General features: G+C 42.9%; 3 protein-coding genes, 1 long non-coding RNA gene and 1 pseudogene across 4 annotated transcripts; 2 read left to right on the forward strand and 3 right to left on the reverse strand.

Annotated features, from left to right (window-relative positions):
- Nucleotides 1-216: 216 nt before the first annotated feature.
- NENF (neudesin neurotrophic factor) lies at nucleotides 217-7,513 on the reverse strand. The gene is made up of 4 exons (XM_061160998.1): nucleotides 7,327-7,513; nucleotides 2,642-2,702; nucleotides 1,713-1,816; nucleotides 217-763 (listed from the first exon to the last, which is right to left on the reverse strand). Exons 1-4 carry the CDS (start codon nucleotides 7,492-7,494, stop codon nucleotides 587-589), a joined length of 510 nt encoding a protein of 169 aa, XP_061016981.1. The 5' UTR covers nucleotides 7,495-7,513; the 3' UTR covers nucleotides 217-586.
- Nucleotides 7,514-16,607: 9,094 nt separating this feature from the next.
- PACC1 (proton activated chloride channel 1) lies at nucleotides 16,608-48,427 on the forward strand. The gene is made up of 8 exons (XM_061161000.1): nucleotides 16,608-16,788; nucleotides 21,899-21,995; nucleotides 37,707-37,916; nucleotides 39,270-39,421; nucleotides 41,772-41,914; nucleotides 43,061-43,202; nucleotides 45,761-45,868; nucleotides 47,673-48,427. The coding sequence occupies exons 1-8, from the start codon at nucleotides 16,753-16,755 to the stop codon at nucleotides 47,832-47,834; spliced, it is 1,050 nt and encodes a 349-aa protein (XP_061016983.1). The 5' UTR covers nucleotides 16,608-16,752; the 3' UTR covers nucleotides 47,835-48,427.
- A 1,851-nt stretch (nucleotides 48,428-50,278) lies between these two features.
- PPP2R5A (protein phosphatase 2 regulatory subunit B'alpha) lies at nucleotides 50,279-112,777 on the reverse strand. Its single transcript, XM_061160999.1, has 13 exons — nucleotides 111,852-112,777; nucleotides 88,377-88,573; nucleotides 83,466-83,567; nucleotides 66,754-66,846; nucleotides 62,363-62,493; nucleotides 61,798-61,857; nucleotides 60,774-60,882; nucleotides 59,918-59,971; nucleotides 54,739-54,789; nucleotides 54,324-54,443; nucleotides 54,119-54,246; nucleotides 53,221-53,322; nucleotides 50,279-51,482 (listed from the first exon to the last, which is right to left on the reverse strand). Exons 1-13 carry the CDS (start codon nucleotides 112,033-112,035, stop codon nucleotides 51,350-51,352), a joined length of 1,464 nt encoding a protein of 487 aa, XP_061016982.1. The 5' UTR covers nucleotides 112,036-112,777; the 3' UTR covers nucleotides 50,279-51,349.
- LOC133069714 (U6 spliceosomal RNA) lies at nucleotides 105,387-105,487 on the reverse strand (annotated as a pseudogene).
- A 147-nt stretch (nucleotides 112,778-112,924) lies between the features above and the next one.
- Nucleotides 112,925-113,905, forward strand: LOC133069682 (uncharacterized). The gene is made up of 2 exons (XR_009695926.1): nucleotides 112,925-113,203; nucleotides 113,702-113,905. It is a non-coding gene; the product is annotated as an uncharacterized LOC133069682 (long non-coding RNA).
- The last annotated feature ends 30,274 nt before the right edge of the window (nucleotides 113,906-144,179 follow it).

Raw genomic sequence — 144,179 nt, forward strand, 5'->3', positions numbered from 1 at the left:
GTGGGCTAAGTCCATGTGGTTGCAGAGTTGGACAGGAATGAGCCACAACAGTTTCAGCTTCCCCTTCTCCACCCTTCTACCTAATGCACCCCTTTTCTGCCACATCTCATGGGTGCCTCTGCCACCTGGCCCCTTCGTTCGCCAGAGAGACAGAAAGCAGACCAGCAGAGACAAGTGGTGCTAATGAGGCTCAAAGAAATGCCCTGCGGGGAAGAATTCTCCTTTCGTGAAAACAGGAAGTTTATTTTGGTGCTTTAAGTACACACGGCCACAGGAGAAAATCTGACAAGTATAGAACAATATAAAGAAGAAGGCCACCTGTAATTCCACTGCCCACGAAGCCCCTGCTGACACCTAGGAGGCGTCCCCCTTCGGCCCCCATGACCTCCCTGGCTGGCGTGCAGGCAGGGCACCTGGGTGAACAGAACACTTGACCCAGGGCGATGAGAGCCATTCAGCATTCCAGGTGAAACGTGTACTTTATTCAGAGCCGGTGGTGACCCGGAGCTCCGACTGCCTGTTTTGCAGAAGATCTTGTGTTGGAGGGTCTCCCCGCCTCGCCTTCCCAGGGCCAAGCTCCTGCCGATCAGAACTCGTCCTTTATGTCAAAGTGGGGCTGGTCTTCAGGCTTGAAGTCCAGGTTGGGGCTGCCATCCTCATTGAGGATTCTTCGGGCCGTGTAGCCGACAATCGGGTACTTGGCTTTGTACACTCTGGTGAAGACGTCGTCCAGGGATTCCAGCTCCTCAGCCGTGAGGCCCGTCTTGGGGAGAAAAGCCCGAGAAACCCAGGGTTGGGAATGAATGAACTGGACTTGGCCCCGGCCTCTCATACCTCCTCCCTGCCTTCTTCTCCCCATATCCTTCAGGCAAGAGAAAAAAAAAAAAAATCTCTCGAAAATCAAATCACGGACAGCTGACTTTTTAAGAGGCCACCCTGTGTGCTCGTGAGTGTTGCGAGGGGAGGAGATGGGGGAAGCAGGGGCCACATCAGGTTGCGGGGTTTGATTGACGTGGGAATGAAAGGGTCCAGAGAGCTCCCGGGCGGTGCAGGGGGGCCGCTGTGTGCGGTCTGCAGCCACCTCCCCCCAGTGACTCCCACCGCTCCCTACCTTCCCCCCATTATAGATCTGCACACCCTCCCCGCTCTGTAATTTCTTAATTCGCTTCTATAATGTTGTTGCTCAGGTCTGACTCATCTGAGCAACACAGGAGTGAATGCCAGCCTTTCTGTTGGGATGACTGGGATGACCCTGAAATGGTCTTTGTTAAGGCTGTGGTCTCCATCACAGAAATATGAGCACAGGGGAGCCTCTGCTTCATCCCCTGAGCGACCAGGAGTGGCTTGGGAAGTGGGTCTCTGAGACGAAGAGCAAAGCACCCAGGGGCTGGGGGTGGCAGGGCAGACTGTAAGGGGGACGGCCCTGCCAAGGCAGGCGGGGGCCAGACTGTGAGGATCACTGAGCTTGATCACAAGTGCCCGGGAGTCTGGCCTTGACTCTGTAGCCAGTGGGGAGCCATGGAGGACTTTTGAGCTTTAACAGTGAGATCTCTACTTTAAGAAAACAACCGGCTATCACACGGAGTGGACTGGAATGTAAACAAACTAGTTAGGAAGCTTTGCTATTGCCCAGGGGTGTGTGTGTGTGTGTCGGGGGAAGGCCATGGCCAAGGAGGTGGGGCACTCTGACAGAGGCTCAAAATCTGGCTCACGGTGTCATAGGTGAGGTCTGCAGGGTCCAGGGACATCTTGGCCACCCCTCTGGTGGAGTCCTTCCCGGTCAAGGCGTTGTAGGGGGCTCCTCGTCCATAAAACTCTGCAGTGGGGAGGATGGAAGACGATATGAGTGGGTGTGCCTACAGCAGCTAGGAGGGGGTGGGGGGGCTTCCAAGACCACCCCCACCCCCCGAATCCTGGAAAGACTGGCCTGAGGGGAGGGACAGCAGTGAGGAGGGGAAGTCCAACAAGCCACCCCAGCTATCTGCTTGAGTCCCCCAGTTCAGAATAATGAATAAGTCATACATGCTGGGCCAAGAGGTGACTTTTTAAAAAATACAGAATGAAAACAATCTCTTAAAAATATCTAAAATGTAAACAAGAGGAATGTCCTGTCTGCCTAAATGCTCACTGAAACCAAGTCTATTTCCCCACGTCTTTGGTTTGGTATCAAATAGACAACGAACCCTTACAAGACAGCTTCCACGATATCAGCTATAGTTTTCATCACGGAAAACACAGAAGGGCATTAAAAAGTTCTACAATGTTCTATGATCTCAATCCTTTGCTAAGTAAAGGGTTTTTTTACTAAGGCAAATCATCCAGTTTGACTCTGACTGTATAGGCATCAGGGAGCCATAGAAGATTTTTGAGCAGGAGCGTGATATTATTAGAAAAACACTGCTGAAGAACAGCCCCGACAAAGACGGTGAACTCAGAGACTTCCCGGGCAGTCCAGCAAGGGTTTGATCCCTGGATGGGGAACTGAGATTTTGCAGGCCGCACAGCACAGCCAAAAAGAAAAAAAAAAATTACGAACTCACTCTGGAGGGAAAGGACTTGCTCCCTCACACCTAGAGCGCCCACTCTGGCCGCCACGCCCCCCACCCCCAGAGGTAAGGGTTCATGAAACCAAGCCACTTACCCTTTCCAGAAGTGACATCGAACACCACCCCCTTGACTGCCATGTAGATGGGCTGATCTTCCTAGAAAGCAAGAGGGAAGGTGTGAGGAGGAAGCAGAGAGCCCTGCTCTTTTGGCTCAAGTTAGTAAAATCTCTTCCCATCATGGGCAGTGCAGGGGGCGGTGGGTGAAGTTACAAAGCAGCCGCTGTCAGCCAGTCCTCAGCCAGCATATGACCCTACCTGCAGAATAGTGCCCACTCACAAAACCTGGGAAAAGCTACGAAGCTTCATGACAAGTCTATGGCAATATCTTTCTTTTAAAGAAAAATCAGGAGCTGAAGCAGCTCTATACAGATAAAAATTCAAAAGAATATTCAAGGAGTTACTTAAATTGGTTCAAATTTCCTTTCATTTTCATCACACATGGATGTAATCAGTGCAAATGATCTATTGTATGTTTTGCTTCTTATAGGTAATATTGGTTCATACAAACATTGTCATGTGTTGAAATAACCAAAATAGCTGTCACTTAAACAGCTCTATCTTATTTTAGTGATGCTGTACCTGTTTACTATTTTTCTATTTTGGCTTATCTGGATGGTTTCCAATTCCTTAGCACCATAAATGGCAGCATTATGAATACCTTTCAAGTTACTATCTAATGAGTTATTTCTTTGAGGCCTATTTCAATATATCGAATTCTGGGGCCTGAGCAGATGAACAACACAATCACTTTTTATGTTTTACCAGCTTGTCCTTCAAAAAGTCATCTATGGTGCTAGAAATATACAAGCAATGCCGTTTCCTTGCAGCTGTAACCATGGGTTTCACATTTTACTTTTTGCTCTATTTGTGAGTATTCAAAAGGAAGGACAGAAAATAAAATGTAGTTCCTAAGTGACAGTTAAGGACTCTGGAGAAACCTTAAATTAAAAACAAATACTGTATATATTAACATATACGTGGAATCTGGAAAAATCGAACATGCTAAGTCACGTTAGTCGTGTCCCACTCTGCGCCCCTTTGGACTGTAGCCCCCCAGGCTCCTCTGTCCATGAGGATTCTCCAGGCAAGCATACTGGAGTGGGTTGCATGCCCTCCTCCAGGGGATCTTCCTGACCCAGGTATCGAACCCACATCTCTTGCGTTTCCTGCGTTGGCAGGCCAGTTTTTTACCACTAGCAGCACTTGGGAAGCCCCCGGAACACAGTAGGTTCTGTGAAAGACACCAGCAGCCGGGACCCCTGTGTTTTGTGATCTCCAATCTGAAGCATCCATCGAAGCTTCTGTGCAGCTCCCTGCCGGGAGTCCGAGCTCTCAGCACAAATCACAGTGCAGAGTCTGGGACAGGAGGGTCTGCCCTGGCTCTCATCCAAAAGGATTGTCATACAAATGAGATCTCATCGCTAGGTTCTTCAGGATAACTTGTTACACAAGGTCCACAATCCCACAGCAGAGACTCTTTGGGGTCAGATGTGTTTTGGAATTCAGAATTTGTCAGATTTTAGAAAGGTGTCTTAGGGCTCACATAGGAACACCTACAGGGGGTCTGAGGAAGCACCCCATCATCAAGGATATCAGTATTTCACAGTAAAGCATAAACGTGAATATTCACACTAGGTAGGATAAATAAAGTCTATAAATAGACTTGCATAGCTCCAACACCGTTCCATTACCAAAGGTGTTCAGATCAGGCGGGGTTTTGCTGTCAAATGATATTTAAAAAACCTTCTACTTTTCAAAGCTTCTTTTCTTCGATTTCTGAGCTGCATAAGAGGATTATGGCTCTGTTATACTGCCTCTTATTTGTATCTTTAATAATAAACTAATAAAAATAATATTAACACCAGCTAAGATTGCCTAAGGTTTAATGTGCTAAGACTACTCCAGGCCTCAGCTGAGCACTCTGCACTGCACCACCTCATTTAATCCTCACAAACCCCCAGAGAGTAGGGACTCTCCTTATAGCCAGTATGACAGGCAGTGTTTTGTGTCAATTTGGATCGGGGACAGTATCCTTATTCAGCACTTATCTAGGTATTGTACAGAGGTATTATGTAGATTCGATTAATATCTACAACTGGCTTTGTGCACAGATTACCCTGGATAATCTAGGTGAGCCTGATACTATCAGTTGAAAGGCCTTAAGAGCCTCTGAGGTTTCCCTGAGAAGGAAGAAATATACCACCAGTGGGCTGCAGCATCTGTTCCTGCCCAGAGGTTTCTCGCCAGCCCTTCCTGACAGCCTGACCTACTCATTTCAGACTTACCTAGCCAGCCTGCATGATCACATAAACCAATTCTTGCAATTAAAAAAAAAAATGTATATATATATATATATATATACACACACACGTATTTACACACATAGGGACTTCCTGGTGGTCCAGTGGTTAAGAATCCAAGCTTCCACTGCAGGGGGCACTAAGATCGTGCATGCCACGTGGTGCAGCCAATATATATATATATATACAATATATACACACACATACATAGATATAAAATTTTTTTAACCGGTTCTGCTTCTGGTGGAACCCTGACTGATAACAAGTATCACAGATTAAAAAAAAGAAAAATTGAGACTTTAGCTATTTGCTCAAAGGGACTCAAACCCATATATGATTCAAAGCTCTAATGCTCTAATGAGCACTAACAAATAGTTAACACTTCTGAGAGTGAAAGGGGATGCTATTAATAATTATCCCAGGACAACAGGCATAAACCAGAACCACCCAGGGCAAACCTCAGTACAAGGTGGTTAAAACCAGCTGCACTGAACTGCCTCTTTCCCCTCTTACTACAGACATCCTCTGGGCTTCACACCCTGAAACAATTTTTTCCTTAACCTGCTTCCATCTCAAGCTTCCCTCTCTCCTTCCCATGACTGAGCATCCATCAATGATACCTGCATTAAAAAAAAAAAAAAAGGGTCTTTTTCTTGTAGCCTAGGCATGGCTGCTGGACATGACCGCCACTTAGAACTCTTTCTGCCCTTGGGTTCTGTGCTGGGGGTCCCTAGGATCACCCCTAGATTTGGAGATTCACTAGAAGGACTCAGAGAATTTGGCAGAGTCGGACTCAGAGCTAGTTTATTACAGCAATGCAGTGAGGATACACAGCTGGATGTTAAGGGGAAAGGACACAGGAGGAGCCTAGAGGAATCCACCTGTGGGCTTTCTTAGGCTCTCGCCCTCCCAAGAGGGGGTCAACAGAGCACATTCTTTCCCCCGCAGCAAAATGCAGCAACACATGTATGACGTTTCTGCCCAGAGAAGCCCGGGAGAGCTTCAGAGCCCAAGGTCTTTACTGGGGGCCCGCCTTGCAAGCCCTCTCTGCCCAGCACTGTTCAACAGGAACACACAGTTTGTACAAAGAGCCCAGACTGAGCCCCCTTTAGCTGTTAGGGAGGTGCGGAACACCCTGGAAATCCAGACACCAAGCCAAGAGCCACTCTTGCAAGTGGGCCTATCTAAGGATGGCAGGCCTGCAATGCTAACTCTTCCCTGCACAGATTTCCTGGTTCCCTGCTGCTCAAAACGGGGGTCCTTTAACATGCTGCCACATCTCTGTCACCCTCCTTTCGCGTTCTCAGTGACTCAGGCTTCTAACCAACCTCTATGTACAGTGATATCCAAACTAGCACCAGTGCCTAGGGCCCAGGTTTCTAAGTCCCTCTTGGGAACCTAGGCACGCTAAGGCTACTTGACTTGCGGGTTAGGGAGCCCACAGCAGAGGGTTTTAACAAGAGAATATTAGGTTCCTTCCTTCTTCTACCACTATCTGGTGGCATGCCTCCCTTTGCTCACAGTATAAAAGCAGGAGGTTGATTCCTATCTACTCTGAAACGTTATCCTTCCCTGATTTCCCCACCTAAGTCTTCCCCATCTCCTGACCTAATTCCAGACCCCATGGCCCTTCTCCTGGAGAGCACCCTGTTCCCAGGCTCCACAGCCATCACAGGGCCCCCCCACCCCCACCCCCACCCCCGCCAACCCTAACTGTCAGGTGACTGTGAGCAGTATCTGGGACACTTCGGGGTGGGACCCGCCACCGGCGGCTGTGTCTAGGGGTGGGATGTCAATGTTTCTAACCTCTGACCTCCCCCTCCGCCTTCTCCCCCAGCTCTGGTCCAGCCCCAAGAGCACAGGCACTAAAAGCCAGTTAGAGGAGTCCCGAGATAGGGAGGCCGGGAGACAGGAGAGCAGGGAAAGCCTGAGCACCCCTGGGCCTGCCCCCACGCCCGCCTAGCCCAGGGAGCAGGCCTTGCTGCCCTCTCTCCCACCCGCCCCCACCCACCCCTACCCCCCGGAGGAGGCAGAAGTGTCTGTCCCTAGCTGATGCTCACACTGTAAACAAAAAAGTTTCTCCGTTTCCTGTAATGACTGTGAATCAAAAACGTGTCTCAAGGCAACAGCTCAAGGGAAGAGAGAGGGAGAAGCGCGGGGTGGGTGTTCCGACCCGAAAAGCGGGGAGCCGGGCGCCCCGACGGCTGGGGACCTCCCCGTGCCCCCAGGCGGCGATCAGGCCTGGACAGAGGGGCCGGGCAGGCCTCGCGCCCCGTTCGGGGCCGGGACTCCGGGAGGGGGCGTCCCCCGAGGCCTGCGCCTGCCCCCCACCCCGCACCCCGAGATCTCTCTCTGGCGCCGCGGCCTCGCGGGGGTCTCAGCTTGGCCGGACTCGGCCCAGTTCCCGGGCCCGCGCTCACCTCCTCCCCGCCGTAGCGGGCCAGCTCCTCCTCCGTGAAGAGCCGCACCGGGGGACCCCGTTCGGCGGGACGCGGCGCCTGCCCGGCCTCGGCTGCGGGGAGCCCCGCAGCCAGCGCCACGATCAGGGCCAGCGCGACCAGTCGCCGCCCCGGCGCGGGGCCCGCCATGGTGAGCGCGCCGAGCCGGGCCAGGGCCGGCCTGGGCGGTGGAGCCCGAGCGCGCCCGCCCCGCGGCCCCGGAGCCCCGCCCCGCGCGCGCCGGCCCAGCGCCTGGAGGCCCGGGAGCCGGGACCTGGGAGCCGGACTCCGTGCCTCGCGTGCGCGGCGTCCCGCGCTCCGCCACCCGGACCCCGAGACTGGAAACTTGGAGTTGGGATGCTGGGGTCTACAAACTACAGACTGAAAATTTCTTCAAAGAGTGGCACGTGTCATACCAGTGCCTTGTGTTTAGATTACAGAGTTGACCCAGCCCAGCATTCCAGCACCTGGGAAGATGTTATTTATAACCTAGGACCCCAACTTTCTTAATTCATTTTTAGTTTGGGCTGATTTTTTTTTTTTTCCTTCCCAGTGGTGTTTAAATTTCGGATCTCCGAAGGATTTTTGCAAAGGTTGGGCACATCAAAGACATACCCCGAAATAATAATAGCTAACATTTGTGCAAGGATTTATTTCTTCGTTGATTTATTCAGTAAATGCTTTTTGAGGGTCTCCACCTACCAGGTCACCGAAGAAGGCAGATCCACGCCCAACAGAGCCTACATTCTATGGGTGAAATAGACAAAAGTAGCATGTTAGGTGGTGATGAATGCTAGAGAGGGGGGGAAATGGGCAACAGAATAGAGAGCATTGGGAATTGGAATTTTAAAGAGGCTGACAGGGGGAAAGCCCCAGGGAAGACAGTATCTGTATAAACGGCTAGAGGAAATATGCTCAGATGGTAAAGAATCCGCCTGCAATGCAAGAGACCCAGGTTCAATCCCTGGATGGGGAAGATCCCCTGGAGAAGGAAATGGCAACCCACTCCAGCATTCTTGCCTGGAGAATCCCATGGACAGAGGAGCCTGGCAAGCTACAGTCCATGGGGTCGCAAAGAGTTGGACACAGCTGAGCAACTAACGCACATACACACTTTGGGAAATGAGGGAGGCAGCCTGGAGGTGCGGGGAGCAATCTTTGCAAAGGGAAAACAGCAGAAATGCTGAGGAAGGAGAGTGTCCTGCTTGTTGGAGGAACAGCAAAGGGGGAAGAAGGGTAGGAGGTGAGTTCAGGAGGGTATGGGGGTCTAGGGGGCTGGAGGCAAGGGGCAGATCTTGTGGGGCCTCACAGCTTATTCTCTCTTTAATGACTTTGGCTTTTAGGCTGAGTGAATGGAAGAGAGGAATGAGTTAAAATGTTCATGGAATGACTTTGGCTGTCCTGTGTGGAGAAGAGACAGAAGTGGGAGCTACTGTTATAATCCAGGTGAGAGATGATGGTGATTTGGCCCCGGTCCATAGCAAGGGAGGTGATGAGAAGTGGGTGGATCACGGATTTGTTTTGCATGTGTGGCTCACAGGATTTGCTGACAGATGAGACATGGGGTCTGAGACACAGAGAGGAGCCAAGGATGACCCCGAGGGTTTTTGGCCTGGGCAGCAGAAGGATGGAGTCGCCACTTACTGAGATAAGGAGAGACGGTAGGAGGAACAGGTTTGGGTGAAGATCAAGATCAGGCGTGTTCACTCTGAGAACACTTAGACAGCCAGGTGGAAGTCTCAAATAGACGGTTGGCTGTATGAGTCTGGAATTGGAGGGAGAGCTCAGGCTAGAGAGAGAAACTTTGGAACCCTTGGCATTTAGTTTGTATTTAAAGCCGCGGAATGGATGAGATCATCAGGAAGGGCATGTAGACGGAAAGGAGGCAGGACCGAGGACTGAGTTCTTGGGGCATGCCAACATTTTGTGGTTGGGAGAACCGGCCACCAAAGATGGGCTTGCTGTGTACCAAGCACTTTTATGTCTATTAGCTGATTTAATCCTCACTGTAACTCTATGAAGCTCCTCTGTCCATGGGATTTCTCAGGCAAGAAGACTGGAGTGGGTTGCCATTTTCTTCTCCAGGGCATCTTCCAGACCCAGGAATTAAACCAGGGTTTCCGGCATTGCAGGCAGATTCTTTACCGACTGACCTATGAGGGAATCCCACTCTTTGTACGAAGAGCTCTTGTTATCACGCATTTTACAAAGGATGATACTGAACTGCACAGACCTTACGTGCCTTGCTCAGTGTCACACCGTAGGTGGAAGAGCCAAGAGTCAAGCATGGGCCCTGTGTCCCGGAGCCACCAGGCTATCCCTCCCCTCTGTGACTGTACCAAGTTCTCAGCCCTGCACTTCTTCAACAGAGTGGGCTTTGGTTACAGAGCAACCTATACAGGACCTGTCCATAAACCATCTGAATCTTAATTTCCACATCAGTAACATACCAGCCTACCTCCTAGGTAGGACTGTGTTGAAACTAAAAGTGATACAGGTGTGAAAATCTGTGTAAGCTGTGCAATATCTGTGTCACACCATGTCACCAGGTCTCCGGGTTAGAAGAGGCCCTGCTAAGCCCTTAGAATATCACCCCCTTCCTGAGGCATCTTGTTCCTTGGCATACAGGATGCAGCATCTCTGCTTGAGCCCTATTCTCTTCCTACAAATGTATTGTTAGGAACTGCTCTGGGCCCAAGGAAACTCCCTATAATTTCTACTAATCAGATCTAGCTTCCCCGTCCCAGAGACGCTGAGTGTGAGCCTATAATGTAATAGCATGTTCACATGCCCTTGGATTTCTCCAGACATCCTCCTGATTGCTCTTCCCTACTTGAACCCATGTTTGTTTTCCCAAACGAATCAGCCAGTGACTGTCAAGGAAAACAGAAACTACTTTATGGCTGTAATGTAGAGAGTTGGTTACATAGGTGAAGGAAGAGGCTAAGAAGCAACCCTGGGGGAGCCCAGAGATTAGCTAAGCAGGAAGATTGGTAACATCCGGGACTGTTTTAGAGTTTAGGAGCCTGGGTCACCTGACTGAAGCTAGAACCACACACACACACAGACACACAGACACACACAGACACACACACACAAAACATTGGCATCAGCGCTAGAGCTGTGGAAGGGAAGCTGCTGGGGCAGAGCACAAGGGAGAGAAAAACCCTGGCTTCTCTTTCTCAGTTCTGCTCCAGGCTTGCAGCAGAGCTTCCTCTGGACTGAGCCCAGTGGAAAGCCAACCATCAGGACCAGTCCCTGTAACCCAGAGCAGGAGAGGCAAGAATGGGATCTGAGGGCAAACACGCCCAGCATCAGCCCAACCCGGCCTCCACCGACCTGGCTTCTGCCTGCTCATCTTGTTATCAAGTGCAAGCTCTCTCAGCTCACCGCACGACAGGCCAATGAATCTGAGAGACCAGGGGTTGAGGCGCGGAAGAGACCTTAATTGGGGAGCCAGCAGACCGAGAAGATGGCAGGCTAGTGCCTCAAAATGACCATCTTATTGGGGTCTGGATGCCAGGTTCTTTTGTAGAGTCAGAGAGAAAGAAGCAATGAGGAACTAAAGTCAAAAGGCAAAACAGAGAGGGAGAGGCAGTGGGGAAGTAAAGTGAAAGGGTCTACAGTCTTGCAAAACATCTCCAAGGGAATGGCTGGCCTTCAGTAGGGGTGTGTTCATCTCTTCTATCCACAGGTGGGCGGGGACAAACCATTACTCCATGAGCTGCACAAAGGCACTTTAGTTTACAGTCAGGCAGAGTGGGCAGGGTCCTCCGGGCAAGACGGTAAGCATAATTATAATAACAAAAGCAACGAAAAGCGAGTCAAAGAAACAGTTTCCAACATGGAGTCAGAATCGGCTTCCTTCCTACAACTATCTGACTGCCTCCTAAGGGCCCCTCCATCAGCCCCCTCCAGCGACATCACCTTCTGTTTGGGTCCCAGCCTGGGCCTCCATACTGGGGTACAGGTCCTCGTGGGCCTGGGGTGCAGGTCGTCAGGACCTTCTTGTCACTCAGGTCTCAACTCACAGGAATCTACCATCTTGAGGCCTTTCTGGACTCCCCACGATCAGTGCCTCCTCCCACAGTCGCCCTGTCACTCATGTGCTATTCCCGTATTCTCTTTTCCTTTATTTAGAGCTCTGGTCACTATGTGAAATTACTTTGTTCATTTCTTTATTCAACTACTCTGGGTACCAGCAACCGCCAATCATATCCTTGTCAGAGGCCCTGGGATACAGAAATGAGCCAACCACATAAACACCTCATCTTCAAGGAGTACCAGTACAAGGAGGGTGAAAATATTGGCGGCTAAAAAGTTCGTACGGGTTTTCCTGGACGCTGGTACAGAAAAATCTGGTCGACTGAAAAGTACTCACAACCTAAAAGTTGAGAGTTATGTTTCATTCGGTGGGAATTTTTAGGACTTGCAGCCCAGGAGATAGCATCTCAAGTGACCCTGGGAGAGCTGCTTTGAAGAGGCGAGGGGAGGAGCCAGGTTATGTGGAAGCTTTGCAACAAAGGGCAGGTAGTCCGAATATCAAAAGATGATTGGTTTTTGTTTTTTTTTTTTAAAAGATGATTGTTAATTGAAGAAAGCCAGATAACCCAACTAAGGAATATAGCTCTTTTCTATGTATGGGAAGATGGAAGATCTGGGCTCACTGAAATCATCCCTTTCATATGCACCTCAGCTATCTGGGGCCAGTTGCGGTATTTTCACGTCCTATGCTTTCTTTTCTGAAGGTTTACCGTAGGAAGCGGCTGCAGTGTGATGGCTGCTAGATGGCAGGCCTTCTCCTTCCTGAGTTCCCTTAGGGCTCACTGGCTCATTGGGAGAGCTGGAATGGCTGATGGCTATGACATCCTTGCATTCTTGTTTACTGATATAGCAGGAAATATTCAATTTTTCAAACCCAATATAAGAAACTCAGAAGGTGGTACATACTAGGGCAAAAAGTAAAGCCCCATAGGAGGATGAGCTGGCAATGGGGTTTGCTGTTTTAACAGGGTGCTCAGAGGAGGTGATACTGATATAGATAAGGAGATACTGGGAGAAAGACCTGAAGGCAGTGAGGAAGTGAGTCAGAGAGCTCCCAGGATTAGAGCGGCCCCAGAACAGGGAATAGCCACTGCAAGTCTCTCAGGCTCAGCATGTTAAGGTGAGGAGAGAGAGGGTGAGGGTGAATAACAGGCAAGGTAGGCATTGCAGGACAGATCCTACAGTGCCTGGTAGGTCCCTGTCAGGACTCTAGGTTTGGAGGAAGCGAAGCAGGGGAGTGACGTGATCTGCCTTTGTCTAGCAGGCTCTCCCTGACAGCTGTGTTGGGAATTGGCCATGGTTGTAGCCAGGGTGGAAATAGAGAGGATCAGATAGGAGGCAACTGAAAAATAACCTACGAGAAATGCTGGTGGTTTGTACCACGATGGTGATGATGGAGGTGATGGAAAGGGGCCAGATTCTGAATAAAGTAGAGTCAGCAGGATTTGCTAATTCAGGTGTGGAGTGTAAGAGGAAGAAAAGAACCAAGGATGACTCCAGAGTTTGACCAAAGCAAATGGGAGGATAGAGTTTATGACATTGAGGAAGCCTGAGAGGGGAGTGGGTTTGGGATAGGAAGATCAACAGTTCCACTTAAAGCTTGCAGTGAACACTGACACTAATACACCATATCCTTACAGTGTGCTAGGTGGGATTCCAAGTACTTTACAACTGATGACTCACTGACTCCTTCAGAACTGTAGGGGCAGGTAGTAATATTCCTATTTTTCATGGCAGGTAATGGATGCACAGAGAGATTAAATAAAGTTCCCATTCAGTAAGTGGCAGAACCAAGACTTAGAACCAGGCAGTTTGGTCACAGCTACGCTCTGCTGTTGCCAGGTGGACATCCAGTGGAGAAGTTGCTTAGGCACCCGGACGGGTGAGCCTGGGCTCAGGGGAGAGCTGGAGGCTGGAGATATGCATTTGAATTCACTTGGAATACAAAATTCACACTAGAATTGTGCTCTGTTCCTAAGGCTGCTATATCAAAATGTCACAGACTTGGTTGCTTAAAATAACAGAAATGTATCCTATCATGGTTCTGGAGGCTAGAAGTCTGAAATCAAGGTGTCAGCTAGGTCATGCTCCCTCCAAGACTCTAGACAGAATCCTTAATTGCCTCTTCTTAGCCTCTGGTGGTGGCTGGCAATCCTCGGGATACTACCCATTGCCTGACTAAGGATGGAGCCTGGCCTCCTGAACCATGCACCAGCAGGTGAATTACAGCTCACCGTGGACTACAACTGCATTGGGCATTCTCCTGGTGTGTGTATCTTGATATCCTCTTCCATCTTCCTGTAAGGTCATGGGTTATAATAGATGAAGGGATTGCCTTGCTTAGCACGACCTCATCTTAACTAATGACATCTGCCACAATCCTATTTCCAAGTAAGGTTACATTCTGGGATACCAGGAGTTAGGACTTCCACGTATCTTTTGGGGGAACATAATTCAACCCATAATAGGAATTCGCAGGATATAGGTGGCAATTCAAGCCATGAGACTACAAGAGACCACTTTATTAGTCCCTCGGGAGTGAGAAGAAAGATCAAAGACCTAACTTGAGGAAGGCCACCCTGTAGAGTTGAGGGGATGAGGAGAAATCAGCAAAAAGGCATCTGGAGAAGGAGCAGCAAGTGAGGTGGGAGGCAAAATGGGAGTATGTGGTGTCCTGAAGCCAGAGGAAGAAAGTGTACAAGAAAGAAGGAGGATGAGCTAGGCCAATGTAGTCAATAGATCAAGAGAGAAGAGGATGGGAAAATGGCCATCTGATTTGACAACTCAAAGGTCAGACCTTAATAAGCACCCTTTCAGTGGAATGGAGAACATAAAAGCCTGATTGGTATGTGTTCATGTGGAAATGGGAGGAGAGGACTCAGGGACAGCAAGTATAGAAAATTCTATTTACATGTGCATGGTCTGTTTCTCGACTCTAGCATGGAAGAGCCAGAGAGCAAGGACCTTGGAGTACCCTATTCATGTCTATATCCCAGTGCTGACCACACTGTATTTAAACATTGTATTAATATTAAATATTTAATAACATTAATATTTAAATAATAACTATTTAAATATTGTATTAATCAGTATCTCCTTCAAATGCAGGAACCCATCATTTTCCAGTTTGGTCATATACCAACAGAGTAGAGAGAAATGAGGGCTGGACTGGACTTCTCTGGTTCCTTCTACTTATACATTTCTATGAATTCATGACTTGTTCTATCAACCCCCCCTTGTAGTAATGTAGTAAGGCATTTAATGAGTTGTTTATTATTGTCTATTTGTTTTGGTAAGCAACTGTTAAATGAAATGGCTGGAATAAGTGTTCCATTCATAAACCTAACACGTATTTGCTGATTGCCTACATTATGTTAGGTGCTATATATATTGTCCCATTTGATGATGTGAGAGGGGAGTTGGTGATGGACAGGGAAGCCTGGCATGCTGCAGTCCATGGGGTCTTAAAGAGTCAGACACGACTGAGCGACTGAGTTGAACTGAGAGGGCCTAGGCTGGGGTGGAGTGGTCAGAAGAGGTGGTGGAGGCCCCCCACTAGGAACACTGGAGATTCAGGGTGCTCTGATGTGGCTGGTGCTACGGTGGTTGCCACTGAGGAGGGAAGAGGCCCTGAGTGGCCTGTGTGCCGGGGTCTGTAGAGTTGCAGCTGCACGGAACACAGAGCAAGCATTCACCAAGGCATAAGCACCCTCTCTATCCGCTGCACCACCGAGCAGCCCAGGGCACCGCACAGAACAGCTGTTCCGGCAGTGGGAGGAGGGGAAGATGTGAGTCTCACCGGCTACAGGGCAAACACCCCATTTTCCACCACATTCAGGGCAGGAGGCTTTTGCTGCTGCAAACAGCACATTTGGGTTTTGCTGCATGACCTACTTTGATTCAAAGAAGGACCTGGGAAGCAGGTAGCGTTTAGCAGCTGCATTCTAAGGCGAACAGAGGACAGCTCAGACCTGTGGGAGAGGGGCAGAGAGCCAGGATGAGAATCTAGAGGTCCTGACTCCATAGGTCTGGCCCAGGAATAATGAAAGAACTGGGTTCTGTCGCTTGTTCCTGGGTTAAATAATCTTCATTTGTTTATGGCCTTCTCCCCACCCTTTCTGAAACAAGGTACCTCAGTTTCCTCATCTGTAAAACAGAAAGAAAAATGCCCTTCTTACAGGGTTCCTCGTGGGATAAAAGGCGTAATGGCCGTGAACTTGCTCGGTAACAAATTGCTCTGCAGGTATTTACAACAGTAATAAACCACCAGGCCAGGCTTCCTCTTGCAGTTATAGATTAGGATCTCCTACCCGTCTGAGTTGGCCCCCTTGTTCCACTTTCCACTCATCTTCTCCGTCCTTCCCCCTCCAATAAAGAGAGGAAGTAAGAGATGAGGAAAGCACGTGCGTCTAACGCGCCGGTGAAGAGTGGCTCTGGGTAACCCGCAGGCTTTGTTGTCCCAGGAAAGCGGACCGTGGTCCCCTGCATCTGGTTTCATCATTTCATGCCAAATATATGGGGAATCAATGGAAACAGTGACAGACTTTATTTTGGGGGGCTCCAAAATCACTGCAGATGGTGACTGCAGCCTTGAAATTAAAAGACGCTTGCTCCTTGGAAGGAAAGTTATGACCAACCTGCTTTATTAAAAAGCAGAGACATTACTTTGCCAATAAAGGTCCGTCTAGTCAAAGCTATGGTTCTTCCAGTAGTCATGTATGGATGTGAGAGTTGGACTATAAAGAAAGCTGAGTGCCGAAGAAGTGATGCTTTTGAACTGTGGTATTGGAGAAGACTCTTGAGAGTCCCTTAGACAGCAAGGAGGTCCAACCAGTCCATCCTAAAGGAGATCAGTCCTGGGTGTTCATTGGAAGGACTGATGCTGAAGCTGAAGCTCCAATACTTTGGCCACCTGATGCGAAGAACTGACTCATTGGAAAAGACCCTGATGCTGGGAAGGATTGAAGGCGGGAGGAGAAGGGGACGACAGAGGATGAGATGGCTGGATGGCATCACCAACTCGATGGACATGAGTTTGGGTAAGCTCCGGCAGTTGGTGATGGACAGGGAGGACGGGCGTGCTGTGGTCCATGGGGTCGCAAAGAGTCGGACACGACTGAAGGGAACTGTCCTCCGCCTAGAACTACATTTCCCAGCAAGCCTTTCGCGGCCCCGGCGTCCGTGGGGCGCGAGGCGCAGGGCCGAGTGTGGCCCCGCCTTGGTCCCGAAGCCGCTCCTTTCTCCGAACAGGTTTCGCGTCGCCGCCGAGAGTCGGCGAACCTCGGGGCCGCGGCGGCCGTTCTCGGAGAGCTGCCTCTCGCGAACTCCAGCGCGCTCAGGTGTGCCTTAGCTCCGGTCACGGCCATGATCCGCCAGGAGCTCTCCACATCCTACCAGGAGGTACGCGCACGGCAGTGGCGGGGAGGGCGCGACAGCACAGTTTGCCGCGAGGCGGAGCGGGTCTCTGGGGTCCGGGCGTTTTCTGGGGTCCCTGGGGTGGGGGGCGTCCGGGCGGGCAGAGCGCGCCGCCGAGGAGCGGTCGGGGGAGGGGTCCCCCCGCGTGCCGAGCTGCGGCGGAGCAGGAAGGAAGCGGGGCGCGCAGCCTCCTCTGGACGCGGCCGTCGCTGGGCCGAAGGATAGAGCGTTGGGGCCCCGGAACCGCGACCCGTAACCAGCCGGTGAAGGATTAAAAGCCTTGTCCGGACCCGGGCGGCAGCGCGGCCCGCCGGGCAGCACCCCGGGTCCCCTCGAGGACCGTGGGGTTCTCTGCAACAAGTGGAAGCACCCGCGCGCCCTTCTTCCTCCCCGGCCGGAGTAGAGGCGCGCTGGGCGGCAGCCCCCCTACACGCCCAGGGCCTCGTGGCCCCTCAGCTGCTAGCGGTAGCGATCATCACTGCTCGTCTGAATGGCCAGCAAGCGTTGAGAATGTGCTTTCTCCCACAGAGCTGCTTCTCGCTCCGCTCCGTTTCTCTCTCCTGCCTCACCTCCTCCCACGACTGTAACTCTCTTTCCAGTTCTTTGTCTCTTGTTTTTGCCTGTCCTGAGCTACCGACGAGCGGTTCCAGCTCTTCCCCCAGACCAGCTTCTCCTTCTGACTCCAGCTGTCCTATTCCTCCTCGAGGGTCCCAAACCCTGGTCCTCTCCGGTACTCTCCCCTCTCGTGCCCCTCACCGTGCCCCCCTCCCTTGGCAAGTCAGGCAGCTTACATCCTCCATCCTCAGGTTTGTGTCCCTGAGTCTGCCCTGATCAGCGCTCCCTCTTTGGTGTCTTCCATGCTGTGCACGTTTGTTCAGGGTCGTACCTTGATCCTGGGCTGGTAAAGAATCCTCCTGCAATGTGGGAGACCTGGCGTCGATCCCTGGGTTGGGAAGATTCCCCGGAGGAGGGAACGACTACCCACTCCAGTATTCTGGCCTGGAGAATTCCGTGGACTGTATGGTCCATGGGGTCGCAAAGAGTCGGACACGACTGAGCCACTTTCACTTCACTACCTTGATTCCAGAACATCCCTTCATACATACACCTGATGCTGGCACTGGTCTGCTCAGAACAGTCCAGACTTCTTAGCAAGCTCTGACAGTCCAGCAGCCATATCCCGTCATCATCTCCTCACCCACCTAGGGTCTGACCACACTGGAAACCCACCGTTTCAAAATGTGTTCCTGCTACGCTTGTGCTCATACTGCTTCTTCAAGTCCTTTGCTTAAAATTCCCTTGTTTTACAAGGAGGGATCTCAAATCTCACGTGCTCCATGCAGTCTGACTTTCCAGACTAGTCTGAAGTTTCTGTCAGTCCCTCTCTTGGGAGCTGCTGCTGCCTTGAGCAATACTGATCAATACTCATGTACATTTCACCCTTTGTAAATGATACTGTGTGGAGTCTGTAAAGCAGATGGCTTCGCCCTATAGTAGAAAGGGAAGCCAAGTTGAAAACAGGTGATATATTTGCCTGAGGTTTACCATGTTTTAATGCAGGATCTGAGCTAGAATCTGACTTTGGGACAAATTTCTGTGTTTCTCCTACCATTTCCTTTATCCCAAAGGAGCCTGTTGGATTTTAGCCAGTGCTAGGGATTTTTGTGGCCCCTAGATCCTGTACCCGAGGCAGTGAGGGAATCCTGGGGAATGAGCTGTGTCTTTTCCTGACTCTGCAAGTTTTCAGGTTTATAGGGAATAGAGCATAATGGATAAATACTAGGACTTAAAATTTTTTTGATTGATTTATTTTTGGCTCTGCTGGGTCTTCGTTGCTGTGCGTGCTTTCTCTAGTTGCAGTGAGTGGGGGCTACTGTCTGTTGCAATGCACAGGCTTCTCATTTTGGGGGCTTCTCTTGTTGCCGAGCACAGGCTCTAGGCCGTGTGGGCTCAGTAGTTGCAGCTCCTGGGCTCTAGAGCACAGGCCCAGTCGTCGTGGTGCACGGGCTTAGTTGTTCCTTGGCATGTGGAATCTTCTCCAACCAGGGAGCATACCTGTGCATTGGCAGGTATATACTTTACCACCGAGCCACCAGGGAACCCCCAAATACTAGGACTTTTAAGTAAAAAAGCCTGAGTTCCTATCCTTGCCTTGCCTCTTGCCATTTGTGTGACCTTTGTCAAGTCACTTCTCTGAGCCTCCAGTTTATCTGTAAAATGAAGGTAATGGTAGCCCTTATCTCATGGGCTGTGAGGATTGGCTGAGTTGGTATGTAGGGTGCTTAGCTCAGTGCCTGCAGTAGTGGCCCCTCAGTGGATGTTAGTTCTTGTTAACAGGGTGTGGGCAGCTCCTGCTTCTGGGAAGCTTTGAGGTCCTGGTTTACAGGACCCTGTCCCTTATCATCTGCACGTAAACTCTACCGTCCCCTTCTCAAGCAAGTCTCCTAACATGTTTGCTAAAACAGAGACAGTTATCCTGCTTGCAGGGAAAAGGCCACGGGTGGGTTCAGTTTCTGTTGCCCCATGGTGGGAGACACTGGAAGGATTCCTTCCCTTGCCTTCCTCAGTGACCCATTCTGAGGGTCCTGTCTCACCTTCAGAAGAAGGGGGCCTCCTGACTCTTTCTTGCAGGTGTCATGCTGGAGAACTTGGCCAGGGTCGGGCTAGGAGGTGGGTTTGTTATGGCTTTAGGTAGTCAGGAGGGGACCTGGGTTAGGGGCCTGTTAGGGTTATAGGCCAGAGAAGGCAATGGCACCCCACTCCAGTACTCTTGCCTGGAAAATCCCATGGATGGAGGAGCCTGGTAGGTTGCAGTCCGTGGGGTCGCAAAGAGTCGGATATGACTGAGCAACTTCACTTTCACTGTTCACTTTCATGCATTGGAGAAGGAAATGGCAACCCACTCCAGTGTTCTTGCCTGGAGAATCCCAGGGATGGTGGAGCCTGGTGGGCTGCTGTCTATGGGGTCGTACAGAGTCAGACATGACTGAAGTGACTTAGCAGCAGCAGCAGCAGGGTTATAGGCTGAACTTGTGTGAAGCTTGGATGCTAGAGCTCTGGGCCTTTCCAGGACTTTCCCTTTGGCCAGCGGGAGCCCTGGGGTCCTCTTGGTCTGTGTTCCCACTGGGGGCCTGGGTCTCCTGGTATCTTCTTTAAGCTCCTAGCCCTCTTTCATGTGTTGGTTTTCCTTTTCTTTTGGGCTTGGAAGGCTTTAAACTAGAAGTTTTCCCTGATTCTAAAAGGGCAGGTGTGGAGGAGGAGATAGACGGAAGAGTATTAGGTACATAAGAGCTTTATTTTAGCTCAAGTCTCATAGAGATGACTTTTTAATAAAAATGTCTTGAGGGACTTCCCTAGTGGTCCAGAGGTTAAGAATCCACCTGCCAATGCAGGAGACACAGGTTCTATCCCTGGTCCGGGAGGATCCCACATGCCATGGAGCAACTAAGCTCGTGTGCTTCAACTACTGAGCCTGTGTGCCTAGAGCCTGTGATCTGGAACAAGAAAAGCCACTGCGATGAGAAGCCCACGCACCACGACTAGAGAGTAGCCCTCACTTGCTTCAACTAGAGAAAAAGCCTGAGCAGCAGTGAAGTCCCAGCATAGCCAGAAATAAATGCACAAGTAAATTTATTTTTTTTTTATGAGAAAAAATATTTTTAAAAAAGAGAAAATATCTTGAGACCTTGAGTGTTGACATTGTGAACCTAAGAAAACACTGGGGAAATCTATTCCCTCCCCCACCCTCCCAATGTGGGGGATTGCTGGCTGCTACCTGGAGTGAGAACCTAAGAAAACACTGGGGAAATCTATTCCCACCCCCACCCTCCCAATGCAGGGGATTGCTGGCTGTTACCTGGAGTGAGACACTCTGGTCTTGGTGTTTCTTGCTCTTCTCCTTGATACTGTGGAGCCTTGTCGGTTATCACTGTATCATTGTCCCCATTTGACAGGTGAGAACACTGAGGCAGTGAGGTGGAGGTTGCCCGCTCTGAGCCTGCTCGTTAGCACCTGTCTCTGGGGTGGCCTGTCCTCCCCACTTTGTTCTGCATTTGCAGCCTGAGTTGGTGGACTTTAGCTCTGACACCAACTTCACTGTTCCATCTTCTGCCTCAGCAGACGCTAAGCTTGCATTTCCTCCTCCTCCGGAAAGTGATTAAGAGCGTGGGTTTTGGAACTAGACTAACTTGGATTTGGCTCCTGTCTCTGTGGCCATGGAAAGTCTTGTGAGTTGAATTGTGTTCCCTGAAAAGATACGTTGACGTCCTCACCCCCAGCACCTCAGAGAGTGACCTTATTTGGAAAGAGGGTTATTGCAGATGTACTTAGTTAAGACGAGGTTATACTGGAGGAAAGTGGCCCTAAATCAGCATGCTTGGTATTCTTACTAGAAGGATGACCGTGTGGAGACACAGACTCCATGTAAAGATGGAGACAGTGTGGAGAGTGGATGCATGTACAAGCCAAGGAGCACGAGGAACTGCTGGCATTACCTGGAGCTAGAAGAAAGGCATGGAAGAGGTTCTCCGTCACAGCCTTCAGAAGGAACCAGCCCTGCCATCACCTTGACTTCAGCTTGTCAGCCTCCATAACTATGAGGGGATAAATTCCTGTTGTTTTCAGCCAGCTAGTTTGTGGTGCTTTGTTATGGCAGCCCTGGAAGACTAACATATAAGAAGTTATTTGAAATTTCTGAGCTTCGTTGTGTTCATCTGTAGAGCTGGTATAACATACCCTGCATCATGGGCTTCCCCAGTGGCGGTAGTGGTAAAGAACCCGCCTGCCCATTCAGGAGACGTAAAGAGACACGGTTCGATCCCTGGGTCGGGAAGATCCCCTAGAAGAGGGCCTGGCAACCTAGTGCAGTATTCTTGCCTGGCAAATCTCCTGGACAGAGGAACTTGTCCTTGGGGTTGCAAAGAGTCAGATAGGACTGAAGCGACTTCACATGCACGCATGCACATACCCTGCAACGTATGATCTTCTATTTTTTTGGTGATAATTAAGCGAGAAGCAGCCTCTGCTTTCTTATTTTAGTCCAGAAAGGCCAAGCTGATGGAGCTGACGACTCTGTGCTCTTTGTTCCTGCCTTTAGCTGAGTGAGGAGTTGGATCAGGTGGTTGAGAACTCGGAGCAGGCTGACGAGCGGGACAAGGAGACGGTCAAAGTCCAGGGTCCGGGGATCTTACCAGGTAAGTGGATTCAGTGCTGGGGGTGGACGTGCCCCGTGCTGAGCCCTAGTTGCCGCTGCAGGCCCCAGTCCAGCCGGACACCTGTGTCAGAGGGGCAGTCCCTGCCCCGTTTCAGATCTCCAGTATCACCCTCGTTTTGCAGCCATACATGTTTAACCAGCCTCCGGACAGAGGATGTGGTCATGCCGGCATCCGCTCTTTTCTGTCCTCTGGTTTGAGCCAGGTCCTGAGGCCCAGTCATTGGATACAGTGGCAGGGACTTTGGGTCTCTGCTTTTCTGTTTCTTTTTCCCTGGGAAGCTGTTGGCAGTTGAGCCTCTGATACCTGGGTCACTTCCCAGGGTCCTCTGGGAGATTTTCTGGTAGGCTCACATCTCCAACAAGAGGCCGCTCCAGTTTCGTTGCCCCCCAGCTAGCTGGTCCCATCAGTAAGGTGGCATCCTGCAGAGCCTGGCAGTGACAACGTCTGATACGTCCACCCCTTGTTCCTCCTGCCTACACTCTGCTCCCTTAGCTGCCATCATGTGACACTGTGCTTCTCAGACCGCTCCTTTCAGCCTCTTTTGGAGTCACCCTCCCGCTCTTGGGCATTAAATATTTGCCAGAGGCCCCTTCTTCCAGTCTCTGGTGGGTATCCTCACACAAGCCCCCTCCCCTGCTTCAGTCACTGTTTGCTCACACGTGTCTGCGTGGTTTTATCTCTGGCCCAGAGGCACCTTTTTACATATGCTGTGTACCCTGATTCCCCGGTGATGGCTCTGCCTAGATGTCCCAAAGTTCCCCCTAACTCCACACGTCCAAAATTGACCTCATGGTTTCCCCACTGCCAGCTTGACCCTCTCCCAGTGTTTCCTGTTTCCAGGGACAATGCCAGCACCACCCAGTTGGACCTGAGAGTCATTCTTTTTTCCTTCCTTCCCCGCTTCCCCGTTTTCACTGCCCCTTGACCCTGCTGGGGTTTTACTTCAGGCCTCGCTCCGGGCTTTTTTGTTGTTTTATTCCTCTGCCTGGAGTTCTCTTCTGTCTGTCATCTAGTTAACGCATAATCATCTTTCAGCTGTCAGCTCACTTTTTTTTTTTTTCCTGCAAAGCCTTGTCTGACTGCCTGGCTAGATCATGTCCACTGTCACTGGTAATCTCTGCATCTCTGGCTTGCAACTGTCGCTGATGGATGGTGTAAGAGTTTGCCTGCCTGTTGCATTAATGTCTGTGTAATCTACTAGACTCTAAACCACACCAAGGTAGAAACCAGTCTTTTTTGCTTCCCCACTCAGCCCTGGCCGTGCGATAAGGATTTGTCGGATGAATGCCTGAGTGAATGAGTGAGTGGAGTCCCGCCTGACTACAGCTTCTTGGGTGCATTGAGGGAGGTGGGGTTCTGCTCCTCTGGATTCCCATATTTGGAGGGGTGGGGATGGGATTGGAAATTCTGTGGTTGTGTCTAATCTTTAGAGAAGACTTCGTAGAAGGAAAGAGGAAGGAAGGGCAGATAACATTTACTGACTGCTTCCCCCGGGCCAGGCTCTGTCATCCCCATGGCCATCCAGTTCTCATGACAGCCCTGTGCGGCAGTCATCCTCTTGATTCCACTTGAAATAACTCAGGGAGGTTAAGTGCATTGTGGGAGAATCTTGAAGCCGGCCTGCAAACTGACTGCATCAGGCTCTGTCTGACCCCAGATGCTTTCTACTGAACCTGTGATGTTTTGAAAAAATAACTTACACATCCTTCTATTAAATTCTAATGTGCTAAAGGTTGGAGCAGGGCTGTCTCCACTCTGACTCTGAACATTGCCTCCGAAGCCATAAGGTCCTAGGGAGAAGGTTTTAAAAGCCTTGTGTATTAGTTTCTATCTTTTCTGTAACAAATTACCACAAACTTAGTGACTTAAAACAGCTCAGATTTATTATCTGACAGTCCTGGAGGTCAGAAGTCCAAAATGAGTCTCCCTGGGCTAAAGGTAAGGTGTCAGCAGGCCTCAGTTCCTTTCTGGAGGCTCCAGAGAAGAATCTATTTTAGTGCCTTTTCCAGCGTCTCAAGGCTGCCTGCCTTCCTCAGCTCATGTCCCTTCTTCCACCTTCAGGTCTTTCTCAGATCTCCTCGTTCTGACACTGACTTCTGCCTCCCTCTTCCATGTTTAATGAGCCCTTGTGATTATACTGGACCCATCCAGGTAATCCAGAGTCATTTCATTTCCCTGTTGTTGTTTTTTAATTAGTTATCTATGTATTTTTTGGTTGTGCTGGGTGTTCGTTGCTGCATGTGGACTCTCTAGTTGCGGTGAGTAGGGGCTACTCTTTATTGCACTGACAGGCTTCTCTTTGCGGTGGCTTCTCTTGTTTTGGAGCACAGGCTCTAGGTGCACGAGCTTTCGTAGTTGGCGGCTTGCGGGCCCCAGAGCACATGGGCTTCAGTAGTTGTGGCGCACAGGCTCGGTTGCCCCAAGGCATGTGGGATCTTTCTGGACCAGGGGTTGAACCCACGTCCCCTGAAGTGGCAGGCGGACTCCTACCCACTGAATAGGAAGTCCTTTTTCCCCATTTTAAGGTCAGATAATCAGCAACTATAATCCCGTCTCTGCCCTGTAACTTGACATAATTATAGGTTCCAAGCTTGAGGACATGGACACCTTTGGTGGGTCATTATTTTGCCTGCTGCGCCCTGCACGGCCCTCTTGCCCCAAGGCAGAAGAGGATGGCTGGAGGCAGCAGGAAGAGGATGGAGACCAGACTTGGAAAGATGAAGTTTCCTGTTGTGTTTCCTTTCAGAGATAAATGCCAGGCAAATGAGGACATGGCCATGACGACCTTCAACCTTAGCAGCCTCTCCTTCTGCCTCAGATTCCTGGGGCCTAAAAGCCTGCGATCAGTCAGAGCGGGAAGCCAGCCCCCAGGCAGATGGATTTTGGGTTGTTCGTTGGCCAGTAAAAGCCTTCCCTGCTGTTGGGGGAACTCGGCTGGATGCATGTCCTGTTTAGACCGTAGACAGTCCGGTGCTCAGAAGTCCCTTTAGCCCGTCTCAGTAGTGACTTTGGCGATGTGGTGTATGACTTTCCGAGTTCATGGCATGCCTCTGAGTCCCCTCATGGTAATAAAACTAATGGTACTGACGACAACAGCCACACTGGCTAGGTGCTCTCCTGCACCAGGCCTGGGTGGGGCTTTCTACATAGACTTTATCACTACTTTATAATCCTCCTAGCCACTCTCTGAGGGAGATGTTTAGTCCCAGCTGACAGACACACCTGGGGCACAGAGAAGCACTGTGCTCCAGCTGAATCAGTGGCAGGGCTCGCGATGCACCAGGCCTGTCTCCCTGAATGTATTCTGACTCTGGCTCAGTTGTTCCTGGATGAGGTGCTTTCTTGTCCCCAACTCCTGCCCATCATCTGCCACAGTCACTCATGGACTCGGACTCCTTCATCTTTGTGGCAAATGCCAAAACCACAAAGAAGGGGCGTGAGACATGGCCTGCTTCCAGGATTTCTGGCCATGTGGAGAGAGAAGGTGGGTTACCCCGAGAAGAACTTAACCCTCCTTCTACAGAGCCTGCCCTGAACAACCGAATGGGGTGGGTTTCTCGCTGTTGCCTGCTTTCCTAGTGTTCGTTACTTTTCTTTTGTAGCACAGCTGGGAGGGCATGTTTATTGACTGTAATTCTTTAGCTGTGTCAACTCCGTGGGCCTGCCCTTGAGTTTTGTGAGGCACGAAGGTTTGTCCCCTCTCTACCCTCACTGTAATTACAGTGCTTAGTAGCCTGGCCCTCTCTAGGAGCTCCATGTATATCAGTGCTCTGGGAGAGGGAGGTGGGGATTTAGAGCAGGAAAGTATCTTACATCTAAGCCAACTTGAATGAATGAGTGAACGAAGGCCAAAGAAATGCTGGAGACAGGGGCTTCAGGAATGAATGAACAAGGGCTGGTTGATGAAGGAAATGGGATTAATCCGAAGGAAGGGTGATGTATGGGTGGAAAAGAAGGGCTGGCCCGGGAGGAGGGGTGGCATGTGCAAACACACAGAGGTGGAATGAAAATAGGGTGTTTCAGCACCAGTGGAAAGCAAGTGGTTGGAACAGAGGGTTGATGAGAGAAGTAGAGGGAGGTGAGGTAGGAAAGCTTGACTGGGTCAGATTGGGGCAGGGTTTCAGCATTGGGGGGTTTTGGCTTTCTCTAGGGGGCAGCAGTATTTAAAGGAATTAGAACAGAACAGTAAGAAATGAAGTGGGCATTTAAGGAAGATGAGTCTGCCAGGGTGTGGGGCTCGATTAAGGTGAAGCAAGCCAACTGTGGAAAATTCTTAAGGAGATGAAATACCAGACCACCTTACCTGCCTCCTGAAAAATCAGGTCAAGAAGCAACAGTTAAAACTGGACATGGAACAGCAGACTGGTTCCAAATCAGGAAAGAAGTATAAGCAGGCTGTATATTGTCACTGTGCTTATTTAACTTTATGCAGAGTACATCATGAGAAACTGGGTGGGAGGAAGCACAAGCTGGAATCGAGATTGCAGGGGGAAATATCAATAACCTCAGATATGCAGATGACACCACCCTTATGGCAGAAAGTGAAGAAGAACTAAAGAGCCTCTTGATGAAAGTGAAAGAGGAGAGTGAACAAGTTGGCTTAAAACTCAACATTCAGAAAACTAAGATCATGGCATCCGGTCCCATCACTTCATGGCAAATAGATCAGGAAGCAATGGAAACAGTGAAAGACTTTATTTTGGGGTTCCAAAATCACTGCAGATGGTGACTGCAGCCATGAAATTGAAAGACGCTTACTCCTTGGAAGGAAAGCTGTAACCAACCTAGACAGCATTTTAAAAAGCAGAGACACTACTTTGCTAACAAAGGTCCATCTAGTCAAAGCTATGGTCAGTCATGTATGGACGTAAGAGTTGGACCATAAAGAAAGCTGAGTGCCAAAGAATTGATGCTTTAGAAGTGTGATGTTGTAGAGACTCTTGAGAGTCCTTTGGACTGCAAGGAGATCAAACTAGTCAGTTCTAAAGGAAATCAGTCCTGAATATTCATTGAAAAGACTGATGCTGATACTGAAGCTCCAATACTTTGGCCACCTGATGAAAAGAAATGACTCATTGGAAAAGACCCTGATGCTGGGAAAGATTGAAGGCAGGAGGAGAGGGGGATGACAGAGGATGAGATGGTTGGATGGCATCACTGACTCAATGGACTTGAGTTTGAGCAAGCTGAGGGAGTTGGTGATGGACAGGGAAGCCTGGCATGCTGCAGTCCATGGGATTGCAAAGAGACGGATGCAACTGAGCAACTGAACTGAACTGAAGGCAACTGTGCCATATCGGAGGCTGGAGGCCGATATGATAGGCTGCTTTGATGTGGGGGAGAGGGAAAAGGAAAAATCAAAGAAGATCCTGAGGTTTGGAGCCAGGTGAGTGGGAGAATAACATGCAGAGATAGAGTCCAGAGGGGCAAGTGGCTGGAAGAGAAGACACACCAGCTTCAGTGGGTGTAGTGTCGGTAGAGTTGGTCCAGAGGCTGTGAGAGCTACAGGATTGACAGGAGAGAGGTGAGGACTGGACCCATAGGGGGAGGTTTAGGGGCCTGGTTGAAAGCCACAGACACAGAATGTGGAATAAGCAGGGAAGGGCCGTGAGGACGGGAAGGGTCCTCACTTGGAGGCCAGAAGAGGAGGTGGGCTGGAGCTCGGGGTAGCGAGACAGGAAGACAGCACAGGGGTGCTGAGTGTTCAGCAGCCGAGGCTGGAGTTAAGCGCCCAGCGTTCGGGACTGTATTCCCAGTGTGACTCTGAGGGAGGTAATTCCACACCATGATGTGGTCAAAGTCTCAGTCTATTCATTTCCTCTCTATCAGGGGAAGCACAACCGCTTCTTATTCTTTTCAGAGGAAAAGATGAGACCAGACGTGCTAATTGAATAAGCAGTTTATTGTATTAGGGATGTAATCAAATCGAAGAGAACATTTGGCTAGTTAGTTCTCCAGGGAAACAACTGTATATTAACAGAACAGACAAAGATAAGCAACCAAAGAAAAATAAGGTAAATTGAACCTCATCAAAATGAAAAACTTGCATATCAAAGGATATTATCATGAAAGTGAAAAGATAGCCCCTAGGATGGAAGAAATTTTCAAATTTTATATCTGATAAAGGACTTGTATTTAGCAATTATAAAGAACTCTTAACAACTCAGTAATAAAAGACAACCCAATTAAAAGTGGACAAAGGATGTGAATATGTTTCTCTAAAGAAGGTATGCAAATGACGGATAAGCACATGAATAGATGCTCAACATTGTTAGTCTTTGGGAGGTGCAAATCTAAACCACAATGAGGTGTAATTTCATACCTACCAGGATGACTACAATCAAAAAGACGATGATAAGGAAGTTTTGGTGAGGATGTAGAGAAATTAGAAACCCCAGACGTTGCTGATGGGAATGTATTAATAAAATGGTGCAGCTACTGTGGAAAATAGTCTGGCAGTTCCTCAAAAGATTAAATATAGAGTTACCATATGACCCAGTGGTTCCACTCTTAGTTATATATCCAAGGGAAATGAAAACTGTATGTCCACACAGAAACTTGTAAAGAATGTTTATAGCAGGATCATAATAGACAAAAAGTAGAAACAACAGAAATGTCCATCCACTGATGAATGGATAAGTAAAATGCTGTGTTCACACAATGGAATATTATTGTGCAATTAATAGGAATGAAGAACTGATACATGCTACAACATGGATGAATCTTCAAAACATTCTGTCAAGTGAAAGAAGTCAGACACAAAAGGTCACATATAGTATGATTCTGTTTATGAGACTTGCCTGGAACAGGTAAGTCCATAGAAACAAAGTAGACTGTTGATTGCCAGGGACTAAGAGAAAGATGGAGTGACTGTCAGTGGGTATAGAGTTTCTTTTTGGGTAATGACAGTGTTCTGTAATTAGATAGTGGTTGTGACTGTACACTTTGTGAATATTTTAAAAACTACTAAATATATTCACTTTATAAAGGTCCATTTTATGGTATGTAATTATATCTCAAAAAAAAAAAACCAAAATGAAATTAAAACAACAAACCCGTCACATCACTAAAAAGAAGAAAAGGATAAACAAAGAATTCATTTCTTCATTGCAATCTGAATGCATCTTAGCCCAGTGCTGTCTGCAAGGTAGAGTTTTGCAGGGTTATGGTAGTCAGCCAGTTTCCTTTCCTGTGAATAAAGGTCTCACAATGTTTTCAGAAATTGAGTTGCTCATCACCCATCTTAATGGACTGACTTACCAATACATTCTGGGGCACGTTTGGTTTTTGACACAATTCTGTTATGTGTTTTACAAAGCTCATAAATTACTTTCCTCAAGAAAGTCTTGTGCATTCTTTTTGTCTTTCTACTACTCTTGAGTTTGCATATATATGAAGGATGTATGGGTTTCCCAGGTGGTGCTAATGGTAAAGAACCCGCCTGCCAGTGCAGGAGACATAAGAGGCATGGGTTCAATCCCTGGGTCAGGAAGAGCCCCTGGAGGAGGGCATGGCAACCCACTCCAGTATTCTTGCCTGGAGAGCCCCACAGAAGGAGGAGCCTGGCAGGCCACAGTCCTTAGCATCACAGAGTTGGGCATGACTGAAGCGGCTTAGCACAGGGACATGTACTTTTAACAAGCACTCATCCAACTTGCCACAGAAGAGCCAGCGTTTGGTTTCTCTGACTGAAGAGTACATGGGGCATTTTATCAAATATCTAGCACCTTTTTAAAAATAATGGTAAAATGTAAAAATACTTTTAGCATTCAGTTAGTTCAGTTCAGTTACTCCGTCGTGTCCGACTCTTTGCCACCCCATGGACTGGAGCACACCAAGCTTCCCTGTCCATCAGCAACTCCCAGAGCTTGCCCAGACTCTTGTCCATTGAGTCGGTGATGCCATCCAACCATCTCATCCTCTGTTGTCCCCTTCTTCTCCCGCCTTCAATCTTTCCCAGCATCAGGGTCTTTTCTAATGAGTCAGTTCTTCTCATCAGGTGGCCAAAGTATTGGAGCTTCAGCATCAGTCCTTCCAATGAATATTCAGGACTGATTTCCTTTAGGATGGACTGGTTGGATCTCCTTGCAGTCCAAGGGAATCTTAAGAGCCTTCAAGACCACACTTCAAAAGCATCAATTTTTCAGCACTCAGCTTTGTTTGTGGTCTAACTCTCACATCCATACATGACTATTGGAAAAACAATAGCTTTGACTATGTGGACCTTTCTTGGCAGAGTAATATCTCTGCTTTTTAAGATGCTGTCTAGGTTAGTCATAACTTTTCTTCCAAGGAGCAAGCATCTTTTAATTTCATGGCTGCAGTCACCATCTGCAATGATTTTGGAGCCCAAGAAAATAGTCTGTCACTGTTTCCACTGTTTCCCCATCTATTTGCCATGAGGTGATGGGACCGGATGCCATGATCTTAGTTTTCTGAATGATGAGTTTTAAGCCAGCTTTTTCACTCTCCTCTTTCACCTTCAGCAAGAGTGACTTCATCACTTTCACTTTATCACCTTCATCAAGAGAAACTTTAGATCCTCTTCGCTTTCTGCCATAAGGGTGGTATCATCTGCATATCTGAGGTTGTTGATATTTTCCCTGGCAATCTTGATTCCAGCTTGTGCTTCATCCAGCCTGGCATTTCGTATGATATACTCTGCATCTAAGTTAAATAAGCAGAGTGACAGTACACAGCCTTGACTTACTCCTTTCCCAATTTGGAACCAGTCCATTGTTTCATGTCTGGTTCTAACTGTTGCTTCTTGACCTGCTTACAGATTGCTCAGGAGGCATTGGAGTGTCACATATAGCATGTGTGGATGATAAACAGTTCTACGGTTTTTTAATTACATTACATGCCAATTTGTGGATCGCTGAAAGCCCTGTAAAGAAGCTAAATTTGGGGTCTAGGAGTCAGTATTCCAGGACCCTCATTCGATGTCCATTGCTGACTGTGGGGCCAGGATCATTGCACAAGGAATGGAGTTGGACCAGATGGCCTTTTAGGTCCCTAACAACTCTTAAAAGATTCTGTTCAGATGTTAGGCACGAATTCAGTCATTCAGAGTCCCTTCACTTTCATCTTGTGAGCTTAGGATGTAGCACCCTGATGCCTGTGGCCACTGCAGTTACGAGCCACTCAGACAGTGAATGCGCTTTCACCTGCTTTGTTCTGAAGTGGACCTGTGGTCCCACATGGACCCTAGGGGCTGGGAGTGCCTTCCAAGCAAAACAGCTGCGGGCAGGTCCCTGTGCACAGACCACCGTGCTTCTGGTGACCGATCAGGGCTCAGCACCTGAGCGAAAGGAAGCCATCTGCAGCTGAGTGTGAGGAAGGGCTGTGTCTTGTGACATGCCTAATTGGGAACACTGTCCTATACGGGATACTCTCCAGAAGGTCTGAATGCGAGACTGAGAGAAAGACTTTGAGAGTAAAATGGAGCAGAGTTATGAGAGCGACACGGCGAGAAGGCAGGTGGCAAAGCTGTGAGGGAGCAGAAAATGGCACAGTCCCTGGTAACAGTAAGCAGCAGAAGTAGAATCAGAGACAACGCAAGTTGGAAACGTGAGTTGCTTTAATTCCTTTTGGAGAACTGGAGTTGCTCTGTACCTTGGATTCACTCTTAGCTACCCGAGGGGTTTCCTAGGGGCTTCCTGCTTCCTCTTAAACATCCATTGTCTAGAGTAACCTGTTCTTCACGACCTGAAGGAACCACACAAACACTTCTGCGAACTGGCATTCCTGTAAAGGAAGAATTTTTTAAACTTTCTGTCATTACTAGTAAGGCACACCAATTGGTTTATAGTTTTACGTGCCTGAAAAGTACTGACTGACCAGTTGAGAGGTAGCTAAGTTAGCACTGCACAACTTAATTCATCTGGTTTTTTTTGACTGTTCATCCATTTAACAGACATGAAAACATTACATGCCTACTATGTGAAAGACTGTATTCTGTCCCACCTCCATTTTATCTTCATGTATTTTTTCTCATTAATTATTATGAGGTGGTGGTTTTATGGTCTTTATCTTTGTTATCTTCATCGCTGAGGGCTTCATTTTTTGAAGTGTAGCGGGTACATTCTGTCTCTCCAGTAACAGTAATTCATTGGGCAGGTACTCTGTCATGCATTTTACAACAGTCTCTCATTTGCTTCTCTCAGACATCCTAGAAAATGGAAATGATTTCCTTTTCACATGAAGCAAGTGAGCCGTAGGAGCGTCAGATAGCTTGCCTTGGGTCACAGAGCAGTTATAGTTGGTAGCAGAGCTGGGTTTGCAGCCCATGCTCCTACTGTTCCACTGGGCTAGAGATCTGGTCTTCCAATGCACAAAACACATGAATAATGAACACAGATTATGTCTTCCTCAGAATCCTCCTGGTGCTTTAGTCCCAGAGCTGATGCAGGCTCCTCCACAAAGCCTCTGCTGACCTCTGCGCTTCCCCCTGACTCCCCTTCATCCCTCTGAGGAAAGAAATCTCACATCTTACATCTTCACAGCCTTCGGAGTTCTGTAGCACTTGTTGCACAAACCGTCAGTCCTCCTCTCTTGGTTTCCTCTCTCGGAACCTCCCTGAAGCACACAGTGCAGAGTGTTGCACGTAGAGTTGGTGCTCACTGTTTGTAGATGAGAAGTGAATGGTTTCCTTCTTTCTGACCACCTGGGACCCTCTGTAGTTCTGTGCTCCTTGCTTTTGTGCCTTTTAAATAAAAGAAAATGAGATAGTTACGAGCAAATACTCTTGTGTCTTTCTATTTGAAGTCCATCTCTTAATTACAGCATTTGGTTGGGTCTTGTATTTAATCCAGACTGATAGTCTCTGCCTTTTCATTGGTGTTTAGTCTGTTTACTGTAAGTGTTGATACGGTTGCATTTGGTTCTACCATTTCATTATTCTCTATTTCTCTCATATAGAGACAAATTTTATTTTTTGTTTCTCTGTTGCTTCTTTCCTGAAAGTTAGAAAATTTGCAGTATTATTGTATAATTTTTGCTTTAGATAGCCTTAAATATTTAAAATTATTTAAATAGCTTTATATTTACCCACATATTTAACATTTCCAGGCATATTTGTTCCTTCTTATACATCTGAGAGTTACCATCTAGTGTCATTTCAGGGTTTTCTTTAGCATACATTCTAGTGCCGATCTGTTGGTAACAAATTCTCTCTGCTTTTGTGTTTGAAAGTACTTTAATATCCCTTTCATTTTTAAAGGTTAGTTTGGTGGAGTCTAAAAATTCTGAGTTGATGGAATTTTTTTTTCTGTCAGTACTTTAAAGATGTTCCATTGTCTTTTAGTAGTAGGAGTAGTGTTAGTTGCTCAGTGGTGTCCGACTCTTTGTGACCCTGTGGACTGTAGCCCACAAGGATCCTCTGTCCATGGGATTCTCCAGACAAGAATACTGGAGTGGGTTGCCATTTCCTTCTCCAGGGGATCTTCCCCATCCAGGGATCGAATCCGGGTCTCCTGCATTGCAGGCAGATTCTTTACCATCTGAGCTACACGGAAGCCCCTATTGTCTTTTGGCCTTCATTATTTCTGATCAAAAATTAACCTGTTGTTAGATATAATTTCCTGTATGTAATATGCACCCCCCTCCTTTTTTTCCTGGGTGCCTTCAAGATTTTTTTTATCTTTGCATTGGCAGTTTCAGTATGATTTGCCTAGAAGCGGTTTATTACTTATCCTGCTTGGCATGTATTGGGCTTCTTGAATCTATAAATTGATGTTTTTTCCTCCAAATTTTGGGAAATTTGGGCCATTCTTTTTTCAAATATTTTTTGCAATCTATTTTCTCTCTCCAGTTGCCCTTTGTTAGACTGCTAGATGTTGTCCCACAGTTATCTAGGCTCTGTTAGCTTTTTCTTCAGTCTTTTTTGGATTGGATAATTTCTGTTCATTTAACTTCAGCTACACTGGCTTTTTGTTTTTCCTGCCATCTTTTGCTGTTAAAGACTACACAGTTGAGTTTTTCATTTTATTTATTTTTCTTTTCAGCTCTAGAATTGGTTCTTTTTTATAGTTTCTGTATTCTCCCTCTGTTCATTCCTTATCCATACATTTTCATTTAAGTCCTTTAGGCTCTGTAAAATTCCTGTCTGCTAATTGCAACATTTGGGGTCGTCTTAGTGCTGCTTTGTATATACAGCTTTTTTCCTTGAACCTGGGTCACATTTTCTTGTTTCTTTGCACGTCTGATGATTTATTTTGCTCAACACTAGACATTTTCAGTGACACGTAGTAGAAGTTCTGAATTCTCTTATCATCCTGTGAAGAATTTTTTTTTAGCAAGTAGATAAAATAGCAAGACTCAAGTTCTAATCTCCTATATTCCTTGCATGAAGAGCAGCTGAAATCTATTCTCAATCTGGCAGTTTCCAGCTGCTGTTTTTTCTGGCCCTCCTGGGGTCTTCCACCAAGAACTGGAGCATGTTTTTTTTTTTTTTTTTTGAGCATGTTTTGTTTGCAGGTTTGGGAGTTCATTCCCCCATGTGGCTGCCTCCCTGTCAGAGTTTTCCCCTAACTTTCTGGCTGCTTCCCCAGCCTTGAGCGTTGTCCACTGTCACCCTGCACCACACCTTGCGGAGACTGTTCAGCGCCCTCAGGCGAAAAGCTGCAAGTTGACCAGATGCAGTTTTTTTTTTTTTTTCCCCAAAAGAGGTAGTTTCAGCTTGCTTTTGATCATTTTCCAGTGCCTTCAAATAATTTTAAATTATTTTGTCCAGGTGTGTAATTGTGTTCTGTAGAAGGGTGGTGTGACCACGCAGCCTTGTCGCTGTTGGAAGCCAGAAGCCAAGCACGTAGCTTTTGGGGCTTCCATTCTGAGCCCCCTTCCTCCTCAGTGTGCTCGGCGGCTGGGGAGGAGACAGGCCTTTTCCTCAGGGAGCCCGCGGTTTCAGGAGCAGAGACCCTCCCGGAGCACCGAGGCAGTGTCTCAGCTCGGCCGCTCCTAACCAGGTGCCTCAGGCTGGTGGCTGAAGCAGCAGAAACGTTTTTCTCAGTCAGGGAGGCTGAGGCTCAGGGTCCTGGCGCCGGCAGTCTGGAGTCTCCGAGGCCGCTTTCCTTTGGCGTCGGCCACGCGTTCTCACGTGTGACTCCTCTGTGTCAGCTCCCTCGTGTCGCTCCCTCTGCTCGCTCGGAGTGTGGTTCGTTTACCGTGTTTTGTTAGTTTCGGTTGTACAGCAGAGTGAATTAGTTACGCACGTGTGTTCCTTTTCCGCTTCTCTTCCAGTGTGGGTTATTGCGTGATGCTGAGTACAGTTCCCTGTGCTTGCAGTAGGCCCTTGTTGTTGCCCTGTTTTTATACCGTAGTGTATATGTTAACCCCACATCCCTAATCTCTCTCTCCCCACACCCCCTCCTGCTACCCGCTTTGGTATAAATTTGTTTTCTAAGTGTGTGAGTCTATTTCTGTTTTGTGAAGAAGTTCATTTGTATCATTCTTTTAGATTCCACGGATAAACGATATCCTGTGATTGTCTTTCTCCGTCTGACTGATTTCACTTCATCTGGTCATCTGTGTGTTCATCCATGTTGCTGGAAATGGCGTTATTTCGTCCTTTATAATGGATGAGCGGCGTTCCATTGTGTGTGTGTACCACATCTTTGTCCACGCACCTGTTGCTGGATACTTAGGTTGCTTGGCTGTTATGAACAGTGCTGCAGTGAACGCTGGGGTGCACGTTATCTTTTCGAATCAGAGTTTTCTCCAGATACAGGCCCAGGAGTAGGATCGCAGGATCATGGAGAATTCTGCTTTTAGTTTTCTGGGGACGCTCCGTAGTGTTCTCCATGGTGGCTGCACCAGCTTACATTGCTACCAGTCGTGTAGGCCCTCCCTGTTCTCCACACCCTCTCCAGCATTTATTATTTGTAGGCCTCTTACAGCGATGGTCATTCTCTGCGGGTGTGAGGTGATATGTCATTGTGATTTGATTTGTGTTTCTCTAATAGTTAGCGATATTGAACGTCTTTTCATGTGCCTTTTGGCCATCTGTACGTCGTCTTTGGAAAAAATGTCTATTTAGGTCTTTTGCCCATTTTTTGATTGGATTGTTTTTTGTTTTTTTGATATTAAACTATATAAGCTATTTGTGTGTTTTGGAAATTAATCCCTTGTCAGTCTTGTAGTTTGAAAATATTTTCTCCTAGACCATAAGCTTGTCTTTTTTGTTTTTAAGCTTTTAAGTTTAATTCAGTTCCATTTGTTTACTTTTGTTTTTATTTTCATTACTTTAGAAGGTGGATTCAAAAAAATATTGCTGTGATTTATGTCGAAGAGTGTTCTGCCTGTGTTTTCCCCTGGAAGTTTTATAGTATTTGGTCTTACGTTTAGGTCTTTAATCCATTTTGAGTTTATTTTTGTGTATGTTGTTAGAGAATGTTCTAATTTTATTTTTTCACACGTAGTTGTCCAGTTTTCCCAACACCGCTTACTGAAGAGACTTTCTTTTTTCCTTTGTATATTCTTGCCTCCTTTGTCATGGATTAATTAGCCACGAGTGTGTGGGTTTATTTCTGGGCTTGGTATTCTGTTCTTTTGACCAGTGTTTCTGTATTTGTGCCCATACCATACTGTTTTGATTACCTTGTAGCATAGTCTCATGTTGCTGGGAAAGATTGAAGAAGGGAGGAGAAGGGGACGACAGAGGATGAGATGGCTGGGTGGCATCACCGACTCAATGGACCTGAGTCTGAGTAGACTCCGGGAGTAGGTGATGGACAGGGAGGCCTGCTGTGCTGCAGTCCATGGGGTTGCAAAGAGTCGGACATGACTGAGCAACTGAAGTGAACTGAAAGTCTCAAGTCAGGGAGCATGATTGCTTCAGCTCTGTTCTTCTTTCTCAAGATTGTTTTGACTGTTAGGGTGTTTTGTATGTCCATACAAATTGAAAATGTTTTGTCCTCGCTCTGTGAAAATGCCACTGGGCCCTCCTCTTCTCTGTAGACACCCGTCCTATTGGGTTAGGGCCCACCCTTAGGACCTTCTTTAACTCCCTTACCTCCTTCACTGCCCCGCTCCAAATACTGCCACCCTGGGGGTTGGGGCATCACCTTAGGACTTTTGGGGAGGGGATGGCCTCAGGGCACATGCGGTCATTGACCGTTTAGTTACAGAAGGCCCGCTGTATTCCAGGTACCGCATGAAGGGCTGGGGGTGCAGTGTGGACAAGAATGGCCCCGTGTCCGCCCTCATGGAGCTCATAGCCTGGGGGGATAAAAAGACATGTAGACGGTGACACTGCAGAGTGGTGACCGGGGCCATAGGGTGTCCTGGGGGCACCGAGGAAGGGCTGCCACAGTCAAGTTATGGGGTCAGGGGAGGCTTCCTTGAGGACATGCCTTTCTAAACTGAAACCTGAAGGATGAGTTAGGAGGCAGCCGTTGGGAAAACAGTGCTTCCAGGCCAGGCTTGGGGTGAGAGGGCCTTCAGGGCAGAGGAGGGCACACTGATACAGCTCATCAGGGGCAGGCAGCGCCCATGCTGGGTTGGAAGCGTCTCTTAGGGGAGTCTCCTCCAGTTCAGGGTCCCCGTCCTGGCAGAGCAGGAGTGTGGTGTGTGTTGATGGGTGCCAGATGGGGTGGGGAGAGGTAAGGTGTGCAGACAGCCTTGCCTCTGGGGTGAAGCATGTCAGGGGCCTGGAGACGACCTCTGGGTCATGTGTGTGTTGTTGTCGGTCAGCCCTGGACAGCGAGTCGGCCTCCAGCAGCATCCGTTTCAGCAAGGCCTGCCTGAAGAACGTCTTCTCAGTCCTGCTCATCTTCATCTACTTGCTGCTCATGGCCGTGGCCGTCTTCCTGGTCTACCAGACCATCATGGACTTCCGCGAGAAGCTCAAGCACCCTGTCATGTCGGTGTCTTACAAGGAGGTGGATCGCTACGACGCCCCAGGTAGAGCCTGCCCCGGGACAGGCATCAGGTCCCGGACAGCGACTTCTCAATACCCGCTGAGCCACCGTTGCATTCCTGGCATAGTGCCAGGCACCACGGGCAGGGCAGGGAGTCCCAGCACAGTCTGGGTTGGTACCCAGCCAGAGGGTCGTGTGCTGAGGAGGGAGGCGGACTGAGCCTGGAGTGTGCTGGCTGCAGGGCTGGAGTGGGCACAGAAGGCTTCGCTCACAGCGGGATTTGAGCTGGGCATTGGCTAATGGAAGAGTTTCTCTGGGAGGCGGGTCTGTAGGAGCAGAGGTGAGCTTAGGGAGACAGGGCTTCTCTGGGGAGGTGAGTCTAGCCTGGCTGGAGCCGGGGCCAGTGATGCCGGGAAGTGGGAGTTCCGGGGGGCGGGGGAGGCGCGGCCATCCAGAGGTGGCTGGGGCCTGCCTGGAGAAGGGAGCCATCTCTGCCGAAGAGGGGACTGCCTGCTCCAGGGCGGCGGTGCTGGTACTGGGCTCTGGCAGCGTGGTGTGAACGGGGCGTGGGGTGGGTGGGGGGGGGGGCGTGAGCTCTGGGGGCTTGGACTCTGCCCACCCGGCCTGTGCCCGCACCCTGTGCCCACAGGACACCCCCACGTGACCCTCCGGACGGACTGCTCACAGCGCAGAGCCGGAGTCTCGGGTCGCGGCGCCTTCGCCCGTTTTGGGATTGCCCCCCTCGCTGTGTGTCCGCCTTGGCCTCCGTCTGGCGGTTTTACTCTCTGGCCCCTTTTTCACTTCCTGGTCTGGCGGGTTTCATCTGGCCCCTCTGCCTCTCTGACGCTGCCGGTGTCCGGGGTCCCTGTGCAGCTCTCAGTGAGGCTAGAGCAGCTGCCATCCTTGGAGCTTGGAGCGAGGTGCCTTGGCTGGGGAAGGGGAGGGACTTGAGAGGTGTGACTTGCACACTTGGGAGCTCCCAGCCGGAGCAGGAGATGAGAGACGGGGAGACCTGGGGAGTCCCACCGCCAAGGGCCGCCCGGTGAGCCTGCAGGCGGGGGGCAGTCCCGGGGGCCTGGCCTCCCAGCTCGGTCTTGGGGGGCCCCCTGGGAGCACGTGGAGTGGGGCTCTGAATGGGGTGGGTGTTGGTGTAGACACCGGGGAGGCTGCGTCCCCGGCCAGGAGAGGGGCTAACTGCGAAGGCCCTGGCCGCCTCCATGAGAGCGGGGCTTTCTGAGGGCAGGGCGTGGGGCTCCCCACCCTCTGTAAACAGCTCTTTCTTCTTCCTCCTCTGCAGTCACCCCGGGAGTCCTGGACTTAGGTGATTGATGAGTATGAAAAAGTACGCATGATGTGGTTTTAGGGGTGTGTTCACTTCTCCCTGTCCCTCCTCCAGGCATCGCTCTGTATCCCGGTCAGGCCCAGCTGCTCAGCTGTAAACACTATTACGAGGTCATCCCGCCTCTGAGGAGCCCCGGGCAGCCTGGAGATGTGAACTGCACCACTCAGAGGATCAACTATACGGACCCCTTCTCCAATCAGACCCTGGTAATGCTCGTCTCCTGGGCCGGGGCTGGGCAGAGGGCTCCGTCAGCGGGTTCCCTGAGGGTCCCCGCCTTCTTTCTGCCAGCTAGCCTCCCATGCCCTTAGTGTGGGCCCTTGCCCCCAGCAAACACGGGGCTGTCCTCTGGGGTGTGGCTGTGGCTGGCTCGCCTGCATCCAGGGCGGGCAGTGGGGCCTGAGCGTTCTCTGAGTGACCCTCTGCGATTCCCAGCAGTGTGATGAGACCGGTCCTGGATGGAAGGAGGCAGGGCTGCAGAGTGGAGCTGGTGTGATGTTGCCAGGCAGGCCCCATACCTGAGTGCTCAACAGAACTGCCAGAACTGTTTCTGATAATACAGATTCCGGGTTCCACTTGGGCCCACCGGAATCATGGTTCCTTCCTGGGGATGGGGCCTGGGAATCCGTGTTCTGGAGTAACAGGGGCCAGTGTGAGAAGGAGCGCTGGTCCTGGAACAAGGACCCCGGCCCTGCCATCACCAAGGCTCCGCGCAGCGGGAAGTGGACGACCAGGGTTCTGGAGGCAAGGAAGGAATTCTGTGTATATGTACATCTTCTCCTTTAGCATCCTGTATCCTTGTTTCCTAAAGTACAGGGCTGCGTTAAGTTTTCCAGCTCAAAGCGAGGAAGGAAACGAAAGGCTTTCTAGGCAGAGGAACTCTGCACCAAAACATAAAGGGAGGCAGCGGCATGCTTGTTTGCGTCTCTGAGCAAAATTCCACAGGTGGGTGTCTCTGGAGAGCCAGGGGCACCCAAAGGGCAGTAGATGGTGAAGCTGTGAACAGAAGGACTGGCCGGACGAGGCAGCTCGCATGTCGAGTATGGAGCAGGACCTGCCTCTTGGGTGATGACGGAGCCCCCAGGTGGACCTTGAGATGAAAGAATTCCTCTGAGACTTTTTGTTAATATGTATTCTAGACCGCCTCCTAAAATCCTGCTGAAATGATTCCCACTCCTGCACACGATAGCGTAAGATACAATAGCGATAATATCCCCGCCAACCAAGAACGGATAGGAGGACCAGAGATTTTGAGGAACTGGGGTAAAGTATAAACAGCCTGTTGGATCAGATCGATGGAGCAGGGCCTGGGAAAGCCCGTGCCTGGAAGCAGGTGCCACGGGGTCCCCGCTGTCGTGGTGAAGGCTTTCCTCCCACTCCCAGCTCTTTGTCATCATGAAGAGCTGGGCTGCCCGTTGGGCAGAGGGGGATCCTGGCTGTGGGCCCACCGGCCCGGCTTGCAGCTCTCGTGGGGCCGCTGAGGACAGTGTTTGCTCTGGGGAGAATGCCCCGGGGCCCTTCTCTGCATAAGATCGGGGTGGGGGGTCCCTGCCAGGGCATTGGGCCAGCAGAGAGGAACAGCAGAACTGGAGATGGGACGTCTGCAGTGCAAGGAGGAGAGCGCTGGGGGAAAGGACTTCACGGCAGACGAGGACGCGGAGCGCCTGGCCTGCCGGCCCGCACGGCCCACTACCTCGGGGCGTCCTCCCCGTCAGCCCCAGGCCGGGGCCAGCCTGCAAGAGCCCCGCTTAGAAGGAAGCCCACAGCCCAGACCCGCGCTCGTCAGCCCGACCCTACACTCAGAATGGAGAATTCAGGGCCCCCAGACTGTGACCTGAGGCCAACAGCACGAAAGGCTGGAGAGGAACGAAAAGAACTGACTCCAGGAAACGGAAGCTAATTTAAATGAAAAGAACTGTAAGAAATTTTAAGGAAGAGCTGGATAGGACAGTGCAGACACTATCCGGATGCCCTGTTGTCTTAGTTTCCTGGGTACCAGCCTGTGCCCACTGGGACGGTGCTGCAGATAAAGGCTCCCTGGCCGTCCTTCCTCTTGGCTCCCCTCTGAGTGGGATGCTTACCAGGAGTCCTCGTGGTCCACACCTGTCCAGGCCAGTTGTATTTGTTACAGTAGTTATAGTTTAACTGACTATTATAGAAATTCGTGAAGTGAGGGCTCAAAGGGAGAGTCGTTTCCGTGCAGACAGAAGCTGACTGCAATTACTGCCTGCGGCCCCAGCTGGCTTCTTGCCGTCCACGGCCGTGAACTAGAGAGGAGGCACCTGCGCCCCGGGCCCCACGTCCCTCCCTGCACCAGGCAGAGTAGTGGAGCTCCCCCGAGAGGCACCGCCAGGCCCGGTGACGCCCCCGGGGTGGGACCTGTGAGGTGTGTCCTGCCCCGGCCTGAGAGGAAGGTCAAGGTGGGGCAGGGGCCTTCCCTTGGCGGAGACTTCTGTGTCCTGGGTTGCCCGGGCCTGGTCCGCTGGGGAACTGGCCTTGGTGGGCGGGCACGTGTGCCCGGCTCCCCAGGTTGGCACTCTGGTCTTTGTGTCTCTACAGAAATCCGCCCTGATTGTGCAGGGGCCGCGGGAGGTGCAGAAGCGGGAGCTGGTCTTCCTCCAGTTCCGCCTGAACCAGAGCAGTGAGGACTTCAGCGCCATCGATTACCTGCTCTTCTCATCCTTCCAGGAGTTCCTGCAGAGGTGCCCTTCAGACCCCGCTTGACCCCAAGGATCTCACTCTAGCCGTGTGCATCCGGGGGCTGGGGGCGGGGGCAGGTGCCGGGAATTGGGGATGTCAGGTGGCTGTCGGGCTGACGGAGGGCCCCTGACCGAGTCTGTGGAGCCTGGGGGGGTGTTCTGACCCTGCACGCAGAGCTGGCTGCGCCCCAGAGGGTGGGCGCTTGGGTCCCCCGCTCCCTGACGGCGCTGCGGAGGACAGACTGGAGCTGCCTGGGTTCTGTGAGGCCCCGGGCGGCCAGCCTCTGCCCTGGGCTGCATTCCCGCGGTGTCTGGGGGCTGGGGCTGGCCCTAAGGGAGGGCCCGGTGCCCGCATGCCACCCGTTTCTAGCAGGAGGGTGCAAGTTCTTGTCCATTTTGGGACACCCCCGTTGCGCCACCTCTGGGGCCCAGAGTGGTCATGGGTGGCGGGAGCGGGGCCTGAGGGGGCAGTGACTCAGTTTCAAGGAAACAGAGCGGCAGCCGTGGCCGAAGGCAGGCCTCCCCATCCCTGGGCTGACGCGGCCATGAGCCGCCTCCGCCGTTCACACCTGCGGCCCCGTCCTGGGGTTCGGGGCCTCTGCCTCAGCCTCTTCTGTGCCTTCTTCCAGCTGGAGCTCCCCGCCCTTCCCTGCGGATGCGGGCCACGTCCCCTCCTTGCCCAGCGCCTCCCTGTTGCCCCGCTTTGAGCGTTCTCAGCGATGCCCTGTGGTTTCCTCTGTGACCCTGGGGCAGGCGCTGCAGGTGCCTCGTCTGGCCGAGAGCTCCCAAGGGAGCCCTCCTCCCCTCTCTGGGCCTTTAGGGAGGCTGACGGGCAGTCAGGGCACCCAAGGGCTGCTGAAGCTGAGTTCTCCAGGGTGCTGGGGGGTCCAGCCCCGTCTGCAGGCCTCTGCTGGGAGCAGGTGGTGGAGAAGACTGGGGGGGGGGGGGCTCCTGCTGGGGGCTCCAGGGACCACACTCCGGCCTTGAGGCAGGTGACAGCTCCCCCTCCAGCCGTGAGGAAGGAGTGGGTGGGCCATGTCCTGCCGGTAACCAGCAGAGGAGCTGGCTGGCCATAGGGGCTGGAGTTTAAGTCTGGCCAAGTTCGAGTCCTGCCTGATTAACACGGATCTTCCTTCTCTGCCCTCCAAGCCCAGACAGGGCCGGCTTCATGCAGGCCTGCGAGAGCGCCTATTCCAGCTGGAAGTTCTCGGGGGGCTTCCGGACCTGGGTCAAGATGTCTCTGGTGGAGACCAAGGAGGACGGGCGGGAGGCGGTGGAGTTCCGGCAGGAGGTAGGTGGCGCTGGGCTCGCCTCGCACCGCCCTGGGTCCACCCTTGAATCCCAGGTGCAGGGAAGCCTCTCGGAGGGGTCAGCTTTGCCCCGGGGTCTTAAGGGTGAGTGGATGTTCGCCAGGAAGAGAATGGGCCTGCCGCTGGGGGCTCGCTGTGTGTCCCTTCTGCAGGCCTGGCCTGCTCCACACCCTTTGCTTTTGTCCCAGCAGCTCTCAGAGCGCACACGCTGGAGCGTTTCACAGAGCGGTGCCTGGCCCAGCTGGATCTGAGCTGGCGTGTAGCTCTGCTCCTCTCTCTCCTGCCTTCATAGCTGGTAGCTTCATTAAAAAAAAAAGACTATTCGCAGAGATTAGATACAGTGAGTCACCTCTGAAGTGTTGGGTGCATGGTGACCCATTGGGACACAGGAGGAGAAGTTTCTTTTTATATTTTAAGAATCTCATTCTTTTTTCTTTTTGAGTGTTTTAAAATGCAGGTAACGTTAGGACAGTAATGGTAATGTCACTTGTAAGAGTGATAAATGTGGTGGGTACATGCTCAGAACTCTCTGCTGATGGGAAGTGTAATCCAAACGCTTTCAGCCTGCTAACCTGAAGCCAGGAAGTATGCCGTGATCCAGGCAGGAGAGGGAGAGGTTCTTGGAAAAAGGTGTGGAGCAAGGGTGGAGGGAGGGGACCCTGGGGTTGCCTCGGCCTCAGCCCCTGCCGGGGCTCAGTCCTGCCGCCGGCATCCACGCCCAGGGGCCAACCATCCCGAGTGTTGTGTGTCGGTGGCTGGGGGCCTGCAGGGGCGTGGAGGAGACCGCTCTGTTCTCTCATCCTCTGCTCCCCCATGGAGGAGTTCCATTTGGGCTGGACTCCGAGGGGCAGCGTTAGGGAGGGGCCGGGTTGAAGTAGAAGGACCCACTCCAGCTGACGGATGGGCCGACGGGAGCCAGGTACTCAGGGCCTTCTCTGGGTCTGCCCCTGCCTGCACCACGCTCCTAGGACTTCTCCAGGTGGGAGGCCTTTGGGAAAGGCTTGAAGCCAGTTGTCTTTAAGAGACAGTTTTTTTTCTTTCCTGCCATAGGTGGTGACGACCCCCTGGCAATAGGTCCTTAAAATATTTCTGTTGTGCAAGATGGTTGTCATCGCCTGGATTTTTACACCACCCTTTTCTGCCAAGAACTCCACAAGTTTTTTCTTATCTGGCCCCCCAATCAGCTGAGAGAGGAGACTCGGCTTGTCCACCTTATGGTTAGAACGTCACAGGCCTCCCTGGCTCCCCTGGGAGCTCCAGCTGTGATCTGAAACCAGGGGGCCAGCCCCCTGCGAGCCTGTGTGCTGTGGAAGGCACGCGTGCCTTTTAGCATTGTCTGCACGGGAAGTCTTTGGCAGGGGATATGAACACTCCTTTCAACAAAAATTTTTTAAAAATTATTTTCATAATGTTTTTATATCAGGTTGTAAAGTTGAAAATCCTGTGTGTTGTTTTATGAGAGCCTCGCTACAGCTCAGTGAGATGGGCGTTTTGTCCTGTTTATGAGTGCAGAGGAGAGCGGACTCATTTGAAAAGACCCTGATGCTGGGAAAGATTGAAGGCGGGAGAAGGGGACGGCAGAGGATGAGATGGCTGGATGGCATCACCAACTCAGTGGACATGAGTTTGAGTAAACTCCGGGAGTTGGGGATGGACAGGGAGGCCTGGCGTGCTGCAGTCCATGGGGTCGCAAAGATTCGCACACGACCGAGCAACTGAACAGAACTGAACCGATGAATGCAAAGGAAGGGCTCAGAGTAGATGATGACACAGCCAGGCTTCTGCCCCGGGACCTGTCTGCTCTCCATCTCGCCTCCCAGCCTCTGCAGCAGCTGTAGCCAGGCCTCACCAAGCACGCCTGCTAACCGTTACAGAGAGTGCTTGGCTGGGCCAGTCTGTGAGGCTGCACTTTGTCCCGGAAGACTGGAAGGGTTGTAACACTCAGCTCTTCAGGTCAAGTATTTTGAAATGTGAGATTTTTGTGTTGTTAGTTGAGTCTTACACATTACTTTGAAAATGATTTAATCAGGAGTACAGATATCTGGCTTCCCAGGAGGCGCTAGTGGTAAAGAAACCCGCCTGCCAGTGCCAGAGACGTAAGAGACACAGGTTCGATCCCTGGGTCGGGAAGATCCCCTAGAGGAGGGCATGGCAACCCACTCCAGTATTCTTGCCTGGAGAATCCCAGGGACAGAGGAGCCTGGGTGGGCTCCGGTCCATGGGGTTGCACAGAGTCAGACACGACAGAAGTGACTTAGCACGCACAGGCATCTAGTTACAGATTTCGGTGAGTCCAGAACACCTACTGTGTACTCCAGATCCTGCCTGTTTCTTTCAGAAACTATAGGAACCAAGCTGAAGCCTGGGCTCTGGGACCAGTCTCAGGACGTCGTGTAGAGGAGGGTTTTTCTCTCTGCCTCCAAAAGATGGAGCGAGGGGAGCCGGGGTGTCGGATCCCCTAAACTGCCCTTTCCTTCCCCGGAGCCCCGGCCAGGGCGGCACACAGGCGGTAACACTGCTTTCTCTCCTCTGTACCTAGACCAGTGTGGTTAACTACATTGACCAGAGACCCGCAGCCGAGAAGAGCGCTCAGTTGTTCTTCGTGGTCTTTGAATGGAAAGATCCTTTCATCCAGAAAGTCCAGGACGTGAGTATTACCTCAGGTCCTGACCGTGAGCTTCCTCCCTGGGCCGTTCCGGCTCACCCTCGCGGGCCGTCCTCATCTCCTTCTGTAGCGCTGATCTGTCGCTTGTATTTATGGCATGCGTGTTGTGTCTCATTTGTGTTTAATCTCAACTTCAGCTCTGGACTGTCTGCCCTGTGAACACGGGGGCTCCATCTTTGTTCACCATTTAACTGGTGTCCAGCAGGTGCTTAGCCCAGAGCAGCCACTGAGTATTGGTGGTGAGTGAGTGGGGTAGAGAGCACGAAGTTAATCATCTAGTTACAGCTGTTGGAAGCCGGTGTTTTTTTATTGCTTCTCTGTAGAGTAAGAATCTTTTATTTGTCATAAGTCAGAGTAGAAAGGTACTCTTCAGGGGACTTCCCTGGCAGTCCAGTGTAGTTAAGTTAATGCTTCCAATGCAAGGGGCGCCGGTTTGATCCCTGGTCGGGGAACTAAGATCCCACATGGCCTGTGGTGTGGGGCCAGAAAGGAAAAAAAAAAGGAAAGGTACTAATCAGAAATTAAAGGGAGCATCAATTAATGTCAGATTCTAGACTCACCGTCTCAAAAGGGGAGGAGTAATGGGACAGTTTTGCTAGAAGAACATTCCTGAGACGCCACCCACCAGAGCCAGTCCTGGATCTGATAACCAGTTGTTTTAAGATCATCACAAAGTATCTTGATGCGGTTGTGGGCTGGGGGAAGACATCGTACAGCTGAGGCTCAGACCGGGAGGGTCTCTGTGACGTGGTGTGTGATGCCACCCCACTGTTAAGTCGTGGGCCTAGCTGGGCCGTGCACGCATAAGTGTGCACGGACTCCCTGTATAAAAGACGCCACACAGAAGAGTGAGTGCCTTTAGTTCCACAGGGGAAATGTGTGATCACGCGTTTTCTAACCTGCTGTGTTCAGTGTTTTAAGTCCTGTTACGGGCCGCGTAAAGCCCTGAGCTCAAGGTCCCTTGACTTAGGTCGTCCGTCAGCTTCACAGCCATCCTGAATGGTGGTGGTGGAGTAACTGCTTTCATAGATGAGCCCGGTCCTGCTGAACCAGGACTTCGAAGTGCTGTGTGTTGACCAAGCGGGGAACTCAGACATACAAGTCGTGACTTTGGCCTTGAAGGAGTTTCAGTCGGTCAGAGGACTGTCTAAGCCATAAAAGAAGTAATTGCAGACCGTGAGGAACTGCCAGGAGAGATTGTGGGAGAAATCTCTCTGCTCACGTTGAGAGGGTTTGGCTTAGTGGCCAGCGGAAGCTGTGAGGGGCCTGGAAAGATGAGTGACTCAGGAAAGCAGCTGGGGCAGGTGAGTCCGAGGGGCCTGGCCTGCAGGCAGGCCGTCAGTGTTGTTTGGAAACAAGGTTGCATTGTGAATTAGGCCAGAAATTTAAAACTCAGCACTGATTATCTTATTTGTGCAGAGCTTTTTTGAAAAATTCCTTTTTTTTTTCCTTTCAGGATCACTTTATTATCAGGAGGGACTAGTATTTTTCTCCTCAAACTGGAGCTATGAACGAAGCGTAGAGTTACGGCAATTTAACAATTTTTTGGCTGCACCAAGTGGCATGCCGAATCTTAGTTTCTTGACCAGAGATCGAACCCGTGCACCTTGCCGTGGAGGCATGGAGTCCCAACCACTGGATAGCCAGGAAAGTCCCAAGTTATGGCAGTCTTAAAGACCAGTTGTTTTTCTTGTTGTGCCAGTAATTTGGGGGGCTCTTTGACAATAACACTGAGAATCAAAAATGGAAGCCAGCTGAGAAACTTGTGTTTGTTTCCGTTTCGCAGATAATCACCGCCAATCCTTGGAACACAATTGCTCTTCTCTGTGGAGCCTTCTTGGCATTATTTAAAGCTGCAGAATTTGCCAAACTGAGTGTGAAATGGATGATCAAAATTCGGAGACGATACCTTAAGAGAAGAGGTCAGGCAACAAACCACATAAGCTGAGGTTGTCGGTGTTGTTCGTAGAAACTGCCCGAGTTGATGGAAGTTCTCATCACTTCCACTTTGGTAAACCAGGCTGCCAGCAATCCAGTCCTCACTTGAAGAAAACAGGCTTTGCCGGGGGCCTAGCCTGTCACACTGCAGCTTCTAACCCGGCCCCCCAACGAGACTATCTTAGAGCCCAGTGGAACAGATCCAGTGGATGACCTAAACGTTATTTAAGTATTTAAATTATTGGTGAACATTTTTTGACATATGACATGAATATGTCAAATGGAAGATGGACTCAGATAGAATCCAATGTTCTGAAGGTTTGTGGAAGCTGTCTTCCTTCTTCCTTGGTTTGGTGTATAGTTAAGGTCCGACAGGATGATTAAGGTTCTGACCGCAGGTCTTCTCCTTGAGATTTTTTTTAAATGAAGGGTGTGTGACTTTCTTCTCTCCGCACTGGTGACTCTCCGGCAGTGGAGGTCACAGTGTGGAACCAGTGTGCTATTCGCGAGAAACAGAAAACCCCTCATATCTCTGGTGCCATGTGCAAGTCTCTGACATACTCTCATGTGTTAAATATTAAATGAGACTGTTTTTTAAAACTACTGTGGATACTATAGTAATTAGATCACTTGTGGACTGAGCAGCCACCTGCCTGTCTGGCTAGAATATTGACGGATGCATGTCTGAGTTGGGTGTGATTAACATGCAGAGGCGCTAGGACATGTGTGCATAGTAGGTCCCTCCTTTGTGTTTTGATGATCTCATCAACAGGTGAATAAAAGTTAGGTTAATACAGAAGGAAATCAGTGTGCCGGTGTGCGCATCTGCTACATCAGTAGGCACCGGTACGCGTTTATCCCACCACCTCCAAATAAAAGGAAGTGTTAGCCTGGACTCCGAGGTACGTCATGACCATGTGCAGGGTGGGCAGGAAGTGGCGGTGAAACCCCATGAATAAGCTGTTAACTCTCGCTGTCCTGCAGCCCACCCATCTGAGAAAGGCACACTCAGCATGGACCCTCAGAGCTTTCAGCCTAGCCTGAAAGGAGTACCGTCTGGGTATTTTTCACATGGTAGCCATTGACTGATTTAAGGTTTTGGAAATTATTTTTTGGAGTTCTAAACTGTTTACATGCCCTTTGCATCCAGAGAGGACTTGGGTAGCACTTCTTCAATTTCATAACTTGGTTTTAGGTAGTTCAAAGAGAAAAACTCCAATGTATGAGGGGTTCAATTTTAATCTCATGTCTAACTTAGCAAGAAACTGTGGTTTTTGGTTGAATTATTAAAAGTGAACTTGTGTAAGGAAATATTCCGTGCCATTTTTCTGTGGCACCGAAGCAGGCATACGGACTTTAACTGAGGTCTTGTAACACCTTTCTGTAAGGCAAAGTCCAGCATAGAAGCTTACATTAACAGTACTGAAAAACAAGTGTGTGTATTTTTAAAGTATTTCTAAAGTTGATACACCATTTTCAGACTAAGTATCTCACAAAATTGGCTCCAATGAGCATACTAAAACTGCACTTCCTGTTATTTTAGGAAGTTGAGAAACCTCTTGAATATGCTTTAGAGTACCTGGTCGGAAGTGAGTGTTTCTAGCTCTTTAACAGCTGTTAACTGCAGTCTGCCAAAACCTGCTCTAGCTGCTCTTAGTAAAAGGATATATGCTTAGACCAACAAAATAGACATTCAGACCCAGCCTTCGCCTCTGGGGAGGCTGGGTTTGCCTTCCGTGGTGTTCAGCAGTAGGAACCCTCTTCCTCTACGTGTGCTGCCCCCAGCTGTCGGTAATCCCAGCTGGCCTCTGGTTAGCGTGGAGCACTGGGCAGGAACACTGGATCTGGATGGTTGCAGTAAGGCTGCCACTTGGAAACAGTGTAAAATATGAGCCGTGTCCTGAAAGGAAGTTTCTCCTGGGGCCACAATGAGTGGAACGAGTTGCTTTCGCAGTGACCTAGGGATAGTGTGCTAGAGTTTTTTATGGTTGTGAAAGAGCAGAATCAGGTATCAGTAGTGGAAAGCTTGGTAACAATTTCTGATTCTGCCACAATCTCCCTGCCCCCATAAAAAACAGTGCCATTACTTACAGATTTTGAGGTTTTGCTCCTGGGTCTGTTTTAATTAACACTGTATATGTATGTATACAGATTTAAGGTAAGTTAAAACCCATCCTATTAACATAAAGGGACATGAAGGGAGATGGAGAGATATCCTCAAATTTAGAATTTTATGTACAAATTCTGTAAAACAGAAAACTTTGGTAAATGGCTGCAACACTCAACTCTGGCACACAGTCTTCCTATTCTCTAATTGGCATACAACTTGCAGTTTGCCTTACAAGTTTTCTCTGTATACATGTATGTACATATGTTTGTACATACATATGAATGAATGGAGGGGGCGGGGCTTCTGGATGTCTCAGTGCTGAAAAAAGCAAAGGTGACATAAGGCAAAATACAAACATAGACTTTATTAAATGCTGCTCAATCCCCCAATAAAGATCTTTCATTACAAAACAGTTTTCCACACAACTGCAAGAGATTGGAATGGTACTCTGATAATAAAATGTGAGAAATACTTGACCAAGTAAAAACGTACATGGCTTCCTACTGGCCGCCTTTTCAGAACCCTACAGAGGACGCCTACTGCATCTCCTTTAAGTACAGCCAGGCAGTGACACGCGCTCCGCACCACCACACCGTGGGACTCAACGCCTCCGTCCCTGTCAGGAGGGGCCGGAGAAGGGCAGGCTGTGAGGACTGGGAAGGCCCTGCCTTCAGCCTTTGGGAGGAAGAGGAGGAATGGACTGAGAGGCAGGCGGTGTTCACCGTGCTGCCTCCACGCGTCTGTGCTCATCACCCTGGGGAGTTGCAGATGAAGGGGGAGATTCATAAGGACTGATCGGAAACCTGGTTTACTTTCCCAGCTTTTATTTATAATTTGTGCTTTTAAAAGCCTGGAAATTAAGTTTTTGCTCAAATTCCAGAGTACAGTAATATATCAAAAGGAAGGCTTAGGGCAAGTAGTTCCCTCCATCATACTTCTGGAAGAGATGAAAGAAAGGATAAGAATTACACCTTAGTTTTAGTTTAGGAAATAGTCTTTTTTCCTCGGATGTAACGAAGGTCTGCAGCGATGTGAAAAGCACATTATCAAAGGGAAAAACACACAGAGCAGACTACCGTGCCTGTGTGCAGCACAACCAAAACCAGAACTCAAGTCACAGTTCTTACTATGCCCACAATTATTTCACTCATATCACATCGGTGATAAAGTTCATTCATTTCTGTGAAACTTCACAAGTGACACAAATCAATGATTAGGCAAGGGTTACAATATACTGTGGCCATGATACAGCACAGGGCTATGTTTAGTCCATATATTTTTTTCATTTACAGTTGCCAGAAAAAAAATTGGCCTTTTAATTATATTATACTGATGAGGTTTGTTTCATAATTTTTACATATTTCAAAAAAGTGTACAAAACCGCCTAGCCAACAGAGGTGGCAGGCTTTTTTTTTTTATTCATCATTTGTATTGCTGAGAATACTGTGCATGTTGTAAGCACTGTTCTGCTTTTCTAGAGCTTTCTTTAGCTTTAGCTCCTCCAATTTTTTCCATAATTCTTCTCGTTCCAATTCCTTCTTTTTCTCCCTGTAAACAAAGCAAGAATTTTGTAGTTAGAAACTTATTTCATAGCTTGAAGAAACATGCTGTTTGGCAGTTTGCTGGAAAATAAGACTATTGACTCACGTTTCACTCAAACCCCTCCACCTAAAGCATTTGAGACTCAGGTTTACCTAGGGCACGGCATTACTTGCCATTACTCTCCTCAGTGTACTTAACCATGTCCGTGCATCTCCTGCACCAACTGAAATGGATCACCATCGCCACGGCCACTGTATTAGTGCTTTATGGTTGACAAAGCACTCTTAACGTGGACTCAGTCACGTAAACCCCGTGCAGGGGCTATAGTGGTCACGACCACTCTTGCCAACAGACTGATGGGCTGGCCACGAGTCGGTCTGGAGTCGTTTCCTGGTGGACCCACGTCCTTCAGCATCCCATCTCTAAGCTACCAACCAGTCTGTGCCTTACTGTCTCTTGTCTCTTACATGTCAGATGGAAACTTTAGTCTGAACAATCTCTAAAAAACCCCACAAAACTCAAAACATGTTGCTTCAACTATTAATACTGAATTTTAGTTCTAAAGAGAACATTTTTTAATAACGTGGGCCAAACTATTCTGAAGGGCTATATAAATGTGTGAAAAACCCACAGGCTTACAGTTCTGCAGTTACATATGCTTTAAGGGGACAAAAGTGCTGATTTACGCAGATAGTGAGATACAAGGATCAGTCTTAGTTATGTGAAATACGCATTTTTCAATGTAAGTTTCATATGATCCCAGTCATCTCTTCCTTCTTCCTACTGCTTCCAAGGGCTCTTAACTACGTAATTTGTATTCTTGCCTGAAAGGTGCTATTTAAGAGAAATAATGCATTGAGTTATTGATGGACTAGGATGACCTTGAAGAAGAGAGATCCCTTCTCTACTTGACACCAGAAAACCAGGACTAGGAACTTACAGTCAAAGTAGATCAGTTTTTCCAAACATCATCAGTGATACACTTATTAGAAATAAAGGGGCTCAGGTACATCAGTTATTGTCCACCTTAAGTTTAAATATTATGCAAGGAACAGTTAAAGAATAAGCTCACTATGGAAGCCCATGTGGACAAAAGCAATTCTCATAAATGTAAAAATAAAATTGAGTATAATAGTATTTAAAGTTTAGTATAAATTGTATTTCACAATGTAGATGTTACCAAGACTGATGCAGTCTAAGGCTCACAAGATCAGAGTTTACGATCCACATTAAAACCATAATCTAACCATCAGGAGTTCACCCACATTTGACATTAAAGTATTACTGTGGTTCTTGTTTGGTCCACCTTTTTGCGACCCCCTGGACTGCAGCCTGCCCGGCTCCTCTGCTCATACGCACTAGCAGGTGGAACCTTTACCCTGAGCGACTGGGGAAGCCCATAAAGTGTTTATTTGCTAAGTCGCTTCAGTCTGTCTGACTCTTTGCAACCCTATGGACTGTAGTCCTCCAGGCTCCTCTGTCCGTAGGATTCTCTTCAGGTAAGAATACTGGAGTGGGTTGCCATTTCGTCCTTCCTGACCCAGGGACTGAACTCGTGTCTCTTGCATCTCCTGCATTGGCGGGCAGGTTCTAAACTACTAACACCACCTGAGATGTTCAAATTGTAATGGCTGATGTAAGTGGCTTTTTAAACATAATTTTAACTTAGAATACCTTATGGAATGAATCACATTCAACTAATCTAAAATGCACAGTTAGGTTTGTAATGTAAAATGTCAAATACCTCTGTCTCTCAGCTTTGTAAGAGCTGGTGAGGTCGTCGAAAAGCTTGCCGTTCATCTCCATGAGCGTCTTCAGCACATTGTACACCAGCGCTACAATGGTCCTAAAGTGAAGCAAGCCAGTGCTGGGTCACTGACGCCACTAACAGATGGGAAAGCGAACACTATCACCTCTCAGGTGGCTCTGACACTGACTGACTCAGTCAGTCCACTAGTGAGGATAAGCTGAAGCTCAAGAAGTTCAGTAATCTGTTGAAGGTCACCCAGCCAGTGGTAGCAGAGATGGTCTATCTGATTTCAAAACTTAACGTCCTTCCCACTGTGTCATGCTTGGGTTAAACCCTAAAAATTTTATGGCCAGCTTCCTGTCTGCTCTAGAGTCTACTACCACAAATCCTGAATAACAGCATTAAAAGAAACTGAAAAAGATGCAATTACTATGACTTGTAAGAAGAAAAGTAGACAACAGGATAAGGATGTTACAGGATTTAGAACATACGCAATCTAAATATCATTGACACGACCTTGAGCACTTGCTTCTCCCTGGGCTAAGCCAGCTGAGAGGTGAACCTGGATACTGGCAAAATGTCACACCAGACAGTCCCTAGGTTTGCAATTCTAAACTGGAATTAAGAACATGCAGGAGTTCAGAGTTTTTAAGGATGAGCCACCCCATTCTTTTCATTTAGCCCTGCAATAAACCTTTCTCTGCTCCAAACAAACAAACATACAGACCCACATATATGTACCACTTCATAAAACTCATTGCAGAATAGAACCATGTGATGTTAACCTTGGGAGTTCCAAATCTGTATAGGTTTCCTATGTATGGGTTATGAGATCAAATGACAAAGATGTTAGAAAAACAAAAATGACACAATCGACATAAAAGACACTTACGGATTCCAGTGTTCTTTGGAGATTTTGTACAAACTGCCAAACATAATTGGCAGAATTTTATCAATATTCTCCTCAATCAAACTAAGAATATATTCATTGTTCCAGAAGTACAGTGCCCTTTCTGCAACCTAAAAAAGACATTCAGAAACATCAAAACTAAGAAAAGTAATATAAAATATAAATGGCTTCACTGAAAACACCATACCTGAAAATGAGAACTGGATACACACTTGGATATCTGCTTAAAAAGGGGCTCTTCAATTTTTTTGAATTGTGTTGGTTCAATGACATCTAAGATTTCTTCAATTTCTCCTAAAAACATCACCTAGGTTAAAAAAATTTTCTTTTAAGAAACACAATGACAAATTATATGATGGTAATATAGAAAACACAAATGAGAAGGTTAATCTACAAATTAAACAGTGGATGAAAAATATCTTGACAGTATATGCAACTTACTATAATGTACAGCTCTTCTACCAAGAGTCTCTAATACCCGCAGAACAGTTCCCACTTGGTAGGTAGTGGTGGTGATATCCGCAACCCAAGGAAGCATGGTTTTATAGCCATGAGATTGAAAGTTCTAATAAAATGCACTGTTTTTGCTGAACAAAACTCACCTCTTTCTGACTGCATGTTTTTGGCCAAAATTTCAGCAATCCTCTGATCACCTGCAAAAAAGGGAAAAATTTAGCTGAATTAGGCAATGAAACTGGCTAACCTCAAGAAATTTTAAATAACTGATAATATTCGTTCTGAAGTAGAAGAGTATTATTCAACACCTCTGCATCTCCCCTTACTCTGCTCAGCTTTATTTAGGCTTTTACCCATTTAACAGATACTTGTTGAGTGCCTTTGTACCAAATACTGCTCTCAATCAGGGACACACTGATGAATAAGACGAAGATGGTCCCTGATTTTCATAAAGCAGGAAGACTGACAATAGTTAGCAATTAAACTCATAAATAAAGTAATTTTAATAGTAGTAAGGGCTACTTCCTACTAAGTATGAGATAATGACTTGGTGGGATGAAGAATGGACATTATTTTACAGAGAAATTAAGGGACAGATAATTCCCGTTTTTTAAACCATCATGAAGCACACCCAAAAAAGCCAGAAAGCTTCCAAATTTATTTCATGGCTAGCACAGTTTTGATAAGCCAAATACGAGACAAGAGGTCATGAATTCAAGTAAACACAGTTGTAAAATATCTGTATTAAACTGAAAATAACAATATATTAACAGAATAATACTATCTACCCCATAAGTTATTCCAGAAATTCCAAAATGATTCAACTCTTTATAGTTATAGGTTAAAAGAGATGAGAAAAAAAAAAAAAACTATATGATCATCTCAGAAGATTTTGAACAGCTGTTTGACTGACTGTATATTTTGACAACAATTTTGTAAGCCTGAACTAAGAATTTATCAGAAACCATCTGCAATCAACTTATATAATGATTCCTGGAAATAGGCAGTAAACCATTTGGGTCTGGTGCTTTTGGTAGAGGTAAATCTTTGACAACCTTTTAAGTAAGTTTATAGTTATTGGTCTTGTCCAGTAATGAACACTCATTCAAATTAAAACTGGGGAAGAACACTGTTCTGGAGCCGATCCAGTAAGAACTTGATAAATAATGTTGGAAAGGAATACCAGAATTATACTTACTTGCCTAAGTGTATAAATATTAATTATATACCCCCCTTAAATAGTAAAAGAACTGAAAAAGTACTAAAATGAGTAGGCAAATTCAGTATGTGATCAAAGATAAATATATAAAAATCAATACCTTTAAAAAATATCAGTTATAATAATCAGATAATAATTAAAACAATTAAGGTATTAGCATGGAAACTGACAGAAAAGATATGACATAGAGGAGTGTCTAGACAGACTCAAGTATATACAAGGCTTAATATGTGACAAAGGTGGCCTTTCAGTTCCTGGAAGACAGCTACATTAGTCAATGAATTGGTGGTACTTGAACTGGTGGGTCACCAGTTAGAAAAAAAATGTAGCTCCTGTAGGAGTCAGACGCCTAAAAGAATCTCCTATGGTCCTGACTTCCTGAACTCACTCTCTTGTGTAGTTGAGCCCTTCCCTTAAGTGTGGACTGGCCTGGGGACTTGCTTCTAACCAACAGAATGTGGCAAAAGGGACAGAATGTCATTTCCATGGGAAAGTTGCAAAAGATTGTGACTTCCACCTTATGAACAGACTCTCCTGGGCCTTCTTGTCTTGCAAGCTTTGATGGAGCAAGTTGCTATGCTGGAGAGGCCCATCATGCTAAGTTGCTTCAGTCGCGTCCGACTCTGTGACCCCATGGACTGTAACCCGCCAGGCTCCTCTGTCCGCGGGATTCTCCAGGCAAGAATACTGGAGTGGGTTGCCGTGCCCTCCTCCAGGGGATCTTCCCCACCCAGAGATCAAACCCATGACTCTTACATCAGCTGCACTGGCAGGCAGGTTCTTTACCACTAGCGCCACCTGGGAAGCCAGAGACGCCCAAGTACCAAGGAACTAAGGGTGGCTGCTCGCCAACTCCCAGTAAGGAACAGCAGTCCAACAGCATGTGAAGAACTGGATGCTACCAGCAACCATCACATGAACTCAGAAGCCGCTCCTCCCTCATCTGAGACTTTACCTGGCCAACACCTTGACTGCAGTCTTATGAGAGACCCTGAGACAGAGGACCCAGCTAAGTCATGCCTGGATTCTTGACTTACAGAAACCATCCAATAATAAATGTTTGTTGTTTCAAGCCACTGAACTTTGTGACAACTTGTTATGCAGCAACAGAAGACAAATACAGTTTCTTGTCCTTGTCACATGAAAATTTCAGTTTCCAATAGTGTGGTGGGTTGAATGGTGGCCCACAATCAGATATGTTCATGTCCTAATTTCTATGAAATCTACGAATGTGACTTATTTGGAAAATGGGTCTTTACAGATATAATTAAGGATCTCAAGGTGAAATCATTCTGGGTTATCTGGATGGGCCCTAAATCCAAAATGACGAGTATCCTTATACGATATTGGAGAGATGCAGCCGGAAACCAGGAGCGCCCGCAGACACCAGACACTGCAAGGGGCAAGGAACCGAATGACCCCCAGAGCGCCCAGAGGGCACGCAGCCCCGATGACACCTTGTTTTTGGACTCTGGCTTTCAGAACTGTGAGAACACATTTCTGTCATTTTAAACCACCAAGATGGTGGTAATTTGTCATGGCAGCCCTAGAAAACATTATAGATGGAATAAAGTTTTTACATGTAAAAACTAAATCTGTAAAATAACTAGAACATGATACTAGAGAGTCTTTTTAGAATCTCAAAAGGTAGAAGGATTTTACTTAGCATGACACCAAAGCCAGAAGCTATAATGATGAATAGATTTACCAACATTAAAAGTTTTTTTTAGTTCTTTAAAGAGGCAAATATTAAAAACAGTATATTCAAAGTTAAAAGGAAAACTCTAAATGGTTAAAAAAAAATACTTGCAAAACACAACAGGCAAAGGCTTAAAAGTAGGCAAAGGACACAGAAATATAAATGACCAATAACTTTATAAGAGAATGGCTGTGATAATTTTAAAAATCCAATTAAAATATTTCATACCTATCAGATTAGCAAAAATTTAAAATACTGGTTGATGTGGGGAAACAGGCACCATCACATACTATACTCTGACCCAGAAACAGGTTTTAATTTCAGTAACTTGGTTTATTAAAAATATTACATACAGTAAACCTTATCTTTTTCTGGTGTGCAGTTCTGAGGCTACTTTAATACACACATTAAGATTTTTTTGTAAGCAACACTACAGACACGACAAAGAATAATTCCAACACACTAAAACATCTCCATACCCAGCAACATGTTTATAACAACAAAAACTCCAATAACTCAAGTGTCCATGAATTGAGGATTAATTAAATATGTTATGGCAATTCATATAATGGAATTTGATGCTAGCAATGAAACTATGAAGCAGACTAATATGGCAAGATATTCATGTTATACTGAGAGGTGAAAAAACCCAGTCAGCATTTCCCACTGTTTACACATAAATATACATGCAGAAAAAATTTATAGAAATGTATTCACCAATTTGTATGGTTATCTTTAGGGGATCAGATTTCAAGGAATTCCTTCACATTATGCTTTATGATTTGTCTTGTGTGAATCAACACATTACTTTGATAAATGAATGTAACAATAAAGTCATTTCCATTTTGGAAAATAAAATAATTTCAATACAAGATCTAGGAACACGAAAAATGTAACAAACCAGCCAAACTTCTGACTTATTTACAATTTGTAGGAACCTTTGATATGAATGCCAGACTTCTAGAAAATGATTATTAGGGCTCAAACCCAAGTACTATGGCCATAATTTTGGTACCAGGATGGCCTAGAGTAGTAATTGCAAGATCTCTACTATCTGCAGATCTTAATGAATTGAAAAATATTTTCCTTTGTCAACTTGGACATTTTACCTCCTCATGCTGCTCCTATTGCTATTAACTCAATTCACCTAAGTCAAATGTCTGGCCCTAATCCCTCTCCCTAACCTTTCACTCTTTAAAAAGAAATCAGCTATCTCCCAAATCCATTCCATATTAACTTAATCATATTTAATGTATATCTGTTTATTAGCCACCAAACATAAACCATATTATGGGCTTTCTTTCTCTAAATTCTAATATGTTATCATGGATTTCTATTTTTAATCCACTTTAGAGGTTAATGTGGTTTTATGTAAGTACTGGGCTTCTAATTCTCCTATTTGTCTTTAAAAACTGTTTTTAGCTATTTCAGAAAGAACTGCAAATCTAAAAAGTCTAAAGCTCTAAATATCAGCAAGTGGAAAAATACCTTTTGTTCCTCTACACACACAAAACTCAAGTCAAAGGAAGACTAAGTATGTAATTTTTTCAAGTGCCCCTAGCCTCAGAAAGTTCTAATACGAAGAAAATCATATAATTTAAATCCTTCAAGCCCTGTGCTATTTGTCAAGAACTCTTAGTTTAACTATTTAGATTTAGAATACCTAGAAGACACTCTCTCAGAATACTTATTTCACCAAGGTTGAAACATTGTTTTCTAAGTTTTTATCCTTTCCTGTTTCTCCCTAAACTTATCTTTTGTTTTTCTAGAATCTTCAGTCAATTTTCATGGTAACATTTTTATTCTCTCCTGAATCTTTGTATTAATAGATAATTAGTAAGCAGGAGAATTCTAAGACTAAATTGCTATGCTGAAAAAGTAAATAATCTTTACTCCAAGATTATAGCTCAGTCACCAAAGACAAGGAAATATTTTCAATCCCTATCACATGGTTTATCATAAATAAGAGGGAAAATCCTATTTCTAAAGGTAAAACAAAATTCGAGGAAATAGTTTTGGAACCCTTAGAGTATGTTTTAATTTTAAAAGGTGAATGAAGATGAAAAAGACCACCACTGAAGATAGTAAATGTATAAAAGATTTCACTGTAGTCATTTGAGCCTGTCATCACACATCTTAACTACTATATATTAATTTTAACCTATATTTGTTATTCAAGACACATAATTCATGAGAACTTGCCATCCCATTCTCATTCTTTAAATACAGATTAACCTCACTTTCCTTCTTCCTTCTTTCCTGATTTTAATTTATATATGTTACTACAAAAAAAATAAAATAAAATATGTTACTACAACTGTTTGGTAGAACTATAAGGGTATAAAAGGAAGCTAAAATAAAATGCTATGATATAGACCAAAACCATAAAAATAAATAAAACACTTACGGGTTCTGTTAGTGTTGTATCTTTCTCCAGGAACTGTACAACACAGTAGGCTAGCTAAAATGCAAGGGACAGTTTATAAATATTACTGAATGAAATAACATTTAGTAAGGCAGGATTTTTATATTTAGCTAACAAAACTACTTCATTTTAACAAACTTCAGTTTATGGCAATATATAAAAATAAATATACCCATAATTATATAAATAACTTCTACTTTAAAAAGATGTCCTTTTTTCAGTAGTAACTTCTGAATATTAAGTTAACTGAACTATTAAAGAAAATGTAGTTGGGCATATCAGTCTTTTGATATCATTGAGGCAGTAGACCAGTTCTTTGGGGAATTAAAAGTAACTGTCTTTGTCTTATAAATCAGAAATGTAACCATAGCCCACTAAATAAACAGATAGATGAATAAAGCTGAGTGAAATAAGACTAGCGCTAACATTTTAGTTTTTTAGCATGTTTCTAACATGTATGCCTATGCTGATATGATATTCTCTGAGTGTTAACAGAAGAAACCAAAATCATTCTCTAACTAGGTCATGGAGGCTAGACAGAACATTCTGCAAATATGTGGGAGGTATTCAAAGTCACACAGTTAATTAGGTCAGGGTCTGGACTAGAAAAGAACTTGATTTTTCCTATATCTATACTTAAAATGCATTGAGCTTATTTAAGAATACTAAATACCATCATGCTTTAAAAATTATGATATAATTAAAAATTTGCTTTGGGCAACTTACAAAGCAAATTGCTTAAGTATACTTAAAATTTCCACCTCAGTATTTCTCAGTTTCTCTGCCTATATATCGGTTTTTGAAACAATGTTCATTTCACCTGAAATCTGCTACTTACCTGAGCATGAAACAAAGCTAATCCTTTTGCAGTATGCATAGGAATAAGAACCTTCATTAGAAATTGTTTATGTTCTGCTTTCAGTGGCAATGCAAAGCCATTGATAATACTGGAGGGAAAAAAAGGCAGGGGAAGGGTTACGTAGTTACTACTTTATTTCTAAGTTATTACATCCCCAAGTACATAGGAATTGCTCTGCTTCAGGCCTGGTGTTGAATGACTTACTTATCTGCAATCTAAGTTAGACAGACTATCACTAGGAAGCCTGTTCCTCTAAGGCATGCAGTGGTCCCCAAAGAAAATGAGAACTGCCAATTTAATGTCCCAGTAAGAAATTTTATGGTTTCTATAAAGCCTATCACTTATTTATGCCTTTATTTTTCTTCTCTAAAGCACAGGAGAGTCAATAGCAATATTGTTAGAATTTTCAATATATGCTGAAGTAAATGGGTAGTTTCTCTTACTTTATTGGAAGTTCTGAAATTAAGAACAGTTCTCTCCGTAATCATGCCGTAAATATTAACAGAGGAGACTAAAACCATTCTTTAAATAGAGGGTCTAAACTCTCAGGTTAATACTGCTATGTGGTGAACAAGAAGGCAGAAAAGTTCATAGAACTAAAATCAAAGGCTATAGATTCTTCTAAAAAGAACAGATGTATGGGAATGGTCCATCAACATTGGAACAAGAACTCCTCTAACTTCATCAAAGATTCACTATAGCTTATTTCATCTCTTCCCAATCAGATCCTGTGAACTTCTGAGGCGGTCTGGCAAGATTAGGCATAAAATACGCCACAGTTTCAAAAGCAGGACGTCTGCTCTGAAACAGACGCTTTGTGTGGACCACTTTAATGTGCTGACCCCCTAAAAAGCTACAATAAGAATTCAGTTGAGAAACTATGCCTTACACCATATATTCAAATTCTAAAATGTGAAATAATTTCTCTAATCCCAGCTAATACTTTCATACATAAAGCATTCAAAGTTACTTAATTCTTAAAAAGAACAAAAAACTAACTTACCTTCCTAAAATTTCAAGGAGTTCAGCAACACCATTGAAATGTTCTGTTTCATATATAAACCTGAATTTAAAACAAAGATATAAAGAAAAATATCAGAAAACTAAACTGAATGAAAGATGCAAGAAGGTACAAAGATTAAAGAAAAACCTAATTCTGAAGCACCTACTTAATGATTTCATTTATAAAGTAGTCAAGATAGGGTCCACATATATTTAATTAGCTTTGTCAGAACATCAACTGAAAATACTTTAAGAGCTATTGTTCAGTATTTATACAGATTTTTTTTAAACAAGTGCTCAAACAAATTCTTCTCAATAAAATTTAAACATGAGTAACATTTGTATTATCTATTAAAAACTGTCATTAGTACTATCCACTTAGATGAGAAGTTACAAGAAAAAGTTAGATGCAATCAAATGATATCCACAAAATAGGCTAGAAATGACTCAACTACTATCAGTTAAGTTTGTAAGTTTCAGACATTAAAAACTAACCTAAAGAAATTGGAATAAAAAAAATATGGAAGGGAAAAAAAGTGCTATATATGAATATACAAATAATATACCTGAGGAAAATGTTGTTAATTTGTTTTCTGATGAACGCTCTTAATCCAAGAAATTTCCCATAAATTCGATGTAGAACAGTCTTCAGGAAGTCACGTTCTCTGGGATCTTCACTATCAAAAAGCTCCAGGAGCTTTAAAAAAAATCTGAGAAATTACTTTTTAAAAATAATTGAGCTAACACTTCACTCTAATTTTGATTTTAAGATAACCCACAAAAATCTTTAAATTTTTTTAAAAGACTCTGCGCCTTATCAGATTCACTTAATTGTTGTTAAATAATAGCACTAAAGAAAAGCTTAAGGAGTATTTCTTTTATTTCATTTTGAAAAAGGCACAATAAATCAAATAAACACTTCAAAAAATAAAGTGTAATTTTTTTTTGCCTTCCCACTCATTTTAAAATTCTGTCCTACTCTTGACTACTAAACATAGCTCATAATTTTAAACTGCTGAAATTTGAGACTTTTTTAAAAATGTTTTTTGATAGTATGTCAAAACTACACATAGAATCTTAAGCTTGTAGATTGCAAATTGTTAAATAAATAAGTTTAAATTACTGTGTTTTGAATGAAAAGTTGAATTTTCTTAAGAAAAAATATATACCTATTTATAAAATACAATTACCTATAAAGTCATCAAGGAATTTTATGTTCTGTACTTTTGGATTGTTATTAGGTTGGTGCAAAAGTAATTGTTGTTTTGCACTGTTGAAACCTGCTGTTTGATATTGGAATACATTTTTAAGTAACTGTGGTTATGTTATATATCATTTTAACATGTGTTTCTTGCTTTATGTTTTTTTGCTAATAAAGCCCAATGACTTATTACTTGCTGTTTATTTTATATTTAGACTATGGAAATGATGTTAGACCAAAAGCAAACTCAAGCGATTTTTCTATTTGAGTTCAAAATGGATCGTAAAGCAGCAGAGACAACTCACAACATTAACAATGCATTTGGCCCAGGAACTGCTAACAAATGTACAGGCCGTGGTGGTTCAAGAAGTTTCGCAAAGAAGATGAGAGCCTTGAAGATGAGGAACACAGTGGCTGGCCACTGGAAACTGACAATGATCAGTTGAGAGCAATATTGAAACAGATCCTTTTACAACTACATGAGAAGTTGCTGAAGAGCTCAACGTTGACCATCATACAGTCGTTTGGCATTTGAAGGAAATTGGAAAGGTGAAAAAGCTCAGTTAAGTGGGTGCCTCGTGAGCTGACCGCAAATCATAAAGATTGTCAGTTTGAAGTGTTGTCTTCTCTTATTCTATTATACATCAATGAGCCATTTCGCGAATGGACTGCTGACGTGCACCAAAAAGTGGATTTTAAACAACTGCTGATGACCAGCTCAGTGGTTGGACTGAGAAAAAGCTCCAAAGCATTTCCCAAAGCCAAACTTGCACCATAAAAAGGTCATGGTCACTGTTTAGTCTGACCCACCACAGCTTTCTTTATTCCAGAGAAACCATTACACCTGAAAAGTATGCTCAGCAAATCAATGAGATCACCAAAAACTGCAATATCTGCAGTGAGCATTGGAACAGAAAGGGCCCAATTCTTCTCCATGACAATGCCTGACTGCAAGTTCCAAAATCAATGCTTCAAAAGTTGAATGAATTGGGCTACAAAGTTTTGCCTCATCTGCCATATTCACCTGACCTCCTGACAACCCACTACCATTTCTTCAAGCATCTCGACAACTTTTTTCAGGGAAAATGCTTCCACAACCAGCAGAAGGCAGAAAATGCTTTTCAAGACTTCGTTGAATCCTAAAGCATGGTTTTTTACAGGAATAAACAAACTTATATCTCAGTGGCAAAAATGTGTTGATTTGTAATGGTTCCTATTTTATTAATAAACATGTATTTGAGCATAGTTATAATGATTTAAAATTCACAGTCCAAAACTGCAATTACTTTTTCATCAATCTAATAATTACTGTCATGATAGCAAGCTCTGAACCTTAAGTTTTCTTTTCCATTCTGTATTGAATTAGATGTAATTGTTAATTTGTGTATCTCTTCTACAAGAGTGGGTAGTCTTTGAGAGCAGTGATAACTTCAGTCATAATCCTAAAGTGTCTTGCTTATTGTCTGCATTTGGTGTTTGCCAGATTATTAAGTACTGCATGAGGTTCCAGCTAAAAATATCCATAAAGCATAAGAATTTGTATTAGTATACCTAATTAAGTCACTTCAAATTATTCTAATTAAAATAGCTAAGCTATTCACTTAAGACACTCAAATACAAGTTTCTGATGTTGGGTTTACTTGGAAAATATGCTTTGAAATTAATAAAAGGAATCCTTAATTATTCAGGTCACTATGTCTAATTCAAGAACAAATATAATATGATACAAGTTGATCCTCGGGGTCAATGTGAAGTATTAGAGAACAGTTGTTAGCTAAGTAGAAAATCTATTTAAGTAAATATTTTGAAATATTATAATATAAATAAAACAATTTGTTTTATATGATCAAATTTATAATCTATTTATATGTAATCAAATCCTGATTGTGCCATCTTCCAGCTCTGCAAATTTGGACATGATCTAGCTCTTTACATAACAGCAGATAAGGGCAGTGCCTGGCACATAAAAAGCACTAAACAATTCTTAGCTTCCTCCTTTGGGAAATGATTTGAGCATAACCTGGAATTATATACTTGTCTTCTTCTCTTACAATAACAAATGTCCAAATTTATACTTCAGATTTTTCTCCTGTACTTCTAAGTCTTAAACTTACCACCTAATTAAATAATTTCAAAATATAAAAGCCAAGAAATGTCATAGTAATATTTATTAAAGCAACACACTAAGAATAACTCAGAGCAATGATCTGTGAAAGCACAGTGATATAAACTGCTAGAAACAAATTACGGGGCCTTGGCTTCTCGGATAATTCAGGCATTTAGAGTAGAAGGTAGAAAATGGGTCCTATCCTACCAGCTTTCTTCCTGCTCCCCCTCAAAACCCCTGAATAATCCAGCAGCCAAAATACCTCAAGCTCCAGGGTGAAGAAGCCCTACGGCAACTGTTCCACTCAACCTGATATTATCTTAAATACAATTTAACACAGCATTACTAAAGTTCCTTAATACACTGTATTTCCTCCATAGCACACAAGAACTATAGAAGGAAACATGCATTCATCTCTAATACCAAAATAACATAGCTCCATTTAATGACTGCTTCTAACTTGGTATTGAAATGAAATTAAGATTTTACAGTTAACACACACCTAGTATTTCTTGAAGAAATACTTGAAAGGTTAAAGGACAATGATAATGTTCTTCATTTATCAATACTTCACAGCAACTAGAGAAAATACTTTACGTGGTAACTACGGCAGATGACCAGAAATTAACTCCAATATGTGGAGCTCATGTTGGTATAAGCTTTATCCTAGGGGACACACAATGGTGGGAAGAAGGCAGCAAAGGTCCTTGTAATGATCTTTAATCCTGGCCTCAAAAAAAAAAAAAAAAATATCCTGGCCTCAGCACTTCATCACTGCCCTTCCACTCATCCTCTGCCTTTAATATGCTAATTACTTTAGAAAAGGAGAGTATCAAATTCCTAATGAGACATCACTCACAGCTAAGTACTTCAAAAGAGAAAATGGACTCAGAGAAGTTTGGTCTACTTCACAATTTTGTCTAGGGCCAGCAAAGTCCTTTGTATTTGAAAGATGCCTTTTTTTTTTTTTTTTTTGGGGGAAAGATGCCTGTAAGTTATTGGAAAGATTTTGAAAATAAAAATGAACACATTCTAAGAAACTAATTTTAAGTATTAGGTTACAAAAAAAAAAAACCCAAGCCCCAGCTAACAATCAACTTATAAAAAGAAAGAAGGTATCACATATATTTAGCGCCCTTCCTTCTTAAGTATTTTATCTGTGGTTCAGGAACTAGGAGGCTAGAATTCATAAGGTGGGAAGGAGTACGGGAGAAAAGGTAGTGACATAAAGCCCAAACTTCTAAAAATAATTCCGTATTTATTTTTCCCCCTCTCTGTCACAGTGCTTAGAACCATATGTCAAGTTCAAGCTCAAAGACTTAAAAATTTAAAAAATGCTTTCCCCTTAGTTATACCAAATTTTCTAAGTTAGATATTCCAACAAGGCTTGCTTTTCTGGTCTTCATAAAACAACTATGAAAATTTAGGATTTAGACAGGATAATTTAATTGATATAACAGAAGGCGAATCTTGATTAAAAATATTCCTGTATTCTCAAAGCTACTTTACTTTTATTCTCATCATCTGGCAAGAATATTAGGTGCTGTTAAAAAGAAATCCTTAAAGTTTTGAAAGACCATTTTAATCCCAAGTTAATAAATCACTGCTGAAATGAATGTAAGGAAATTTAAGACAGAAGAATTCCTTACCTGTTGTACAAATTTCTGATCAATGTATCGCTTTGCAATGCTAGGTTGGAAATCAGGGCTCTCCAAAAATCTCAAGAAGAATTCATACACCAACTGAAGGACAAAATGAAATAAAAGCCAAGATGAAGCCTATCACAGAATCACCCTATGTGAATTCATATCAAAAACACACCTCCTTTAACAACTCAGTAATGAGATTTCAGATCTCATTATAAAAAGGGGTGAATTGGTAACAGGTTTTTCAAAACTAAATATATACGCACAATTTGCTCTCCTAAGTTGGTACATTTTGGATTTATTGCTTTGCATCATTCATTGAAAATATTAACTTACAGGAGCCAGAAAACAAAGACGATGCCCATAAAATATTTAAGTCAGAAGACTATTTTGCACTCCATACTCACTGGGAACCTTTCTTCAGTGGTCTACCAAACTACCTCAGCTTAATTTCCAGAGTTCCTTAAATGCAGGATCAGAAACCTCCAGATAAGAATAAACTGAATTGTAAGGGACAATGTATCAGTATCAGTTTTAAAAAAGAGAAAAATTTCAAGTCCTTCTATATAAAACTACAGTGGGAAAAAAGTAACTAAATCGAAACCAGGATATCTAATCCACACTTTAGAAATAATTAACCAAATCATATAAGTGAAGGGCTCAGAAATAAATGTCTGTGCACCACAGTGAATAAACTAAACGCCCTAATAAGCCTCTACTTAAAAAGTGCTAAGCATCTTAAAAATACAGTACTTCCCTCTTAACCTTGAGTGCTAAGTTCTAAGCACCACCTCCCCATGACTGAAACCTTGAATGGCACTGGACCCTTTTCTGTTCATGGCTTCCCTCCACAAATTTAATGCCTTTTCCAGCTTAACTGAGCACTCACCACGCACTGTGGCCATAATTTTTGTAGTCTGAGGTGTGACAGCAAAACCAGTGTGATTTTTTTTTCCTTCCTCAGAATTTCACAGATAGAATATTTATTACCACAGATCTTAGCAACGTCAGCATATGCTTTTTTTCTTTCCTTATTCAACTGAGAACTTTCACCTTTTCCTTAAAGCACTTTACAGCTTCTCTCTGGCATCCCTAAAGGTTATTGTTGTTTAGTCACTAAGTCGTGTCCAGCTCTGTGACCCATGGACTGTAGCCCACCAGGCTCCTCTGTCCATGGGATTTCCCAGGCAAGAATATTGGGGTGGGTTGCCATTTCCTTCTCCCGGGGATCTTTCCAAGCCAGGGATCAAACTCCTGCATTGGCAGGTGTATACTTTAGCCCCCAAATCAGGGTTACTTGAAGACAAGTAGTGCAATACCAGGACAGTCAATTTGGCAACAGAGGTAGAGCTGGACATGACTTAGCGACTGAACAACAATCACCACCATCAGAAACCCTAAGCAAAGGGGTCTTAAGAACTTCTGGGTTGGTAAACACATCAAGGTGCTAAGAGGGTGGCACATGGAAAACCTGAGCCCTTTGCCACACCTTACCGTATGCATGCCTCTCTTCATTTGGCTCTTTCTGAGTTTTATCCTTTATAATAAACTGGTAACAGTAAGTAAAGTGATTCCTTGAGTTCTGTGAGCTCTTATAACAAATTACTGAATTGGAAGAGTGGGTCATGGTAACCTCAGATTTATAGCCAGTTAGTTAGACGGATGGGAGGCCCAGAATCATGACTGTCATCTTCAGTGAAGAATAGTCTTATTGGACTGAGCCCTTCACCCTAGAGGTCCTTGCTAACTGCGGGTAGTTAGTGTCAGAATGAATAAACTATGGGACACCCAGTGAGAATTGGAGAATTTCTTGGTGTGGAAAACCTATATATTTGGCATCAGAAATGTTGGGGGTAGAAAAAATAAGTCTTCCTTTAGCTACATTTAGTATGAACAGATAGTAGGCACTGTAAAGCTCATTCACTTCTTGGGGAGGTAAGACAAAAATAAAAACATATAAGATGGTATATACACAAGAACTATGAGTGCAGGAGATATTCAGAAAAGGGCTATATCACTGTGGCATAAGGTCAACAGGGAAAGTTTTAAGGACACACAATTTGAGTCCTGCACGAGATTTAATTTTGGACAAGAAGAAAGAGGAAGGCTTTTATAAGATAAGTAGAACCTGTCTCAAGAAGACGACAGTGTAGGGGAGAAGCTGGTGGGTATGGAATCAGAGACGCAGAATCTTTATGCAGATCCCAAGTTAAAAGCCATGGTAAGGTGGGACCAAGTCAATCCCGAGTCAAGGATGGCATGCATTAACTTATACACTCTCCCTCTTAAGATGTGCATCAGAAATGGAGGGCTTAATTAAGGCTTATTAATTTTAACAGTAATAGCATGTCTTTTGGGAAACTTACATGACATCAAGCTCCAGATCAAAATGCACCCTCTACATCACATACCCAGTTGAAACCTGCACTTATCACAGGTATGACATGTTATTTCTTACAGAGCTTTCATCAGCATTGTTTACCTGACAGAGTGAACATTAATTAAGCGACCAGTCAGGATTCGCAGTGAATTGCTTTTACGCTACCAACTTAGCACCACTGAAGAGATGATGACAAAAAGTTAAACACATGTTGAATAATCCCAATCAGGAGCAGAATAAACACGAGTGATCTACAGAGCTAAGACTAAGACTGGCACAACTAAGACGACATTTCTATAAAACTGCATCCTATCTCCACAGTCACTCTCTCTATACCCTTTATCCTGAACTATTGTTTTATTTTATTGTATCTATCACACCCTGACATAGTATTAGTTATTCTTTCCCCCAAGAATGTAAGACAGTTTGCTTATTAGTTCAATACTTTACCCCCAATATTTAGAGTAATGCCTAAAAACAACAGGTAAGTATTTGCTGAATGAAAAATCACAGCTGCTGAGAAACTATTTCTGTATTAAAGTTTCTCTATCTTCTTCCACATGAAAAATTGATTTGCCCCAAGAACCTAAGAAACCATGCTGCAAAAGACAACAGATACTTTCAGCAATGAGTTTAATTCTCTAACAAAACGGCAAACTTCATGCATGCTCAGTGTATGGCTGGTCTTCCCAGTCCTATAAGCCAAAAAGCACCCTAAAAACTGATAACTAAAAACTATAAGGAATGAAGGATAATCTTCCCTTTCTACTCAGTACTGTGTCTTTCCTATGATAGTTCAAATATATAAAATTCTGGTCTTAACCAATAAAAGGTTCTAGAAGGTACAACACAGAACAGCAGAGATTATTAATGTATTTGTAATGTATTACTGTATTTGAAAATAAGACTTATACAGAAAGCTAAAGGAACTAGAAATGTTTGACTTATAGAAAGGCAATGATTTAAAAGCAACTTTAATGATTTGCAAATATACAAAAGGCTCTTTTTTCAAGGAATATGTTGACTGAACGTTTTCCAACCTCTATTAAGAGGAAGCTAACTTAAATGGAGTTTTAAAAATTCATCTAATATCTGACTGAATTTATGTAAGAATTAACATACACTAAACTAAATGAGAGACAGTAAGTGCCTAGAGCATTGCCTGCGTGTGTGCCAAGTCGCTTCAGTCATGTCCAGTTCTGTGTGACCCTATGGACTGTAATCCACCAGGCTTCTCTGTCCATGGGATTCTCCAGGCAAGAATATTGGAATGCGCTGCCATGCAACCCAGAGGATCTTTCCAACCCAAGGATCGAACCCACATCTCTTGCGTCTCCTGCACTGGCAGGCAGGTTCTTTACCACTAGTGCTACCTGTTGCCAAGGACATAGCAAACACTAACAAAATCCTAGTTGTGTAAGAATCTTTTTCTCCCCTCTGTAATCCTTTTAAAAGTAAGACATATTCTGTGTGAACCCTGAACAGCTTGTATAGGATCAACCTGTTTTCCCTCCAGCTTTTAACTATAATAATAAAAAAGATAATTAACAACATATAACTATGATAAAAAGGTTAAAGTAATAAAAATGTTTCTAAATCTTAAATAAGGATAAAAGATGTTTCTTTTCTATTTCTGTGTATAAGTGTTAGTACATATTAACCTATGGTCCCTACAATTTTAGATTCTGAGAACATGCAAATATTTAAAATATAGTATCTGGTTGAGAAGTATTTGAACATGAAGGTGTACATTATAAAATACATATGTCCCCAGTTTAAATTTCTACTTATACAGAGCATAAAGAAGAGCCTCTAGGCCCTAAAGCCAAGTTATCTTAAAAAGGTCTATGTGCTATTCAGTATCCTACATAATTGCATCTTCTTTAAAAATTATTTTTCAGTTTTTTTACTTTACAATATTGTATTGGTTTTGCCATACATTGACATGAATCCACCATGGATGTACATGTGTTTCCCATCCTGAACCCCCGTCCCACCTCCCTCCCCATCCCATCCTTCTGGGTCATCCCGGTGCACCAGCCCCAAGCACCCTGTCTCATGCATTGAACCTGGACAGGCAATTCGTTTCACATGTGATAATTTACGTGTTTCAATGCCATTCTCCCATATTATCCCACCCTCGCCCTCTCCCACAGAGTCCAAAAGACTGTTCTATACATCTGTGTCTCTTTTGCTGCCTCACATACAGGGTTATCGTTACCATCTTTCTAAATTCCATATATATGCATTAGTATATTGTATTGGTGTTTTTCTTTCTGGCTTACTTCACTCTGTATAATGGGCTCCAGTTTCATCCACCTCATTAGAACTGATACAAATGTATTCTTTTTAATGGCTGAGTAATATTCCATGGTGTATATGTACCACAGCTTTCTTATCCATTCATCTGCTGATGGACATCTGGGTTGCTTCCATGTCCTGGCTATTGTAAACAGTGCTGCGATGAACATTGGGGTACATGTGTCTCTTTCAGTTCTGGTTTCCTTGGTGTGTATGCCCAGGAGTGGGATTGCTGGGTCATATGGCAGTTCTAATTCCAGTTTTTTAAGGAATCTCCACACTGTTCTCCATAGTGGCTGTACTAGTTTGCATTCCCACCAACAGTGTAAGAGGGTTCCCTTTTCTCCACACCCTCTCCAGCATTTACTGCTTGTAGACTTTTGGATAGCAGCCATTCTCACTGGTGTGAAATGGTACCTCATTGTGGTTTTGACTTGCATTTCTCTGATAATGAGTGATGTTGAGTATCTTTTCATGTGTTTGTCAGCCATCTGTATGTCTCCTTTGGAGAAAGGTCTGTTTAGTTCTTTGGCCCACTTTTTGATTGGGTCGTTTATTTTTCTGGAATTGAGCTGCAGGAGTTGCTTGTAAATTTTTGAGATTAATTCTTTGTCCGTTGCTTCGTTTGCTATTATTTTCTCCCATTCTGAAGCCTGTCTTTTCATCTTGCTTATAGTTACCTTGGTTGTGCAGAAGCTTCTAATTTTAATTAGGTCCCATTTTTTTATTTTTGCTTTTATTTCCAATATTCTGGGAGGTGGGTCAGAGAGGATCCTGCTGTGGTTTACGTCAGAGAGTGTTTTGCCTATGTTTTCCTCTAGGAGTTTTACAGTTTCTGGTCTTATGTTTAGATCTTTAATCCATTTTGAGTTTATTTTTGTGTATGGTGTTAGAAAGTGTTCTAGTTTCATTCTTTTACATGTGGTTGACCAGTTTTCCCAGCACCACTTGTTAAAGAGGTTGTCTTTTTGCCATTGTATATTCTTGCCTTCTTTGTCAAAGATAAGGTGTCCATAGGTGCGTGGATTTACCTCTGGGCTTTCTATTTTGTTCCATGGATCTGTATTTCTGTCTTTGTGCCAGTACGATACTGTCTTGATGACTGTGGCTTTGTAGTAGAGACTGAAGTCAGGCAGGTTGATTCCTCCAGTTCCATTTTTCTTTCTCAAGATTGCTTTGGCTATTTGAGGTTTTTTCCCATACAAATTGTGAAATTATTTGTTCTAGTTCTCTGAAAAATACTGTTGGGAGCTTGATAGGGATTGCACTGAATATATAGATTGCTTTGGGTAGTATACTCATTTTCACTATATTGATTCTTCCAATCCATGAACACAGTGTATTTCTCCATCTATTTGTGTCCTCTTTGATTTCTTTCACCAGTGTTTTATAGTTTTCTATATATAGGTCTTTTGTTTCTTTAGGTAGATATACTCCTAAGTATTTTATTCTTCTCGTTGCAATGGTGAATGGAATTGTTTCCTTAATTTTTCTTTCTGTTTTCTCATTGTTAGTGAATAGGAATGCAAGGGATTTCTGTGTGTTATTTTATTTTTTGTGTGTGTGTTGATTTTATATCCTGCAACTTTACTATATTCATTGATTAGCTGTAGTAATTTTCTGGTGGAGTCTTTAGGGTTTTCTATGTAGAGGATCATGTCATCTGCAAACAGTGAGAGTTTTACTTCTTCTTTTCCAATCTGGATTCCTTTTACTTCTTTTTCTGCTCTGATTGCTGTGGCCAAAACTTCCAAAACTATGTTGAATAGTAGTGGTGAGAGTGGGCACCCTTGTCTTATTCCTGACTTTAGGGGAAATGCTTTCAATTTTTCACCATTGAGGATAATGTTTGCTGTGGGTTTGTCATATATAGATTTTATTATGTTGAGGTATGTCCCTCTATTCCTGCTTTCTGGAGGATTTTTATCATAAATGGATGCTGAATTTTGTCAAAGGCTTTCTCTGCATCTATTGAGATAATCATATGGTTTTTATTTTTCAATTTGTTAATGTGGTGTATTACATTGATTGATTTGCAGATATTGAAGAATCCTTGCATCCCATAATTGCATCTTAATTATCTGTGCCAAAAAGAGAATTGATAAAAGAAAACAAAAATACGACATAACCTGCTGGTATTCCAGGCTAGTAGAACAGTCATGCTTCTCTAATTATCTAAAAGGAGGTACATAGAAAATTACTATCTTTTTGGTCTTCAATAAATATAAAGCAATAATATTTAGGAAAGAAAATTTTAAAATAACAGAACTTTTATATTAATAATTATCATATAATATTTAGTAAATTAAAAGATAATGACCAATCCATCAATCCCCTAGTACTGAAATGGCCTTTCTTTTGTTCTTTTCTTCTGTGTTTCTTTATTCCATTGTTCATTAGTATTTCCATTACCATGTGAAAAAAAAGTAAAAAGAAACTATAAATTAGCACATTTTAAGAAAATTCATGAAAAGGTTGAAGAAACAAAATTTTGAAAGGTTTTGAAATTATCTGAAATTATTCCTCTCATTAACTAAATTTAATGTTATTTTTCACCCTACCAAGTTATTTTCTAGCAGCAAAGATCCAATAAGCTAAATGTATTAATAAAATGCAAACTTAGTACAAAACAAAAAATTTCAGGTAAATTGATTCAAATAGTATTAACAACCAGGACAGAAATTTTAATTAGCAAATTTCCTAAGTGCTACACTATAATTTCATTCATCAGAACAGCGTCAACATTTTACTGTAAAGAAAATATGATGACTAAATAATAACAAATCCTATCAATCAGTTCACTTCATATTTAGCAGGCCATCTGACTGCCAGATTTAAAAATTGTATACCAAATTTAATTACGAGAAATATTTTAAACTATAAACACATATATACAGACCAGAGCCTTTAATCAGAAGATGATGGATGTATAATATTTCTTGTGTGTCTCTGTGAATTTGTCTCAGAGAAAACCCATTTTTAAAAAATCATATTTTGAAAGTTACTCACCATCCCCTAAAATTTAAGAACTACTAGTTTCAGCAAATTTAAGTGAAATTTCAAATCATACCAGTGAAAAACAGAAAGCACACTGTATGTATGGCTGAATTTTTACTGTTAATGCTCAAGAGCATATACAAATATCTTAATGGAAAAACTATTTTTCAAAATTCAAAGACTGAGGAGATTCTTTTGAGATTATCCAACTACATGTGATTAAAAACATGTACAACTTACCAGCTAATAAGAATTTTGTGCTTTTAAAATCTCTGTATTATTACACTTAGTATTGCTAATTTTACACAAACCGTGGCATAAATTTCAGATGAACTGTGTGCAGTGCTACTAAAAAGTAGTTTACCACTTCAGATTTTCTATTCCATAAGCTCTATTGTGCTGATAAAAGTTTTATCAATTTACACTAATCCTAGGATTCCTCTTTCATTCTATTTGGATGTATAAGTGCTGCTGCAGCTGCTGCTAAGTCGCTTCAGTCATGTCCAACTCTGTTCGACCCCATAGACAGCAGTCCACCAGGTTCCTCTGTCCCTGGGATTCTCCAGGCAAGAACACTGAAGTAGGTTACCATTTCCTTCTCCAATGCATGCACGCATGCTAAGTCGTTTCAGTCGTGTCCAACTCTGTGCGACCCCATGGACAGCAGCCCACCAGGCTCCTCTGTCCACAGAATTCTCCAAGCAAGAATACTGGAGTGGGTTGCCATTTCCTTCTCTAATGCATGCATGCATGCTAAGTCGCTTGTCGTGTCCAACTCTATGTGACCCCATGGACAGCAGCCCACCAGGCTCCTCTGTCCATGGAATTCTCCAAGAAAGAATACTGGAGTGGGTTGCCATTTCCTTCTCCGTATAGGTGCTAGACAAATCAAATAAATAAGGAAGCACACTATTGCTTTAAAATGTCCCAAACAGTTTAGAATATAAATTTCTTTCTCTTGTCTTTTATAATAAGATATAAAATGAAATGTCACTAAAAAATTCAAGTCCTTCCAAAATAAAAATCAACAATACAATCTGGGGGAATTCCCTGGTGGTCCGGTGGTTAGGACTTTGTGCTTTCACCGACAAAGGCCTAGGAGGAACTAAGAGCCACATGCAAGCCACATGATGGGGCCAGAAAAACCCCAACCTTCCCCAAACCAAACAGTATAATCTGAAGCAACACTGTGTACCCATATATAAAGCAAGGTTCTTCTCTATCTCCCAGGAACTATGTAGAAAATAGTTGATGTTATCTATCCTATTGTCATTAACAAAGCTATCATTTTTCATTTTATTCAGGATGGACTCTTGCCTCCAATGGTTCAAGCCTGTGGCAGGCATTATAGATAAGCCAATATAACACCCATTCCCTTCCCCCTGTATGTCTCTACTACTGAAACTGGAAAAACTAAATATTCATTCTGTCAGTCTGCCTTTCAACTAGAATAATGGAAAAATGAAAGAGTAAAAAAAAAAAGAGAAATTAAAAACGATTCAACAAAACGAAGAAAGAGATGAGAAAAACAAGATTTCAAGGGAAAGTAAGATATAGAGACAGAAGGACAGAATCAACATGAACAGCAGAAAGAAGAAGAAAAACATGGTAGAATGAAATAAATACTAAAAAGTATTACTGAAGAAAATGTTTCAGAAATAAAAGTGGGTTTTTTACAGTGAAAGAACACCATTCAACTGGGAAAACTGATGTAGAAAAGTCAACACTTACATATAGCTCAATAAAAGCAATTGGCCATTAAAGGAAAAATATCTTTTGGGCATCCAAGCAAAACCACTAAGAATATGAAAAGAAAAAACAAATCAGACTGAAATCAGAAGAGAACGGAATATTTAAGGTACTTAAAGAAATTAAGGAAAGAAGCTGAACCAAGGATTTTATACCAATTCAAGCTGATCTTTAAATGTGAAGGCTACAGACAAACTGCTACGAAACATGCAAGAACTCAGGAAGTAATGTTCACATGAGACCTTCTACTAAAGAATGAGCTTCAAATTACCAAGAAATGATCAGAGAAATTTTTCATAAGGATTAACAGTAAATATTAAATATATTTGCTGTAGAACTAATGACAAGTGATGGGCATATAGGTATTTACTGTGAGAGTAAAAGTGTATTGCTTTACACTAGAGCTAGAGAGGCAGGAAGTGGAGGAAGAAAAGACTACTTACTAATTTCAATATTGTTCATTCTAGAGAATCAATAAACTAGCTACAAAAGAAGGCACCAAAGGTATTTCTTAAAGGTATCAGCATAAAGGCAACCATTAGCTGGAAAAGATTGAGGGCAGGAGGAGGAGGAGACAACAGAGGATGAGATGGTTGGATGGCATCACTGACACAATGGACATGGGTTTGGGTGGACCCAGGAGTTGGTGACAGATAGGGAGGCCTGGCGTACTGTGGTTCATGGGGTCTCAAAGAGTTGTACACAACTGAGCAACTGAACTGAACTGATATATATACTTCTTTCTTAATATCAAAAGTGTATCTTTTTAAAAATGGGGGGAATGCAAAGAAACCAGATACTAGAGTTAAAAAAAAATTGTGCTATGTTTTGTGCACGTGTTATCACATTCAATTTTTATACAACCCTGTTTTATGCCAGCTTTGTAAAGGAGGATGCAGAGAAATTTAGCAGCTTAATTAAGATCATTTCCATAGGAAAGTTATTGAAACTGAGATGTGAGTAGATGTCTGTCACCAGAATCATTTCCACTTCACCATACTTTGTAATAATAATTTTCTTATATCTTGTTAGAATTGTATATATAAATTTCTGTACCATTTAACTAAGGCACATCTGTACCTGTATAATTATACCTTTAAAAAGTCATTTATGAGGGCTAAAAAAAAAAGTGACAGCTAGTGGGAGACCTTATTTATTGGTGTTAAATGAAGCTAAAAAGGTATGAATTAAAACTTCATAGGAATTTGTATATGTCTGTCTTGGACCGTAGATGGACTCTAGGGGAGGCAGTAAAGCTTTTAATAATGTAGGACAAAGACACTGGAGCAATATTTCACTATAAACCTTATCCTACCACTTACTTTTTGTATAATCTTGGGCAGGATTCTGAGTCTATTTTAGCTTAATCTCAAGCTTATCCATAAAATATGAAAAATATCTACTTTTTATAGTGTTATTACACAGCCCGCTCCAGTATTCTTGTCTGAAAAATCCCATGGACAGAGGAGACTGGCGGGCTATAGTCCATGGGGTTGCAAAGAGTTGGACACGACTGAGCATACACACACAGACATACATAATTTAATTAGCTAAGCACGATCAGCAAGCCATCTGATAAACCAATATTATTGGTCGTATGTAGGCAAATACATTCAATTCTCTAGAACAACATTTCATTGTGCTTGCCTGCAGATTTTAGGTCACTATCTTAAAAATACACAAATCATCCTTTCAGAATGGCTATCATCAAAAAGACCACAAACAACAAATGTTGGTGAGGATATGGGAAAAAAAAGGAAGACTTGTGCACTACTGGTGGAAATGTAAACTGATGAAGTCACTGTGCAGAATAATACAGAGGTTCCTCAAAACACTAAAAACAGAATTACCATAAGACCCAGCAATTTCACCCCTAGGCATATATCCAAAGAAAACAAAAACACTAATTAGAAAAGATACATGCATCCCAGTATTCACAGCAGCAGTTTTAAAATAGGCAAGATATGGAAGCAACCTAAGTATCCATCAACAGATCAACAAATAAAAAAGATACAGTATATATATATATACACAAGGGAATACTACTCAGCTATAAAAAGAATGAAATTTTGCCATTTGCAACAACATGGATGAAACTGGAGGGTATTATGCTAAGTGAAGTAAGTGAGAGAAAGACAAATATGGTATCAATTAAGCATGAAATCTAAAAAATGTAACAAAAAAGCAGCAGACTCACAGATATAAAGAACAAACGGGTGGTTACACTAGGGACAGGAAAGTAGGAAGAGGTAAGAAAGGGGTAGGGGATTACAAGGTACAAACAACTATTTATAATGTAAATAAGCTACAAGAATATATTATATAGCACAGGAAATATAGCCAATATTTTACAACTACAAATGGAGTATAATTTATAAAAATACCAAATCACTATTTATACACCTGGAACTAATACAATATTGTAAATCAACTATACCCCAATAAAAAATATTAAAGTCATTATAGTTGAAGCATTAGGCAAGAGTTCCTTTTACTTTCTCCCTCAGAGCTTTGCTTATTTTAAAAGAAAATATCTGTAACCTGAAGGCATAATATGGGTCTTCTCAGAGCATTTTAATTAGACAATCTGGAGAACAAAAATAAAACCTAATGTATACAATAAAAAAGCCAATAATCATAAAGACTAGCCATATAAGAACATGTGCAAAGAAACTCTGTAAGGGCTTCCCAGGCAGCACAGTGGGTAAAGAATCCACCTGCCAATGCAGGAGACATGGATTTGATCCCTGGGTTGGGAAGATCCCCTAGAGAAGGAAACGGCAACCCACTCCAGTGTTCTTGCCAAAAAATTCCACGGACAAAGAAGCCTGGGGGGCTACAGTCCATGGGGTTGCAAAGAGTTGGACATGACTGAGCAACTGAGCGTGCGCACACACACACACACACACACCCATGCAGAAGAAACCCTAAACACACATAAGTATATTTCATAGCTATAATGGAACCTTTGTAACAGTTCTTAAATACAGCATAAGAGTTACAATATGTTCTGCTCTGAATCTTATCTAAAGAGCCCTAGTTATTTAAGTATTAAGTGTGGTAGCGCCAATGTTATTCAGTTAACTGAGTGAACCTTAGATGACCTTTTATTAAAGCCACGTATTTGAGGGGAATGTTTGAATAAAGAAGTTAGGGCTAGAAACAATTAGCTGAAGAGGGTTTAATGGAAGAATTGGTCCTACTTAAATAGTAAGTTTTTATTAGCAGTTTTCCAATAATTATGAGGAGTGAGTTGTCACACAATGGCATTAAGGCAGGAAGACTATCCCTTCCCTCAGTCTCAACTAAAAAGATGTGCTTCAGAGAGGACTTCTGCAATGGCAGAGTGAGGACTTCAGTAAAGTTGCTTTCCCACACACACACACAAAAAACCAATGAAAAACACTGAGCTGGCAGAGAGACAGGTCAATAGAGATTATCTAGTTTGAAGTGCGAAAAGAAAGACTGAACACAAAATGAACAGAGTTTCAAAGACCTGTGGGAAACCATCAATCACACCAACATACTACACATAATGGGAGTCTCAGGAAAGGAGAAGGAGGAAGAAATAATAGTTGAAGAAATGGCTAAAAACAATTCAAATTTGATGAAAAGTATTAATTTATACAATGAACTCAACTGGGGCTCAGTGGCGCTCCAACTACAATCAAGTCAGAGAGATCCATATCTAGAGATATCATAATCAAACTGACAAAAGTTAAAGACAAACGGAAAATTTTCAAAGCAGCAAGGGATAATGTATCACATACATCAGATCCCAATAAGATTAATAACTGACTTGGACAGAAAACCATAAGATACCTGAGGATCAATGGTAGGACACCTTTAAAGTGTTGAGGGGAAAAGGCAGTTAGCCAAGAATTCTATATTCAGCCAAACTGTCCTTCAAAAATGAAGGAAAAATTAAGATATTCCCAGATTAATAGACCTGCCTTACAAGAAATATTAAAGGGAATCCTTCAGGCTGAGCCGAAAGGACACCATATGTAACTTGAATTCATAGGAAGAAAGAAAGAGCATGGGTAAAGGTAACTACATAGGTAAGTATCAAAGAATGTAAATGTACTTTTATTTATAACTCTTTCATTTTGTTTTACAAGACAACCACATAAAGCAATAATTACAAAACTGGGTTGATGGATGTACAATGTACAGGCATACTTCGGAGATATTGTAGGTTTGGTTCCAGGCCACCATAATAAAGTGAATTTTGCACTAAAGCAGTCATATGAATTTTTCTGGTTTCCCAATGTATATAAAAGTTATGTTTATATTACAGTCTATTAAATATGCAATCACATTATGTTTTATAAAAACAATGTACATGCCTTAATTTAAATATACTTTATTGCTAAAAATGCTAGCCATCATCTGAGTCTTCAGCAGGTTGTAATCCTTTTGCAATAATAACATCAAAGATCATTGATCACAGATCATCATAAAAATATAACAATGTAAAGGCTGGAAATATTACAAGAATTATCAAAATGTCACCCTGAGACATGAAGTAAGAAAATGGTGCTGGTAGACATGCTTGACACAAGGTTGCCACAAACCTTCAATTTGTAAAAAAATGCAATATCTGCAAAGCTCAATAAAATGCCTGCATAAAGATCCAATTTGTATGACAATACCAGCACAGAAGAAGGGGGAGGGAATGGAGGTATACTGGACCAAAGTTTTGTATGCTACTACTATTCAACCAAACTAGTTCGTTTTAAAGTGTAATCCCTAGGGTAAGTACTAAGAAAATATCTCAAAAAAGTATAGTTAAAGAAACAAGGGAATTAAAATGGTACTCCAGAAAATCCGTTATTTAATACAAAAGCCAATAATGGAGGGGTAGAAGAATGAGAAAGACATAAGACATAGAACAGCAAAATGTTGTTTAGTCGCTAGATTGTGTTCGACTCTGTGACCCCATGGAGCCTGCCAGGCCCCTCTGTCCATAGGATTTCCCAGGCAAGAATAATGGAATGGGTTGCCATTTCCTTCTCCAGGGGTTCTTTCCAACCCAAGGATAGAACCCACATCTCCTGTATTGCAGGCTGATTCTTTACCACTGAGCGACCAGGGAAGGCTGAAACAGCAAACGAACGTTAAGTTCTACCTTGCCAGCAATTATGTTAAATATAAATGGATTAAACATCAATCAAAAGCAGAGACTGTCAGAACTGATTAAAAAAAACCACAGGTTTCAACCACATGCTGTTTACAAGAGACACTATTTACTTAGCCACACTGTGTGGCTTGCAGGATCTTTGTTCCCTGACCATGGATTGAAGCTAGGCCCTCAGCAGTGAAACTGAAAAGTCCTAACCATTGGACCAACAAAGAATTCCCAAGAGACACAATTTAGATTAAAAGAAACAAATAGATAAGAAGTAAATGTACAGAAAAGATATATCATGCAAACAGTAACCAAAAGAGAGTTAGACAGTGGCTGTAAAATACTATATAAATATAGTATTTATATAGTGGCTATAAATTTATGTAGTATTTATATATATATAAATTTATATAGTATGTATATAAATATAGTATTTAAATACAGATTGCAGAATACTATATCAGACAAAATGAATTTTAACACAAAAACTATAAAATGATTATAAACATAATTTATAAGACCCCAAAATACATGAATCAAAAACTGACGTAACAGAAGAGAGAAACAGACAATTCAACTGTAACAGTAGGAAATTTCAATATTTCATTTCCAATAGTGGAGAGAACTAGACAGAAGATCAACAAGGAAATTGAAAACTTAAACAACCAACTAGATCTAAGAGATTTCAACACAACACTCCATCCAATAACAATAGTATACACATTCTTCTCAAGCACACATGAAACATTCTCCATGATAAACTATATGCTAGGCCCAATACATTTAAAAGGATTGAAAATTTCAAAGTATATTCACCAACCACAATGGAATAAAATTATAAATCAATAACAGAAAGAAATACAGGAGCCACAAATATGTAGAAATTAAGGTGAAAGTCGCTCAGTCATGTCCGACTCTTTGTGACCCCTTGGACTATACAGTTCATGGAATTCTCCAGGCCAGAATACTAGAGTGGGTAGCTTTTCCCTTCTCTAGGGGATCTTCCTAACCCAGGTATCAAACCCAGGTCTCTGGCATGGCAGGGGGACTCTTTACCAGCTGAGCCATCAAGGAAGCCCAAGAATACTGGAGTGGGTAGCCTATCCCTTCTCCAGTGGATCTTCCTGACCCAGGAACTGAACCAGGGTCTCCTGCACTGCAGGCAGATTCTTTACCAGCTGAGCTACTAGGGAAGTCAGTCGTACCTGACTCTTTGCGACCCAATGGACGACAGTCCATGGAATTCTCCAGGCCAGAATACTGGAGTAGGTAGCCTTCCCTTCTCCAAGGGATCTTCCCAATCAAGGGATGGAACCCAGGTCTCCTGCCTTGCAGGAAGACTCTTTACAAGCTGAGCCACAAGGGAAGCCCAGAAACTAAACACATTCCTAAATAACTAATGGGCCAAATAAGTCACAGAGGAAATAGAAAACATTTTGAAATGAATGAAAATAAAAACACAACATGTCAAAACTTATAGGAAACACATTAAACAAAAACTTACACATTCATACCAGTTCTAAGTCACAACAGCCAAAAAGTAGAAACCACCTAACTGTTCATCTATTGATTAATGGATAAATGTGGTATGTCCACACAATGGAATATTATTCAGCTATTAAAAGTAATGACATATTGATACATGGTACAATATTGATGAACCCTGAAAATATTATGTTAAGCATATAAGGTCACATATTATGAGTCCATATATATTAAATATCCAGGATAGGCAAATCCACAGACACAGAGAGTAGATTAATAGCTGCCAGTGGCTGGGAGGTAGGGAGTGGGTAAAGAATGGGAACTGACTGTTAATGACAAGGGTGTTTCCATATGGGGTGATGAAAAGACTGTGAATGATGAAAAGGTAATGAAAAAGTGGCTATTACACTAGATAACAGTGATAACTGCATAGCATTATGAATGTATTTAATGCTATGGAATATACTTTAAAACAGTTTAAAAGGTAAATGTTAAGTGTAATTTACAGTAAAAAAAAAAAATGAAAAGCAGTACTTTCGGAAAAGGAAATGTTAACAAAATGTATTAAAAATCTAGTACTTTAAATAGACACTCAAATCTAAAACAGAGTTCCATGATTTCAGAAGAACAGCATAAATGTAAAAATTGTCAACATAAAATTATGTTCCATACTTGTATGTGAGGCCAAGAGGCCTCAAGTGTGGGTTCATCCTCTTCTGGATCAAAATCCGGATTATCACTTGGAGGAAGAGTTCGGAAGATGTTAGCACTGATCTGTAAGGAAAAATACATTTAGACTTCTATTCTGTTGTTCAGTTAAATTTAAAAATGCAAAATGAAATATTTTAAAGATAACCTTAAGAAAAAAGTTGTAACTGTAAGTTTAACTGAAAACCTATAAACCTCTTCAAGATATGAAGGCAGCCATTTCTTTCTTTTCTCTACCCCATAACTCTGATCTCTACAGACATCAAATTTCATACAGACTACCTCCAGATTCTGCTTCCTTAAATTACTAATTTTTGTTTTTCAAAGTTCTGCTTTAAAAAAAAAAGTGGAGGGGAGGAAATTGGGGGAGGGGAGCATAAAGTTCCTAACTCTCCCTATCGCTAACTTATTCATCTTTCCACAATTTCTCCTATACTTTAACCCAGACTTTTACTTACCTTATAACTCAAAAGAGTTTGGTAAATATCTCTATTCTTTTTTTTTTTTAATATCTCTATTCTTATACACATTCCACATTTTATAAAGAGGAGGAAGATGGGGGTATAACATTTTCACAGCCATTACAGACATAGTTAATAATACCCCATGATGCTTTGATTTAGATGATTTGATTTCATTTACTCTGAGCCTTTTAAAAAATACTAATCTCTGTGAAATAAGGGTATGCTTTGAAACTCTTCATTTTAGATTATAACTCATCTCTCACATTTTCTTAGTACCAAAGTACGCTACAATCCTTCTCTAGTAAAGAATAGATTATGAGCCCAACTCAAAATTCTCTGAAGAATGATGAACAGACTGATAGACCAAATGGTTCAGTAAACACGTAAAGCCCTAACACTTGAGGCATCAGTCATTTAAGATAAATTATTCGGGGACTAGGATGAGACAAGTGTTGTTTGGTGGTGTAAGCAAATTCACAATGATTCTTATGAAGTGGCATCTTCAGTTCAGTTCAGTTCAGTCGCTCAGTCATGTCTGACTCTTTGCGAACCCATGAACCGCAGCACACCAGGCCTCCCTGTCCATCACCAACTCCCGGAGTCCACCCAAACCCATGTCCATTGAGTTGGTGATGCCAACCAACCACCTCATCCTCTGTCGTCCCCTTCTCACGCCCTCAATCATTCCCAGCATCAGAGTCTTTTCCAATGAGTCAGCTCTTTGCATCAGGTGGCCAAAGTATTGGAGTTTCAGCTTCAAAATCAGTCCTACAAATGAACACCCAGGACTGATCTCCTTTAGGATGGACTGGTTGGATCTCCTTGCAGTCCAAGGGACTCTCAAGAGTCTTCTCCAACACCACAGTTCAAAACCATCAATTCTTCGGTGCTCAGTTTTCTTTATAGTCCAACTCTCACATCCATACATGACCACTGGAAAAACCATAGCCTTAACTAGACAGACCTTTGTTGACAAAGTAATGTCTCTGCTTTTTAATATGCTGTCTAGGTTGGTCATAACTTTCCTTCCAAGGAGTATGCATCTTTTAATTTCATGACTGTAATCACCATCTGCAGTGATTTTGGAGCCCAGAAAAATAAAGTCATCTATGGTATGCCAAATAACTGTTAACCGTCAATTACTTTAACTATAAGGGGCTTCCCCAGTGGCTCAGCAGCAAAGAATATGCCTGCAAAGCATATTCACATGGAGACACACGGGATGTGGGTTCTATCTCTGGGTTGGGAAGATACCCTGGAGTGGGGCATGGAAACCATTCCAGTATTCTTGCCTGGAGAATCCCATGGGTAGAGGAGCCTGGCAGGCTACAGTCCACAGGGTTGCAAAGAGTTGGACACAACTAAACTGACTTAGCATGCACACACACACAACCATAAGACTTAGAAAGTAAAAATCTAAAATTTGATTTTCTAAAACTCAAAACCTGTATATGGGGAAGAGCTAATAGACAATTTAATAAATATCAATTTCACAACAAGTGGCAGAAAGTCATAGCTAGAACTCAAAAAGGAATACATCCCAAAGGGCATAATTTGCCTTTGAAATCATACATTATTGTTTGTAGTAAAAGAAAAAGTAAACCTTGTAGCTTAACTGTGTATTGCAATAAAATTAACTGTGTATTGCAAATACACCAAAAAGCTTTAAACAACTGAGTGAGTAGGCTTCTTAACTAGAAATGAAGTACCCAGAAGTTAAAAGAAATTTTTTTAAAAGACAAAAAAAAAAAAAAAAAAAAACACACACACACCTCTACGCTTGAGAAAACAAATTAAATCCCAGAATTTATTAACATATGGCAAATTACAGAATAATTTGACTCAAATATGTGAGTATAGTTTATTTTGTTGTTGTTCAGTAGCTAAGTCGTGTCTGACTCTTTGCAACCCCATGGAATGCAACACACCAGGCTTCTCTGTCCATCTCCTGGAGCTTGCTCAAACTCATGTCCATTAGTGATGCCATCCAACCACCTCATCCTCTGTCACCCCTTTCTTCTTGTCCTTAATCTTTCCCAGGATCAGGGTCTCTTCCAATGAGTCAGCTCTTTGCATCAGGTGGCCAAAGTATTGGAGCTTCAGCATTCCAATGAATATTCAGGGCTGATTTCCTATAGCATTGACTGGTTTGATCTCTGTGCCGTCCAAGGGAACACATGAACACCCATGGCTGACTCATGTCAATGTACTGTAAAAACCACTACAGTATTGTAAAGTAATTAGCCTCCAATTAAAATAAATAAATAAATAAATAAAGAGTCTCCTCCAACACCACAGTTCAAAAGCATCAATTTTTTGACACTCAGCACTTTTTATGGTCCAACTCTCACATCCATACATGACTACTGGAAAAACCATAGCTTTGACTAGACGAACGTTTGTTGGCAAAGTAATGTGTCTGCTTTTCAACATGCTGTCTAGGTAGGTCATAGTTTTTCTTCCAAAGAGCAAGCATCCTTCAATTTCAGGCTGCAGTCACCATTTGCAGTGATATTGGAACCCAAGAAAATAAAGTCTGTCACTGTTTGCATTGTTTCCCCATCTATTTGCCATGAAGTGATATGAGCAGATGCCATGATCTTAGTTTTTTGAATGTTGAGTTTTAAGCCAGCTTTTTCACTTTCCTCTTTTACCTTCATCAAGAGGCTCATTAGTTGCTCTTCACTTTCTGCCATTAAAGTCATATTATCTGCATATCTGAAATTGTTGATTTTTCTCTCCGCAATCTTGCTTCCAGCTTGTGATTCATCTAGCCCAGCATTTCATGTGAAGTACTTTGCATGTAAGTTAAATAAGCAGGGGGACAACATACAGCCTTGATGTACTCCTTTCCCAATTTTGAACCAGTCTGTTGTTCCATATCCAGTTCTAACAACTGCTTCTTGACCTGCATACGGGTTTCTCTGGAGGTGGGTAATATGGTCTGGGATTCCCATTTCATTAAGAATATTCCACAGTTTGTTGTGATTCACGTAGTCAAAGGCTTTAGCACAGTCAATGAAGCAGTAGATTATTTTTGGAATTCCCTTCCTTTTTCTATGACCCAGCATATGCTGGCGAAACACCCTCTTCCAACAATGTAAGAGATGACTCTACACATTGACATTACCAGATGGCCAGTATTGAAATCAGACTGCTTATATTCTTTGCAGCCGAAGACAGAGAAGTTCTATATGGTCAGCAAAAACAAGATTTGGACCTGACTGTGGCTCAGATCTTCAGCTCCTTATTGCAAAATTTAGGCTCAAATTGAACAAAGTAGGGAAAACCACTAGGCCATTCAAGTATGACCTAAATCAAATCCCTTGTGATTATACAGTAGCAGTAATGAATAGATGCAAGGGACTAGATCTGGTAGAAAGACTACCCAAAGAACTATGGATGAAGTTTGTAACACTGTACAGGAGATGATAACCAAAACCATCCCCAAGAAAAAGAAATGCCAGAAGGCAAAGTGGTTGTCTGAGGAGGCCTAACAAATAGCTGAGAAAAGAAGAGAAGCAAAAGGCAACGGAGAAAAGGAAAGATATACCCAACTGAATGCAGAGTTCCAGAGAATAGCAAGTAGAGATAAGAAAGCCTTCTTAAGCGACCAATGCAAAGAGTATACTTTAGTTTAGATCATACTTGCTATAACCTTCTGTGTGTTAGTAGCTCAGTCATGTCTGACTCTTTTGAAACCTTTTATAACCAACACAAGTTTAAACTGTGTGCCTGGTGACTCTAATTATTCCAAATGAATTTTTTATATTTTGTTATGCACTAAAATACAAAAATCATATGTCCTAAACAAATTTCTACAGTTTGAAGAATATGGTTAAATAATTCATAAATAGTACCCTAAACAATCCTTTTTCAATACTTTTTTTTTTCACATCAGATATTTCAAATGTTTGTTTATATCATTTAACTTAAGGGTCCTGAGTTTTGATTACAATTCAGTGCTATAGAATCTACATGTATGATATCAAAATGTCCTAAATAAGAGTGGTTTAGATTTGACTCCCTTATCTACTTCTGAGATATGGAGAGCCCCATATTTTTTCACTAGTCTTTTCTTCCCCCTTTAGATCTTCTTTCTCCATTCAGCTGCATGACATTAATTACCAACCCATATAATCTTGAGCTTACATCTTTCTCCTAAGCTCTATATCCACACTCTCCAATGTGGTAGCCACCAGTCACTGTGGCTACTGAATTCCCAAACTATTATAAAGCAATGACAGCATCACTGGAATGTATCTTTCAAATGGATTATTTTAAAAAACATTCTTTTGAGTACATAAACTATCGTACATTTATTAAAAATCAATCTCATGAAATTATAATTACACCTCAGATCTTACTTGAATTTATATAAATCTGAGGAACTTAAAGTCTAGAAGCTTACCATTTTTACTATATCAGAATACGCTGATTCAACAATTACACCACGATTAGTTGAAACATACTCAACCAGTTCATTCAATGTTGCTCTTTTAATTTCTTTGCTCTTCAAGTCTGAAACAGAGTCCATGAAATCAAACAGTATGCAACACTGCTGCAACTTCTGACAGAAAAGCTCTTGCTGTTCATTTGAGGTGGCATCTATAAATAAAAATAAAGAGAAACTTAGAAATGACCTACTCAGAAGTTACCTTCATATGTTTACTATTCTGTAGAAGCTATTGACATACATAAAGTAAAATTTCTCTCAAAAGCCTACTGAGAAATTTACCATATAATCCCATTATTCATGCCAGGAATAAAATTTTATGTTCCTCCTCTCTCACTACCCATAATAAATCATTAAATATTATTGATTCCATTTTTTTATCTGGAATCTGTCCTCTTCTTGTCACTCCCTCTGCCACTTTAATGACGCACACATTCATCATTTAGACTACAGCTGTGACATCCTAGGGCTTCCCACATGACGTGGTGATAATCTGCCAGCCAACACAGGAGACTCAAGAGACACAGGTTCAATCCCTGGGTTGAGAAGATCTCCTGGAGTAGGAAATGGCAACCCATTCCAGTATTCTTGCCTGGAAAATTTCATGGACAGAAGAGCCTGGCGGGCTACAGTCCATGGGGTCGCAAGAGAGGCAGACATGACTTAGAGACTAAACAACCACCATCACCACCACCTACCAGTGCCCTACTCCAAGGGGTCTTTCCAACTCAGAGAAGGTTCCTCAAGGGCAAGGATCATTCATTGAGCAGGCTTTCTTTTTCATCTCTTCTACTACTAACATGGGATATATAGGGGGTTTCCCAGGTTGACGCAGGGCTGAAGAATCCACTGGCCAATGCAGGATTCGAGAGTTGAATCCCTGGGTCAGGAAGATCACCTGGAGGAGTAAATAGCAACCCACTCTAGTATTCTTGCCTGGGAAATCCCATGGACAGAGAAGCCTAGTGGGCTAAAGTCCATGGAGTTCTCTTACATAACAGGCTAGTAGCCTACCGCTAACATGTCAGAAGACACAATATGATCTTCAAGACTAGCAAATAGTAGATTCAGGAACATGTTACATATAAAAAGGAAGTTTCTTTTTCTGGGCACCTATCTCTTCAGCCTCCTCTCAGAAGAAATTCATGTTTTTCATAGCTTCTCCATTCAGTAATGTGCTACTTAGTCTAAAGACTTCTTTCAAGTTGCTTTCTCCTCCAGAATTATGTCCCAGCATTACCTAATATTTGGATGGGAGAGGTCACCTTTGGATTTTACCAAACATTAGATATATTTAGAAAGAAGTTAACATTTCAACTTGTTTGGCACTGAGTTAAAATAGAAATGTCCAGTCCTCAAATTTTTGTAGGTACTGGGGAATAGAAAAATCTTTTCTTACCTAAACCCCTCCTATAAGTACATGTTCTATGGAGAGTCTGCGTGCTACATAACAAAACATTAGCACTTCCTTCATGCCAAATACAATTCTAAGTGTTTCCTATGTCTATTTATTTAACTTTTAAAGCAGTCCTTTGAGGCTAGTTTTGAAAGTTAGAGATGATTTCCTGTCTTCAAGAGCTTAGAAGCAAGTTGAAAAGGCGAGATATAAAACCTTAAAAAATAATGCTATCAGGCAATAAACAAATGTAAAAGATATTGCTGTTTACCATACATATATACACACATATACACACCCACACAATCTATTTTCTATATAACCTGGAGTCAAAAAGAATTTGAGAGTGCTTGTAAGATTAAATATAAACACAACAATTAAAAATAAAATCAGGATTAATTACAAGGAGGAAAGCTATACAAGGTATTTGACTGCTGTATTTAAGCACTTTGTGTTGCGTCTCTTGGAAGCCAAGGTAAAACAATGGTGGAAGAGTTGATCAGACTGTAAAAGGTTTAAGTGAGAGAAGAGAGGATGCTCCTGTCGTCTACTGTTGGTTGGCCTACTTCTAGGTTCAAGACATGTAACATTTTTACATCGGTCAAAAACATTTCTATAATGGTTATCCTAGTAAGAAAAGATGAATGTTTACATCATTCAAAAATTAGAAAATATTTTGCACTTGCAGAATATTTTCTAACTCTTAGGGATCTTTCTGAAACATCAATTTTCAGAATTTTCTCATAAGAAAGAGACAAAAAATTTATTTCAATAAGCAGAAAAAATAAGACAACAGCCTGGCTGTATTTCATAAATATGAATAAAAAGTAATTTGTGAGAAAAAGAATGTATAATAATTTTGTTCACTAAAAGTAAAAAGTACTGACAGTGTCTACACTGATCATGTTATACTTCAGTTTTCCCATTACAAGCATGCTTGCAAATGAAGCATACTCAGTGGTGTTTCATTACGGCAATGTCTTACTTTCAGGTGGTAAGGTCACATATTGTTTTTACCTGACTATTTTTACTAGGCCAATGTAATAGACTTGAAATATCAATATAGTCATACTTATTGTCATTGCTTCAAAATACCTCTGATATTGTTATCAGTATCAGAGGTAAGGATATCATGCTCTTTTAAAAAATATTATTAAATCCCCAATATAAGAAGCTCTTCATGTAAATTATTAGAGATACAAGAAAAGCTACATGATCAAGGAATCATCTAAAAATCAGGTATGTCTTGCAAAACACATAATTAGTTTAAATTTGGCTGAAAGATGAATTTTTTAAAAACTTAACTGTATTCTATTTTATTATGACTGAAACTTGATCCCACTAAAAAATTCTCACTGCTACTGAGATCCTTGCATGGCCTTAGGTAGACAAAGAATCAAGGGTCACAACCAGAATTTAAAAACAAATATAAAATATCAGCATATTGTATGTAAGAGTGTTATTTTATGAAACACTATATGAGAACTGAGCTGTAAAGTAAAATGTGTTTTTTATTACAGTTTTCAGTCAAGAAACAAATTGAAAACCACAGCTCTACAATATGTAAAGTATTAATACTATAAGACCTCACACTACACAGTATGCCCAAGATCACAAAGAATGCTTGAAAAGAAACTGGGATTCAAATTACCTAGAATGAAAAGAGAATAAGTATAAGACTACTGTCTTTGAAATGTCAAGTGTTCCTTCAACAGCTATCTTCTACATCTTCACCCACTTAGTGATCACAATGCATATTACTTAAAAATGGCTAATTTATCTCCTTCCCTTTACTGTAAATGATTAGGCCAGAGACAGAGAGAGAGAGAGAGAGAAATTCACAATATCAAAGAGAATAGAAGAATGGTCCCTTAGGCAACAGACTTAGTCAAATTTCTAGAAAATTCAAAGTATATGAAGTGGTAAGTGACAAAACCAAAAGAGAGGAAGTCACATCCTAGAATAAACAGAAAAAGGGATTACAGATGAGGTTCCTACAGAACTCCAGATCAGAAAAGCCAGGTGAAATAGAGGATGGGAACTGAACTGAAAATGGGGGGGCAGCGGCAGTATATAAAGCTGTTATGTGCTAAACAGTTTACTACCCCACTCCAAAAGACAGTCATTCATGCTCCAGGAAAAAACAAAAAGACACGCTGCCACCAAAAAAAAAAAAAGCAAACACAAAGAAAAACCAAACTTGGAAAGTTGCTCCTAAAGAAACCAAACAGTCCCAGAGAAATATTCATACATTCTAGCTTTTAACTAGTTCCCTGCCCAATTACTGTAAACAAAACTAGACCATTAATAAATCCCACCCAACTTGTAAAGTCATTTTTTTGTTCACTCATACATATCAATAGATTATAAAGGATCACCAGATATTCAAGGAAAAGACCTTAACATGAAAGAAAACTAAATAAACATTAAAAAAAAATCACAAAACCTAAACAAAGGGATAATTTAGCTAACACTGAAATTTCAGATGCCCAGGTAAAAAGACTAAAAGCCTTCAAATTAAAAAGTCACTCACAAAAGAACCAGAGGCAGATCTCCACCAGATTTCTTACCAGCAAGGAAGAAGCCAGCATATGATGGGACTCTGCCATTAGAATTCTTATGCCAATCTAGAGCGCTGTAATTAGCCAAGTATCAACAAGGTATACAGGTTCAAAAACGGCGCTTTCAGACATGCGACTCCTTGGAAAACTTAGCACCCTCAAACAACCTTTCACAGGAAATTCCTAGGACATGACACAGCAATAGGGAGAAAGGGAAAGGAATGGCATCCAGGAATTGCGGAAACTCAAGAAAAGCAGACCTACTGCTGGTGGGAATGCAAACTAGTACAGCCGCTATGGAGAACGATGTGGAGATTTCTAAAAAAACTGGAATTAGAACTGCCATATGACCCAGCAATCCCACTCCTGGGCATACACACCGAGGAAACCAGATCTGAAAGAGACACGTGCACCCCAATGTTCATCACAGCACTGTTTATAATAGCCAGGACATGGAAGCAACCTAGATGCCCATCAGCAGACGAATGGATAAGGAAGATGTGGTACATATACACCATGGAATATTACTCAGCCATTAAAAAGAATTCATTTGAATCAGTTCTAATGAGATGGATGAAACTGGAGCCCGTTATACAGAGTGAAGTAAGCCAGAAAGATAAAGACCAATACAGTATACTAACGCATATATATGGAATTTAGAAAGATGGTAACAATAACCCTATATGCAAAACAGAAAGACAGACACAGATGTACAGAACAGAATTTTGGACTCTGTGGGAGAAGGCGACGGTGGGATGTTTAGAGAGAACCCCATCGAAACGTGTATTATCTAGGGTGAAACAGATCACCAGCCCAGGCTGGATGCATGAGACAAGTGCTCGGGCCTGGTGCACTGGGAAGACCCAGAGGAATCGGGTGGAGAGGGAGGTGGGAGGGGGGATCGGGATGGGGAATACATGTAAATCCATGGCTGATTCATGTCAATGTATGACAAAAACCACTACAATATTGTAAAGTAATTAGCCTCCAACTAATAAAAATAAATGGAAAAAAAATTTAACCCAATCCTGATCTCTAAAATACTTTTATGTCAAATACCTAAGATATTATTCAAAGATAGTAAAAGTTTAAAGATCAATTACAGTTTAAAGATCATATACACATAATAATCACATAAACTTCATTCCACCATAAATGTATGTTTACAACAGATGCTTAGAATATTCTTGTTTTGTCTTTATGTTGCCTATACTAATTTAGCATACTAAATTAGAAATTTTTATGGAACATGTAAATGAAAATTAAAAACCATCATGTAAGAGTTAATAATAAGAACACAGGCAAAACATTCTCTGACATAGATAGAGAAATACTGTATGACATTCCTTATATATAGAATCTAAAAAGAAATGATACAGTTGAATTTACAGAACAGAGAGAGACCTACAGACCTGGAGAATGAACTTATTGTTTCTGGAGGGAATGGATAGTAAGGGAGTTTGGGAAGGACAGGTACACACTGCTACATTTAAAATCGATAACCAACAAGGACCTAAGTTATATAGTACATGGAACTCTGCTCAACATTAGGTGGCAGCCTGGGTGGGAGGGGAGTTTGGGGTAGAATGGATACATACATAAGTATGGCTGAGTTCCTTCCTTGTTCACTTGAAACTATCACAACACTCTTTGTTAACCAGCTATACCACAATAGAAAATAAAAAGTTTTAAAAAATTCTCTGACAGAAATTTTACTGGGGCTTCCCTGGTGGCTCAAACTGTAAAGAATCTGCCTGTAATGCAGGAGACTGGGGTTTGATCCCCGGGTTGGGAAGATCCCTTAGAGAAGGAAATGGCAATCCACTCCAGTATTCTTGCCTAGAGGAGCCTAGCAGGCTACAGTTCACAGGATCTCAAAGAGTCAGACATGACTGAGCAACTAACTTTCTTTTCTTTTCTGACAGAAATAATATCAGTGATTGATCAGTCTCCCAAAGCAACTGAAATAAAAGCAAAAACAAATAGGACCTAATCAAGCTTATAAGCTTTTGCACAGCAAAGGAAACCATAAACAAAATGAAAAGACAGCCCATGGAGTGGGAGAAAATATTTGCAAATGATGCAACCAACAAGGGTTTAATTTCTAAAATAAACAAATATTAAACCAACAGCTTCTACAATTCAGTAACAAAAAAACAACCCAATTGGAAAATGGGCAGGAGACCTAAATAGACTTTTCTCCAAAGACATACAGATGGCCTAAAGGCACATGAAAAGATGTTCCTCATCACTAATTATTAGAGAAATGCAAATCAAAACTACAATGAGGTACCACCTCACACAGGTCAGAATGGCCATCATCAAAAAGTCCAAATAATAAATGTTGGAGGGGGTGTGGAGAAAAGGGAACCCTCTTACACTGTTGATGGGAATGTAAATTGGTGCAGCTGCTATGGAAAACAGTATGGAGTTTCCTCAAAAAACTAGAATTGCCATATGATCCAGCAATCTCCCTCCTGGGTATATACCCAGACAAAACTATAATTTGAAAAGATACATGCACACCTATGTTCATATAGCAGCATTATTTACAATAGCCAAGACATGGAAACAATCAAAATTGCCCACCAACAGATGAATGGGTAAAGAAGCTGTAGTATTTTATATATACACACACGCACGTGTGCACACACACACACACACAATGGAATATTATTCAGCCACAAAAAGAATGAAATAATCCCATTTGAAGCAACATGGATGTACCCAGAGATTATTATACTAAATGAAGTATATTAGAAAGAGAAAGACAAGTATCCTATGATACCACTCACATGTGGGATCTAGAATATGAAACAAATGAACATATTAAATGAAACAGGCTATAGATAAAGAGAACAGACTTGTAGTTGCCAAGGGGAAGGGGAGAGTGCGGAGGGGAAGGATTGGGAGTTTGAGATTAGAAGATGCAAACTATTATATATAGGATGGATAAACTACAAGGTCATGTTGTATAGCACAGAGAACTATAATCAATATTCTGTGATAAACCATAATCAGTTTCAGTTCAGTCGCTCAGTTGAGTCTGACTCTTCGCGACCCCATGGACTCCAGCACGCCAGGCCTCCCTGTCCATCGCCAACTCCTGGAGCTTACTTAAACTCATGTCCACCGAGTCAGTGATGCCATCCAACCATCTCATCCTCTGTCATTCCCTTCTCATCCCACCTTCAATCTTTCCCAGCATCAGGGTCTTTTCTTGTGAGTCAGTTCTTTGCATCAGGTGGCCAAAGTACTGGAGTTTCAGCTTCAGCATCAGTCCTTCCAATGAATATTCAGGGCTGATTTCCTTTAGGATAGACTGGTTGGATCTCCTTGCAGTCCAAGGGACTCTGAAGAGTCTTCTCCAACACCACAGTTCAAAAGCATCAATTCTTCGGCGCTCAGCTTTCTTTATAGTCCAACTCCCACATCTATACATGACTACTGGAAGAACCACAGCTTTGACTAGACGGACCACTGTTGGCAAAGTAATGTCTCTGCTTTTTAATATGCTGTCTAGGTTGATCACAGCCCATAATATTAATGATAATATATAATATTATCCATAATATTAAACCATAATATTAAAGTTAATATATGTATATATATGTATGACTAAATCACTTTGCCATACAGCAGAAATTAACACATTGCAAATAAACTATACTTCAATAACATTTTTCTTAAAAGAGATGATAATAATAGTTTATTAAAATGGCTATGTAAGGCTGGTTTTAAGAACAGTTCACTGAATAAAAATAAATACATTCAGAACAGTATTATAGCTTGGAGTTTTCCCTTGTCATATGGTTTTACTGGTACTGTCTTAAATGACTATTATCAGAAAACCCAGTCTACATTCATTTCTTTCAAGACCTCAAATACCGAGAACATTGAAATCTTAAAATATTCATTATTATTAAAATCTTTCTCTTGTCCATTTTCATAAAAGTTAATATGATAAACTAAACTTCTTAGCGATGACTAAATTATTTCAAGTTGTTCATTGTTTTACATCTAAGAACAGTTTGAAGGTCTAGGTATCAGAACTCGTAACAGAAATAACAGTTTTATAGGTATAATTTTTCTTAAAAGAAAAAAGGTAACATACTCCCAATTACTGCTGCTCACATATTTGAAATCTTAAGTAGTCTCTCATATAAGATTCATGCTACAAATTATAGAACAAGCACCGTATCATAGCAACCCAGCAATACCACTACAGTGACACGCTGAGGATGCAATCCAAGATTCTAATTTAAGAAACTGGCACAGAATATAGGACATGTAGCTTTTTTTGGCAATACCCCTAGAACATTAATAACTAGGAGTCTAAAATCAGCTTTTATTTGAAACTTTAGAGGATCAAGCTATTACAAAGTAACAACGGAAATGTTTATTAACAAATGATTCATAGCATTGTAACTAAATATGACTTAGTTAAGGGTCTATGATTTCATTAAAATTGAAAATGCTGGGAAAATTGTAGATATCACATTTTAGGAATCTGAATATATGCACCCTACCAGTCTGATAATGCATTCTAATATACAACTGTATATACCATTTTAAGAAAACCCCTAGAACACTACCTAAAACTTTAAAGAACATAAATATTAAACATGTCTTACTCAACTACCATTCAAATATGAGTATATCCAGAACTACTACACTACAGAAGGGTTGACGTAACTGCTCAATCTTTATCTCAAACAATTCACTGTTACCATTTTTTTTTTAATTAAAAAACCACTTTAAAGTAGATAAGAACAAGAAAGGAAGATAAGTTAGTGGGGCATATTAGGCGGATTTCTTGGCATGTAGAACCTTGAGAAGCAGAATACTGAAAAACAGACTCCTAGGAGAATAAATGGAATATCTCTATCATCTGCTTAATTTGATTATAAAGCCTACTATTCATTAAATACAGTAAAGGTTTTTAGAAGCACCCTTGTTGATGAAAGTGAGAGAGGAGAGTGAAAAAGTTGGCTTAAAGCTCAACATTCAGAACACTAAGATCATGGCATCTGGTCCCATCACTTCATGGGAAATAGATGGGGAAGCAGTGCAACAGTGACAGACTTTATTTTGGGGGGCTCCAAAATCACCACAGATGGTGACTGCAGCCATGAAATTAAAAGATGCTTACTCCTTGGAAGGAAAGTTATGACCAACCTAGACAGCATTTTAAAAAGCAGAGACATTACTTTGCCAACAAAGGTCCGTCTAGTCAAGGCTATGGTTTTTCCGGTGGTCATGTATGGATGTGAAAGTTGACTATAAAGAAAGCTGAATGCTGAAGAACTGATGCTTTTGAACTGTGGTGTTGGGAAAGACTCTTGAAAGCCCCCTGGACTGCAAGGAGATCCAACCTGTCCATCCTAAAGGAGATCAGTCCTGGGTGTTCACTGGAAGGACTGATGTTGAAGCTGAAACTCCAATACTTTGGCCACCTGATGCAAAGAGCTGACTCATTTGAAAAGAGCCTGATGCTGGGAATGATTGAGGGCAGGAGGAGAAGGGGACGACAGAGTCCGATGAGATGGTTGGATGGCATCACCGACACAATGGACATGGGTGTGGGTGGACTCCGGGAGTTGGTGATGGACAGGGAGGCCTGGCGTGCTGTGGTTCATGGGGTCGCAAGGAGTCGGACATGACTGAGTGACTAACTGAACTGAACTGTTTCATTTGGGGCCTTTGGGGAACAAGAAGTATTAAGCATTTTTATAGATGATTCTGATAGCTGTGATGAGTTTCGTCTTTTAGCTAACCCTACCTGCACTCCCTGAGAAACACCTGCTATTGTGTTAAGAAAAAGGATTACCTACTTTAACAGGGTTGTTGAAGTTTCCAGAGCAAGGCCTATGGTAGTCCACAAAACACCCTACCCAGTCCCCTCCTCATCTGACCAGAGATGGGCTTCAGGGTGGTGGTGGCGGTAGTACAATTCAAGGACCCTGAAATTATATATAAAATACTGTATATATTTTCTGAAAAGATAATGGATTCCTTTAATTAGATTTTCTAAGACAGCCATGTATAATCTCCCTAAAATAAAGTACCACTACTCTTAGAAATTATTTCCTCTCCTTTTATGGATAATATAAGGAATTTTCATAATCAAAGTTTAAAATTATTTGACTGAGCATTTCCAAAAATAATAAAATATATTCTGAAACAATTCTAAACAGATTTCACTGTTTCAGAAATGTGCTATTTATAATATTTTATTAAAGTCAAAGTAATGAATTATAGAACAGCATACATTATATGATCTCACTAATAGGAAAATCTTTAAGAAGATGCTCAAAATTTTAGAAGTTTCTTCTGGCTGGGGATTTTTACTTTCTATCTTTTAAGATTCTCTTTTGGCTTGTTTTTTAAGAGTGAGTCTGTAAGTTTATACAAAAATAATAAAGCCATTATACAAAAAATAGGGAAGTTAAGAATATGATATTTCTCATTGCACAGTCTTTAAATGAGTTTATTTTAGAAAACCATGAAAACTGAGATTACTCATGACTCATTGCAAGTATTGTATCCTAAAATAGTCATTCTTATTCCACAGGAGAAACTACTTTTCTAGATTTTTTTAAAAGCAATTCTCAAAATATTAAAATGTTATGTATAAGCTTACCCAGGTGGTACAAATTAAAAACAGAATTATCAAACTTTATGAAGTACCAAAATCAGTGCCTAGGTATCTGGTAGGTAGATAAAAGCTGGGTTATTTTTTTAACCTGTCTTACATGAATCATAGAAATTTCCTATGAAGAAAATACAACTGTGAAAATTAAATGCACCTTAAAAATATTTCACTGTTACATTTGCTACTTTATTTCCACTTCGGATTCAGATTTAGTCTGGGAGCACAAATGTATGTAGATAATTACTTAATGAGATGACATATTGCCTAATTTCAGTTTTTGGGGGGAATTTAGCAGGAGAATATCAGTCAAGTGATAAGATGAATTGGCCCAAATGACTTTTATTATATTCAAGTCTCAGTTATCTGACTCCAATTTATTTTCCTTCCTTGAATTGGGAAATAATGATTAGAAAGTACAATGTTAACGTGGTCACAGGTAAAAAAATTTTTTTCAAAAATTATTTGTACGTAGCATGTGTTAGCAGGGAACAGAGAGGAAAAAATAAGCAGAGAGAATCTAATTAGTTTGTGATATCCCATAGCAATTCCATAATTCCTCAAAGCTGCTAATTACAGATTATAACTTTTAACTGAGTAGAGACACCAAATTATAAATCTAGCTGACACAAATGTTCTAACCGATTTAAAAGTTCACTTCATCTTGCTTCTCAGTACTCATTCATAAAACAGATACTCTCCAATTTCTTCTACAGAAAAACTTTACATTACTTAAAAAATGGAAGAACTGTGCTAAAAGGAAGATCTGCAAAGAAGATCAACAAAGCATTTTTATACCAGAAGAATTTAAGACGTAAAGATCTTTTGCTTTACAGGGTCTTGGATAAACCTATGTTCAGTATTGGCCTACCTGCCCAGGTCCTGTAAGAAATCAGTATCTTTCTTGTAAGGCTTTCAACTATTTCTCCTTTGCACTGTTAGAACATAAAGTGCTAAAAATTAAAAAATAAAGTGCTAATTTTGCTTTACTGCAGACAATACATATCTTCAGTTTCACATTAAAGAGGAGGAATTAATTGAGAAGATGAAGTTATAAATGACTTGCACAAGAATATAACCTGTATGTTTTGGTTTCTTCATCAACAAAATGCTCAATTTGGAGCTGTATGTAAACTATCACTCCATTATAAATCATTATAAAATTATAAATTACTGCATGGCACAAAGTGGTGTTTTTCTTTAAATCAATCAATAGCATTTGCTTCATTATTTCACTCAATAAATATTAAAACCAAGCACTAACTGCCTAAATACTGGGAAGGAAGTTATGGATCTTAGGTCCTAAAGTATTCAACTTCTAGTCTAAAGGCAGAAAACAGTCAATTAAGTAACTTACCCTATTCATGCACCTGTCCCAACGTATTTTGTGATCAGTTCAGTTTAGTTGCTCAATCGTGTCTGACTCTTTGCGAACCCATGAACCACAGCACGCCAGGCCTCCCTGTCCATCACTAACTCCCAGAGTCCACTCAAACCCATGTCCATTGAGTTGGTGATGCCATTCAAACATCTCATCCTCTGTTGTCCCCTTCTCCTCCTGCCCTCAATCTTTCCCAGCATCAGGGTCTTTTCAAGTGAGTCAGCTCTTCACATCAGGTGGCCAAAGTATTGGAGTTTCAGCTTCAACATCAGTCCTTCCAGTGAACACCCAGGACTGATCTCCTTTAGGATGGACTGGTTGGATCTCCTTGCAGTCCAAGGGACTCTTAAGAGTCTTCTCCAACACCACAGTTCAAAAGCATCAATTCTTTGGTGCTCAGCTTTCTTTATAGTCCAACTCTCACATCCATACATAACCACTGGAAAAACCATAGCCTTGACTAGACGGACCTTTGTTGGCAAAGTAATGTCTCTGCTTTTTAAAATGCTGTCTAGGTTGGTCATAACTTTCCTTCCAAAGAGTAAGCGTCTTTTAATTTCATGGCTGCAATCACCATCTGCGGTGATTTTGGAGCCCAGAAAAATAAAGTCAGCCATTGTTTCCACATCTATTTGCCACATATATCAAAGATATCTTACCACTATACGATGTCTTGTACAGACACTGCACTCAATGGGGCTAGATAATCCCATTTTGGCCAAAAGATATAGTGGTCAACATCTCAAACTACTAACATTTCCTAATAAACAATCTCAACATCTTTTAATTCATATTTAGAAGTTACAGAAATTACCAATGGGCACTTTTGTGATTCACACATCCAAAAGTCTATTTGGTATTTATACCCAGGTTTCCAAAAGACATCTCAAACTTAGAATGTCTAAATTGTAACTCTGAATTTTTCCTCTTTATCTGGTTCTTTTTCTAGTGTATTCCTTCTCAGTGGTGGTAGACTTATGCACTCAGCTAGCTGTCCAAGCTAAAACACCTGGGAAACATCTCTGACTCCTACCTTTGTCTGTCCATCTCCTCTATACAATTCATTGACAGGTCCCAGCTTAGCTGTACTTTGAACACATCTCTTTTTCTCCATCTTTACTGCTACCTTCCCAGCCCTAGCCATATCATATCTCATCTAGCCTATTAAAACAAACTCTTGACTGGTTCTCCTTCTAAAAATCTAGTTCTGCTACAATCCATTCTCCACCCAGCAGCTTGAGTGATACTTTTTTTAATTGTCAAGCTTCTTGAAAGATATGCCCATACTTACTGACTTGGCTCTCCATTTCCATTCACTCCCCACCTTAGAGAACTCTGGTTTCAAGATCATCAACCCTCTGAAATGCATCTTGAGTCACCAGTGATGCCTGAAGACTACCAAACCCACAGAAGCTTTTCAGTTCTTATATATTTGACCTGTCAGCAGCTCTTCTGACTGCTGCTAGCCCCACCCCTATTTAAAAACATTTTCTTCCTTTGACCACCTTGTCCCTACTCTCTCCTGTCCCTACTCTCTCCTATCTTCCACTCAAGCTGTTGCTCCTTTTCCTCTGATCATCATCTAAATGATGATATTCTTTGCCCTTTTCTTGGTCTATACATTTCCAGTAGGCAGTTGCTTCTACTTGCATCTCTTCAAAAACCATCTTTAATCTAAACTTTCTAAATGCTGATTCCTAGCGCAGCTCTTTCTACTTAGCTCCAGATCCAAATATCTAATTTCCTACTTGACTCTTCACTTCTATTTCCATAGGTAGTTCAACCTGTCCCACATGTAGAACCACAATCTTCTCCCACATATGATCTTCTACTCTTTTTCCCTTTCAGTAAACTGCTGCCATACAACTAGTTGCCCAAGTCAGGAATGTATCATCATTGATTTTTCCTCTTTCCAAGTCCCTGCTGTGATACCACTCATCCCTACTTAGACAAGGAGACCATTGTCTCTTGCTTGTGTAACTGTGCCAGCATTAACTAGGATTCTTCACTGTCATCTCCCAATACATTCTTCACACTACTGTCAGGAATAACTGCAGGACACAGCATCAAGGCTATTACCTAGATCCTACATGTTGCTCCAATCTCTTCTCTAGCCAGTTCCCTATTGTAATATTCTTTATCAGAGTCACAGGCTTCCCTGGTGGCTCAGATGGTAAAGAACCCATCTGCAATGCGGGAGACCAGGGTTCAATCTCTGGGTCAGGAAGATTCCCTGGAGGAAGGCATGGCAACCCCCTTCAGTATTCTTGCCTGGAGAATCCCATGGCCACAGCCCATGAGCATGCAAAGAGATGAATTACATCACAGCCACTTACTTACCTCTAAGGATGCCCACGTTGTCCTTGGCAGGCCTCTTAGAACCCATCTGTCTTGGTCTAACACGTCTAGCCTTGCAAGTCTCAGCTTACCTGTCACTTCCTCCAGGGAGATTTCCCTGATCTCTCCTCACACACAAAACTGAGTTGGGTCCCTCAGACACTCCCCTAGGCTTTTACTGCTTACTCTTATCACAACACTTGTCGCTAACTGAAACCACCAGCTTATATGTCTAGATGTACCCCACCAGACCACAAGTTCCTAAAGACATTTCAAAAGAAAAAGTATTCATCGTTTTATTAACTTTACTGAATAAAATTTTAACCTCTACAATGGTTCACCTAAAATTTAAGCACAATGAACATCAAAGAGGAAATATTTCTGTACTAGATTTTGAAAGCAAAGCATATTTCCAGTTTCACAGCAGGCGAACAAAATATTTTTCCTCTGGCTAATTAAAAGAAGAATGGTACTGCAAGTGGAAAAAAAGCATATATTCCTATAGAAGTTATATTTTATTTTACTTATGACTTCAACAAATATTTATCTTTAGAAAAGTCTGTTTGGAAAATCATTTTAAAGACACCCAGCTTTGCTAAATCAAAATTCAGAGCTTATGACAAAAACTGTCTCATCATTTTTACTTTATAAATTTAAAGGCACAGGATTAACCATGAGTTCAAATAATCATCATCTTCTGATAATAATTATAATTCTAGAACATCCTTTATCAGTGAAAGTGAAGTCGCTCAGTCGTATCCGACTCTTTGCGACCCCATGGACTGTAGCCTACCAGGCTCCTCCATCCATGGGATTTTCCAGGCAAGAGTACTGGAGTGGGGGGCTACTTCCTTCTCCACCTTTATCAGTGAGTGTGAATCAAAGGCAAAGACCAATTAAACAGAAAAAATGTATCATTTCTGAAGCTAGAGTCAATATTTTATACTTCTTTACTGTAAGTTAAGTCCAGTCATTAAAAAATTCTGGTTTCAAACAGATAACATTTTTTTTAGTTATTGTCTGTGCAGTTTACTCACTAACTAATAAGCAAATTCTGAGGGAGCATCTAAGAGCTTAAAAACCCTATACTTTTTCTCCCTATCTTAAAGAAGGCTCTTCTGGTGAGAAAATAAGATAGCTACTTATTTTGTGTGTGTGTGTGTGTGTGTGTGTGTGTGTGTGTGCGCTCCGTCACTCAGTCGTGTCTGACTCTTGCGACCCCATGGACTGTTGCTCGCCAGGCTCCTCTGTCCATGGGGAATTCTCCAGGCAAGAATTCTGGAGGGGGTTGCCATGCCCTCCTCCAGGAGATCTTCCCAACCCAGGGATCAAACCCAGGTCTCCTGCATAGATGTGTTTTTTTTTTTTTTAAAGAACAACAGTAAAACTCTTTCCCAATGAAAGCTAAACCAGAATGACTCCTGAGGTCCCATTCAGCACTGAAAGGCTCAACTAGATACAACAGCACAGTAAGTCAATAGTAAATGCAATTAGCATCACCATTCCAGTAGGAGGAGTGAGTGCCCAAGAAATCCCTTGCCTTCAGTACCCAAGTTAGAAATAGGTTCTCTGGATTTTATAATGTGAACCTATGATACTCAGCAAAGTACCAGAAAATCCTAATAGGTTTCTTTAAGAAATCTGATCAAAACTGCAGGATTTCTAAAATGCACCATTACTCACACAAAAACCCACATGAATAAATTTCTTCAGGGAAGAGTTCAAAAACATATACATAAAAACTGGTCTGAAACTGCTTATTAGTGAATATCCTGCTCAGACAAGTACAGCTTATTTCATATCAACGTAGTCTGTCATGTAAAACTCTTTTGATACATCACGTGGGTTACCTGTTACATAATAATGCACTAAAAGTAATTATATATTTAAAATCTGTCCCTTTCATCTCCTCAAGGACATCCTTATAAATAAAGACTGGACCTTAAATTTAGAAATTACTGGAAATTAGTTATTTCAGTTTATCTGGTATTTATATATAGCTGTTCACATCTGGAAGTCAACCCAGTATTACTTTTCCACACAGATCTTACACAATACCTTCCCTAGCAATAATGTTACATGTCACACCAGTTACTGGCAAAGCCCCAAATACAGGAGCAATCATCTGTTTCAAAACTATATCTACTATTTATCATGGTATTAAAAATCCAAAATTAATTTACTTAAAAAAAACCCTGAATAAAGGTGTAAAGGGAGGGCTAACAGGTAATTTCTTAATCAAAACAGTGACTATCTACATGATCACACTTGTTATGCACACAACACTGTATTTTGGTACTCTAACAGGATATGAAAACACAGATGACTTCTGCTTTCACAAAAATCTTACCATCTCATTCTGGAGAGAGGACTTCACTACGTAACAACTGACACTGACTCAAAACAACAAATCAACAAATACGGGTATCATTCAAACTGGCTGATAGAAAGACCAAAGACAAGAGACGGTTATAAAATGTGAACGGCCCCAGGTCATTGTTGCCCTACCTTCAGTAAAAGACTACGGTCACGGTCACGATTTAGAGGATAAAAAAAAAAATTTAGAGGATAGATGTGAAAACCCTCTAAGAAAAAATTTCTCTCTTTTTTCCCCCCCAAAATGCTCTGTTTATTCTGCAAAATTCTGAAATGCTTCACAAATATGTGTCATCCTTGTGCAGAAGCCATGCTAATCTTCTATAGTTGCAATTTTAGTATATGTGCTGCCAAGGCAACCACAAGAAAAACATTACTTGATGCTAAATAAATATAAGGCGTTACCAAAAACACAGTTATGATCAACAGTATCTCATTTGTTCAACACCGAATAGTCAATTTATACAGTAGTTATATTAGTTCTAAATTTTCAAGAGGTGGAACAATGCTGTGAATATACAGCAAATACTTTTACATTTCAAATTGGTTGGGATTATGTTACCCTGAGATGCAACCAGTCCATCCTAAAGCAGATCAGCCCTGGGTGTTCACTGGAAGGACTGATGCTGAAGCTGAAACTCCAATACTTTGGCCACCTCATGCAAAGAGTTGACTCACTGGAAAAGACCCTCATGCTGGGAGGGATTGGGGGCACGAGGAGAAGGGGACGACAGAGGATGAGATGGCTGGATGGCATCACCGACTCGATGAGCATGAGTTTGAGTAAACTCTGGGAGTTGGTGACGGACAGGGAGGCCTGGCGTGCTGCGATTCATGGGGTTGCAAGGAGTCGGACACGACTAAGCTACTGAACTGACTGACTGAACTGATGTTACCCTGAATGATGGGATTAAAACTAGGCAAACTGCTTTCCTATGTTCTCACTTCTGCTTGACAACTCAGCCACAGCTCCAAAAATCACAGAAAATAACAAACCTGATCACCTTAAACAAACATGATCACCTTGTATCAAAGGATAACAGCGGAGTTTTAATTACGCTAACTACAACAAAATCCAATAGATCACACCTAAAACTCCAGAATCCAACAGCATTCTCCCCCTTCAGGAAGGCAGCTGATTAGCCATAGGGGGCAGCAAAGTTAAGAGAGTGAAAAGTAAATAGCAGCAGGTGAAGTGAGAGCAGGAAATGTTAATAGGCTGGGTAATGAGCCATGAGTATCTAGAGAAAAGGACAAAGCCTCAATTAATGAATTAAATCAATAGATAGATAATGTCAAACCAGTGATTCTCAACTCTGGCTGCACATTAGAATTATTCTGGGAGCTTTCAAAAATACAAATGCCTGCAACCTACCTTAGACCAATTTATTTAGAATCACTTGAGGGTAAGACCCAGGCACTGATGCTTTTTAAAACTCTCTAAGAGTACAGCCAGGGTCGACAACTCTGCTAAACACATATAAATAAAAATAAGCTAGTCTCCACCCCCGGCTTTTTACAAGAGTTAAAATTCAAAGAATATTAAAAAATCTATTATTTCCCAAATGTATTATTTTTGTTGATAAATCTGTCTTTGTCATCCAAAGTCTTTAACTCATTAAAGACTAATTCATCTTTAAGACTATATCAAGGGAAAATACTATTCTTACAAGTAAAAATTATTAACTGAAGTTCAGAAGGGTTAACCAACCAGCCCAAAGTGATTGTGACTCATCAATAATGCAGGAAGACAATTTCAGTCTATTTACAGGACGGTACTCTGGCCCAATGATCACACTATTTTACTTAAACACATTTAACTGGAGTCTTACTTTACAGGCACTTCATAAAAGGATCCAAAGTTCAATTAAGAATCAGAGGTGGCAATAAAACTGGGGGAAAAAGAAATCTGACCCTAACAGGAATTCTGAAAATGTTAAGACTTAAATGGAAACATTTTACCTTCATGTGAAGGCCAACGATGACACTATTAGTAATTTCTCTAGAGGTATACCCTAACCTAAAAGTTTTTAAAAATTAAAAAATAAGTTGACTAGAAGAAATATGCTATTATTAATACTTCCAGAAGATAGTTGTAAAATGACTAAAATGTTATATATTCCTTTGTAAACAAACACTTTTAACATATTCAGGTGAATTTCAACTCTCTTTTAATGCTATCCCAATTACTAAAATGGGTTTTGGGTTTAGATATATGAACTTTGGGTAAAAAAAATCTATAAACCTTAAAAGTTGAGACAGTAGTGCTCCTCACCAGCACAAAAAAAGTCATTAGTTAGGAAACTTCAAATCATGTCAGTGCTCTTGTACCAGATACCCTAAAAGACCACATCAGTTCACTCAGTCATGTCCGACTCTTTGTGACCACATATATCAAGAAAAACAACAACAAAAACAAGAAATGTTCCCTATAGATAAGGGAACACTTCAAATGAACACCACTATTACAAGCCTCAATACCTCCAGGAGGACCCAACTTTTAAGAATGTAACAACCAAGAAACTGAGGAAATTTGGGAAATTCTTTACCTCATCTGAAGGGGACTTTAATCTCAACACCAGTTTCATTCTATTCTTTGCCATTTACAGTCTGTCTCCTATGAGAGACGCACACCTGTGTAATTCTACTGGTTAATTCAATTTCTTTGCTTGATAAAAAAAAACTTCTAACTATAGCATTCAACATTTTAAAAAGTCATTCTACCCTATTTCCATATCCACACTTCTGCTGATGTATGGCTTCACCTCAGTGCACATAAATCATATCTGAGATCTGATTATAAATAATTAATACTTTACACTAGCAAAGTTGTACTATTTATGTGAACCCTTCATTTAAAAAATACTTTTAATCCGAATTTCCAAATATCAAGAGAATGGGAACTAATATTCTTTGCCTATTTTTAGGCACCAATTACATTATTTCACATAAACTCCACAATCCTAGGGAGATAGAAGGTTTTATCCCCATTTTACAGATAAGGAAAGCAACTCAGAAAGATTAAACGTTTACCTTTGACCCAGGGCTGACCCCAATGACCCAACTTGATTATCATCCTGCTCAAATGTTCATAAAGCAGGTTAACAGCAAAAATACTGAAATCATTTAACCTGGGTGCCAGTGTCAACTGCCATCCAGAGAAATAATCACAGGCCTGAAACTAAGCTCTTTAAGTCTCAACGTCACATCTGGGAATAATATTGATCTTGCACAGAGTTGCTGGGATGACACAATGATATGTAATTTTTGTAAAAATACAGGGTAGTGGATTCTCACACAACATTACCTCAGTAGGTGCGAAAAAGAAACAGACAGCCGGGATTAGGTATTACACAACTTTCTGGACTGTTTCACTTATTATGATTGATATTATTTTTATAATTTACAAATGTAAGGAAAAGTAGAAAATAATTTATAAATGCTGTTATATAACTGTATGACATCTATTATTCTAACCAAACCAATTCTTTCAGAGACACAAAATAGGTTAAACAGTCAGAAAAACTTCCCATTAACAGGTTATTATTCTTTTTGAAAGTTAAACGTTTCCTAACTGTTGGTTACTAGTGGAAAATTTTAAGGTAGAAAAATTAAGGACAATACTAATGTAAATATAAATACAGAGAAATGATTAATAGAATGTCTCTACTTTTATTTTCTCATACTTAGTTCTCAGAGGAGCTTATAGAACTAACGTAACAAATTTCAAGTGTTTTGGAAAAAAATTGTTTTTAAGCTATACAAGGCAGATTTGAGGGCCTACATAAGTTTCTCATTTTTAAAAACTCCTTTTAAACAGGCTTGTTTTTAAAATACTTTCTTTAATAAAATATTCTCTGAACATTTTTACCATTACTAAGTTATTTTGCACAAATAAACTTCTTTAGATGAAAAAATGGGGTTATTTTGTTAATCTTTACCCACAGTATGCTTTGAGGAAAATAGCTGGCACCTTTCCAGCTCAGATCCATGTGGACAAAGTGTAATATAAGCAGGTTGGTATAAACACTGAAAAGATCTTGGATGCCCACAAATATCTGAATCACTCCACTGTAAGATGGTATTTCAGAAAAGGAAGAAAAATTCTCTTTCATACACATATTACAGGGCTTTCCACTGGTTTCTGTAAAGGCCACAAATGGAAAAAACTACTACTGACAGAAAAAGCACACAACATGTGGTATCAAGGACACTGCCAAAGTACTAAGTGAAGCAACTGAATTTTTAAAAAACCACTTTTCAAGCATTTTGGCAACTGGAGTAAAAGTCATTTTTCCTATTAGTGGGTAATCTAAGTAAGAATCTTATTCCTCAATTAAATTTACATAAATTTATCCTGAATACATAAATTTCCTTATAAAGAATACTATATTTTCATGTGAAACACATAGATTAAATCTAAAATTCCGGTTTTTTTCTCTACTAGTGAGCAAAATACTATAAATAAAACATTTAATGGCACCTTCAACTTGTTGAACTATACACCATAGTTGTATGGTTAGATGACTACTGACTGTGTATTTTTGCTAGGCTTTTAAAAGCAAAATATATTAACGTTGCATCTCCTGGCTTGAAGTAACTATCAATATAGGTTTAAAATTCAATTATTTTTATTAAATACAAATAAATATTATATATAAAAGGACAATATAAGATGAACTTATTTGCAAAGCAGAAAGAGAGACACAGATGTGGAGAACAAACATATGGACACCAAGCAGGGAAGAGGGTGGTGGGATGAACTGGGAGACTGGGCATGACATATATACACTGCTATGTAGAAAATAAACAGATAATGAGAACCCACAGGGACTTCTACTCAGTGCTCCGTGGTCTAAATGGGAAGGAAATCTAAAAAACAGAGGGTATATGTAGAACTGATTCACTTTGTTGTACAGTAGAAACTAACACAATATTGTAAAGCAACTATACTCTAATAAAAATTAATAAAAAATGAAAAAACAATATAAAGAACCACAATATCTTACTGAAAAGCAAAGACATATGAAAGAAAAACACTAACATTAGCACCAAACCTTCAAAAATAATTTGCCAGTTTAATGGGGAAAAAAACCCAATAATGTAAGAATAACTATGATGTTTTAGTTAAGTTTAAAATTTTAAATTCATGAATAGCAGTTCAATGTCCTAACAAGTAAGATAGTACTGTTTTATAGCTATGACTTCACTCAAGAATTAAAGTCTTGGCAACATCTACCATCGTGGTCTACTGTGGGCTATGATATGTACGTCTGAACAATTTTTGTATACTAAAGAGCAAATGACAAACGCAGTACCACAGGCTACTCATCTTAAATAAAACTTTCTTTCAAAAGCCAGTTTGATTCTGGCGGTGGGATGCTTAGAAGCACCCCAAGAAGCAGGGTAGTGTAGGATGTGAATGGGGCTCCAAAGTTACTGCAGGTCAACTGTGATTTGATCTGGGGTTTTCTCTAGACTCCTGGCCAAACCAAAACTGGATTCCTAGGCCTAAAGACAAATCAGAACCAAGCTGGCCTCGAACCGGATGCTGGAGCTCTTTTAAATTGATCGAAAAACCTCCTGAACATTATCTATTTAGGACAGAAACTTTATTTCCTGGTCTTGCAAAACAGATGATCTAGATTTCAATCAGGTTTCTTTTGCAGAAGAAAGAAATTCAAATGTTTAGAACCATTATCATCTTGTTCCATGACAATGTCTATCTCATAAAAAGCAGACCTTAAAATTATAAAATTAAAAGGTAGTAATCCACAAAAAATAAACTAGAACGTCAGGAACCAATTTCTTTTTTTTTTTTAATCCTCTAAACCTAGTGGGAAAAGTAAGTGAGCCAGAAGGAGTGCCAAGCTCTCCTGTGAGGCATTAGGCACGGACACCAATTTGAATTACTGTACAAACCTACAGAGTCCCTGGAATCACTGCTTGGCGAACCGAGTTCCCATTCCATTGCAAGGCACCACGACCTACTCCTTAATACTTTTCCAACTCTACCGTGTGTATCTTCTGAGACAATATTTTAAGCCTCCCCATTCTTTGGGCTAAAGAGTAACACTTAAATCTAATGACCCAGTAAGTAAGACACTACCCTGGTCAGATTTTTAGGCTTTTTCTTTATAAATCAATCTGAAGGCAGGCAACTCTTAACCGGTGTATGCATTAGGATTCCTGGTCCTAAGACTCTTTGGAAAGATCAGAGGGAAGAAAAAGAGTGCGCGCAAAGACGCTTTGTAAGTGGAAAAGCAAAAGATTAGCTAAGAGAGGCCGAAAAGAGGAGGCAGGTCTCAGAAAAGTGAAGGTCGGAACGTTAAGACAGGTTGTTACAACAAGATGGGGAAGGGCAAGATTCGAGGAAGAAGATTGAAAAAAAAAAAAAAAGTCTACCCCTCCGAATTCAGGAGGGAATCCCAAGGGCAGGAACCTGAGCGCGCAGGTGGGGAGGGAGGGGTGCTGGCCTCCTCCAAGAAGGGAAGAGTTAAAGTGAACCCAGATAAGTGAGGGGGAAGAAAAAGCAAGACTCTTTTAACATCCAACCTGTCTGAAATCATAAAGAGGGTGGGAGGACGCCAAGGAAGCTTGGGCAACGCGAGCCCCAAGTGGGCAGAAGGTACCCCCCACCTCCCGCCCCCGAGAAAGCAAAGACTCCAGCGGCGCCGAGGAGAACCCGTGCGTTCCTCCCCGGGCTGCGCCCTCGGAGGTTGCCTACCTTTGAGTTGGGGCAAGGGGTGCAGCTCCGGCTGGTTGCACTGGCAGCGGAACTGCGACGAGCCCTGCGAGCGCTTCTGCCTCTGCGCCTTGCGCACCGATTTCCGGGTGAAGCCGTCCACTTTCTCGGCGGCCGAGATGGCGGCGCTGGCAGCCCCCGCCGGCGGCGGCGACGACGACGACATCTCCGCGGCCCTGGCGCTTGGCAGCTCGGGCTGCTGCTTGCACGGAACAGGCAGCGGCAGGAGGAGGAGGAGGAGGCGGGGGAGAGGCGCCGAGGAGCTCGCGCCCCTCCGCCCCGTGCCCCCCGGCCGCACCGCCCTCCCGCTCCCGGGTGCCCGCCGAGCGCTCTCCTCGCCGCCCGCCGACGCCTCACGGCCACATCTCAGGGCCGGAGGTTCCCGGTCCCCGCCACTCGGCGAGCTCCCCGGGGCTGGCGGGGGCGGAGGGGGGGTGGTGTGTGAAGAAGTTGTTGACTCCCGAGTTCCGAGGGCGGGTGGATAGGAGCCCGAAGTTCAGACAACTGAGGCGAGGGCTGCGAGGGCGCCGACGTCGGACGCGCCTCTCGTCCCTGGCGGCCCGGGTCCCCGGCCGGCCGGCCCGCCAAGCACCTCAGTGGCCGCTGCCAGGGCAGCCCGCCCTGCCTCGAGCCTCCTCCCGAGGCGCTGCCATCGCGGGGCCCTCCGAGCCGCTGTCTCCACCGCCGGCGCTCTTCCCTGTCAGCGCCGACCCCTCATCTCCCGGGGCGGTGACCCGCTGCCCCGGCCCCGGGCGCGCACACACACACACACTCGCTCCTCGAAGCGCCCAGCGGTCCGAACCCCCTCCCCCACGCGCCCTTCCGCCGCCCACAGAGAACCCCTGGCGAGCGGCCGCTACAACTTGAGAAGGTGCTGGGAGAGGAGAGGGGCGGGCGGCTGCAGGGGGAGTGCGAGCGTGTGTGCGCGCGCGCGTTGGGGGCGCGCGGGCCGGGGGCGGGGCCTCGGGGGGGATGGGGAGGGAAGAGATTGACTGACAACTTCCGCGAGGTCCGGCCAGCCTCTCGGAAGCTAGGGAAGGAGTTGGGGGGTGGGGGGTAGGAAAGCATGCCAGCTCCCTCAACCAATCGCAGGGCGAAGCGGCCCAACGGGCTGAGGCGTGGCCTCCTGCAAGATCTTATCAAACTGGGAGGTCGGGCGGAGCGAGGGGGGCGTGGTTACGTGACTGACCTCGGCAACAGCCAATCGTAAGTGAAGACGGCTGAGCGGAGTGCCCCTCTTACGTCACAACCGCGTAACTCTTGAAGGCTTGAGGGGAGGTCCCGCTCCAGCAGCGAGCGTATGTGCACGCCTGCGCGACAGCTCAAGGCGATGGGTACGTGGACAGCCTATGAGGAGACCGGGAAACTAGAGTAGGGAGTTTAGAGAGCAAAAGGGAAGGCTCGTACCCTTTCCTCCCCTCTCTCCTGGCCAATAAGGAGCTGAAGCGACTGGTGGGGAGCTTGAGGGCGGGAGCGCGAAGGCGTGCCAAGTGTTACGTCACTGGAAAGGGGTGGAGCAACAAGCCGTGTGATTGATGGCTGAAATCGCCCCGCGGAGGAAGGCGAGGAAATGAGCTTGTCCAATGGGAGAGAGAAGCTGGACTCTTGGGCGGGCTTTGGAGCCTCTCTGGCCCTGAGCCGCGCACTTGGAAGTTACCGGATAAATTTACAGCTCTCTCAAAGTTCTGGCAGCGCAGTTCCTGAGAGCTGTTTTAACGCGAGTTCGGACTGTCTGGTGCCTACTACTTCAAACCCTTTCCCAAATCCACATCCTCCAGGAAGAGGTTTCTCATTCCCAATTTAACATCCTACTAATTTTCCCTTTTCTTCAGCCGGAGACCTTGAACTGCTTCTACAGGACGAGTATGAATTCGCTGATCAGAAGTTTGTAGATTTGAGGACTGGCCGTTTACTCTTACTAGGCTCTCTTACCGGTTACATCCAGATTTTTCTTAAAGACCGGAAATGCTGGTCATCTTAGTTTTTTGTCCGATGCTTTCTGTATGATGATGCCTAATAAAAATAAGTGAACTGCACAGCTTGTCTTTGGCTTAGTGGACCCCAATCTCCATTTCTCTCCCACCAGCCGCAGATCTTTTCCTTTCGACGTGCTAAAAATAGCTGCCATATATTTAAGCAACACTACCTGATGCACAGGTAAAGAAGGTGGTAGGAAGTTGAATTCTAGATCTAGAATCAAACGCTACCTTAAAATATTTCCCTCCTTATATTCACTGAGTAGTGAAATTGTACACAAGCGTCCTAGTCAAGGAGTTTCAAACTTCAGCAGTGTCTTAAGACTTCTTTCTCATCCAATCAAGCTCCAGACTGTGTTGAATCTATCTTAACAAACGTTCAAACCAAGCTTTCCTTACAATTTGCTTAACCGATCCCCAAATATAGTTCAGGGCTTTCAAACTCACTGCCAGATAAGTCTTTTTAAATGCCACATTTATTTTATTGGCACGTGTGAAGAACCATCCAGTACCTGTGGAGTAAAGTCCCAATTCCAGGTTCTCCTCATTCTAACTCGTGGATGTCTTTCCAGGCATAAATTGTGCCATGTCTCTACACAAATTCCTTTTTCAATTTAGACACATCATTCTACATACTGATATCCTAGAAGCAGCTTCCTTGACCATCACTAGCTCTAATATCTTGAAATAATCCACTCCCCCCCCCCCCCATCGTTTTGAGGCCCATCTTTTCTTCAAATCTTAGCTCAACCCCTATCTTTCCCAAAGCCTTTCATGATAATCTGGCTCAAAGTGATGCCTTCCTTCTTTGCATTCCTAAAGCATTTATTGGGGCTTCCCTGGTGACTCAGACGGTAAAGAACGGCCTGCGACGTGGGAGACCTGGGTTCGATCCCTAGGCTAGGAAGAGCCCCTGGAGAAGAGCATGGCAACCCACTCCAGTAGTCATGTTTGGAGAACCCCCGTGGACAGAGGAGCCTGGCGGGCTATAGTCCATGGGGTCGCAAAGAGCCGGACACGACTGAGCGACTAAGCACAAAGCATTTATCACCTACACCACTCACAAAGTCTGTCCTCATATAAGGTGAGAGATTGCAGGTGCTATGTATGCTCTTTCTTCCCTGGATGTTTGTAAACATCGAAAGAATAAGGGACCTCCGGTGGTCCAGTGGTAAACAATCTGCCTGCCAGTGCAGGGGACGTTTCATCCCTGGTCCGGGAAGATCCTACGTGCCACAGAGCAACTCAGCCTGGACACCGCTATAACTGAGGCCACGAGCCTAGAGCCTGTGCTCTGCCACAAGAGAAGCCACCTCAGTGAGAAGCCCAAGCGCTGCAACCAGAGAGTAGCCCCCACTTTCTGCAGCTAGTGAAAGCCTGCGTTCAGCAATGAAGACCCAGCACAGCCAAAAAGAAATTAATAAATGAAATTAATAAAAAAAAGAGTAAGGACTCGGTTATTTTATACCTTCGTATCTCTTACTGAACAAAGTATAAATATGCAGTATGTACCAATCTAATTTTTAATTCTCAAGAACAAAGTTTCTAAAAGTATATTAATTGGATTGCCTGCATAAGAATCCTCTGCGGGGCTTATTTAAAATGCAGATTCCTGGGCCTGACACACAGAATTCTCCCAGACACACAGAATCAGAACCGAAGGGAAAAGCACTAACATATCTTTTTTTTTTTTTGCCGCATGGCGTAACATGTGGGATCTTAGTTCCCCAAGCAGAGATTGAACCTGTGCGCCCTGCATTGGAAGCACAGAGTCTTAACCACTGGACTGCCAAGGAAGTCCCCTGAGAAATATATTTTTACTAAGTTTCCTAGGTCATTCTTATGCACATGAACGTTTGAAACTCTATTCTCTAGTCACCTGGATGTTATTTAAAATAGATCATAAATGTCCAGAATTTGTAATAAAGAGAATTTGCATAGGCTAAGAAGGGGAAATAGCAGAAAGCACACCAACAAAGGTAAAATTCATACTGGAATATGACAGATAATAAATAATGGAAAATAGAGACTGAACAGAACAGTTAGAAAATAGATACTGGAAACAAAATTCTTGGGAGGCTTGGAACCAGCAAAACTGTCTGGGTTTTCTGAAACAGCCTCTTGGAGAAGAATTTTGAGAAAAAGTTTAAAGAAAGTGTGAATCAAAACTGAAGAAGAAAGCAAGATGGCATTCTAGATTCAAGTTACCAAACATTTTCGGTGGGATGGAAAGGACCATAGCCAAAGACTCAAAAGGCCTGACTTTATTAATTATACTATGGTCCCATCAAGTCACTTACCCTCTGAGAGGCTTGGTTTCCACATTTTTATGTCAGCAAAAAAAGTAACCAACCTTCTTTACAATATTGGCATGAGTTTTAAATATGATACATAAAATAACAACACTTGGAAAAGTGAATATCATGCACTTGATAATTTTATGAACATATGTATGAACATATGTATTATCATGTGCATGATATTAATCACTTCTCTTCCATGCACTGTCTTAAGTAAATAAGGTATCTGAGTCATAAACAGATTCGGTCCTTAAGAATCATCTAACAGAAAACCGCAATCTCAGTGCTGAACTGTTTGTACCCCTGACAAGCAAGAGTGTCAGTGATGATTCCATGCTGTAGAACTCCTGTTTTTCCCCATATTTGAAGAGCCATATATAAGTCAGAGGCCAAGACTTCATCACTGGCAAATTCTTTGCTTTACTTATTCCTTACAAGACTTGAATTCTTTATTGATTTCATTCTTTTATTCACAATGACTAGCTTGCTGGGGAAAATAAGCAAGAAGATCAAATCAGTCAATCCTAAAGGAGATCAGTCCTGAATATTCATTAGAAGGGCTGATGCTGAAGCTGAAGCTCCAATACTTTGGTCACATGATGCGAAGAACTGACTCACTGGAAAAGACCTTGATGGTGGAAAAGATTGAAGGCACGAGGACAAGGGGATGACAGAGGATGAGATGGTTGGATGGCATCACCAACTCTATGGACATGAGTTTGAGCAAGCTCCAGGAGTTGGTGATGGACAGGAAAGCCTGGCGTGCTGCAGTCCATGGGGTGGCAAAGAGTCGGACATGATTGAGCGACTGAACTGAATGAGATGACAATATCTACAATAGCAGAATCATGGTCTTTTAATGGTTTAAAGTGTGCATTAGAGGAAAAAACATTCCAGCAACTCTGATGGCTAGGCATATTATTTATGCTTTAAATTTCAAGAATACTAGAAGAAATTTTTTTAAAGAGTGCATCAGAAACAGTATTATGTGCAAATCACTGTGAAATTCTCTAAAGCATGTCCAAGCAAAGTTTTGGCTGCCAACATTTCTCTTTCCTTAAGATGATTCCCAAACGGTACTCCTATAGAACACCAAACAAATATGCTTTATCTGAAAATCAAATAGTAGTGATCTTTTCCCAATTTACAGAAACAAAATAAACTTTTTCCTTGTATCTTTCTTAGAATTTTGATTCTTACAACTGTGCTATTATACTTGAATCTAAATCAAGATAGTATCATAAAACATTAATTTTTAATATATCATTCCTTCATTTAAATACATTTAAATTATGTAAAATTACCTTCCTGGGAGGCAATCAATGCTATCAGATTCTTTTATGTGTTTCTAGAGATAGAATCAGTTTACTCTCTTAAGATTTAATAAATTAACATTTTTAGAGGCTCCACCAAAAGCTACATGATTTATAGGTATTTCATCACTGAAGATGGAGTAGGAAATGGCAATCTACTCCAATATTCTTGCCAGGAAAATTCCATGGACAGTGGAGCCTGGCGGGCTACAGTTCATGGGCTTGCAGAGTTGGACATGACTGAGCAGCTGAGCACGCATCACTGAAGAAGTTTGAAAACCACCACTCTATACTTCAGTGAAGCTTCCAGACTTCTTACAGATTTATTCATATCTATGCATTCATTCTTTCATCATCTTATTAACTCACTCATGTTACAGATATTATACATGCATGCTATGAATCAACAGAATATGAAATTTGAAGGGACCTTAAATGCTAATCAGGTCAAGTTGTTACCTGACCCCAGGTAGACCAAGCAGGTCCTCCTCACAGACCTCAAACTGATCCAAACTGGAAAGTCCTTTTTTTTTTTTTTTCCCAGGACTTACAGGAGACTTTTGTTTCTTATACAATGAAATCTTCTGACTAATAACTTACTCGCCAAGTGGTCAAAGATTTCGGGCACTTGGTTTTCATAAACTAAATTCAGCACTTTTTAGATTTTTTCCCAAGAACTCTGATTCTGTGTTGTCTTTCTGGCCACTGTTCAAACACAAGTGCACATTGAGACAAGTGGAATTTCAGCAATTTTCAGGAAGGACTCTGTCAACAGGGCAAGATCAGTAGTCATGGTTTTCAGTTGATGCCATTTTTGCTATAAATTGCTGTCAGTTAAGCTTGTCATGATTAAATAAGTTTGTTGTGGGCTATTGTACAGGCTATTGTGTTGGCCAACCAAGAACCCAGACTAGGTCAGTGGCTGTAGAGATGATTAGATTGGAGATTTATCTTAGCAGAGGATTACATAGGACTTTCAGAAGGAATGAATGTGAGCTGCTGGTACAGCAGACGTATTACTAATTCCCCCCAAATATTTGCTGGTACACTTACACTTTATGATTATCTCTGAATCCTTTTCCCATAGCTGTGAGGTCTTTTGCCCCATCTAAGTGGGCTGAGTCGAAAATACTGGATAACCCCTGATGTGGGCAATACTTTACCTGTATACTAGATGAGGAACTAGAATAGTTTGAAGGAGCTCAGCTCATGACATATCTTTTCATCCTTGCAGAGTGGGGTTTAAAAGACCAATATTGGTGAACTCTCCACTCTTTAAATCAACCCCGCAAGTATTTTCAAGTGCCATCCATGTGCCAGGCAATATGCCAGACACTAGGAATGAAAAGATAAATGAAGCAAGGACCTTTCAATTTAGTGAGGAGGGATAGCACAAACAAATGATCAAAGAGTATATCCTAAGAGTTCCTTACAGCGCTGTGTAAACACAGTGGAAAGAGCAAATTTGGTTTGCAAAGAGGGTCAGAGAAAATGTAACAGAAAGAGTAGTGTTTGAAGTGAGTCTTGAAACAAAACAAAAATTTTATATGGATAAGGACAAAAACAACAGAGAATACTTGCCATTCAAGAAACTAATTTACCCACATTTCTTCATTACTAAAAAGATTTTCAGGGAGTTCCCTGGTGGCTTAGTGGTTAGGATTCTGGGTTTTCACTGCCATGGTACCTGGTTCAATTCCTGGTCAGGGAACTGAGAAAAAAGATTTCAATGTCTCAGCCAATGAATTTACTTATTTCACATAACATGCTACCAAAAAAAAAAATTCCATTTCAGCAGAAGAATATATTATGCAACACCTTGAGTCAAAATTTGACATGGAGGTGAATGAGCAAAAAGAAAAAAAAAAGCAGATTAAATTCAAAACAGAACTGCTCTCTGGCTGTATTTTGCAGCACAGTAACTCTAAAAATACTGTCGTCATTCTTGCTCAGTCCTGTCTGGCTCTTTATGACCCCATGGACTGTAGCCCTCCAGGCTCCTCTGTCCATAGAATTTTCCAGGCAGAATACTGGAGTGGGTTGCTATTTCCTTCTCTAGGGGATCCTGACCCAAAGATGAAATTCATGTCTCCATCTCCAGCGTCTCCTGCATTGGCAGGTGGATTTTTTTTTTTTTTTTTTTTTTTTTACTGCTGTGCTACCTGGAAAGCCCATAAAATTACTATATGGCTCCTTACTGTTCCACTCATATGCAGATTTTGTACAAACCTGTAACTGATCTTCTTTCATCTGCCTGGAGGAAGCATACAGCAAGTTTTGAAGCAGTCCTTGTCTTAAAATACCTAGTGGCTGCATGCCAGCAATGTTTTTCCTCTTACTGGCTTCCTACTTTGGCTCAAACTTCCAAAAAATAGTCAGTCTGAAAATCTAAGAAATTAACCTTATATCCTCAATATCAGGTGATGTCTATGCTTTGAAGAAGCAGTACTCGTAACATTACAGGATTTTCAGGAATTATTGAACTGGAAATTCTCCAGTGTTTCCAGATCCTAAGATTTGACTTCTGTGCCAAAGGACACAGTTGTTTTTTTCTTTTTAAACTGTGTGTGTCTCTGGGTAGGTATATGTAATCACCTTCATAAATTTAACACCTGCCATATACCAGGCACTATTCATACAACGAATCTGGCAGAAAGAGATCAAACAAGATTATTAAGGTCTCTCTCATCTGTGTGACACTCATCTCTATTCTCCTAGGATTCTCCTATTCTCCCTGTTTCCAGTGACTTCTTCCATGTCCTGGAACAGTTTTTTTATATTCTAGCATCTCTGGGGTTCTCTGTTCTTCTCTTGTAGAAATCAGTAGAGCCTGGAGAAGAGAATGGCAAACCCACTCCAGTATTCTTGTCTAGAGAATCCCATGGATGGAGGAGCCTGGCAGGCTACAGTCCGTGGGGTCACAAAAAGTCAAACAAGACTGAGTGACTAACACTTGCTTACTTATTTGTGGTTGTAAGATAATCTAAAGAATTTCAGGCATCAAAACTTGTACACAGTGACACCCAAAAGTTAAAAAAAAAGGAAGAAAGAAGTGGAAATTCGAGTTCTGTTTATTCAGTCTGTATAGAGGCATTCACAAAGAAATTTAATTGACTGGATTGAACTCTCACTGCTATGACGCCTAGCACTGTAAAAAATTTGTAAATGTGACGCTCTGAAGTACTGTTACCTAGTGGGAAAATGAGCTTATGGAGAGATATGATGATGTCCAATGTTGCCTATTCATTCACTCAAAAAATATTCATTAATCTGTAATGTCCCTGGTTTATTCCAGGTGCTCGGAGGGTAGCCATGAGTGACTTAAGGCTGACTTCCTGGAGTTGACCATCAGTGGGGAGAGCTCACACCAATCACAGTTCAACCATGAGGACTTCCCTGGTGGTCCAGGGGCTAAAATTCTGCATTCGCATTGCCGGGAGCCGGGGTTCAATCTACGGTCAAGGAGCTAGATCCCACACGCCCTAACAAAGATGGAAGGTCCTGCATGCTGCCACTAAGACTCAGCACAGCCAAGTAAATAAATAAATGAATAAATATTTTTTTAAAAATTCAACTAAGAGAACAAAGCAGGGAATATACACCAGAGGAAATATGGTATAATTTACAAACACAGATGGGCTAACCAGGAGGGCTGGTCATCCTATGGACCAAACAGGCACCATTACCGATTTATGAGGCCTGTTATAAATACACAGCCTATGGCTAAATATTGTGGTCCCAACCCAAGGGAGCACCAACTCGAGGGGGAGAGATGAGGCATAAGCCCAGGAAAAGACATTAATGACTTCTCTCTCAGGACAGTATTTGATGAGAGCCAAGACAAAGTCCAAGGGAGCTCACAGGTGGTGCTGGTGCTGAGATCTTGGCTGGAGCCAGAGGAGTGGGCATGATTAACTAAGTAAAGTAGAAATGTTGAGGGAGAGTGCCATTTAAGCGCTTATTACACACCTCTCCAACACAAAGGGTCCAGTTTATTATGCCCCACCTCCGCCCACCCTCTGTCTCACTGCTTGGAATGAGTGTCCACCAGTCAGTGAGGGCAGGAAGGGTGTGAAGGCACTTGGGTTGGGAAGTATAGGCATGTAGATGTCTTGACTCAAGAAGGTGATTTCTGAAGGAGTCGTGGGAGAGAAAGCAGGAAAAACTATATTCATTCAGTCATTCAAGAAACAATCAGTTCAGTTCAGTTCAGTTCAGTTCAGTCGCTCAGTTGTGTCCGACTCTTTGCAACCCCATGAACCGCAGCACCCAGACCTCCTTGTCCGTCACCAACTCCCGGAGTTCACCCAAACTCATGTCCATCGAGTCAGTGATGCCATCCAGCCATCTCATCCTCTGTCGTCCCCTTCTCCTCCTGCCTTCAATCTTTGCCAGCATCAGTGTCTTTTCAAATGAGTCATCTCTTCACATCAGGTGGCCAAAGTAATGGAGTTTCAGCTTCAGCATCAGTCCTTCCAGTGAACACCCAGGGCTGATCTCCTTTAGGATGGACTGGTTGGATCTCCTTGAAGTCCAAGGGACTCTCAAGAGTCTTCTCCAACCCCATAGTTCAAAAGCATCAATTCCTCAGCACTCAGCTTTCTTTATAGTCCAACTCTCAATCCATACATGACTACTGGAAAAACCATAGCCTTGACTAAATGGACCTTTGTTGGCAAAGTAATTTCTCAGCTTTTCAATACGCTGTCTAGGTTGGTCATTCAATGATTATTGAATCATTCAAGAAACATTCAATGATTATTATTGGCTAGTTGGTGCCCTAGGTTCTGGGGATAGGAAAGAAAGCAACAACAACAATAGGTTTTTCCCTCAGAGTGTCTGGGAAAGTGAGTAAAATGAAATCACAAAAGCAAAAAACCCCACAAACCACCATAAACAGTATAATAATTGCTGTGTCAGAAGTAAGCAGAGAAGTAGAATGCAGAATCTATGGGGGTGGGGAGCAAGACAGCTTTTCTGGAGGAAGAGGTTCTAGAATTGAGAATTGAAGTACATAAGGTGTTAGTCAGGAAAACGCAGAAAGGGGAACTTATTCCAAGAAGCAGGAAGAAGATGTTTAAGGCAAAGCCCTGAAAGAAGCAGGTACATACATCAGGAAGTTGAAGGGAGTTTGGTATGGAAACTTTGAGGAAGCAGCAGACAAAGAAGATGTATCAGAAGATGGAGTGTCTGTAAGTCTGGACTTCATGCTGGAGTCAGTGCAGAGATGTCAAAGAATGTCTGAATGGAAAGCAGTGTTTTAACAGTGCTGGGTGGGGAAAGTGGAAGCCAATGAGATTAGGTGGAAGTGAGGATAAGTGTCCAGGATAAGGACTTGGCTGAGTGGTGCTAAGCAAAGTGTATCAGCCCCCTGTGGAGATTTTCTAAGCTCTACAGTATTTTGAAAAAATTCCCAAATGACAGTCCAGACTACCCAGCTACCCACCCCATTCCCCCTTCTTGATGACCACAGGATTTAACTTAAAATGGCCCTGAGAACAGGTATGAAAGACATTACAAGGAAATACCAGCGACACTGGTTGGATGTGAGGATGGCAATTCAAAGGGAAGGATTACAAATGGTGCCAAGAATTTGAATTGGTGGACAACGTGAACTGGAGGCCTTTAACCAAAAGGTCAAAAGTTAAGCCAGTTTTCTCTTGTGACTAGGGAATGAAAGGAGTGTCAGAGGAAGGAAGGAAAGGGGACGCAAAGATGAATCTGAGGCTAGGCACGTCGAGTTAACAGAGTTTCTTAAGGTCACTGAGGCGGAGAGCTGGATCTTTATTTTTAAAAAGAGGCGATGATATGCTAGATATTAACAGAGGGAAAAATGAAGACTAGACTGGGCTGACCACCTGGAGTAGGCCAGAGCAAAGAGGGAAATTACACAAACAACACAAACCTCTCTTTCTTCTTCATGGAAAAAAAAAGAATGACAGAAGCAAATGGGCAAAAGATGTGCAGCCTGCCGTGTGCCTCGGGGCTCTCCAGGGCTAAACACGAAGAAGGGCTGCACTAGGAGAAGCAGGGCCCAGCCGCTGTGGCAGGGAGTCAGGGATGAGGAACACAGCGGCCCTTGCCGCTCACAAATAGGGCTCAGCAGGGACTTTCCTGGTGGCCCAGTGGTTAAGACTCAGCGCTTCCAATGCAGGGTGGCGCCAGCTAACTCCCCGGTCGGGGTCACTGTATTTTAAAAATGGTGAAATTGAGCTGATCAGTTCAGTCCAGCCGCCCAGTCATGTCCGACTCTTTGCAACCCCATGGGCTGAAGCACTCCAGGCCTCCCTGTCCATCACCAACTCCCAGAGTTTGCTCAAACTCATGTCCATCGAGTCGGCAATGCCATCCAACCATCCCATCCTCTGTCGTCCCCTTCTCCTCCTGCTGATACTTGGGCATCTGTGAAAAGGGAAACCCAGACGCAGAGAGAATGCTCTGCAATGTGCGTTAGATCCAGCCAGCAGACAGACTGCCAACCTTCAGGTAGCAGAGTAAGGATTCCCCAAAGCGAGCTAGATAAAGGAAGAAAGAGAGACTTGAGCACCACTTTAGAGAATGTCCACCCACAGGAAAAGTGACACTGAAGTAGCACCAGCAGAGTAAAAGCCAGAACAGATGGGTTGCAAAAACAAAAACAAAGGAAATGCATTGACTTAGATTCCTGGGGAGAAAGGAAGTAATAGCCTGTTAGTGACATCAAGGGGGAAAGTTAGAAGACAGTTTGACGTGTACAGAAAAATATTTTTATTGACTTAAGCAAGAGCTATTTTAGTAATGCAAAAAGAAATCACAGTGAAAAAACTTGCACTTCCAGACATGAAAATTAACAGAAACTGGGTTAACCCTCTCACAGGACACAAGAAATCTGGGCAAAAATGCATGAAATAACTGTTTTCATGGTACAACACATAGTGCAGGACTGTGCTTCCTGGGAGGAGAGGAACAAAGGAAGCACGTATCTGTACAATGTGCCTAACTTTCTGCCTAGAGGCACTTTCCAGATCACAAGAAGAGGGATCCAAGTAGACAAAACAGTCTTGCTGAAACGAGGGCAAAACGATCAGAGTTTGGGCAGGATGAGGTGGCTGTATTTTTTGAGGCAGAATACCAGAGAACAGGGAGGTATATGGAGAAAGAAATCCTGAGTCCCTCTGAATCTTAAGCTGAATGCTAAACTGCATAAGGTACAACTAACTCTATGGGACTTAGGAAAGAGAATTCAGATCGCTAAACGTTAACCAAGCTCCTAGGCAGAGCTGGGAAACAATCAAGTTCCAACCAGGCAGAATGGAGAGAACTTGTTGAACTCCTATTGCTTTTAGAAGAGACTCTATAGCAGGGATCCCCAACAGGCACCAGTGCTATCAAGGTATAAGAATTTATATTGAAATTGAAAATTTTCACAATAATAATAATAATTTATTTTCATATTTTCAAACTTGAATTAATATACAGAAGATTTTCATTTTAACCAAGAGCATTATGTAAGTCAGCTGCAAAAACTAAAATAAAAACATGAATATTTTATATAAATATGAATATCTATGAATTCATAGTTGCTTTCCAATTTGTATAATACTTCTTTGAATTGAACGTTAATAATACTGGGTTTGCAGAAAAGTTAGTGAATTACTTAACTTAGATAGAACTGAAACTGATTTCAATTTGTTTCAAAGTCAGGTCATTTCTTCTAAAATAAAAAAACTAAGTTTGACAATACAGATGCCCACATTGGAAGAATGATATTTGGAACTGAACTCAGTCATTGGAAAACTTCAGTATGCTTGAAATAATTTGAAAAAACTCTACTTTTTAAAACCATAAATTGTATGAAATAGAAGATAACTATTTCTGATGAAAATTTAACATTTGAATTGAAATGTGGTCTAAGTTTAAAAATGCACCCTGGACTTAGAATAAAAATGTGACATGAAAACTTTGTCCACCTGATGCAAAGAACTAACTCAATGGAAAAGACCCTGATGCTGGGAAAGATTGAAGGCAGGAGGAGAAGGGGACGACAGGGGATGAGATGGTTGGATGGCATCACTGACTCAATGGACATGAGTTTGATCAAACTCTGGGAGACAGTGAAGGACAGGGAAGCCTGGCGCACTGCAGTGCGTGGAGTCACAAAGAGTCGGACACAACTGAGTGACTGAACTGAACTGAACTGAATATACAAAAATATAAATAATACAAAAATAATAATTACATGTTGAAATGATAATGTTTTGAAGATATTTGGTATAAAATATGCTATTAAAATTAATTTTACCTTTTAAACTTTTTATTTATTAAAGAAAATTTTTTTTTTTGGCTGCACCACATGGCTTACAGGGAGTTTCCTGGCCAGGATTTGAGCCCGTGCCCCCTTCAGGGGAAGGATGGGATCCTAACCACTGGACCACAAGGGAATCCCCTCTTTTTACTTTCCCTGATAGCTCAGTTGGTAAAGAATCTGCCTGCAATGCAGGAGACCTGATTCGATTCCTGGGTTGGGAAGATTGGCTGGAGAAGGGATAGGCTACCCACTCCAGTATTCTTGGGTGTCCCTTGTGGCTCAGTTGGTAAAGGATCTGCCTGCAGTGTGGGAGACCTAGGTTCAATCCCTGGGTTGGGAAGATCCCCTGGAGAAGGGAAAGGTTACCCACTCCAGTATTCTGGCCTGAAGGATTCCATGGACTGTATAGTCAGTGGAGTCCCAAAGAGTTGGACACGACTGAGTAACTTTCACTTTCACCAGAACGTTTAAATTTACATATGTGGCTCACATCTGTATCTTGCATTGTATTTCTATTGGCAACTCTACTCTAGGGTAGAGACTTCAGAGACTAAGATTTAGGTTTCAGATAGCCTAAATTCAAGTCTAGACTTTGATACTTCTTAATTGTATATCTTGGGCAAGTTGCTAAACATCTCCATGCTTCAGTTTTCCCCATCTAAAACATGGGGAATAACAATAGTTCCTACCTCACTATAAGAGTTGTTATAAGAATTCTTAAATAGTATCTAACACCTAGGAATTACTATGTGTAATAGCCATCGCTGTAGCTTTATTATTAACTATGTATCCTTGAGAAATTTCTTAACTGTTAATTCGCTCATTTGTAAAATAGTGATAACAACATGTTTCTCACAAGTTTAGTTATTGAATTAAATGAGATAAGGGATGCAGAATTGTTTGATAGGAGGTAGGTGCCCACCACAAACTTGCTGAATCTTCCATGCATTAGCTGGTGTTCAGAAGTTTCTGTAATCTGGCTCAGCTCATGACTCTTTTTTTTTTGTTTTTTGGAATATAGTTGGTTTACAAGTTGCATTAGTTTCAGGCATACAGCAAAGTGAATTGGTTACAGATATACAACATACATACATAGCCACTCTCAGATTCTTTTTTTTAACACATATATACATTCTTTTTTAAAAAAATTCCTTTTTTTAAAAATTCCTTTCCGTTATGGTTTCTCCTAAGGAGATTGGATATGTTTCCCCCTCTATACAGCAGGACATTGTTTCAGCTCACTGCTCTTAAATTCAATAGTGTAGGGATGGTAGAGGGGGGAAGTACTTCTCAGCTTGGCTTTATTTCGAATCTCCCCAGTTCCACCGTCTTACCATCTAGTCTGAAGGTCTGCTTTCCTGTGGAGCCTTCAGTATGGACTCCAGCCCCAACATGATCTCTCTCTCTTCTAAATTCCTGAGACACCTCCTACCCGTTGTCCCTAAGTCGTGTCCAACTCCTTGGTGACCCAATGGACTGTGGCCCACCAGGCTCCTCTGTTCATGGGATTTTCCAGTCAAGAATACTGGAATGGGTTGCCATTTCCTTGACATTTAACCATATATTACTTCGTATTGTTTTAAAGTAATCATGTAGGGTGTATGTTTTATAAATTGTGAATTTTCCAATAGCACATGATAATTGCTCAAAAAATATTTGGTCCACAAGTGGGGAACATTTGAAAACATTAGAGGGAAGTTCTTTTTTTGATATTGAACTCGGGAGACTCAAGTATCCTCTACAAAGAACAAAGAGCATCACTGGAGAGAGGAAGTTTTTAGCAAAAGTTTGAGATAAGCTTGAACAGGCAGAACAGAGCTGATGTGGGAAGTAAGAGGGGCAGAGGTGGTAGCAAAGGACAGAGCAGAGGTCAGGAAGCAAAGCAGACACCCACCCTGCGGGACATTCCTAGAACTCAAGGCAAAGCTCCTTCTTTCCCAAGTCCCTCCAACAGCTATTTTTAGCCATGTCCAATTTTAGAAAGTGACACAGGGTCTCATTCCAATCAGTTCTTTTGCTGATCTCAGACAGCTTATTCCCAGAAATTCCTTCCTCTTGCCCTGGGAGCCTTCCCTATCCTCAGGTATTTCAGATGTTTGGAAATCCTCCTTTCCACCAGAGGCTTTGCTGACCATCTGAAAGTTAATGAGGTCGGGTGCCTTCTGCACTCACAAATCCCCCGCTCACTCCATCAGGAGAAGACAACTTACTACTTGGGTTACTACAGGATCCAAACAGTGCCTGCTCCACGACAGGAGCCCCTGAATGCCACTCTAGCACCACTGAGGGAAGCAACATCATTTTAATGACATTCATGGTAGCACAGGTGATTCTTGTTTGGGTTACAGTGGAGGAAACACAGCTAATGTGGAGAGAAAGAAGCTGTTGTTCAACCATGACTCATGGGCTTAGCTCTCAACACAAGGTTCAAGTTTGTTTTGCATTTTTGTGGCTTTAAGGTGATGGTGAATTGGCAAGGAGAAAGGGAGGCAATATGGTAGAGACAAGAGAGACAGGATTCAGGCTTTATCACTAGGTTCAGTGTGAGTTTGGGTAGCAATTCATGTGGGTTTGAGGAGGTGCCTTCCCTCCTCAAAATTCTATTATTCTGTATAATGATATAACGCTACGAAATCTGAAAAGTATAACGAAGATGTTTTCTAAAAGGCTGACTGCTACATTGAGACAGAGAGGTAAATCAAAAGGAGGTACAAAGGAGTACATAGCAAGGGCAGGGAAGAGGCGGGGTTTAACCCCTGGAATATCTTCCCAGTTAAACATACATGTACATCTTTAAAACCATTCTTCTATTCTGAAGTTAGACTGTGTCATTAGGCCGAGTGCACCAATGACAATCATTCCCAGAAGGGGGTTAATCCTCCCCAGGGAAAAGGGTCCCTAATCACTGGACTTGGAGAAGTAGGACACCTCAAGTCTGGGGCTTTGGCCCCCAGGCTCAGAGACATGGGCTGACAGAGGCCAGCATGTGTGGAGAGGGACCCAGTTGTCTCAGTCCCTTGCTCTCTTTTCACCCAGCCAGGTACAACCAGTCTCTTTCTCTTCCTTTCTAACTTTGTCCCCAGCCCCCAAGCCAAAATCCGATTACATAATTAAGTACTTAGTAAGTATTCTCTGATGCTGATTTTTAATGAACTTGGCCAGTACTGCTTCCTGTTTTCAAAGAAACCAGTCCATTTAAAAAGCTAGTCCGTGCCCCCAATACCCACTGTGTCTTAGAAATCAAATGGACATTTTAAACCATTTTAGAGGGAAAATAATTATATGTAAATAGGTTAAAGTTATTACAACAGAGAAGGTAGCTATTGAAAAGAGAAACTTGGGTAGCAGAATATGATTGTGATACCAACAGTAGTATTTGCCCATCTGTTTATCTATCTATCCATCCATCTACCTACTCTACCTATTCTCAGATTGTTCTGAACTAATATCAAAAATATCATGAACATGTGTTCATGTTCATGTCTCCTAGAGCCTGCCTTTACCCTGGGATTTTGGAGCAGAGGTAAGAGATATCTGCAAGACTTTGCAAGACATCTTCCTGCCAAACTACTTCTCAGTCTCCTGGGTACTTTTGAAGGGTACCTTGGAATGAAATCTAGAAATTCACATGGAGGCCTCTGAACTTGACCCCAAGCCTGCCCATGTTCCTTAGCAGAGTAGAATCAAGATATCGTCACAACATTCTTGGTGCAGGCACTGAATAGTACAGGGCGAAAAAAGAAAACAGAAATGTTAAGGGAGGGGAGTAAAGATATTGGGAGAGATGGTGGGCATGCATTCAGGAGAGGCGCTGTGGTTATTCTCCATAAAACTATTCTCTCTTCCTACTCTAGACCCATGACTATCAACTGCTGAAGGATTAAAGCTAACACCATTATTTCCTCCTTAATATCTTTAATCCCAAGATGCTTGCCATTTCAACCTTGGTTTGACATTCAGTCCTGCCTGTATCTTCTTCCTCAACACTCCCTGCCACACCTAAATACTTCTAGTTCCCCATGTGCTCTCTCCTTTCAGTAGCATCACCCATGTTGAACTCTGAGAATGCATTCTCCCACCTGGACTACTTCCATTTTCTGTTTGTTCTTTAAGATGCCTCGGGTGCCACCACCCCTGACACACCCCCAGCTTGGTCTCCCTCCTAGGTTATCTCTGAGCACCTGAGACCGTGTCTCTATCATTGTTCTCTATGACCATTTGCTGTGATCATCTCTTTGCTTTACTATCTCCCTAGCTAGACTTATGGACCATAAGCTCTTGGAAGGTAAGACCATCTTTAAACTGTAATCATATTTCTGCTGTCTTGCACAATACTAGTCACTTTCTGAAACTCAATAAATGTTGATGAATTAATCAACGAGGTTATAGATTGTGGGTAAAACCATCCCAACCATCTGGCACTGGCATGGTGCCACAGAAAGCAGCTGGTCTCATCTCCAGTGTTCTCCTGGGCATAAGCCTTGAGCTCCACAAGCACTCTCTGACCTGGGCCCCGTGTCCACACACAGGGACACATTATTCTCCCCATCTAGGCTTAAACTGTTCAACTCCAAGCTCCATGCTCTCCCTCTTTTGGACATCTATTCTCTTTTTCAACCCACTGGGTTCTTTTCCCTTCATGTCTCGGCCCCCCTCATCACGGTATGTACTGTACTTTTGGGTGCACGTCTCCATGCCTATTTTCACCCGCATGAGTGTGTTCCCTGCCACCTCCACTCAGGTTGAAGTTCTGCACATGGCCCTGGCTCTCCACCAGGCCCTCTGCGGTGCTGTGTACACAGAGGAACTCACCTCCTTCATTGGCCTTGAGCCTGTTTTGGACAACTCGCAATCCCCACAGTCTTCAGCCATGGTTGCAGGAGGCCAACTTGTATGGTTTTCTCTGGAGCTGTTCATTTCTGCAGTACACCTAGCCCGAGACCAGATCTGTGCCAAGGTACTGAACCCTAGATTCTTCACTGCTGTCTCATCCCTGCTGTCTCAGGGATGTCAGGGGGTGGTATGTCATGACCTCAACAAGCTCAGAACAATTAAACAAAGTTTGATATCTCACCTGGGTTAGAACACCTCTACAACTTCTCAGTACACCTTTAAGGAAAAAGGAGTAAATTTGGGAGCTTAGCCTTTCAGAGATTAGGATTCAATGAGGTGCCAGGTCTCTATTGCAAATAGATAACTATCTTTATATAAAGTTGTAACTTTTGACAATTGATCTCTAGGGGACATAGTTTCATAGTTTATTGTTTATTTTTTAAAAATAGAGGATCATATTAAGCACTTCCATTGCCATCCAGGGGTCTACACTTGGGAAATGCTGGCCCAAGTTAGGAGTACCACGTGTTACCACAGGTTAGATGGATGTGAACATGACCACGAAAGAATCAGATTTGTGACCTTGGCCCTATTACCACTTGCCCAAGTAGGATGTGGTCTGAGAGGCCTGGCAAAGCGGGGCCTTGGTGACTGCAAGCTTCAGAAAGAGCAGGGTTCCCTGCAGATGACCGGGTACAGGTCCCTGTGGATTCTGGGGCTAAGTATAACCCCAGACATCTGGTGACCAGCTTCATTTTCCAAAGACCTTCTTGTTTGAAATGGTCTTCCCTACTTCAGTGGGTGGGAATAAGTCGAGCTAAATGCCATTTAAGCAGCGTAACATGACGGTTAAGAGCAGGGGATCAGGAATTAGGCATTTGAGTCTGTCTCCCTACATGGCCTCTTGGCTGCTGTCTGGTCTTGGGCAGGTTGCTTAACCTCTCTGACCCTTACCTCCTTATGTTTTAAAAGGGGATAGTATTAGAGTTAGCATATGATGTAGTAATCCCACTTCTGGGCATATATCCAGAAAAGACAAAAACTCTTATTCAAAAAGGTATCAGGTTGGCCAAAATGTCTGTTTGGGTTTTTCCATAGGAAGTTACGGAAAAACTTGAACAAATTCTTTGATCAACCCAATACATGCACCTCTGTGCTCATAGCAGCACTGTTTACCAAAGTCAAGACATGGAAGAGACCTAAGTGTCCATCAATGGATGAATGGATACAGAGGGGACGGTGACAGCACCTACTTTATGTGTTTCCTGGAAGATTCAATGAGAAGTCTTGTAAGGCGCTTGGCATGTAATCAGGTACTCACTCAATGGTAGCTTTTCTTCATATATTAAGAATATTAAGAGGAGTAATAATAGGAAGTCATATTTAAAATGATTTCAGCAAGACAGGGCCCAGATGGGCTGGGCTCTCAGGCTACCACCCCAGTCACTGCTGCCTGTCTTCTCCCAAGGTGACCCCTCTTGGCCATGCCAGCTCTGTACAGGCTGCTGAGTGAGGGCGGAATCTCGGCCAGGATCGAGCTGCCTGGGCATGAGCCCTGGGCAGGCAGCTGTGAGAGGAGGAGCGTGGAGCAGAGGAGAAATGGGGTGTCAGTGGGCGAGCTCAGACTCTGGGGAGGAAGTGGCTTTGCGGTGGGGTGAGGGTGGGGTGAAGAAGAGGGGATGGGCAGAGCTAGAGAGGTGTTCAGCAGGAAGGAAAGCAGTTGAGAAAAAAAAATAACCCACCTTGGGTCTTACTGGCTCCTTGGTGTCCTTTTCCGGAAACAAAGAATCAGAAAGAGAACCCAACACAAAGCTTCTAGGGTGTTGCAAAATATCAGGCCTTTCTCTCTCTCTCTTTTTTTTTTCCTGGTGGAGGGTGGGCATCTCACCACTGTCCTGTCCACAGCTCCGAAAAAGGAAAAATGGGCTGTGCTTTACAAATGGTCAGACTGTCAGACCAAGATCGAATGTGTGTTTTTCACCCCAAAACCTTGTTGCACAACTTGGTGTTATTTCCACAGGCAGCTGAAGTAATTCTGGTCTTGAAATCTTGCCCCGTGTGACATTTTTTTTTTTCCTTGTTAGTTAGCCCAGTAATTAAATAGTCTTGACAAACAGTCCCCTAGTTCAGTTCAATTCAGTCGCTCAGTCATGTCCGACTCTTTGCGACACCATGGACTGCAGCACACCAGGCCTCCCTGTCCATCACCTACTCCCAGAGTTTACTCAAACTCATGTCCATTGAGTCAGTGATGCCATCCAACCACCTCATCCTCTGTTGTCCCCTTCTTCTCCTGTCTTCAGTCTTTCCCAGCATCAGGGTCTTTTCAAATGAGTCAGTTCTTCACATCAGGTGGCCAAAGAATTGGAGTTTCAGCTTTAGCATCAGTCCTTTGAATGAATATTCAGGACTAATTTCCTTTAGGCTGGACTGGTTGGATCTCCTTGCAGTCCAAGGAACTCTCAAGAGTCTTCTCCAATACCACAGTTCAAAAACATCAACTCTTTGGTGCTCAGCTTTCTTTATAGTCCAACTCTAACATCCATACATGACTACTAGAAAAACCATAGCTTTGACTAGACGGGCCTTTCTTGGTAAAGTAATGTCTCTATTTTTTAATATGCTGTCTAGGTTGGTCATAACTTTTCTTCCAAGGAGCAAGCGTCTTTTAATTTCACGGCTGCAGTCACCATCTGCAGTGATTTTGGAGCCCCCCAAAATAAAGTCTGTCACTGTTTCCACTGTTTCCCCATCTATTTACCATGAAGTGATGGGAACATATGCCATGATCTTAGTTTTCTGAATGTTCAGTTCTAACTTTAAGTTGAAAAAGTTCAACTTTTTCATTCTCCTCTTTCACTTTCATCAAGAGGCTCTTTAGTTCTTCCCTTTCTGCCGTAAGGGTGGTGTCATCTGCATATCTGTGGTTATTGATATTTCTCCCAGCAATCTTGATTCCAGCTTGTGCTTCTTCCAGTCCAGAGTTTCTCATGATGTACTCATCAAGGCTGTGACAATATACAGCCTTGATGTACTCCTTTTCCTATTTGGAACCAGTCTGTTGTTCCATATCCAGTTCTAACTGTTGCTTCCTAACCTGCATACAGATTTCTCAGGAGACAGGTCAGGTGGTCTGGTATTCCCATCTCTTGAAGAATTTTCCACAGTTTGTTGTGATCCACATAGTCAAAGACTTTGGCATAGTCAATAAAGCAGAAGTAGATGTTTTTCTGAAACTCTTGCTTTTTTGATGATCCAGCGGATGTTGGCAATTTGATCTCTGGTTCTTCTGCCTTTTCTAAATCCAGCTTGAACATCTGGAAGTTCACGGTTCACGTACTGTTGAAGCCTGGCTGGGAGAGTTTTGAGCATCACTTTGCTAGCGTATGAGATGAGTGCAATTGTGCAGTAGTTTGAACATTCTTTGGGATTGCCTTTCTTTGGGATTGGAATGAAAACTGACCTTTTCCAGTCCTGTGGCCACTGCTGAGTTTTCCAAATTGGCTGGCATATTGAGTGCAGCACTTTCACAGCATCATCTTTTAGGATTTGAAATAGCTCAACTGGAATTCCATCATCTCCACTAGCTTTGTTTGTAATGATGCTTCCTAAGGCCCACTTGACTTCACATTCCAGGATGTCTGGCTCTAGTTGAGTGATCACAGCATCGTGATTATCTGGGTCGTGAAGATCTTCTTTGAATAGTTCTTCTGTATATTTTTGCCATATCTTCTTAATATCCTCTGCTTCTGTCAGGTCCATGCTATTTCTGTCCTTTATTGTGCCCATCTTGGCATGAAGTGTTCCCTTGGTTTCTCTAATTTTCTTGAAGAGATTTCTAGTCTTTCACACTCTATTGTTTTCCTCTATTTCTTTGCATTGATCACTGAGGAAGGCTTTCTTATCTCTCCTTGCTATTCTTTGGAACTCTGCATTCAAATGGGTATATCTTTCCTTTTCTCCTTTGCCTTTTGCTTCTCTTCTTCTCACAGCGATTTGTAGGGCCTCCTCAGACAGCCATTTTGCCTTTTAGCATTTCTTTTCCTCGGGGATGGTCTTGATCCCTGCCTCCTGTACAATGTCATGAACCTCCGTCCATAGTTCTTCAGGCACTCTGTCTATCAGATCTAATCCCTTGAATCTATTTGTCACTTCCACTGTATAATCAGAAGGGATTTGATTTAGGTCATACCTGAATGATCTAGTGGTTTTCCTTTCTTTCTTCAATTTAAGTCTGAATTTGGCAATAAGGAGTTCATGATCTGAGCCACAGTCAGCTCCTGGTCTTGTTTTTGCTGACTGTATAGAGCTTCTCCATCTTTGGCTGCAAAGAATATAATCAGTCTGATTTTGGTGTTGACCATCTGGTGATGTCCATGTGTAGAGTCTTCTCTTGTGTTGTTGGAAGAGGGTGTTTGCTATGACCAGTGCATTCTCTTGGCAAAAATCTGTTAGCTTTTGCCCTGCCTCATTCTGTACTCCAAGGTCAAATTTGCCTATTACTCCAGGTATCTCTTGACTCCCTACTTTTGCATTCCAGTCCCCTATCATGAAAAGGACATCTTTTTTGGGTGTTAGTTCTAGAAGGTCTTGTAATGTCTTGATAGAACTGTTCAACTTCACCTTCTTCAGCATTACTGGTCAGGGCATAGGCTTGGATTACTGTGATATTGAATGGCTTGCCTTGGAAACAAACAGAAATCATTCTGTCGTTTTTGAAATTGCATCCAAGTACTGCATTTCGGACTCTTTTGTTGACTATGATGGCTACTCCATTTCTTCTAAGGGATTCCTGCCCACAGTAGTAGATATAATGGTCATCTGAGTTAAATTCACCCATTCCTGTCCATTTTAGTTTGCTGATTTCTGAAATGTCGATGTTCACTCTTGCCATCTCCTGTTTGACCACTTCCAATTTGCCTTGATTCATGGACCTAACATTCCAGGTTCCTATGCAGTATTTCTCTTTACAGCATTGGACTCTGCTTCCATCACTGGTCACATCCACAACTGGGTGGTGGTGTTGCTTTGGCTCCATCCCTTCATTCTTTCTGGAGTTATTTCTCCACTGATCTCCAGTAGCATATTGGGCACCTACTGACCTGGAGAGTTCATCTTTCAGTGTCCTATCCTTCTGCCTTTTCACACTGTTCATGGGGTTCTCAAGGCAAGAACTAGTCACCTAGTTCTGTGAGGCTCAAAGCTGGGAGCTCAGCAGCAGCTAGCAGAGCATCTCCAGAAAGCATGTTGCATCCTGGACCCTTGGGACTGGAGTAATAGATCGATCCCTGCCCTCTGGAGTTTCTAGCCTGGGGCTGTGTCCTTCAGCCATCAGTATCCAACCGAGATGCAGCGTGGCGCAGACCGATGCCCCCTAGAGCCATGCCCAATGGATGGAAGCCTAGGAAGTTTCTCCCATCTCAAACGGGAAGCAAACGCCACAGGAGAGCAGGGTTTCAAAAGCAGGGTTTCTTCAGCATCTTGGAAACACCCACTTGCCTCCCCCACTGTCCCCAGAGTTTCACTTCTTATCTCTGCTCAGCCACTCACTTTTCCGTATTCTTTTTCAGACTCTAGTCTCCAAACTTTCATCAGGCTTTATTTATGTAACCGGTCGATTTATTTGACTCTGAGTTCCTCACTTCCCCTCAAATCGGCCTATTACTTGGAACAATCTATTCCCAGATGGCTCAGCAGGTAAAGAATCTGCCTGCTATGCAGGAGACACAGGAGATACGGATTCGATCCTTAGATTGGGAAGATACTGCAAAGAAGGAAATGCAACCCACTACTTAGCAGCAGCAGCAGCAACAATATTCTTGCCTGGAAAATTCTGAGGACAGAGGAGCCTGGCGGGCTACAGTCCATGGAGTCCCAAAGAGTTTGGCACAACTGAGCGACTAAGCATGCATGCATTGTTTGATATAACTCAGCTCAGTTCTAGCCTCACCTTAGATTTTTTGCACCTTTGAAATCAACTCTTCATCCTCATCTCCCAAATCAGCCCAGTTTCGTCATTTCATTCCATGTACCCAGTCCTTCAGGTGAATCTTTGACTCACACCTGCCACCGTCCTAAATTGTCACCAGCAGCTTTGTCTGCTTCTTGGTTCATCTTAAAATGTCACTCCTGTAAAGCCCAAGCCCTTATCACTTCTTCATGCCTGGACCTTGGTAACAGCCCCCTCCCAGATCTCTCCAGCTCGTTCCATCCTGCCCAGCGTGTCAAAATGAATCCACCCAGAGCACAGATCTCATCACTGCATTTTCTGCACAGAAGCCTCATCACTGCCTACAACACAAAGTCCAGCCAGACACACAGCCTGGCGTTTCCCACACTCCTCTGCAGTCTGGCAGCTGACTTCTGCAACCACCTCCCCTCTCCCCAAAGGACACCTGCTGCTCCCATTGGGCTGCTTTTACTCTACTGTACCCCACTTGGTATGTGGGAGGTGCTAACTCCTAGAGAGGGAGAGAGAAAGGCAAGGAGGAAGGAAGTACTTGGCAACATCCCCTTAACAAATCTTTCTCTGGGGGCTCCAGTCCTTTCTCTAGCACCCAGCTCCAAATTGCTCTGCCGTTCAGGTCTACATCACTCACTGACATACAAGCAAAAACTTGGAGTATGAAGATTTCCAAACTCATATAAAACCCTCATGAGCTTACCAGCCAGCTTTAACAGCCATCAAATTTTGCCATATTTATTTCATCTATCCTGTCTCCACATTTTGGGGGGGGAGGGGTATGTGTGTGGGGGGGAGGGTAGAACACTTTAAATCAAATTGTAGACATAGTGCAAATTCATGCGCAAATACTTAAGCTTGCATCCCTCCAAAGGATGTTTTTATACATAGCCACAAGCCATGATCATACCTAATAAAACTGATCATAATTCCTTCTTAACACCTATTATTCAGTCTATATTCAAGTTTCCCAAGTTGTTCTTAAAAAAATCATTTTTAGATTTGGCTGTGTTTTTTAATTAGGATCCAAACAAGGTCACGCTTACTTATCATAATTAGTTTTGTCTGTGAGATCTCTTTTTTTTTTTTTTTAATTTATTTTTTCAGTGGGTTTTGTCATACATTGACATGAATCAGCAATAGATTTACACGTATTCCCCATCCCGATCCCCCCTCCCACCTCCCTCTCCACCCGATTCCTCTGGGTCTTCCCAGTGCACCAGGCCGGAGCACTTGTCTCATGCATCCCACCTGGGCTGGTGACCTGTTTCACCATACATAATATACATGCTGTTCTTTCGAAACATCCCACCCTCACCTTCTCCCACAGAGTCCAAAAGTCTGTTCTGTACTTCTGTGTCTCTTTTTCTGTTTTGCATATAGGGTTGTTGTTACCATCTTTCTAAATTCCATATATATGTGTTAGTATGCTGTAATGTTCTTTATCTTTCTGGCTTACTTCACTCTATATAATGGGCTCCAGTTTCATCCATCTCATTAGAACTGGTTCAAATGAATTCTTTTTAATGGCTGAGTAATATTCCATGGTGTATATGTACCACAGCTTCCTTATCCATTCATCTGCTGATGGGCATCTAGGTTGCTTCCATGTCCTGGCTATTATTGTGAGATCTCTTTTAACTCCTTTTAAAGCAACATATCTTTCCCTGGTGGCTCAGATGGTAAAGAATCTGCCTGCAATGCAGGAGACCTGGGTTCGATCCCTGGGTTGAGAAGATCCCCTGGAGGAGGGCATGGCAACCCACTCCAGTACTCTTGCCTGGAAAATCCCATGGACAGAGGAGCCTGGCGGGCTATAGTCCATGGGGTCACAAAGGGTCGGACACGACTGAGCGACTTCACTTTCCTTGTAGTATTGTCTAAATCCACTCATTTCAACACTTAAACCTTGTGTTACCCAGTCTTCAACCTAATTTTTGCATGTGCCGTGAGCTCTCAAAGATAAAGTCTGTGTGTGAATGTGTGTGTGTGTTTAGCTTCAGTGTTGTGAAGAATTTTTCACATACCAAATCCTCAAGAAATACTTATTGATTAGCATTTATTATGCTCTTCCGTCTGCAGAATTGTGTACTAGGGTGAGAGAGACAGAAAAGATTCTCAACCTTGGTGTTTCCAGTTCTGTTAAAGATGCAGGACAGCAGCTCTGGAACTTCAACATGTGTCAGAACCACCCAGAGGGGCTTGTAGGATTCCACGCCCAGAGCTCCGGAAGCTGTAGGTCTGGGACCCACCTCAAGAATCTGCAGTTTTAACAGGCTCCTAGGTGATGCTGCTGGTCCAAACTTTGAGAACCACTAAAATCAGACTTGAGCTTCAGAAGGTTTTCCACCAGTCCTCAGCGGCCAGGCTCTTTACACAGTCCCGGTTCCCAACACTGCCCGCTTCTGTGGTCTCTCTCTGGGCTCAGTGAGCAAGCCGGTTCCTCTAAATCTTTCCTGGGGAGGAGCTACTTTGAAAACATTCCTCCAGGTGGAGAAGGGGGAGGTGAGGATGCCTGACTGGAGGATAGAGTTGAGGAGGAAGAGGTCAGCTAGGTTCTGTGAGTCACAGAGAACTGGGGAGGAGTGCTGGGCGGCAGGGGCTTTCCCCAGGCTGGTTCCTGAGAGCTTCCGGCAAGGTTCTCCACGTACCCGGCCTGCCATGATGCTCCGTACAGTGATTCACAGCAGCCCTGTCTAGACCAGCCTCCGGGCTGGGTGTGGCTGAGGCTTTGTGCCACGGCTCCTGCCCCCAGGTCTGCTATCCAGATTTGGAAGGAAAAGATGCCCTTTGAAAGGACTGGGCAAAATGAGGGAACTGGAAAGTCTTTTAAGAGCACCCTTGAATCAAAGGGACCAAATTTTAAAAATCTGTTATTTTGCTCAACACTCTTAACCAGACCTCTTTCCATCCTGGGCTTGTTTCTTTCCCTTCAGTCAGTTATTTCTGAGTGTTTTCCTTATGTTAATTCCTGTTACTTTATTCTTTCTACTCTCTACCTCATTCTTGGGGGATAGACTCCTTACCCCCTGTCCCTTACCTGTGGGCATTCGAATTTCTAGACTTGGCCCTCATCTCTCTCACTACATATACTTTCCCTGAGAGATACATCTACTTCTTTAGTTTCAACTTTCCACCTATATGTTCATGGCTCCCATAAAAACATCTCCAGCCCAGACCTCTCTTGACTCCAGACCACACATAACTCCAGTTCCTGTTAGATGCCTCTACTGCGTGGCCCTCAAGCACCCTGGTCAGTACGTCTAGTGTCTAGTCCAACTTGTTTCCTCCATCCCAACACTTCTCTTCTCTTTTCTCTTGCCTTGTACACTATTCCTCCTGCATTCCCAAACTCAGTTACAGCATCAGCACCACTCGAGTTGTTCAAGCTTGAAATCAGGGAATTCTCTTCACTTCTCTTTTCCTCACCCACCGTCTATCTAACTGCTCATTGAGCCCCATCTTTCCAACCCTGAAATGTCTTTATAATTCATATTCTTCTTGCCATCTTCCCTGCCTTTGACTTAGTTTCAATCCTCTTGGAATTGTAAATCACAGCAATATAAAAATAACTACTAGGTATTGAATGCTTACTATGTGCCAGGACAGTGCTCAAATTCCTAGATAACTTACCTGATTCAATTTCAAGCTAATGAGGTAGATATTACCATCTCTATTTTACAGATGAGAAGACTTCTGAAAGCTTAAAGATATTAAGTAATTTGTGCATGGTCCCCTGCTTGCTGGTAAGCCTGAGAGCTAAGAGCCTGTAGCCATAACCAGTACCCTGTGCTAACATGCTTCCAACCTTGTGGGCATAGTAGAATCACCTGGGGAGTTTTTAAAGCCTCCTATTATCCCAGACCCACCCTAGGCTAATTGCATCAAAACATTATCTCCTTCCCCAGCGGCTCAGAGGTAAAGAATCTGCCTGCAACGCAGGAGATCTGGGTTTGATTCCTGGGTTGGGAAGATCCCCTGGAGAAGGGAATCGCAACCCATTCCAGTATTCTTGCCTGGAGAATTCCATGGACAGAGGAGCCTGGCGGGCTACAGTCCATGGAATTGCAAACAGTCAGACACCACTGAGTGACTTCACTCACCTGAGTTCACCTCATTATCTACTTCTACAACTTCCAACTTTCCACCCATATGTTCATAGCTCCCAAAATCTTCCCAGCCCAGACCTCTCTCTTGAGCTCTAGGCTCCTTCCTCAGGCATGCTCCTGGACAGTCAGGACTGAGAATCATTGCTTTTCTGACTTACACATAACTATTAATACCATCTCTACTCCCTATTCCACTCCACTCTGAATCTTCCTGCAGGACGCTAAGTACTAGTTGCTCAGTTGTGTCCGACTCTTTGCAACCCCATAGACTATAGCCTGCCAGGCTCTTCTGTCCATGGGATTTCCCAGGCAAGAATACTGGAGTGGGTTGCATTTCCTTCTCCAGGGGATCTTCCCGACCCAGGGATTGAACCTGGGTCTCCTACCTTGCAGGCAGACTCTTTACCATCTGAGCCACCGCCTAGCTGTTCTTTTAAAACATTATCATGATCAAACACTCTTGTCGCTCCCCCATACCTATATAATGAAGGCCAAACTCCTCGGTGGAGCATCCAGACCCTCAACAGTCTTGCATTCCCATCTGTAAGCTGCCCCCCAACACACGCCTGCTCTGGCTTTCCTACTCTCCCTGCAGTCACACCACGGACTTGAGATTCCAGTACCTTTGCACATGCTATTTGCTCAGCCTGAAATGTCCTTACCCTTTAAGGTCCCCCACTCTAACTCTCTTGTAAATAGTTTCTCTTTGTTCTTTCTTTTGAGACACAAGTAAAATGTCACCTCTATAAATTCTCCAGCTAGTATTAATGGCTTCCCCTTTGTTCTCTCTGTAATCTGCCTTATTACTCTGAATTGCAATGATTTATTTACATATCTTCCTCCCTCAAAAGACTTTGAGTCTCAAAAAGATCTGGGTCTTATTCATATTTTTACCCTCATGACATAGCCCATGTCATTTAGGCACTCAGTAAATGTTGAATGAATGAATGAACTCCCTTGCTGGCTTGTGTAATCCATGGCTGCTGGGCCCTATGGTGAAGAACAGAGTTCTTGAATCACTTGAGTCCAAATCCAGGTTTTGCACCTTTACCAGTTGTGAGGCCATTGACTGGAGGCTAACATTGCTGACCTTCTCTGTGACTTAATCTCCTCATGTGTAAAAGAGGGGTACTGATAGTACCTACCTCACAGAATGGCCATATATATATATATATATATATATATATATATATATATATATATATATATGCACCAAAGAATTGATGCTTTCAAACTGTGGTGCTAGAGAAGACTCTTGAGAGCCCTTTGGACTGCAGGGAAATCCAACCAGCCCATCCTAAAGGAAATAAACCCTGAATATTCATTGGAAGGACTGATGTTGAAGCTGAAGCTCCAATACTTTGGCCACCTGATGCGGAGACTGACTCTTTAGAAAAGACCCTGATGCTGGGAAAGATTGAAGGTGGGAGAAGAAGGGGATGACAGAGGATGAGATGGTTGGATGGCATCACTGACTCAATGGACATGAGTCTGAGCAAACTCCAGGAGATTGTGAAGGATAGGGACGCCTGGTGTGCTGCAGTCCATGGGGTCACAAAGTCGAACATGATGGAGAAATTGAACTCTCTCTCTCTATATATATATGTATTATATATATATGGAGAGAAAGAGAGACAAGGGAGAATGTTCACTAAGGTGATATTGAGTAGCTTTTCACTTACATTTTTCTTTATTATTAGACTGTTCTACAACAAATACTGATTTTTACATATACTTAGAACTTCACTTCCCAAAATACACACACCCATACATGCACATAAACTCGCCATAAAACTCCCTAAACATCCACATAATGCACACAAGCACGCATATCCCCTTGGGAGGCAGAAATGCTGAGTCCAGACGTGCCCCAGCCACAGGGAGGCTGAGAATGTGGCTGCAGAGAGGACGTGTAGACCTCAGGCCATCTCTGGCTCGTAGCCAGCAGGAACGGCGGGCAGTCTGCCAGCTCTGCAACAAGGAAGTGACATTCCTATTCATCCAAGCCTTCCAGTCAACATCCAACCTGCGTGTCTGGAGACTCCGAAGTGCAGGCCCTGAAGGGGAGGCCCAGCTGTGCGGGCCTGTTTCTCTGCTGGAGGAGTGAGAGGCAGAGGGCTGTGCAGCGCTCAAAGGACGGCTGGGACGTGACGACCTTCCCGACCGGGCTTCCCGGAGCGGGGGGAACTCACCACTGTCAGAAATGATCTGTTTTTATTCCCGAAAGTTTAGGAAACGTAGGAGGAACTGGATGGAGGGAGATAAACGCTAACACGTTAACTGGAAGTTCCTTTTCCTTCCACTGAAAGAGAAAACTTGATGGAGTGGGAAATGGGCATGCGCAGATGTATGCTTTTATATGTAGAATGGATAAACAAAAAGGTCCTAGTGTATAGCACAGAAAACTGTATCCAATAGCCTATGATAAACCATAATGGAAAATAATATTAAACAAAGAATGTATATATATATATATAAATATATATATAAAACTGAATCACTTTACTGCACAGCAGAAATTAGCACAACATTTTATGATCCACTATATTTCAGTGAAAAAGTATCAATAATAAAAAAAGAGAAAACTTGTAGTGACTTTTGAACTGGCTTTGTTGCTTAGGCCTCAGTTTTGATGGAGTTTATTAATAATATCAAATCTATTATCATAATCAGCCTGCTCCATGTCGGAGTATATTGTGACCCAGAAGAAGCAGGTGACGCATGACCTGCGGAGATCATTCTAGCTTTCCCACTGAAGGGAACAAATGATGCCAAGCATTAGGACAGAAATGAGGAAAAATCTCTGGTTCCGTGAACCATCCCTGACCTTCAGAGAAGAATCTGAAGAGATTAGCAGCAAATAGAACACAGCCCTGTCCAGAGTTGAAGGCTCACACAGTGTGGGCCCTGCTGCCAGACTCCAGGTCTATATCCAGTTTAGAGTCAGCGTGAGAAAGTCACGTGATCGACGACCACCTATGGGTGCTCAGCTTAAGGCAGGAGAAGAGAGAATTTCTAATTTTCTAAAAAGACACAGTTTCTACCCTCAAAAAGTTTACAATGCAGCTAGGAAAATAAAATGGACACTCAGGAAATAATTAGAAAAAAGTCTCCATCCCTCTGTCACGGGCAGTGGGGATTCTAAGCGTTGAAGAAGTTCACAGAGATATAGGGCCACCATGGACAGCCACAGAGGTCATAACCCCTGTACAATGTGGAAGACCACACCTCCTTCAATGCTTATGGAAAGCCATAATCCCAATCATCACCAGCCTAATGAGGAACAATTTGGATAACAGAAGAAGGTGCATTAAATGGATAACCAAAATGTTATTAGCTTGTAGCTCTGGTGGATTAGGACCTTGGGCCATCCATCTATCACCCCAAAGTTTCCCAATTCTTTCCTTCCTTTTTAAAAAATTGAGATATAATTTACATACCACAAAAATCTACCACTTTAAGTACACAATTCAGTGGTTTTTAATACATTCACAAGGTTTTGCAACCATCACCACTATCTAATTCCAGAA

This window comes from Dama dama, chromosome 14 (assembly GCF_033118175.1).
Source record: "Dama dama isolate Ldn47 chromosome 14, ASM3311817v1, whole genome shotgun sequence".
Classification (NCBI taxonomy): Eukaryota; Metazoa; Chordata; class Mammalia; order Artiodactyla; family Cervidae; genus Dama; species Dama dama.

Bases quoted from the DNA above. Each gene is read 5' to 3' on its own strand.
- NENF (XM_061160998.1), bottom strand. From the start codon at position 7,494: ATGGCGGGCCCCGCGCCGGGGCGGCGACTGGTCGCGCTGGCCCTGATC. The intron at 2,703-7,326 runs GTGAGCGCGGGC...CTTGCTTTCTAG, and splicing joins CCCGCTACGGCGGGGAGGAG to GAAGATCAGCCCATCTACAT. The intron at 1,817-2,641 runs GTAAGTGGCTTG...TCCCCACTGCAG, and splicing joins CGATGTCACTTCTGGAAAGG to AGTTTTATGGACGAGGAGCC.
- PPP2R5A (XM_061160999.1), bottom strand. From the start codon at position 112,035: ATGTCGTCGTCGTCGCCGCCGCCGGCGGGGGCTGCCAGCGCCGCCATC. The intron at 54,790-59,917 runs GTAAGTGTTTTA...CCTTTTTTGCAG, and splicing joins ATACAACACTAACAGAACCC to GTGATCAGAGGATTGCTGAA. The intron at 54,247-54,323 runs GTATGGTGTTTT...TGTCTTTTTTAG, and splicing joins TATCCAGTTCTCATTTTCAG to GTTGCAGAAAGGGCACTGTA.
- PACC1 (XM_061161000.1), top strand. From the start codon at position 16,753: ATGATCCGCCAGGAGCTCTCCACATCCTACCAGGAG. The intron at 21,996-37,706 runs GTAAGTGGATTC...GTTGTCGGTCAG, and splicing joins GGGTCCGGGGATCTTACCAG to CCCTGGACAGCGAGTCGGCC. The intron at 37,917-39,269 runs GTAGAGCCTGCC...TCCCTCCTCCAG, and splicing joins GGATCGCTACGACGCCCCAG to GCATCGCTCTGTATCCCGGT.